The 118,390-nt window shown below is 36.8% G+C and overlaps 4 protein-coding genes and 2 long non-coding RNA genes across 8 annotated transcripts; 4 read left to right on the top strand and 2 right to left on the bottom strand.

Moving 5' to 3' along the window:
- Positions 1–41,161: 41,161 nt before the first annotated feature.
- Positions 41,162–43,342, bottom strand: LOC114820884 (NAC domain-containing protein 67-like). Its single transcript, XM_029092204.2, has 3 exons — positions 43,150–43,342; positions 42,245–42,534; positions 41,162–41,695 (listed from the first exon to the last, which is right to left on the bottom strand). Exons 1-3 carry the CDS (start codon positions 43,340–43,342, stop codon positions 41,162–41,164), a joined length of 1,017 nt encoding a protein of 338 aa, XP_028948037.2.
- A 22,095-nt stretch (positions 43,343–65,437) lies between these two features.
- Positions 65,438–69,367, top strand: LOC114821010 (guanylate kinase 2-like). Of its 2 annotated transcripts, none has more exons than XM_029092594.2 (11): positions 65,438–65,975; positions 66,376–66,411; positions 66,563–66,670; positions 66,762–66,838; positions 66,913–67,042; positions 67,358–67,720; positions 68,108–68,229; positions 68,316–68,451; positions 68,572–68,617; positions 68,705–68,810; positions 68,896–69,367. In XM_029092594.2, the coding sequence occupies exons 2-11, from the start codon at positions 66,409–66,411 to the stop codon at positions 69,005–69,007; spliced, it is 1,203 nt and encodes a 400-aa protein (XP_028948427.2). In that variant the 5' UTR covers positions 65,438–65,975; positions 66,376–66,408; the 3' UTR covers positions 69,008–69,367. The 2 variants fall into 2 exon arrangements, with proteins under 2 accessions (XP_028948427.2, XP_028948428.2); XM_029092595.2 differs by having other exon boundaries at positions 65,596–65,975; positions 66,326–66,411.
- Positions 69,368–80,061: 10,694 nt separating this feature from the next.
- LOC139191579 (uncharacterized) lies at positions 80,062–82,478 on the bottom strand. Of its 2 annotated transcripts, none has more exons than XR_011575659.1 (4): positions 82,150–82,478; positions 81,821–81,958; positions 81,145–81,203; positions 80,062–80,291 (listed from the first exon to the last, which is right to left on the bottom strand). It is a non-coding gene; the product is annotated as an uncharacterized lncRNA (long non-coding RNA). The 2 variants fall into 2 exon arrangements; XR_011575660.1 differs by having other exon boundaries at positions 80,062–80,284; positions 82,150–82,477.
- An 8,016-nt stretch (positions 82,479–90,494) lies between these two features.
- LOC114821037 (probable calcium-binding protein CML36) lies at positions 90,495–91,776 on the top strand. The gene has a single exon (XM_029092749.2). It carries the CDS (start codon positions 90,958–90,960, stop codon positions 91,615–91,617), a length of 660 nt encoding a protein of 219 aa, XP_028948582.2. The 5' UTR covers positions 90,495–90,957; the 3' UTR covers positions 91,618–91,776.
- A 601-nt stretch (positions 91,777–92,377) lies between these two features.
- Positions 92,378–93,664, top strand: LOC114822130 (uncharacterized). The gene is made up of 3 exons (XR_011575409.1): positions 92,378–92,613; positions 93,125–93,235; positions 93,371–93,664. It is a non-coding gene; the product is annotated as an uncharacterized lncRNA (long non-coding RNA).
- A 6,961-nt stretch (positions 93,665–100,625) lies between these two features.
- On the top strand, positions 100,626–108,287 carry LOC139191137 (uncharacterized). The gene is made up of 2 exons (XM_070811692.1): positions 100,626–102,458; positions 108,198–108,287. The coding sequence occupies exons 1-2, from the start codon at positions 100,626–100,628 to the stop codon at positions 108,285–108,287; spliced, it is 1,923 nt and encodes a 640-aa protein (XP_070667793.1).
- The last annotated feature ends 10,103 nt before the right edge of the window (positions 108,288–118,390 follow it).

Raw genomic sequence — 118,390 nt, 5'->3', positions numbered from 1 at the left:
TTGACTAATTATGAGAGTTGAGGGGGGAAATTGGCCAAATTAAAGTTGAGGGGGGAAATTGACTAATTATGAGAGTTGAGGGGGGAAATTGGCCAAAATTAAAGTTGAGGGGGGAAATTGACCAATAGTTACAAGTTCAGGGAGAAAATTGATGAATACCTCAAAAAAAAAAAAAAAAGCAAAAAAAAAAGAAGAGAGATTCCCACAAATATAAGGAACTAGGTTAAGTGGGAGATGGACGATTCGGACGCTAATCACGCGTCGCACCGTAACTATCAAGGTCCTGTTTTTGGGATACACGTGGAACAATTTCAATGGAAGATGGACCCATTTGATGTGCAACGTAGGTTCCCTCCATGCAAGCGATGACGTCATACCACCGTATCAAGGACACGTGTACGGTTACCTATAAGATATTGATTTTAGGTTTAACAGACGCCCACGTCTCACGTGTTTTTGACACTTAATACTTAGTAGTCTACTGTTATCTTTATAATGGTGACATGTAGGAAAAGATGAAATGTGCTTCTTAGAATAATGTCCTTTTTTAGTCTTTTAATTTTAAAATTTTGGGTAGGGTTTCAGCATCCAATTAGAGATCAACGTTTGGGGATTGATGTTTTGAAGCTGTTTAGTGATGTGATTGAAGTGTTAATATTTTAAGAGGAATGTTACAAAGAATAAATTTATAAACAAAATTTTATAAATTAAATAACATGAAAATAAATGATGAATTATTATTTAAACGATGATAAACGTGTTCAATTCTATTGGTGACACATCATTTAGTTTGTAAAATTTAGCTACAAATTTAGTCTCTACAGCATTACCCATATTTTAAAGTGGAGTTTCACATTCTAAAGTGAGACTATCTTTGAATTCTCTGTCACCTTATAATCTAACGTTAATTTTTATTTCAAATTATAAAATATTATGATAAAACATAGGATAACAGCAAATTCATAAAAAATGTCACTTTTCAAAGAGTTGTCTTAACATTTCTCTTAACAATAATAATAAAGTTTGGTGCGGAGTTGTTTGCATCTTTGATTGGAAATTGGGAATTGAAAATAACTCATTCATCTGTCTATTGTGAACCGGTGATAATATAATTTGGGGATTTTATCACAATTATCTCTGAAATTGAATCATCACATCAAGATAATTCATGAAATTAAAAATTGATCAATGTGATTCTTGAAAATAGATGCTACAAATCAATTTAATCCTTCCGTTACAATTATGTCAAAAATTCTGTTATGTGCTGATGTTGCACATAACTATATCCCACAAATTTAATTAAATATTACCATGTGAATTAGAAAATATTTAAATAAGTTTTTGTTTTTTTTTTGTTATAATAGGATAATTAAAAACTTTAAAATATCCCCTCCCTAAAAACCCAACCCTGTCTCCTATAGAGACACAGCCATCAACCCAAACCCTGTCAAACACACAATGCAATTGCCATATGCATAACCCCCACACCCACCCAGCACCACCAAACCCACCACCCTCTCACCACCAATGTCTTCCTCGTCCTCCTCTGCTCCCAACCTTTCCCCGCCATCCAATGAAACCACCACCACCTCCACCCTCAGCTCATGCTCTCCCCAATCGACATCTCTCGTCCTGAGATCGTATCGACGCCGTCCGCTCCAGCCAGTCTAATCGGTCGCACCTCTGTTCTCGCGGTCCTCGTGCTCTTCGGCGCTGATAATCGAACTGAAACCTCTCCGGTGTCGCTTGACCTGGAGGTGCAGTCGACAAAGTGGTGTGAGACTGTAGTGGTTGCTTGGTGGGAGAGGAAAGAAGATGTTGAATAGTCTTTTTATTTGGGTAAAAATAAAAGGTTTTTTTTTATTATTCAAATATTTTTTAATAGATTTGTGGGATCTATTTATGTGCCATATCAACACTTAATAGAATTTTAACGGAAGAATCACATTAATTTGCTACACCCATCTCTATGGATTACATTAATCGATTTTTAATTTTAAAAACTATCTTAATGAAAATGATCAATTTCAGAAACTATTTACCATAAAAACCTATAATTTTCGATAACAATTATGGTGAGGAGGACACAATTCCATAGTACTATACCATTAGGTTGAGGGAAAAACAGAAAAAGTAATAGGCAGTTCAAAGAACATGGGAATAAGACAAGACAAAAGAAAAAGAGCATAGTTAAGTAACAAAGCAAATAAGGAGATATAAAAAAACTAAGGAAAACTAATGAAAAATGCTTGAAAATTTTGAGTTTTAATGATAAGGACAAAATAAAGGATAAAGTAAATAGTACTAGAATTGACTCGGGAACTTTTCGTTAAAGTTCCCAAAAAACTATCCATGAAGTTAATATCATCAAATGAAATGTATATCATATTCTAATCCTTTTTTATTTTTTATATATTTTATGGATGATGTACTTTGAAATGTTGTTGATCAACTCCCATAATTTGATGTAGGGTAATGCTAGGGAGATTGTGGATGCAAATTTCTTCCTCCTTGATCTTGGACAATTTTGCACCTACAAAACAATTAACACCTTAGGTTAAGGCCAAGAGCCTCACGCGCCCACGATGAATGGGGGGTTTTGGCCGAAGAACCTCCGATGCCAAAGTTAGAATTTAGAGAGAAAAAGTGTTTAGAGAATTTTGGGATTTTTGCCAAAGTGTTGGAATTGCTTTTTGGTGGAAATGGGAGCCTATATATAGGGATAGTAGGTGGCCGGCCTAGCTAGGGTTTTTGGGTTAAATTTAGGTTTAATTAGGGTAATTAAAAAGGGAAAATATGGTAGAAAAGGTAGAAAACATGGAGGATGGCCGGCCATGTGGTGTTTTATGGGTCAAAGGGATCACTTAATTGACAATTTAAAGGATTAAATAGACAATTAACCCCTTAATTGGCCATTTATCATGATTTTTAGAAGGAAGGTTTTAGAAGTTATGGAAAGAATAAAATAAATAGCTAATTGATTAGCTAAAAGAGGGAAAAAGAGGTAAGAAATATATGGAATGAAATAGGTTTTAAGTTGATACCTATTTTGGGCACTTTTGACTTGGTTTAGGGATAATTGCTCGCTGCTCACGCGTAGGAATCCCAGTATGCCTCAAGGGTATTTTTGTCCTCTTTTACCCAAGAATCCACGTGTCGCCTTGTGATTATTTTTGGCTCCACAAATGCCCCCACACCTGTTGGGCTGCTCGCAAGAAAGGGCAGCAGGTGTAGAGATCTTCTTGTTTTAGCAAACTTAAGACTGCTTCCTATTTTGATGGTGATTCTCTCTTTAATAGGAAATTAGATTCTTCTAGGAAAGGGAAATAAATTTCTCTCAAAGCCTATTTAAGTCCACCTTAAGTGGGTTATTAAATCAACTTTGGAGAGAGATTTATTCTACCCTACAAGAGAGAGATAGCTTAGAGGATATTTTTTCCCCCTCCTCTAGCAATCTTCTACATCTTGCCCGTGTAAAGGACTGTTTTTCATTGCTCTCTTCATCTTCTTCGTGCCGCACCGAGGTAAGAAAAAAATTAATTTTCCTTGTCTTGTTCTTGGATGGTGCTACCGCGGTGCAGCCGTCGGGGTGGTGCGGCATGTCGGTTGGCATGGGCAGGAGTCGGCTCGACATGGGCCGATGAGGTATTGTGGCAGGGACCACTGCTTTAAGCTGCTCGACTTGGCTAGAACCAAGGGCAGTTTGTATGGCTGGGGCCACGGATTGTGGCGTTGTGGCGCAGTGCTAGGCGAGTCACATGGCTCATGTCCTTTTAGGCTTTTGGACATGACGCGAGCTAGGCAGGTGATTGAGATAAATGAAGAGGTTGCGGGCCTCATGAGCTGTTGGAATGTTGGGTTGAACTCCCCTGTTGGGTACCAGGAATGGCGTTGGCTACTTTAACTCTCTTCGTCAAGAGAAACGTAGGCTGCTCCAAAAAAAAAAAGGTGAATAGGATCAAGGCGGATGCATTGGCTCGTCCAATCACTATTATGGATCCTACTGCAAGTGAAGGTGGGAAAAAGGATCTTCCCTGCTTGCTCAAGAGATGCCGGCTGAGAAAAAACGAAAGACTTCTTTTTCTGCTCGTGCGGGCTCGCCAACTGCCTCCAGGCTTGTGATTGACTTGACTTTTTCCAAGGGGACGAAAAATGAGGCTGCTAGATCTGAGCATGTGGTGTCTGCCATGTCAAGAATGGCTAGTATGATTGCTGATAGGATTGTTCGGCATAAAGGTCCTATCATGCCCCTCGTACCGAATTTTGTACGAAGACGTCTGTTGGGAGCTAAGTCCGGTTCACCTTTGGAGATGCTTGCTATTATGAAAAGCGATAAGGTGGACTCTGCTGCTGAAGTGGCGCCAAGGCCCATTCTTTATGCTGCTGAGACTGATTCGCCTGCTGGGAATGAGGAGACTGCTCGCGTAGGCAGCTGTGAGAAATCCATTAAGCCTGCTTTTGGGGAGGCTGCTGAGATCTATGTGCTTTTGAAACCAGATCTCTTGAAAACATGGACGCTTGTCCCAAGTTTGTTGATGGCATCAGAAAGGTTATTTGCCCAAGCTCGTTTGCGAAGCATACGACCCAATATAGAAGGATTGCTCTGCTTGCTATGATGCAGATATAGCAAGGCTGCTAAGGAGATGGCAAATACTATGAAAGATTATGAGTTCGTTGCTTTGAAGGGGTCTAATATTTCTGCCCCCACTTCTTTGCAGCTTGAGACTGTTCGCCAATAGATCGTTGACTTGAAAACTAGGCTTGACGCAATCCAAGTTAAGCATGAAAGTACAAAAAAGGAGATTGAATGTTACAATACCTCAGATTCAAGATCTTGAGTTTGCAGTTTCTAAGCCTCGTTTCGCTGCTTATGCAAATGATGAAAAGTTGATTGCTGCTTATGCTAAGAAGGGAGTGGATGAGCTGCATCGCGTCCGTGTTAGTCTGCTTGAGAAGAAATGAGCAGCTGAAGGGTGAGAATGATGGGCTTGAGGTTTCAAAACCTTATCTATTTCTCCGGAAGACTTGCTTGCTTTTACTTTTGAGGCTTCTATTGGTGAAGTAGTTGGACAAGTTAGTGCCCAGGCTAGGGCAGCCCGGGGGTGAAGCGCCGGATGATGCCGCTGCTAAGAGCGTTACGGTTGCTGAAGGTGTGGTGACGAGTAGTCGTGGGATGTCCAAACTGCTGTAGTGTAGTATTCTAGGTAGCCTTTAGGATTTTCTTTGTTTTTCCTTGTAGCTCTTGTTTTGTTTGAACTCCTTCGACTTTTGCTAGTTGTTTATAAACATGTTTTCCTTCGGTTTTCTTCATCTTCGCTTCTTTTGTTCATGCCCTAACCTTTAGACTTGATAGACTAGTGGCATGCATGCTACTTTTTTATAAGCAGACAAGCTCGCGTAGCCTATGCAGCAGTAGGTGTTGGTGTAGAACTTTGCAAAGTTGTTAGCCATAGGGTTGGCAGCCGGATGCCTTACTTACATAAGCAGACAAGTTTGCGTAACCACTAGGCTGTTAACCTTGACTTTCTTCAATTCCGTAAGTTGCGTAGCAAGTATCACAACACTTTAGGACTTGGTGTAAGTTGTTCCGTGCTTGGCAGAGGTGAAGCTTATCGACTACATAGCATGTCGGCAGTGGATAAAACTTCGTATATGCGCGCTAGCTTGTTTAACCTTTCACAAGAATGTGCGGTTGTATAAGTCTAGCGCGGCTTTACTGCTAAAAAGGCAAGCCGTAAGCAGTCTTCCGGAATCCGTAGGCTATCTTAGTGCACTCGGTAGCAGCTTTAAGGTTCTAGGGCAGTCGTCTATAGGGCGTACTGTGTAATGTGCCCCCTTCGTCTCTAGGGCCCGGTTCCCCACAGATTAGGCCAAGAGACCCAAAATCCTTCAGTTAGCTAAGCCTTGAAAAAGACCATCATGGCTAATTCTAGGAATCCCAGCGCAAGCCATCGTGCATCAAGTTATACTAGGGCAGCCAGGCTCATCCACGTCTGGATATTCGGAGTGTAAAGTTTATCCTCTCGTCTTGGAGAGCTGACCTATATGGGTGTCGGGGAATTGGTTTACCCTCTCGCACTGGAGAGCAATTAGTTTACCCTCTTGCACTGGAGAGCATGGTTGGTCCCTCGGGGGGCGCAATTCCTGCTATGGGTCCCTAAGAATGGCGCATTCTTCTTTTGAAGTGTTGGAGTGATTAGTTGTTGTAAGCATGCAGCTGAGCTAAGTTGTGATCAATTCTGAATTCCTCATTGAAAAACGAGTGAAATGAACGAGAACTTAGCTGTAAGGTAGGAACTGCATAACAACTGGATAGTTCTCGACTTGTGAGGTGGTGCCCGTCGAGCTTCTTGAGTCTTCGGGCTTTGATGTAGTGGGAGGTCACACATGGTACTTTTTCAGATTGTAGGCGCTCCACTACTTTTCGATCTTTTTATCGTTTCATGGTAGCGATGGTGTAATTACTTTTGTCGCCTATTCTGCTGATCTTGTACAAGTCTTCCCAGATGAGATCCATCTTTTTGGAGCCTTCTTTGTGGGCAATGATGAAGGCTTTTCTTAGGACTAGATTTTTGGGCTGGAACTGTCGGATCTTGGCCCTTTTGTTGTAGCTGGAAAGGAACTACTGCTGGTAAGCTGCGATGCGGGTGATAGTCTGCTCGTACTTCTTCTCTGCCAGATTTAAGTTTGTGGCCATCTTTTTTTGGTTACTCGTCTTTTGGTGGTGCGATATGCCCATAGACATCCAGGGAGTTCGTCTGGCCATTTTCTTTTCTTACTGGTGGGGGATTTCTTGTGGCAGTCGAAGATCATCTTGGTGGATACTTTGGCCTGCTTATTACCTTGAGAATATCTTGGCGTAGACATGTGCTGCTTGATGCCATATTTTTGGAAGAACTTTGCCAAATCTTTGCCCACGAATTGTGGGCCGTTATTGGTGACGATGGATTAAGGGATGCCAAATCGGTAAATGATGTTCCTCTATATGAAGCGTTCTATGTCCGTATGAGTCGTGGTCGTCATGGGCTTTGCTTCTACCTATTTGGTGAAGTAGTCGGTTGCCACGATCATCATGCTTTTGCCCCTAGTAGTCTGGCTGGTGATTAGTTGGGAATCGGAATGAATTGAAAGCTTTTTCACCGCCAAGTCTTTTGTCATTCGAAGGCCTGCTAGTGGGGCTTCGTACTCTGCTTCGTTGTTAGATGCTTTGAAACCTAGAATGATCGCCTGCTCGGGCATCAAACCGTCTGAGGTGACAAGGACCACGTCTGCTCTTTTGTAGTTGGATGCACTATTAACATGTAAATGCCAGAAATCTCCATCGGGTGGAGCAAGCGCGGCTGAAGTGTGCTCAGCTACCTTCGGGGTGTCATTGGGCCGCTCTGTTACGTTGTCAAGGCTAGGCGTGAAGGCGCGGTAGGGAGCCATGGAACTAGGGCCATATTACATGTGGCAGGAGATGCTCAACTGCTGGTATTGGGCCACTCTAGAGCTGAATAATGGAGCAAGGGTCGGCTAGGGCCGTGTGACACGCAGTAGGAGGTAGTGTTTAACTGCCGGTACATGTTGCTCTTATGTAGAATCTTCTGCGGCGACGAGGATAAAACTTGCTTATGAGTGTTCATTCCAGTGTTCGTTTGCCCTTGGCGTGTCTTTTGGGCCGAGTTGTTGCGTTCGTCAGAAAACTTTGCATCCGCCAAGGTCTACGCCTTTATTGTCGTGCGTCTGGATTCGGCGGAATAGTGTGTCATGATGATGACTGCGTGCGAGGAGAGCTTTTAGGTTACAACAAATATTGCCAAAGTTAACTTTTGAATTTCTAATAGCATTGAGGAGAGCTTTTAAACTGTAGAATACAGGTAGTCGGGCCCCCAGCTCTTCTCGCATGATGATTGAGCTTATTGCTGCTCTAGATACCGTCAAACACGTGAATAAGTCCTCTGCTGCTTCCGGTTTAGATAGTAGGGGTGTGACGTCGGGTACTTCTTCAAGTTTTTGAATGTGCATTGGCGATCTTCGTCCCAAAGTGCATGCTTCTCTGCCAGAGCGAAAGAGTCTGCCATAGTTAGATCTTCTTTCATTATCAGTTTTCCGAACAGTGGGTGGTCTGCTGGAAGTTCTTTTTGGAAGGCTGTTCTAGCTATTGAGTCGTTACATCCGACTATTTTTACCTTTTCTGCTTTGAACCTCCTCACATAGTCGCGAAGCGACTCTTTTGGGTTTCTCTTAACGTCGAACAAATGGTCAGACTTCTTTTTGATTGAGCGATAGGATGAATATTCTTTGGTGAAAACCAAAGAATGTTTGTCAAAATTTCGGATAGATTGTGGCGGCAGGGTGTAGAACCAATCTTACGCCTCGCCCTGTAGAGTGGTGGCGAATATCTTGCACATGAGATCATCGTTGTTTCGATAAAGGATCATTGCGCTTCAGTAGCGCTTTAAGTGTTTCTCTGGATCTTCATCCCCTTTGAAAGATGCGAAATGTTGCATGCTGAACTCGCGTGGAGGCTCTGCCTGCTCGATCTTGTCCGTGAAGGGTGACCTGCTTATGTTGGTCATGTTCCGTCATAGTGCCTTGTCGGTGACCTTGTTGCGTTGGAAATCATGCAATCGCTTAGTCAATAGTCTCTCTACTTCTTCTTGAATTTGCCTTTATTGGGGGTAGCAGAGCTCTCGGTTGCCCCCAGCCATGATTTGTTGGTATAGGCTGCTCTTCCATGTGTTTGGCTCGTCTATGCCGCGGATGCAGTGCATGTGGTGCGTTCCTAGCAGGCGAACGAGTTCTTCGCAGGCTGCTGGTTGAACTTGAGCTGGATTGAGTGACTGCTTCTCTTCGTCCGTCGTGTTGCCTACTCTGATGTGAGGTGGAGGATGCTCCTTGTAGGTTTAGCCGCGAATGAACACTTTGCCCAGAAGGTTGCTCATGTTGACTATCGGAGTGTGACCCCAACCGTGAATGTATGCTCATCCGTGGGCCTAGTCTAGAGTGCATGCTCATTCGTGTGCTAAGACGGGAGTATACGCTATCTCAGGGGCCCAATCGAAAATGTACACTGCCCGAACGTTCGGCTCGTGGCTGCTTGCCGGGACGCTGTTGGAAAGGTTCGTCTGCCCTTGTTCTACTTCAGGATACCTCGTTCGGGGCACGTTGGATCCCGATGCGTTGCAAAAATTGATTCACCAAGGTTGTCTGTTGTGCAAGGGCGCTCGTCAACTCTATGACTTGTCGAGACAAGTGTTGTTCGCCATTTGGATTGGAAGAGCTTGGAAGGAATGCGCCTCCTTGGGCAGTGGAATGGTGGTAGACTCCGTGAGCGAGATTTGAGTTGGAAAATGTCAAATCCGTGAAAAAATGTGGTGAGAATACCCCCGGCTCGATGGTAGGTCCGGATGGTTGAGATAGTTTTGGGCCGACTTGGGCTGCTTGGAAAGCCACGAGAGCAGGCTGGGCCACGAGAGCAGGCTGGGCCATGAGAGTGGGCTGCTCGATGGAAGCAGGCTGGACCATGGGAGTGGTCTGCTCGGTGGGAGCACGCTGAACCACGAGAGTGGGCTGCTCGTCGGGAGCAGGCTGGCCCACGAGAGTAGGCTACTTGGCGGGAGCAAGTTGGGTTGTGAGAGCAAGTTGGGCCATGAGAGCAGGCTGGGCCGCGAGAGTGGGCTGCTCGTCGGGAGCAGGCTGGACCACGGGAGTGGGCTGCTCATCGAGAGCAGGCTGGACCACGGGAGTGGGCTGCTCATCGAGAGCAGGCTGCTCAGCGCGTGATGTATGCGAATGCGAGGCTTGGGCTCAAACGCGTGCAAGCTTGGATGGCACGGCTTGGGTTCAGACGTGTGCAAGATTGGATGGCACGGCTTGGGCTGTGGCCTTGGTGCCGTGAGCCTTAGATGGCACGGCTCGGGCCATGGTGAAAGCACCATGGACCTCGCCACAGGTGGCTACCGAGGTAGCCACCGTGGTGGAAACTCGTGGTAGTGGTGCTGCTCCACTTATTGTGACATTTAGCCTCACAGATCTCCGCAATCCCATTTCTTGAACATTAGAATTTTCATTTGTAGAATTTTCTAAATTTCTAGCCATTATATTTTGCTTATACGTTTTATCAAAGAACCTTTGCAAGTAAAAAATTCTAATAATAAGAACGTATGAAAAATATTCAAATGGACTAGAAAATAAAGAAAAAACCATTTTGTGCGAGAGTCTTCTACGAGTATGGATTTCAACTCTCAATGAAAGCACCAATTTGTGGATGCAAATTTCTTCCTCCTTGATCTTGGACAATTTTGCACCTACAAAACAATTAACACCTTAGGTTAAGGCCAAGAGCCTCACGCGCCCACGATGAATGGGGGGGGCTTTGGCCGAAGAACCTCCGATGCCAAAGTTAGAATTTAGAGAGAAAGAGTGTTTAGAGAATTTTGGGATTTTTGCCAAAGTGTTGGAATTGCTTTTTGGTGGAAATGGGAGCCTTTATATAGGGATAGGAGGTGGCCGGCCTAGCTAGGGTTTTTGGGTTAAATTTAGGTTTAATTAGGGTAATTAAAAAGGGAAAATATGGTAGAAAAGGTAGAAAACATGGAGGATGGCCGGCCATGTGGTGTTTTATGGGTCAAAGGGATCACTTAATTGACAATTTAAGGGATTAAATAGACAATTAACCCCTTAATTGGCCATTTATCATGATTTTTAGAAGGAAGGTTTTAGAAGTTATGGAAAGAATAAAATAAATAGCTAATTGATTAGCTAAAAGAGGGAAAAAAAGGTAAGAAATATATGGAATGAAATAGGTTTTAAGTTGATACCTATTTTGGGCACTTTTGACTTGGTTTAGGGATGATTGCCTGCTGCTCACGCGTAGGAATCCCAGTATGCCTCAAGGGTATTTTTGTCCTCTTTTACCCAAGAATCCACGTGTCGCCTTGTGATTATTTTTGGCTCCACAGAGATCAAATTATTTAAACTAAATTTGTAAACTAAATGATGTGGTGATTGATGATTGGATTATCATTTAAGTGTTGATTAACGTGCTTATTTTTTATTGATGACACATCATTTAATTTGCAAATTTAATTTAACATTATCGCATTATCTATGCCACCATTAAGGAACTGAACCATGCATCCTCAAATGAAACATCACCTTCGCCTTCAAGCTTACTGCTTTCAGAATATTGCTAATAGCACCTTCTTGCACTCGTTCCTGCACTTGGACCAGGTGAAGAATATTCCATTTCATGATCATGCGGAGGTAACTGAGTAGTAGTACTTGAACCAGCCAAACATTGATACTTGTCATGATCTCCCTTGAATATTTCTTCTTGCAAAATAGAGGTCATTGATGATTAATGAAGTTGCAATTTCCTGAAGCTCCATTTTGAAAAGGTTTGATAATCTGAGGGCTTGCTCCAAATTTGTCGATCTGGATGATGATCAGGCTGCAGAACTGATTGATGATTTGGGAAAGCCCGAGGTGTAAGAACATTGCCAGTGTAGGGCTCTCTGGATAATAGGCAATTCAATTTCCTGCAATGAACAGTAACTGCCAAAGTGCATTTCCACCCTAAATTGAACATTCAAGGCAATTCATATTAAAATATTAGTATTTTTATTTATAATTAAAGATTTAACTTTATTTTTAGTATCTGATAATAATAAAAGATCAGTTGAAAGTATTTGAAAATATTAAAATGTAGTGTAAAGTGAAACAACATAGTTAGGTATTTATAGTGAAAAAATTATTTATATTTTAATGCGTTTTTTTTATTTATAATTTTTTAATAATTTAAAATGTGGCTGGTCTTATAATGACACCAACCTTATGTCACATAGGCAGGGCACTAAGCTAGGCGATTATTGTCTAACTTCTCTATCAAGCTTGCCTTGAGTCCAATTGCCCAAGTGGGTTGGAGTGTTTTGAAGAGATGAAGAGTGGATTGGGTTGCCCATCCCCGAGGCAATAAGAAACGGTGGAATTGCTCTTACAATACTTGTAACTTGCAGTGGTCCTCGTCCTTGTTGAAGTTGTGGATTGGACTCGAATAGCGCTGATAATATGTGGGGTTTAGACGTTTGCTTGCAGTGGAAGAAGTGTCACAAGTCACCAACAAGAAGAGATGGATGCTAAATTGATTGATCTGGGGAAAAGTATGAGATATTAAATTATTTGAAACTGCAGGCAGATCAGTGGCTCCTTGATCAGATTCTGTAGTACCCTTAGCTTCATTGACGTTGTTCTTGTCCGCCTTGCTTCTGGTATATATTCTTGTAAATCTTACACAAAACACAATCATTCAACTGCAACAAGAAACAAAAAAGTTTTTGAGCCATATATAAAGTACTCTATGTTAATTAATTGGTCACCATGCAAAGATCAAATAACAATTGTACACAAAAAATAGTAATAACGAGAGTACCCTTAGCTTTTCTAATCCGAGTGGTTTATTATTAAAGGGTTACATTTTGTGTAGGGTTTATATCATTAAACCCTAAATAATTTGAGAGTACACTTAAATTAACAGTATTGACATGCACATATGCAACAATATAGATGGCTTTGAGTAATTTAAAAGTGTTTATACCATATTTAGGGTCTCCGTATTTAGATCTCGTACAAATACTCAGGGGACTTAAATGTAATAATGTGATAAAGGAAGGGGCAAATATGTAATAAGTGATGAGCCCTTATTCTATAAAAGGACTCCTCACCCTCACAATTAGGGGAGGCCAATTCCTAAGGCTCCTCACCCTTTCAAAGCTCTCACTCTCAAAGCTCTCTCTCCCTCAGATAAATACATAACCAGTGTGGACGTAGCCCAAATCTTGGGGTGAACCACGATACATCTTGTGTTATTTACATTACTTGCAGATTCACGGTCGGATTTATGTTGTAACAAGACCTCCGGTTCTGTGCATCAACATTTGGCGCTGTCTGTGGGAAACGACACAAAAAGCTATGTCGGTTCTCTCTCAATTTTTCATCTCACCACCATGAAAACCTCACCACACTCCACGGTGAATCGGCAAAATCACACAAGAGGGACAAACAAGGGAGCATGAGGCTAATCTGTTCAGTTGCCACATAAAACTTGCTAGATCAAGTTGACGAATCCAAAGTGGCTGCACCAAAGGAAATATTTTTGAAGGATTAAAAAATGCCTGACTACTACTTTGACTAGGTGGACTTGGACTTTTCACTGGGTGAGGAGAAAACAATTGTTGGTTCAAAAATACGTGTCTTCCCCAGGGCTTCACACCAGGTGAACTTGAAAATTACTTAGAGGGCTAATGGATTAGAGAAGAGGCCACATCGAGCAGCAGCAACATCGACCAGTCCCAGTGCGTTGCTCGCTCGGTGAGTCAACTCGGAACCCTCTGCCCCAACTTCTGCAATGGCATGTTGTGGTGCCTCGACTCCTGCGAGGGCTGCTTTGGGAAGTACGACAACGCAACGTTCTTAAACAAGGTGAACAAGACCGTGGTTGTTAAGAAATGTGAGCCGTCGACTAGGTTTGACTCGGATTCGTCGACCAACGAATGAACTTACAGGCCGTACAGAATCAGCTACTCTGGGAGTGTTCAGGGCGTGGCGCCGACGTGATGATGTCCAGAATGCCCGACGGGATTCCGCCGTTTTACAGCAAGTTGGCGACGAAGATCTTCCAGGCTGTCTTGCGAGGGAATTTGAGTTATCCTGCAAGCACTTCTTCCACAAAAGTTGTCTGGAAAAGTGGTTCGACCACAACAACAGTACGACTTGCCCTCTCTGCTGCTCTATTGACTAAAAAAGATAAGTTTTTTTTTTGTGCTATGGAGTTTTGGGTTCATCAGCTGTGCTTTTTCTTCTTGATGTTAATTTTTATAAGCTAGTCGATCCTAGCACAATAGGAATTGAATACATGGAGTGTGCACTGGATAAACTGTTTCGGTTGAAAGCACGCTGCTATGATCCCGTCAGTTGGCTTTTTCAGCAGTCACTTTAGAAAAAAGCAAGAAAAGCAAGTGGGTTGGTGTCACGGCTATCCAGGCAGCTGTTACGTTTTACAGCTGGTGTTCAGACAACAGTAAAAAGAAAAAGGGAAGAAAAGGAACAGAAAAGCAAAAAGAAAAAAAAGAAAAAGAGAAGTGAGAATGGATGGGCACGACCAAAGCAAGTGGGTTTGCAAGCAAAAGATACCTTACAAAACAAGGTGGACAGAGAAAGAGCGAGGAGATCAAGAAAAGCAGAAAGAAAAGCAGAAAGCAAAAGCAAGGAATAAACACCCCACAAGAATGATGTGGTTTACTTTTCTTATTTTTGAAATGATGTAATTTATTTTTCGTATTTTTTGGAGATATCTGTATAAACCCCATCAAAGGGTAAAAAAAAAAAAAACGACAAAGCCCAAAATAAATGGGCGGGAATGTTGTGTAAAGGGCGAAGGCCCATAAGCCCAAAATAGCACCAACCAGGTGAACCAAAGTACGTCCAGTACTTCACAATTATTCGGCAACCTGCCGCTATGACCACCAACCAGGTGATCAAAAGTACGCCCAGTACTCCACAATTATTTGGCAACCTGCCGCTATTACCACCAATCAGGTGATCAAAAGTACGCCAAGTACTCCATAATTATTCGGCAACCTGCCGCTATTACCACCAACCAGGTGATCAAAAGTATGCCCAGTACTCCACAATTATTCGGCAACCTGCCGCTATTACCACAAACCAGGTGATGAAATGTACAATCCGTACTCTAATATCATTTGGCAACTAGCCATTCATGCCACAAACCAGGTGATGAAATGTACAACCCATACTCTAATATCATTTGGCAACTAGCCATTCATGCCACCAACCAGGTGATGAAATGTACAGCCCGTACTCTCCTTCATGCCACCAACCAGGTGATCAAATATACGCTCAGTACTTCAAATTATACATGAGCATTACTCATGTCAATCATACATAAACATTCATGAGCATCACTCATATCAATCATACATAAACATTCATGAGCATCACTCATGTCAACATTCGTGAGCATCACTCATGTCAACATCCATGAGCCATGAGCATCACTCATGTCAATCAACATAAACATTCATGAGCATTACTCATGTCAATCAGCTTCAAAAGCTTCATTTACAAAAACTCTAGCTTTCAAAGCTTCATTTACAGAGCTTCACCTACAAAGCTTCACTTGCAAAGCTTCACCTACAAAGCTTCACCTACAAAGCTTCAGTGCAGGGTATACAAATACCGCTTCCGAACAACCGCCACTTCGGCCCATACATGGATTCAATTTGAAGTCTCCAGCCAACAGACTCTATTGACCGAAGACTTGGGGGACTACATTATGTACCATATATTGGGCCTCAACTGGGCCTTATGAAAAATACTTAGGGGACTTAGCCCATTATTTATGTATTAAGGAGCGAGCCCTTATTCTATAAAAGGGACTCTCTCACTTTCATTAGAGAGCACCCATTATTTATGTACTAAGGAGCGAGCCCTTATTTTATAAAAGGGACTCCCTCACCTTTATTAGAGAGTAACGCCGCCAGCTGAGTAACCGCCTCACCGCGAGCATCACTCATAGCCCATCACTTATGTATTGAGGAGCGAGCCCTTATTCTATAAAAGGACTCCCTCACCTCCATTAGAGAGCATCGCCGCCAGCTGAGCAACCGGTTCGCTGTAAGCATCACTCATAACCCATCACTTACGTAGTGAGGAGCGAGCCCTTATTCTATAAAAGAGACTCCTTCACCATCATTAGAGAGCATCAACTCTAACCCATCATTCATGTATTGATGAGCGAGCCCTTATTCTATAAAAGGGACTCCTTCACCTTCAACGCCATAAGCCGAGCCAACCAAGGCAACATAAGCCACGAGCCGAGCAGCCTAGCAGTATGTGCTACTTCTAGTTGAGCATCATTTCAGATTGAGCACCGCCTCATATCGAGCATCAGTTCAAGACAACATCTAGTTACTTCGGCCCACATATGGACTGAATTTCAAGTCTCCAGCCAAAAGACTCTCTTGACTGAAGACTTAGGGGACTACTGTTTATACCATATTTAGGGCCTCCGTATTTAGATCTCGTACAAATACTCAGGGAACTTAAATGTAATCATGTGATAAAGGAAGGGGCAAATATGTAATAAGTGAGGAGCCCTTATTCTATAAAAGGACTCCTCACCCTCACAATTAGGGGAGGCCAATTCCTAAAGCTCCTCACCCTCTCAAAGCTCTCACTCTCAGAGCTCCCTCTCCCTCAGATAAATACATAACCAGTGTGGACGTAGCCCAAATCTTGGGGTGAATCACGATACATCTTATGTTATTTACATTACTTGCTGATTCACGGTCGGATTTACGTTGTACCAAGACCTCCGATTTTGTGCATCAACAAAAAGTAAGACATCACATTTGTGGAGTGCAATGTGAACATCTCTATGAAGTTAATTAGGATCAACTCGTAGGATGTCGGATATATTTTGAAAGTTAATCCAACCTCTATTGTGGCTGAAAATTTTTATTATGCTTCAATGTATAGAATATTCCGGAGCATGTACGATAAAAAAATTTATTGTGGTTCAAAATATAAAGTCCACAAATGTACCAGCGCAAATACTTATCTCCTATGATGCCTCACACGCACACATACGTGCACCATCCATACTTTCATGTCAGCACCATCTATTTTCTTTAGAGGATCAGTCTCATTACCGAGCATATATTCATACATTTTCCAGTCTGTTTTTACCCCTTCTGATTGTTTCCCTTCATAAAAGTCCACAGTCCTTTTGGCAGAATATTTTTTAATATTTTATAAAGTGGGACTCTCTATAGACGTCACAGATGCTAATGTCCTGACGACGGCTTTCCATTTGCCTTCCAATATCCATTATTTGCTTTGCGACTTGGCCGTTGTCCTTTCGGGTACTTCCGTGCCCTTTGGAGTGAAAACGTACCACTCAAACTCTCTCTGTTTAAGTGATAGTCTCCTAAACGATGAACAAAAAAAGTTGAAAATTTCCCATAATTAGAAAAGGAAAACGAGACTGGGCTTACCAATCTTGTTAAAACCTCAGTATATCAGAAGAAATAAAATATCAATCTTCTTGAAAAAATATCAACCCTAGAATCTCTGCTAAATCGTAACCGTTACAATTACAAGTCATGGATGGAGAGCCGATCGATTCAGAGTAGTATTAGTACGTATAACATCCTACTGGTTTGTTCCAATTATATCAATGACTTCCAGTTATATATTACCAATGAAGACAAATTGATTGTCGTTGGCATGTGTAGAAATACTGAAGAACGAATTGCAAGACAAAAAGAGATTGACGGCTGACTAAATTGAAGATAAAAAAAATCTGAAAAACCTAACGTGATAATATCTAACTTCTGAAAAACTTATGGTGAAGGAAATGTAGTTGCGGACAATTTTGCTAACATTGGCTTGTCTTCTCCAACTTTCATATGGCATGATTCCCCTCCGATGACAGTTTGTACCGCTTTATTTTCGCTTCTCAAATTAGTGTGCATCTCGGCATACAGGTTTGTCTCACTTTCTTGTTTTTTTTTTCTTAACCTTGTGATGTTCCTTGTTCTGTTTTGCTGGTTTAGACCTTTAGGTTTGGCTTTAAAGGGGTGAGGTTTCATGTCCCCCCCCCCCCTCTCTCTTCCTTGTATCTTTGTTGTTTTTGCTTCTAGAAGGGTAAGGTTTATGTCCTTTTTTTTCATGTATTTTTTAATTTTTTTTTCTTGTATTATGAGGGGTTAGGTTTATGTCCTCCTAAGTAGATATACCTTTTTTTTTCAATATCAATAAAATTCTTCTTGTACCATCAAAGTTTTCTAAAAAAATAAATTAAATTGAATTAAAAAAAAAAAACTATACAAGACACATATATATACATTTTGGAGCGAATAGAATCACCCAACCATACCCATGACAAACTACTTGAAAATTATAGATGTTAAAGATTTTCGGGAATTTGGGCTTTCTATGCATAGGAATAGGGTCTACTTATAACGTATTTTTTTTACTAAATAAGTGTAAAAATCCATATACCGCAAGGTCTAGGAGTTTCATTGTGATCATGCCTCCTTAATTTGGGGATAATATATATATATATATATATATATATATATATATATATTATGCAATGGTCATATATTATGCTTCCTTAATTTGTGCATTTTGTGATTTAATTCATCTGTAAAGATAAATAATAATCATAACACTACTACAAAAAACATTTTGCTCAACGAAATAAGTTTGTTATGCAAAGTACAATTTGGTCGCGCAAGACCTTGCACGACGAAATTTTGGTCGCACATGGTTCGTCTCACAAAGCTCGTGACGAAAAGATTTACGCGACGAAAATTAATCTTCATCACTTTGCGCAATGAAGTAGTATCTTTGTGCGACAAAATATTTTAAATTTTAAATTTTTGTTTTAAAATTTTTTTAATTAAAATAAATTAATTTAATATTTTGCACGACGAAATATTTTGTCGCACAAGGTTTTTGACTTTTTGTTTTGTTTGTACCATACTTGACCAATCTCGAAACTACTGAGCACCGGTTAATGTTATACCGTCAAGGATCCAGAAGTGTTTCCCTCCAACCAGGAGGCCAATCACAGCGCGACACGTGCCGACATTAGAAGCCAATCATAGCGCGACATCAGAAGCCAATCACAACACGATACGTGTCAATGTCAGAATGAAACTATAAACTCTCTTCTATAAATTGAGATCATTCTCTCACAATATTTCTTAATGTCATTTGTACTAAATCATTCACTAGTACTCACTAAAGGAGAGCTTCAACCTATGTACTTGTGTAAACCCTTCACAATTAATGAGAACTCCTCTACTCCATGGATGTAGCCAATCTGGGTGAACCACGTACATCTTGTGTTTGCTTCCCTGTCCCTATCCATTTACTTATTTATCCACATTAGTGACCGGAGCAATCTAGTGAAGGTCACAAACTTAACACTTTTTGTTGTACCAAAGTCCTCGCTGATTTTGTGTATCAACATTTGGCGTTGTCTGTGGGAAAGACACTTATTCCCACTTTCTTCAGCTTTACCAAGCTGGTTTCCACCATTCGTACACTCTCTTTTGACCATGCATCCCTTTCCAACATGGGGAGCGAAGGAAACCACAGCACACAGAATGGCACCCCTCTTGCACCTAGTGCGAAGCAACGAAAGAAGGAAGGAAAAAGGGTTGCTCTTCAAGCTAAAGTCAATGAGCTAGAAGCTCAAAACAACAAAATAGCAATGAAGAATGAGGTCCTCCAGGAGCAGTATGAGAAGCTTTTTGAGACGCTCCACGAAACTAGGCGTACTCAAACACTCGAGCTCGTTACCCCTGTGGACATCAACCATCATCTGGGTGCCCCCCAACACGGAGGGTCACCTCCCTTCGACATGGGTATCCCTGATGATGAGCGAGCTCAAAACATTGATCAACATGAGACTTCTCTCAACCCAGATGCTTCGACCCGAAGTAGAAGACGTGGAGGAAGACACCTCATTGCAGAAGGGTTGGAAGGATCGAAATCCGTTTATCGTGACTGCCGAGACTTCCTAAAGCAACGTCGAGAGAATCCCTTCCACATATGCTCGAAGATCAATGCCCCAAGGGTTTCTGAAAGACTCGGTCCCCTCCCACGACCCAAGCTAGCTGCCAGTCTAGGGAAGAAACGACAGGTCCCAGAGGAACATAAAGGTACGGAGGACTCTGAGGTATTTCGACAGACTCGCCCTAGAACTCAGTACGGTGAGTCCAAGAAAAAAAACACACGCCCTTGCTCAAACTTTCCTATTTCTAAGAGGCGATGGAGACTTACGAAAGAAAATTCCAGTGGTACATGACTCCACTTGTCCTAAAGCACACGCCCTTGCTCAAACTCCCCTTGTCCTAAAGCTCATTGAGAAAGTAAACAAGTTGAAGGCCGAACGTCAGGCCAAGATACCTGACTGGAACTAACCCAGGCCTGGCCCTCTCACAAGAAGGATCCTCGATACCCTCTTCAAGTGAAGACGAAACAAAAGCTTAGTTTACAACTCTATACTGGAAGGGAGGACCTACTTGAACACCTTAACCTCTTTGAGTCCACCATGGCATATCAGATGCACACCAACGAAGAGCGATGTCTTCTCTTCCCCTCCACCATCTTTGGCGGAGCTCTAAACTAGTATTACCGTCTTCCACCTGAGACAGTAGACTCATTTGAGGAATTGAGGAAACTGTTTGTCTCTCAACACATCTTCCAGACCGATCACTTGCATTCTGCAGATGACTTGTACATTATTCGCCAGAAGCCGGACGAGTCATTACGAGAATATGCCGATCGATTCAGCCATGAGTATTCTCGCTGCGCTGAGGCAGATGACAAGACCACCCTTAAGGCCTTCACGGCAGGCCTACGTGATTGTTTTTTCCAAGTACATGATCAATGCCAACACTTGGAAGACTTACTCTGAGGTGATGGCACATGCTTACAACCACGCCTCTGTCGAAGTAAGGACATACCAAGGGAACCCCCATATGGTTAACCCCTATCAACAAATGGGAAGTGGAAGTCAAGTTCTACCAAGTGAGGAGATATTGGCCATTCAGACAACCATTGCATCATCTCCTGCCTTATTTACCTACTTGCTAAGTCACCAAACGTATTTGTCTCTTGGTAAGAAGAAGGATTTTTACTCTCAGCAAGCCCATTACAACAAGAGGGATAAAAGTTCGTATGAAGATAACCAGGGGTGAACATACCGTCGACTATTATGACTATGGGGCTAAGCCTCACTCTTTCAAAATGGAGGACTAGGTACTGAAGGAAATGCTATTATAAGAAGGCATACACATTACAAATGTTTTGACTCTCAACTGCTTGAGATCTTGTCAAACAAGCTATTCGACAAATATTTGAAGAAGAAGGAATTCAGACAACTTCTTCTGAGTCTTTTGCGTTCCTAACACTGGAACATTTGGTCCACGCTGACCTACCCTTATACTTCAACTTAGAGCTTCAACATGCATACTTTGACACAAAGTATGTGATACTAAGTGTTACAACCAACATGGTTCACATATCAAAAGCATGGATCCCTTCATGCATACCAAAACATTCATAAACATCACTCATATCAATCAACATAAACATTATACAATCCAACACATTCATACATAAACATCATACATTCCAACATATCCATACATAAGCCAACTGTGCTTCGAAAGGTTCAACATACTTTGTGTCTTCGACACTTGCTACAATGTGCCTTGACACCTTGCCTTTATTCTCACCAACCATGTGATGAAATGTGAAGAAGGAACTTATCTTCATGCCACCAACCAGATGATGAAATGTACAACTTATACTCTCCTTCATGCCACCAACCAGGTAATGAAATGTACAACTCGTACTCTATATCATTTGGCAACTTGCCACTCATGCCACCAACCAGGTGAAGAAGGAACTCATCTTCATGCCACAAACCAGGTGATGAAATGTACAACCCGTACTCTCCTTCATGCCACCAACCAGGTGATGAAATGTACAACCCATACTCTAATATCATTTGGTAACTTGCCACTCATGCCACTAACTAGGTGAAGAAAGAACTTATCTTCGTGCCACCAACCAGGTGATGAAATGTATAACCCGTACTCTCCTTCATACCATCAACCAGGTGATGAAATGTACAACCCGTACTCTAATATCATTTGGCAACTTGCCATTCATGCCACCAACCAAGTGAAGAAGGAACTCATCTTCATGCCATAAACCAGGTGATGAAATGTACAACCCGTACTCTCCTTCATGCCACCAACCAAGTGATGAAATGTACAACCAGTACTCTAATATCATTTGGCAACTTGCCACTCATGCCACCAACCAGGTGAAGAAGAAACTCATCTTCATGCCACTAACCAGGTGATGAAATGTACAACCCGTACTCTCCTTCATGCCACCAACCTGGTGAAGAAAGAACTTATCCTCGTGCCACCAACCAGGTGATGAAATGTGATGAAAGGTGATGAAGGAACTCACCTTCGTACCACCAACTAAGTGATGAAAGCAACTCACCATTCATTCCATCTACCAGAAGACGAGTGGTACAACTTATACATGTGAACTCCTAACATTCACAAATAATCAAAAACCCTCAAGCTTGACAATTCAACTAGGGGAGCACTTATGCCTAACAAGAGTTATAGTCACCAACAAAGTCTTATTGCAAGCCAACAACAACTTCAGTGCATGGCATACGAAGATCAAGCTATTCAGCCCTCTTGCATCTGCTTCAGACATTTCCCCTCTGTAACAATGCAAACACTACAACTCGTAGAAAGCTTCACACTCTTGATCATGACAGTGTGAAGCAAAACCAATTTATGGTGCCAACAAGAGCTTCGTCAAAGGAGTTTAACCATAATTCTCAAAAGCTTCACACACTCTTGATCAAGACAGTATGAAGCAAAACCAATTTATGGTGCCAACAAGAGCTTCATCAATGAAGGGCAACCATAATTCTCAAAAGCTTCACATACTCTTGATCAAGACAGAGTGAAGCAAAACCAATTTATGGTGCTAACAAAAGCTTCATCAAAGGAGTTCAACCACAATTCTCAAAAGCTTCACACACTCTTGATCAAGACAGTGTGAAGCAAAACCAATTTATGGTGCCAACCAATTTATGGTGCCAACAAGAGCTTCATCAATAGAGGGCAACCACAATTCTCAAAAGCTTCACACACTCTTGATCAAGACAATGTGAAGCAAAACCAATTTATGGTGCCAACAAAAGCTTCATTAATGGAGGGCAACTACAATTCTCAAACCTTCGAGGCAAATTCAAGACTATTAGAAGCAAATTCAATTTATATGGTTCATCAAACCTTCGACTACTACAAGGTGTGGCTTGCATCACAATTTCTTGCTCAACAGTGTGGAAGCAAAATTTGTATATGTTGTCTCTCCCACATTTTCAAATTTCTAGTTTCCCAAAAAAAAAAAAAAAAAAAAAAAAAGAAATTCAACAAAGCTTCATCACTGGAGGACAACTACAAATTCTCAAAAGCTTCACACTATCTTGATCAAGATAGTGTGAAACAAAATCAATTCATGGTACTCAACAAAGCTTCACCAACAAAAGCTTCATCAATGGAGGACAACTACAAATTCTCAATATCAAGATAGTGTGAAGCAAAATCAATTCATAGTACCCAACAAAAGCTTCAACTCCAAAGCTTCACCTACAAAGCTTCAACTCCAAAGCTTCACTTACAAAAGCTTCACCCATAAAAGCTTCACCTACCACAAACGCTTCACTTACAAAAACTTCACCCACAGTAGCTTCACCCATAAAAGCTTCACAACAAAAGCTTCATCAATGGAGGACAACTACAAATTCTCAAAAGCTTCACACTATCTTGATCAAGATAGTGTGAAGCAAAATCAATTCATGGTACCCAACAAAAGCTTCAACTCCAAAGCTTCACTTACAAAACTTCAACTCCAAAGCTTCACCTACAAAAGCTTCACCCACAATAGCCTCACCCACCACAAAAGCTTCACTTACAAAAGCTTCACTCACAATAGCTTCACCCACAAAAGCTTCACCCACCACAAAAGCTTCACTTAGAAAAGCTTCACCCATAAAAGCTTCACCAATAAAAGCTTCACCCACAAAAGCTTCCCCTACAAAAGCTTCACCCACCACAAACGCTTCACCCACAACAAAAGCTTCACCCACAAAAGCTTCACCCACAAAGCTTCAACACAACAGCTTCTACTACAAAAGCTTCACATTATCTTGATCAAGATAGTGTGAAGCAAAACTTGGCTACTAGCAAGACACCTTATTCGTCAACTCCCTCGACCGGAGACTTGGGGGACTCCTACCATATGCTACTGCACCTTGATACTCGGAAGTCTCACGACCACTCAGTGACTTGGATTTTTTCAAGTCTCCAACCGAGAAGTTTTCCTCACTCGGGAAATTAAGAGAGCACTACCTAAACCTACATGCTTCACTCACAAAACTTCAACATACAAGATTCAACAAAAGGAAAAATTCAAAGAACTTAGTCAAGAAGGCCTTGGTGTATTTATACATGAATCAAAATAAACAAACAAAAGGGAGCCTTCACAAAGGTTGCTTAGGAGAAGTCTCAGCAGTCGGCAGAGCCTCAGAAAGAGGAGGCACCAGAGGGTGATTATTCGGAGCCTCAGTACTAGGCAGAACCTTAAAAGGAGGAGGCACCGAAGGTTGATCATTTGGAGCTTCATTACGCGGTACAGCCCCAAAAGACGAAGGCAATAAATGCCTTTGGAACAAACCCATAAACCTTTGATGATCAAATAAAATCTGACCATCAGATTCCTGCAGCTGGTCGAGCTTCCTCTTCATGTTTGTAGCATAGTCATGTGCGAGCCTGTACAACTGTTTATTCTCATGCCTGAGCCATCTGATCTCATGTTTGAGACTTATCACTTCAGCCGCCAATGATTTAACTTGGCGGGTTTGAGCAAATAGACGTTGGGCCATATTAGACATAGAACCTGCACACTGAACACTGAGAGCCAGAGAATCCTTAACAGCCAACCCATCAGACCGTTTGGAAAGTAGTCTGTTATCTTTGGAAGTGAGAAGGTTCCTGGCCACCACCGCAACGGTCATATCATTCTTCATCACAGAGTCCACAACGGTAAGAAGACCAGTATGGGATAAGAAGGATAGGTGCCATATGTTGTCTTGAGAAGGCATGGTTGCCTCTTCACCAAAGTTCAAGTCAAAACGACGGTCGGATGGGCCAGACATTCTCAGAAATGATGAAAGGAAATGAGGTGCAATAAATCTCTGAAGTAAGGGGAAAATTCGTACAAGCAATAACTCTTTGAATGTACTTCTTGCACACAATTGGTGCCCTTATAAAAGAAAGGGCAACAAGGCCATTGGTTCAAAAATCGAAGAGGCACCACTCTCCGGATTCCGAAGAGACACCATTTTCCACACGCAACATCAGCTCCTCGGGTACCACATATAACTTTGCCAAATATCTCTGACAAAGTTTAGACACATAAATTTTAAAGGTCCAGCTACCCTACTATTACCCACAAGGGTAAAGGAACAGCACCACTGCTTGATAACTAGAAAGTCCCAATGTGTGTCAACCTTCGTGCTCCGTGGCAAGGCAGACTGGTAAAAATGCCAAACTTTTACTCACATTCGAGAAAACACTCCCAACAAGATTGCTTGCTCAAAAATCGAAGAGGCACCGCCCTTCGAATCTTCAGAGCCAGACTCCCAACAGGATTACTTTCTCAAAAATCGAAGAGACACTGTTCTCCGAATCTCAAGAGTCAGACTCCCAACATGATTGGTTTCTCAAAAATCGAAGAGGCACCGCTCTCCGAATCTCGAGAGCCATACTCCCAACAAGATTACGTGCTCAAAAATCAAAGAGGCACCGTCTTCCGAATCTCGAGAGCCAGACTCCCAACATGATTACTTTCTCAAAAATCGAAGAGACACTGCTCTCCGAATCTCAAGAGTCAGACTTCCAACAGGATTTCTTTCTCAAAAATTGAAGAGGCACCATTCTCTGAATCTCAAAAGCCAGATCCCCGACAGGATTGCTTGTTCGAAAACCGAAGAGGCACCACTCTCCGAACTTCGAGAGCCAGATTTCCTTAGATAAAGCTTGTCTGCAATCTTCACACGCAACATTAGCTTTCCAAATACCATAGACCACTTTTTCAAAGTGCTCTGACAAAGTTAAAACACTTGAAGCTTGCAACTCCCACTACATTGCTATGACCAAGAAGGGTAAAGGAATAACACTACTACTTGTTGTTAGAGAGACTCCTATATATGTCGACCTTCATCCTCCATAGCCAGGCAGACTTGCAAATAAAAAAAATGCTCAACTTTTCTTCACATCCGAGAGGGCACTCTCAACAGAGTCTCTCGAAATACTCAGCTTCTTTTCCTCCCGATAATACCTCTGCAAACAAGCTACACCGGAGCAAGAGTATCTCATATCATCAGGGTTAAAAGCAAGAGTATCCCATATCATGTTTATTCCCTGTCTTTTCCTTTGGCCTTGTTCTTACCTGCAAGACAATGAGAAATAGAGCAATCAGTCGGCACTTGGAATCAAGCTTCCAGTTAGAAACTGACTGCCTAGAACCCCTTGCCTGATTACTTACCTGGCATTGCTCTCGAGTACTCATCTTCAACATCTTATGCTTCCTGAGAAGATACCATATCTGTCTGATGAACAAATAGGGCAAGTGAGAAGGATAAGCATGTGGAGATAAGTGTAACAGAACACGTGCTGATACATCCACTACTTTGTCAACAGCAAAAGTATCTCATATCATTAGGGTCAAACGTACTCTAGATTTGAAGGACTTGTTTTGACCCTCAAATTCTTGAGTCGGCCTTATACTTTGGAGGAAACCAGAAAACCCTCTAGCCCAGTTCAAGAATAAGCATGTGGAAAGTTACTTCTTCAAAAGCAAAAATATCTCATATCATCTCTTCTCCATTTGCTTCTCCTTATCCTTGTTGCTGTTTACGACACAAGGAGAAGGAGAACAATCAACCGGAAAAAGAAGCCGAACCTCCGATCCAGGTTGCTTGCTTGGAAGTCTGATTGATTACCTTGTCTGTTACCTCATTCGGCAAATCTCCTAGCTCGGCGACTTAGGGGACTCCTACTATAGGGTTTGTATCACACTTGACCAAGCCCGAAACTACAAGTAAGCTTCAAGTGAAATTGATACATTACCTTGTGCATCTTCATCGGTTAAAGATACCATCCTTGGATGGAAGAAAAGTACTTCTAGAGAAGATGCCACATCTACATATGAGACAGATAAGGCAAGTGAAAATGATACCACACTTCGGTACTTAGAAGTTTCGTGATTACTCAATAGCTTGGATCTTGCAAGTCCCCAACCGAGGAGCTTCCCTCACTCGGGAACTTAGGGGAGCACTATTTGTACCATACTTGACCAATCCCGAAACTACTGAGTACCGATCAACGTTAGACCGTTAAGGACCCAAAAGAGTTTCCCTCTAACCAGGAGGCCAATCACAGCGCGACACGTGTCGACATCAGAAGCCAATCATAACGCAACACGTGTCAATATCAGAAGCCAATCACAACACGATACGTGTCAATGTCAAAATGAAACTAGAAACTCTCTTCTATAAATAGAAATCATTCTCTCACAATATTTCCTAATGTCATTTGTACTAAATCATTCACTAGTACTCACTAAAGGAGAGCTTTAACCTATGTACTTGTGTAAACCCTTCACAATTAATGAGAACTCCTTTACTCCGTGGACGTAGCCAATCTGGGTGAACCATGTACATCTTTTGTTTGCTTCCCTGTCCCTATCCATTTACTTACTTATCCACACTAGTGACCGGAGCAATCTAGCGAAGGTCACAAACTTAACACTTTCTGTTGTACCAAAGTCCTCGCTGATTTTGTGCATTAACATGTTTTATTATTTCTCTTATGTTAATTGTTTATGCAACGAAATATTTGGTAGCGCAAGATTTTTCAAATTTTTACTTTTTTAATTTAATTTAATTGTATGATTTTATGTGACAACCTGTCCCTAAATTTACGTTTTTATTTATTTTAATTGAGGGAATTGACGAAAATGCCCTAGAGGCAAGGACTTTGACTTCCGTTGACCATCGTCTAGAGAAACGTATGACGTATTCTTTCAGCGTATTTGAGTAGTACTTGTTGGTACGAACGTATAGGTGAAAGTTGTTTGTGAGTCCAGAATATAACAGTACAGTTATGGACGTTTGAAGTTGTTTTCCTTTTTTTTCACCTTAATCCTTTAATTAAATGAATTCCTACTAGGTGGGAATTCGGCCCAATCATAAAGGAAAGGTAAGGGAACCAATTAGAAGGTGAGTTAGTGACCAATCAAATCAAAAGGTTAAGGGACCAATTAGAAGATGAGAGAGAAAGGGTCATTTCCCTTTCAACCTGTGCATACCAAGAACCCATTTTCAATTCGGCCAAAATTCCGGCCAATCTCCACCATTTTTCAATAGAAATTCACACATCCATCATCTGCAACCTACTCCACCACCTCCCATCTACCATCTCCTCCTAATTTGAGGGTTTTTAAGTCCTAACCTGCGAGGAACTTCACTAGGGCACTGGAGGTGCTCGACATCGATTCCTCCATTCCGACGAGCTCCACCACCCACCACTGCTCTTAATCAACTCCCCTTTGACCCATGAACAAGACCCAACCAGTGTTAAGGGTGTTGGAACATTGGAGAAGTCAAATCGATGAACACACATTCTAGGGTTCCAGCGGGTCTTGGCGATTTGAAGTTTTTCCCGGCCAAATTGGACTTGGCCACAGGTATGAAAACTTGCTCTACTCGTTGAGATCTTTATTCCTGTAAAATTTGAGAATTTTTAGATATAGTAAAATTTTCCGACGAGTCGGGGTGGCCACCAGTCACGTGGGGTGGCCAACAGTCACGTGCGGTGGTGCATGGTCCAAGACACCCCTGACCTTCCTAGGCTAAAATTGATACCCCAATTCCATATGTGAAGTCCGATTAACAAAATTCCATTGTTAGGGTACAATTTCGCTAAGGTCTGCTGCTTGGTCAATATAAGAATCGACAATCCGATTGTTGGATCGTTACCAAACTTTAATAGGTTATTATTCGTAATATTTGAGGACCTTAGGAACTTACGGATCGAGAATCTGACCTACAGATCTTCCCGAATTGGATTTGTAAGTTTGTAAAATAAAATGTTAACCGCCACTTGAATTTGCAATTGGCGGAGATCCGACCGTTGGATCGTAATGAAACTTTAGTATGATATTTTAGAAGCATAATTTGGATATTTGGAAGTTACAGATAGGAAATCTGATATACGGACCTTCCAGATTGAGTTACGTAGGGTTGTGCACCTTATTGTCGATATTTAACCGACGGTTGACTTTTGGTCAAGGGGTCTCAAATCATTCTAGAACATCCTTGGGGATGTGTTTTATGTAAGTTACGTGTTCTATCGATATGAATTCTAAGATGTGGCTGAATATTTGTTTTAGGCAACGATCGTTCATGACGCCTCAATCTTCGTGCTATGGAGTTGTAGCACGGACCTCAGGTGAGCAAGTCTTTTTTTTTCTTTTTATAGTGTGTGTGTGTGTGTATATATATATATAAACTTTATAGTTTCCACAAATGTTTTGAACTGAGTTATGCATATCATGCCATTATTAAATAATGTTAAAATTAAAATGTTGCGTTGTTATGAAATTGTGAAATGCCAAACGATCCTACGGGATGCGCATGTATGTTCAGGTGAGTTTACTTTGTGATTAGAATTGTTGCATCATATAAGCATGCATTGGTATGCACACATTTATTTAGAGCTCATCATGGCTGCACCTCGGTATTAGTGTTCCTGCCCGGGGCCAGGGCCAGCCTTCACGTGATTGTTCATCTCCCGCACCACACGCTCACCTTGGATCCAAGCCTGGTGCCAGCCTGTCATACATACAATAATAGGTAGTTCCAACTCATAGGTGACTCGCGAATTATCGCACAATCTTCACGTGATAGTAGTACATGAGCGCACATATTTATACCCAGCATGTCGTACAGGTCACACTAGGTGACTTCGACTCCTGTGCTAGTCTAGATTGATGAGCTACAGGTCCAGTCGTACAGGTCACGTTAGGTGACTCCAACTGGCATACTATTTTATATTGGTTTCACACCTGACTTACATTTATTATTGCTGAGATATTATGACATGGCATACTTCAGTTTTCGCTGCTCTTGTGCATTGGTTTTCATACCATACGTAGTAGTATTTTCTGGAAACTATATGAGTTTTACGGTGAGAGATTATAACGTTTTTAAAAGGTTTTTATTAAAACTTTATTTTCAGGCCCACTCACCCTTGTTTTTCGCCCATCCAGGTTCTGGTAGCAGAGTTTTCGTATTGACGAGGATTATTGGCAAATCTTGGTGTAGATGATTACCATCAATGGTATAATTCTCACCCTATTTTACTGTACTATACTTATGCTCTATCATCACGTGTGAATTGGGTTCATTTCCGCTCACAGCGCACTATTATATTTAGGCACTTTTAGATTTAAATTTATTCATATTTTCCACATCACTACACTTTATGGCTTCGTCACCTTCCAGGTGTCGACCAGTACAGCTCGATTCAGAGTCCTAGTGGACATATTGGGTCGAGGTGTGTCAGTTTGGTATCAGAGCATAAATTGGGTAGTATTGTGTTCATCACATTCGTGATGTAAGCATTCTCGATTCTTAAGCCCAATGTTCGAATCTTGCCACCTCGTCAAATATGAAAAATGTGTTAACTTTTCCTAAGTTTTGGGCAATTTTGTCGACTTGTCGACATTTTAGAAGATCACTTTGGCGAACGTTTTTAGACTTAAAGCAAAGAACTTCCCTGCCAAGGAAAGATGTAGATTAGAGACAAGTTGATGGCCCTAAAGTAGGGCTAATGTATCGAATGGTGTATCATCAGGGATCTATAAATCAATCCCATCATTATTTTCACGCCATCATTATCAACCTTTTCAAGTTAGGAAACCAGAACTGATTTTGATTCCTTGGCAGTACCCGTTAGCATATTATCTATTAGGATTCCTACGAAGTTTACTTCGTCAAGATTCTAAAATTTTCTTGAGCGACAACCCGGTGCTAAAGTGGTAGCATTAGACGAACGAATCATCTGGGGGACAGTCACTTTTGGTCCCCGATAGCACTAATCTTCTTAAACGCACTAGTTATCATTTCGGATCTTTAGGAGAAAGATCGACTTCTGTTTAAGCCGTTCTAAAGTATATTATTAGCAAATTCCTCTTTCCAGCTTTGGGACATTCTAACCAATACTAGTTTCCGAATTTCTTTTGGTGATGTACTCATCATTTCGATGAGTATAGGCACCGAAGTACGAGTTGTTATACCTATGATTAGTATAAAATCTCCGAAGTAGTTAGTATTTCCCCTAGAATTATGGAACCACCTCACAGACCAGTTCCTTATCAGTCATCTAAAACCACCCACATGAGCGGGCTCTAGTTTGTAATCAGCCTATGGTGGCACTACTAATTGACGATATTGTCCGATATCCAGGAACTGTCAACCAGTATTCAAGCGGTATGATTTCTAATACCGGACATAGGTGCTAATATCTGGAAGTGATACCTTTATACCAGAATGTCGGTTCACAATTTCAAGGCAACGAATAATATCAAAATATCATAAATTTGTTAATTAGCGCGCGACTAATAGACTGATTAACAGTGACTGCTGGAGCCGAACAAACTAAATCTCGAAAAGTTGGGAGCAAGCTTTGTATTAAGATAGTAAACTCATAGTTTTTTTTTACCTTATCACCTATCTAGGTAAACATAACCTCTCCGACTAGCCACATTTTCGATCACTTCCACAGGTAGGTAGTAGAATCGAAGTACGAGTTAATTTCTCACTATTAGAGTGAATGGAGTATTGAGGAAGCTATGAAGATCTATTAGCGCGTGGCGGAGTGAAAGGAAGTAGTATGGTACGTTTCGAGGACGTACATTTAGGCGTCATATTCCAAAATCTCACTTGGGATATCATCGCATGGTGAAGCGAAGTACACCATCAATCCTCTTTCTCGTACTATATCAGATTTCCTTGTGGCTTTTCGAACAAGTCTTACTTCATTGAGAGAACTTAGTTACGAAAGCTTACTGATTAAGAATTTATCCAATCAACCCCTTATCTAGGAAACCTCGAACCTATCTGCGAAAACGAAGGGCCGAACCTTGAGATCGTATCTAGATTTTAGCAATTAAATCAGGTGACGACGAAAAACAGTTAGCCCTATTTTGAATTGATGGTCTCTTCGACCAACTTCTTAAGCCTGAGTTCTCTTTCGTAGCATGTTGAATTCATAGTAGTCTTACGGATGACTTTCTCATCCACTTTAGTAATGAGACCAAATTCTCTAAATATCGACAGTTAGCTTTATATACAAAATTTCTCAAACGTTAGTTTTGTTTAGATTGGTACTTTTCTTGGGAGATATTCTTTTCTTTTTCCAAAAAGGTTGTGGCCAAAGAAAGTTGACATTCTCACGAAGTGTTGTGAAGTTCGAGATATCTTTGATCTTGTTCATTTATCGACAATTTGTTAGCGATTTTTCGACTATAGTGTTCTTCCTCACTTTTTGATCGAGGAAAGTTGGTTTAGTTTGGGATATGGGATATGAATAAAATTTCTGACAGCTTAAGTGTTGTTTTTTCCCAAGCATGATTCTTACATTTCTCGATAACATTGAGAATTTCGAAATCCACGATGATGTTTTCTTCGGATGTTTTGGCTGTGTAGATGCAGCATGATGGGGTAACGTTTATGTTTCTCAACGGTTGGAACTATATGAAGTGAACCTCCTCATTCATGACCTAGAGTCAATTATCATCATCTTCATTTGGAAAATCGGATGACATTTCTCTAAGGAGAAACGTGTCAAAAATCTTTACTAACCTCAGACTTCTCAAATACATCCTTATTTGTGATGAGCTAAATTTCTGACAGCAGTGATGGAAGAACCAAATCAACGTCTACGATTGCACTATCGTGTATTATTTCGGTTGTGCAAATGTAATTACTATTATAGTAGAAAAAGGCATATCTACCCTTGAACATCTTTGGTTTGTCTTATCCCATTTTAGTTGAGGTTCACAAGTATCGATTTGACGTTACCTGCAAATGATCAAAACTTGTTCGAGTGGTTATAATCACTTTCTGCATTCGAATAGAGATGGAAAATCTCACCTTGAGCTCATGGTACGAGGTATCTTGTACATGTGGAGTTATGATGATGTTTCAATGACCATCGACCGATGTGACAAATTAGCTCATTTTCCGTTGGTCCAAATGGACTATGTTCAAACCACTTGGTAAAATTCCTCATTCTTGAAATTGTCAGATCTTTTCTGGCATTTCGATCAACTTCTATTCTGACTGTGATTCCATATTTACCCCTATGTGCTGGAAGGCATTCCAGTCAACCTTGGGTATGTGTCTACCCTACTACACTTCGTATTATTCTTGAAACAAAGAAACCGTTTAAAGGAATTGCTTGGATATTGAAATGTAGTTGTGATCATTAATTCTTCAATCACCCAACAAATACTCTATTAAACGAATCTTGACCGTTGGTGATTGAATATTCCTGAAGCTACCGTTGTAGCGAGATGTCACACATTAATTTTAGTTACCTTGTATTCGAAATTTGTTGGACTTATGTAACTCTCACACTCTAGACATAATTTTTCGCTAAATTCAAGAGGAAATTAATGTGAAGCTGCTCGCTAAGGCGTTGTGGACTACATTGTTCGACTACATGGTATGTTTGTCACTTTTGTAACTCACGATGCGTGTCTCACTTCTAAGCATTGGGAAGTCTTCTTGAATGCTATGGATACAAAGTTCTTACCCTGTACTACACAAACCTTAGTGTACTTGTTGCTTTGTATGTTTTATATAGTTTTAGTGAATTATGTTAGACACTTAGCTATGTTAGAGTCGCGTGTAACTACGGTTACACTTTCAGTTTTGGGCATGTCACCACTTGAGACGTGTTACAAAAATTCTATGCATAATAAATGATTGAAAGATGAATATCGCGAACAGGTATTTAAATAATCGAGATTACAATTTAGGAAATTGTGTGCTATTTAAGTTGTGACCGAGAAAGTAGCATGTGAGCGCAATTGAGGCGTTAATCCGACGATGTAGGTGTATTTCCCAATGAGGGGCAAGTTGGTAATATTGCACCCTTGGAAATTATTTACTTGCTTATTGTGACAACTGTGAGTTGTCGGTATTGCGGGTTGCAGACCGTAATATTGATAACTTATTTGTTGGATTCGTTAAGCAAGTGGATATATAGGTTCATTTACGTTAGTATAATTATTTATTTATTATATATTTACCTATTTATTGTTTGAGCTTAACCCAAAGATACTGTGTACATACCTCCAGAGTACGTGACACTACGAGTGCGTAGGTAAAATTTTTCTATGCTCAGTTTTGATTTTAGTACAACTATTTCTACGTCATTACATATACATATTTGGATGTTATGCTTTTATACGTCTATTTTTGACAAAATGTTTTTATAAAAGTATTATATTTTGGCATTGTAATGCAGGAGAAGGAAAGTTTGAGTTTGGAGGCATGAAAGAGGAATCACTGCACTCCGATCGTGACGGAATGACATTCTCTTTTATGGATCCGCTCTAACTTGATATCTTCTTCACATATTTATTTTTTAGCTGTTTTTCACTATTTTTATGTATAGCAAATGATTTCAAATTTCGGGGACGAAATTTTTTTAAGGTGGGTAGATTGTGACAACCCGTCCCTAAATTTACATTTTTATTTATTTTAATTGAGGGAATAGATGAAAATGCCCTAGAGGCAAGGACTTTGACTTTCGTTGACCATCGTCTAGAGAAATGTATGACTTATTCTTTCAGCGTATTTGAGTAGTACTTGTTGGTACGAACATATAGGCGAAAACCGTTTGCGAGTCCGGATTATAACGGTATAGTTTTAGAAGATGAGTTAGTGACCAATCAAATTAAAAGGTTAAGGGACCAATTAGAAGATGAAAGAGAAAGGGTTATCTCCTTTTCAACCCGTGCATACCATGAACCCAGTTTCGATCCGGCCAAAATTCCTACAAATCTCCACCATATTTCAGTTGAAATTCACACATCCATCACCTGCAACCTATTCCACCACCTCCCCTCTACCATCTCGTCCTAATTTGAGGGGTTTTAGGTCCTAACCCGCAATGAACTTCACTGGAGCACCGGAGGTGCTCGACGGCGATTCCTACGTTCCGACAAGTTCCACCACCCACCACCACTCTTAATCAACTCCCCTTGGACCTAGGAACAAGACCCAACCAGTGTCAAGGGTGTTGGACCACCGGAGAAGTCGAATCGATGAACACCTATTATAAGGTTCCGACGGGTTCTTGGTGATTTGAAGCTTTTCCCGGCCAAATTGGACTTGGTGACAGGTATGAAACTTGCTCTACTCATTAAGATTTTTATTCCTGTAAAATTTGAGAATTTTTAGAAACAGTGAAATTTTCCGGCGAGTCGAGACGGCCGACCGTCATGTGCGGCGGCGCATGGGCCGAGACACCCAGGACCTTACTAGGCTAAACTTGATATCCCAATTCCATATGTGATGTCCGAATGAAATTCCATTGTTTGGGTACAATTTCGCTAAGGTCCGCTACTTGGTCAATATAAGAATCGACAATCCGATCGTTGGATTGTCACCAAACTTTAATAGGTTATTATTCGTAATATTTGAAGACCTTAGGAACTTATGGATCGGGAATCTGACATACGAATCTTCCCGAATTGAATTTGTAAGTTTGTAAAATAAAACGTTAACCGTCACTTGAATTTGCAATTGGCAGATATCCGACCGTTGGATCGTAATGAAACTTAAGTATGATGTTTTAGAAGCATAATTTGGATATTTGGAAGTTACAAATTGGAAATCCGATATACGGATCTTCCGGATTAAGTTACGTAGGGTTGTGGACCCTACCGTCGATCTTTGACCGATGGTTAACTTTTGGTCAAGGGGTCTCAAATCTTTCTAGAACGTCCTTGGGGATGTGTTTTATGTAAGTTACGTGTTATATTGATAAGAATTCTGAGATGTGGCTGAATATTTTTTTTAGGCGACGATCGTTCATGATACCTCGATATTCGTGCTAAGGAGTTGTAACGCCGACCGCAGGTGAGTGGGTCTTTTTTTCCCTTTTTATAGTGTGTGTATATATATATTATATATATATATATATATATATATATATATATATATATATATATATATATAAACTTTATAGTTTCCACAAATGCTTTGAACTGAGTTATGCATATCATGCCATTATTAAATAATGTTATATTTAAAATGTTGCGTTGTTATGAAATTGTGAAATGCCAAACGATCCTACGGGATGCACATGTAAGTTCAAGTGAGTTTCCTTTATGATTGGAATTGTTGCATCATATGAGCATGCATTGGTATGCACACATTTATTTAGAGCTCATCATGGCTGCACCCCAGTATTAGTGCTCATGCCTGGGGCTAGGGCCAACCTTCATGTGATCGTTCACCTCTCGCACCGCACGCTCACCTTGGATTCAAGTCTGGTGCTAGCCTGTCGTACAGACCACAGTAGGTGGTTCCGACTCGTAGGTGACCTGCTAATTATCGCACAGCCTTTACGTGATCGTAGCACTTGAGCATACATATTTATACCCAGTCTGTTGTACAGGTCACACTAGGTGACTCCGACTCGTGTGCTAGCCTAGATTGATGAGCTACAGGTCCAGTCGTACAGGTCACGTTAGATGACTCCGACTGACATACTATTTTATATTGATTTCACACTTGGCTTACATTTATTATTGCTGAGATATTATGACATTGCATACTTCAGTTTTTGCTGCTCTTGTGCATTGGTTTTCATACATACGTAGTAGTATTTTCTGGAAACTATACAGGTTTTACGGTGATGGATTATAACGTTTTCAAAAGGTTTTTTTTTAAACTTTATTTTCAGGCCCATTCACCCTTATTTTTCGCCTATCCAGGTTCTAGTAGTGGAGTTTTCGTATCGACAAGGATTATCGGCAAATCTTGGTGTAGACGATTACCATCGATGGTATAATTCTTACCCTATTTTATTGTATTGTACTTATGCTCTATCATCACGTGTGAATTAGGTTCATTTCCACTCACAACGCACTTTTATATTTAGGCACCTTTAGGTTTAAATTTATTCATATTTTCCACATGACTACACTTTATGGCTTCGTCACCTTCCAGGTGTTGGCCAGCACAGCTCGAACCGGAGTCCTAGTGGTCATACCGGGTCAGGGTGTGTCATTTTTTTTTAATTACTTTAATTTAAATTGACATATTCAAAATAAAATTACATATGAAAAATTGTGATCAAATTATCCAATATATATAATATATTCAAAATGTACACATAAATTAACAAAGTACAATAATAAAATCCTAATACAAGTCTATTGTGGTGGTAGTGGCCGGGGATATGTTTCGATAGTGTCCTAATCCTCAACTTTAGCCGTCAAAGTCTCGACGATTCCCTACAAAATATATATATATATATATATATATATATATATATATATTTATGGTCAGATAACAAAAAATTGGCATAATCTCCCCTACCCAAATCCGACCCCAAACTCCACTCCTCATCCTTGACTCGACCCAAACCCCGTACCAAACTCAAAACTAACTTCAAAAACACATACTAATGAAAAAAAAATTAAAATTTGGGGAGAATATACATTTGAGTGAGAATGAGAGGAGTGAGTGTGAGAGAATTAGAGGAGATAGTGAGAGAGATGAGAGAATGAGTGAGAGTGAGAGATAGTAAAGAGAGAGAAGAGAGATTAAGTGAGAGGAGTGAGACTGAAAGAGAGGGTCGGATTTGGGGAGAGGGAGAGAGATGAGTGGTAAGAGTAGAGAAAGACATTGAGAAAATTGAGGAGTCATTTTGGTTTTAAAACCGTATCACTTTGCACGGCGAAGGGTACGAGTTTGCATGACAAAATATTAGTAAAAAAAAGTCTTAAAAAAAATTCCCGCATCCCATTTTTTTGCCCGCCCAAATTTTTAGAGTTTTGCCGACGAAGTATTGGTCGCGCGAAGTTTTGCGCAATGAAGTATTGGTCGTACAAAGTTTTGAGTGACGAAAAATTGGTCGCGCAAAGTTTTGCGCGACCACTAAAAAATAAAATTAAAAAAAAAATTCAGCGGCCCATTTTTGGTGCCCGCCCAAATTTTTAGAGTTTTATGCGATGAAGTGTTGGTCGCGCAAAGTTTTGCACGACCACATGAATAAAATTAAAAAAAAAAATTCCCACATCCCATTTTTTGTGGCCACCCAAATTTTTAGAGTTTCGTCGCGCAAAATTTTGCATGACGAAAAATTGGTCGCGCAAAGTCTTAAAAAAATTTGAAAAAAAAAATCATGTGTCCCATTTTTTTGCTCCCATCCAAATTTAAGGATTATTGGTTTGTCACGCAAAATTTGAATATTTTTTATAAATAATAAAATTTACTGAAAATGTGACTTTACTCCCTTCAAATTCAATTTTTTTTTACATAAAACCCACAATAATATATTTTTCTAACAAAACCCCGATCCGCACTACAGTAATAAATTTAAAGCTACTTAATAAATATATTACTATTTAATTTCTTAAGTGTTATACATACAAAATAAACAAATTTAAAGCTACTTAATATACATATACCATTCAACGATCCAACCATCAAACTTGTTTGTACATACTTCGAGATCATATATGTCAAAAATTGCAAAAAACAAATATTCAGAGATCAAGTAATGGGACAAAACTTTTTGACGGTTATTAACGAAAAATCACGATTTAACGGTTATTTTAATTCCGATTTAGATGATTTTTTACTGCTACACTCCATGATCCTATATGAATACAGTGACTGAATTCGATCTTCAATTTAAAATATTTACACTAGTGGATACTATAAAATCTTATGTTATACTTAATGAAAGTATAAATAAACTACAAGTGTTAGTGAATCTATTGTTTTGATAGGATACGCATTCTACGAAACTGGTTTCAATGATCCAACCGTCAAACTTGTTTGTATATATTTAGAGATTGCATACGCCAAAAATTGCAAAAAAACAAACATTTAGAGATCAAGTAACGGGACAAAACTTTTCGACGGTTATAAACTAAAAATCATGATTCAACGGTTATTGTAATTCCGATTTTGATGATTTTTTACAGCTACACTCCTTGACCCTGTATGAATACAATGACTTAATTCGATCTTCAATTTAAAATATTTACAATAGTGGATACCACAAAATCTTATGTTTTACTTAATGAAAATACAAATAAACTCTTTAAGTGTTAGTGAATCTATTGTTTTAATGGGATATGCATTCTATGAAACAAGTTTCAACGATCCAACTGTCAAACTTGTTTTTATATACTTCGAGATCGTATACACCAAAAATCACAAAAAACAAACGTTCAGAGATCAAGTAACGAGACAAAACTTTTTGACGATTATAAACGAAAAATCATGATTTAATGGTTATTTTAACTCTGATTTTGATGATTTTTTACAGCTACACTCCTTGACCCTATATGAATACAATGACTAAATTTGATCTTCAATTTAAAATATTTACACAAGTGGATACCACAAAATCTTATGTTATACTAAATGAAAATATAAATAAACTCTACGTATTAGTGAATCTATTGTTTTGATGGGATACGCATTCTACGAAACTAGTTTCAACGATCCAACAGTCAAACTTGTTTGTATGTACTTCGAAATCATATACACCAAAAATCATAAAAAAACAAACATTCAGAGATCAAGCAACGGGACAAAACTTTTCGACGGTTATGAACAAAAAATCACAATTTAACAACTATTTCAACTCCGATTTTGATGATTTTTTTACAGCTACACTCCTTGACCCTATATGAATACAATGAACTAATTCGATCATCAATTTAAAATATATTTTTCAAACAAAAATTCAATCTGAACTACAATAATATATTTTTCTAACAAAAACTTGATCCGAACTACAATAATAAATTTAAAGCTACTATATATATATATATATATACCATTCAATTTCTTAAGTGTTACGCGTACAAAATAAAAAACGAAAATAAATTGGTTTAGGCGATGAAATATTTGAATTACGTCGCGCAAAGATTTAGAATTTATTTTTTTTATTTTTGTAAAGAACTTGCACGACGAAGTTTAAATTTTCGTCACGCAAGGGTTTTTTTTTTACTAGTGTACAGTTTTTATTGTATCAAGGGTGCCGGTGTGGCTTATGGTGGGTTTCAGTGTGGTTCAGGTATGTTTGCAGAGGGAGCGGAATTGAGGGCTGGATTTAGCGTGCTTAGAGCAAGGGTTATGGAGGTGAAGACTGAGTCTGATTCTCAGCCTTTTATTTGAATGCTTAAGGGAGAGATCCTTGCAGAGGCTAGTTTAAAAGACTTTCTATTTGATATAAAGAGGGTGGCACAACATTTGAAGTCTCTGGTGTTTCTCCATGCTTCATGAGAATGCAAGGACTTCACACCGTGGCTCTTATCTCCACAAATAGGAGCTTTCCTGTAGATGAAAATGTTTCGAATCTTTGTGGCATTTCAATACTTTAGCGGCTCATATAAATATTTTTATTTGAGCGTAGTAAAACTTTCTTTCGTTCGGCAAAAAAAATTTAGAAATTCGCATGAGAACCGACCATTTTCTAATCATCGTTTATCCAAAAATCAAATTGGTTATCTTTAAGTAAACTATATGTATCAAACAAATGAATGGTTCATTATGAGGATGTTATTAATAGTTACTAAAATGGTCAATTTGTTTGATATATGAATGACTAAATGATATCTAACTTAATTGATTTATTGTATGAAATCATGGATTCTTTTATTAAAAAGTGATTTATCACATGGAATCATGGATATTCTTTAATTAAAAAGTTTATGCAATAAAAATATGACAATTACAACAAAGTGACGCACCGATAGAGTTGATGCAATTATATTGTTCGTAAAGTTAATTAGTATACTAAACTTTGAAGGGGAAGGTCTACCCTTTAACAAAACCCGTGAAATACGAACCCATTTTAATCCTGTTAAAACAAGATTAATCAAAAGAAATTACATTTTTCTAATGATGGGAAAGTTTAATCGATTAGCAAACTCACAACAATTATTTACTTAAAACGATCGATCACCAAAACACAATAAAATAATAGCTTCAACCAAAAAACAAAAACTATCCTCAAACTAAGACCTACACTAACTAATTAACAACTTACCATTAGTTTAGCACCCTGACTTTTTTTCCTAAGAATCTTGATGACTCCATTGCAAAATACGCTCTCTAGACTCTAGTTCGTCCAACAAATCATCACCACGTTCCCTGGCCTTCGTTGTTTCTCATAGCCTTAAGCTCACGTTCATATTCCCTGACATGGGGAAGTAACCGAATAGAACTCGAATCAACCACTGGCATTCCATTAACAGACTCCCATCCTGCCCCAATCTGATGTTCCATTGAATTTGGCAGTGGAAATTGAGAAGAAAATGGCTCCCTTGGCGGTGGAATTTGATTGTTGTAGTTGTGGATTGGTCCTGGATGATCGGACCATGTTTGATTTTGGAAATAATGCTGCTCATAATATGCCGGTGTTGTCGAGGTTGACGTAACACAATGTTTATTTACAATGGAAGAAGTAGTGCCACTAGATTCACCAGTAAAAAGATACGGATGTTGAATTGATTGATCTGGAAAAGCATGAGATGTTACAGTATTTGTAGCTGCAGGCAGTATAGCTCCTTGATCAGTTCTGATAGTACTCTGAGGTGCATTGTCGTCGTTGTTCTTCCCATCCTTCTTGATTCTGCTATTCTTGTAAATCTTACACAAAACACAATCATCTAACTGCAGAATTAAGAAAAAAATTAGTACAGGCATACAAAGTACTCTTGATTAATATATATATATATATATATAGGTCCCCATGCATGCAAAGACATAAGAGTACTAGAGCACTTGCACCAACAAAAAAATAGTAGAAACGAAAGAACCCTTAGAATTTTAGGATTTCTATTATTAAACCCTAAATAATAGGAGAGAACGCTTAGATTTCTAAAGGATCACTTGGATTAAAACCAAGATACACAAATTTTCAATCACATGCACATACAAGAATTCAAGATGGTTTGGGTGGACTGCATTGTGAACATCTCTATGAAGTGACCAACTTGACTTAAGGCGTCAGTTCTATTTGAAAGAAGATCTAACATGTTTTGCGGTAAAAATTGTACTATGCTTCGGTGTATCCTATATACACTAAATCATAATAAACAATCTCCTATTGAGCTTCATAAAATAGTCCACAATTGGACCCTCGCAAATATTTTTAATTCATATGACTCTGCACACCCCTCACACACACACACAGAGACATGTACGTGCACACTTGCATACCTTCATGTTAGTACCATCAATTTGGTTAGAAGGAGCGGTCTCTTTATTGAGCTTATATTCATGCATTTTCCAGTCCGTCTTTGTCCCTTTTCCTTGTTTCCCTTCATAATAATCTAGAGTCCTTTTAGACCCAATTACTTGGCCATTATCATCTTTAATGTCATCAGGCTTGCCAGTTGCCTTCCAGTATCCATTATCTGCTGCTCGACATGGCCGTCCTCCTCTCGGGTACTTCCGTCTCCTTGAAGTGAAAAAGTACCACTCACTCTCTCTAATCAAATTGTAATCTCCTGGAAGGATAAAAAATAAAAAATAAAAAAAACCACACCAATCTTATTAAAACCTCAAAATTTGCCTTTTATATCTTATTTGTTACAACTACAAGTCATGGATAGAGAACCGATTTAGAGTAGTATTACTAGTACGTATAACAGCATACTTCAATGGCTTCCAGTTATATATTACCAAAGAAGAAAAACATTGTCGTTGGCATGCGTAGATTTAGAAGGAATTGCAGGATTAACAGCTAGAGATTGGCTACAGACTAATATACTAAAGAGAGTAAAATAGTTTTCAAAACCTAACCTGATAATATTGACCATACACACATAAAAACATACTTTCGTATACAAAATACGTACTTACCATAAAGCATTCATGGTAAAGAACTAAAACGGTAGAGCAATATTGTTTTCATACATTATAAAATTTCAGAACGTAAAGAAAAGAAGATATTATGACAAAGAAAAGAAGAAAACGTAAAAGATACTTGAAACACAAGAAACACAAAGCACTACTTTTTGGGGCAAGATTTATTTATTTTTAGCTTGTAAGAGGACTGTAATGATAAAGAGGATTGCAGAAAAAAAGAGAATGTTAAGAGAAGAAGATAACAAGAATCTAACCGGTAAGGTCTCGAGGATGGTGATCGTAGAGATTAACAATACGAAACCTGTTAATGGGAAGCTGCTCATTCAAAACCTTTCTCATCAAGTAGTGTAAAATCAATTCATCGTCGGTAGGGACAAATCGATAACCCGGTGGAAGAGAATCAATATATGCATCAACTGGACCTACTTCATTGAGAACTGGAACCATGTTGTTGTTGAACTGATGATTTTTTTTACTTTGAAGGAGATAAAATAATGCTCCTAATTTATGATTATATATGAAGCCCTTTATAAGAACCTGAAAACTGTAGGCGTGAAGGGTTTTGAGCGGGGATTTGGGCCTTATTTGCATAGGACTAGAATTCCTTCATAAAGTTTTCTTTCTTTTCCGAAATAGGTGTAATAAGCCATATACAGCAATGTTTAGGAGTTTTAATCGAATTATGCTTCCTAAATTCGTGCATATTGTGTAATATATATATATATATATATATATATATATATATATATATATATATTTTTTTTTTTTAATTATTATTTTTTTATATATGCACAACCACGGTTTTATTGGGGGGAATAAGATAGATAAACGATAATCCTGGTGTAATATATTATTTGTATGTATATATTTCCATTTTGTATCATACGTATTAATACTCCAGAATTGATGCAATTTTATCGTTAAATTCAGAATTTCTCCATTGGTCATACGAAGATAACCCCCACCTTGATAACAATTGCAACAGAATTTTGCTATACTCAGTCCAGTCTAAAGGATAATCACACCTTACTAATTTTCTCGGACTGGGCCTGTTCCTATGTAACAGTTGGATTTTATTGTAAGGTCATATATGGCATTGCTCAAACAAAAGCCGAATATATTGTGGTCCAAGTGTATGGTGAATAAACTGGTAAGTGTTGCAATATTCATGAGAAACTATGGTATAAACTTGTACCAGAAAAGATATTATGCTATATTTCAGGTTGACCTGGTGTCATATAATCTGTTGCGTATGTAGCACTGCATTGATATGTGACGATAATATAACGAGGTATGCATTACTGTAATTATATAATTTTACCACATGAATTATTATATGTATTTTAAATATAATACTTAATAGTTTAATGAGTTTGTAACTAAATTAGTTAAGAGCATTTATTTTTGGGAATTGTTATTAGCACTCAAAAAATCTCATATGGCATTCCAAACTTTCTATAATTAGAAAGAAAAATACACTTGTAAGGGAGTGTAAAATAAGATTTTTAGAATACTAATAATATTTCCCTTATTTTTATATTCGAAGCTTTGTGTTTGACTTCCCATCCCATATGATTACTAGTATGAAATAATTCATTAAACGAACATGAGTCCAAATATTATATTTGAGTTCAAGGCAAAGACTCAAATCATATATAATTAAATTGTCAAAATTCGAAGAGATTTTGAATTTTGAGTCTAACCATCTCTAATGCACATACTAAAATTGGAAAATTTGAATATTTAAATTTAATCCTTTTTTCTTCCATGTAAGGACTCATATTTTAAAACTCAAAATTTTAAAATATATGAGTCTAAGAATATAGGTCTTTGCATTGAAAGAGAAAACCAAAATGCTCAAACTCACTATTTTTCTTAACCTAAATATAAGAATATAGGGGTTAAAGTTTAAAAGACTTAGATATTAGTAATTGTGCACTTGTTACTATTTAAGAGATTCTCTTGAGTAACAATTAATCAAATATTGTCAAATAAATGTTAGGCGCATTTGAGCAAGTTCAACCGACATTTTTAGAGGAATTTAGAGTGCCAGGACGAGGCAATATAACAGGACCCAGCACAGTCCTAAAGTTGAGGACATTTGTTGGAAGCATGTCTGCTGAGAGGTCAATCTTCTGACAGATGTTATTAACTATTCCTCTGTTGCTGATTTTCATGTTTAGGGTATAACTATTCCATAGCTGCTCGTCAAGCTTTCCTATTTGATTGTACTAAAACTGATTATCCTAGGAGCTTTGTTTTTTTAATGAAGTCTTTTTCTATCAATAATAAAAATAAAAATAAATCCCTAAGTTGAAATACTAGTGGCTTTTTTCTAGATTGTCTCTGGGTAAACAGCTCGTGCTTTTCACTTTTCATATCAAGTTTTTAGTGGCCTTTTCTAGATTGTCACTTGGTAAAGAGCTTGTTCCTCTCAATTTTCATATCAAGTTGTCCACTGGAGTTACGCCAACTTGCCCATTGGGTGCTATTCCGGTATTCCCCAAAAGAAATTGAGAAATAGATAGAAATGACGCATTTTCTTAGTTAAGTGTTAATTAACTTACTTATTTTTTTATTAGATTGTTAACTAAGTATTGATTACCCAAATCTTATAAACCAAGGGATGTTGTTGTTGGTGATTGGATTATTAATTAAAGTGTTGATCAATGTGCTTATTTCCTATTGATGACACATGATTTGGTTTACAAATTTAGTTTAAAATTTTGGTCTCCCTAGCATTATCATTTACACAAAGGGTACTGCACTAAATTTGTAGACAAAATTTGTTAACTAAATGATATGTCACCAATAGGAAATGAGCACATTTATCAACACTTAATAATAATCCAATCATCAATTTTCATATCATATAGTTTACAAAATTTTGTTAACAAATTTAGTTTCCCTAGCATTATCCTTAAATAAAAGTTGTACTTTCGGTCCACCAACTTTTAAGCTCAAATTAGGGCTTAAAACACCATCCCATTTCTCTAACCTATACGAGGCCTTGGACAAAAATCCCTCTAAAGCGTGTTTTCCACGTAGACGACTAGAGCCCAAAAATATATCGCTCCCTTAAATGCACACGTATGCATCATCCAACATTGTGATGTCACTACTGCAATCATGTGAACCGCCTCAAGAAACAGTTGAAGGCAACCAACCAAAAATTACAATTAATGTCAATGCCCAATGATCGATCTACCCCTGCTCCAGCTCAAGTATATGGGCGAGGTTACTCCTTCTCCATTGCCTATACATAGAGTTAGAGGCCTTCAAGCTCGGGACCTTCGTGAAAATATGTCTACATTATACAAACCTTGATTCATTCTTCAATTAACCAAACTGCTTTTCAGCATAAACTCAATTACTTTTCAGCAAACACTTAGTTCTTCAGCTACAATCTCAAAGCCTTCATTCAAAGCAAGCATTGCCTATGATCCCTGAGACCTAAAATTAATATTGTTGTGTCACTCGTTGTATGATTTGGTTGACGTGCAATTCCAACCACCCTGATTCCCTCTCTGAGGAGTATGTTTTGTACTAAGTCCAGTCCGAAGACAGAGACCTCAGCAAGTACTCCTTGAGCATTATCTTGTCCTTCATGGCCTAAATATTGCATGCTAAGAGTTTTACTATTTTATTTACATTTCAAGCCATGTAGCTCGCCCATTGACCTAGATTTTATTTTCACGGACATTTGTAATCTTGACTTCATTGAAATGATTACATTCTGTTTTTTTTATTTTGGTTTCTATTTTGCTTTCATTTATTTATTAGGCAAGCATACACAAGGTTACATTGAATTTTAAGTGTTCGTTTACTCAATGTACATAAAAGAACTTAACCAAACAAGTGTCCCAATTTATGCACCATTATTTGGCTAAGAAGGCAGTTTCCATGCAACCTCACACTGACTCAAACACAAACCTTGTCGGTTTGCATCCTTCAATGGATACGCCTTTTTTTTTTTTTTGTTCTCTCAAGCCACCTCGCGGAACCTAGACCGAAAGAAAAATTCGGGATACTGTACGTGTTGAACCCCGCGCCAACCTCTTTCCGAGTTTTGGCACCAACAAATGGGTATTAAGTAAAAGGATAAGTCGTAGAAAAGAAACAAATGTAGTAATTCGACTGAACAGAGCTTTTTTTTTTTTTTTTAAGACACAAAATGTATCCGTTTATAGACCACCACTAAGCGAGTAACTAAAATAAATACAAACATAAAACTAAACTGTTTCCATTAAAGAAATAAAACTAAACTGTTCTTTCCATGACAATTGCTTGGTTAACGAAAATGTGACAACAATCAAAAGCCCGTTTTCAACCCGACATTTCACATTTAGAAAGTTTTCAAGACAGGAACAATTTAGTTTACAATGGCTACCACTTCCTGCCCCAATCACACATTTAAAATTGAGCAATGATTATCTCTTCAGTGGCTTATTCATAGACCTGCGTTTTATAATTGGAACTGTTTATGTTATAGAAATTTTGGTAAAGATCATCTCTATAAAAAATCAATTAAAATCAAGATTGTTTAATCAATCAATTGTAGTAAATATATATATGGTTCTTAACACTTTTACCTAATGTGTTCATCTATTTTTATTTAGTTCGATGAATAAACGATCTCATATTTTATTGGTTTTTCCCGGAGATGATTTTTACACAGTGTTTTATAATATGAACTGTTATAATCATAAGCATAAGTTCCGTAAATCGGCCACGTAATGAATTGAGGAGGAATTCCTGCTCATTCATTCAAGAGCGAAATTAATTTCTTTGAAGTCAAATGAAAGTTTGGCTCCTTAAGATTGAGGAGCAGTTCTTCCTCATCAAAACACTTTGCAATTGATTCATGAAATTTTGTGCTTATGACAAAAACCATTCATATTATAAATTATCCTGTAAAGATCATCTATACAAAGAGCCAATTTAACATAAGGTTGTCTAGTGATTCAACTGTAGCAGATAGATAAACAGTTCGTAATGATTTTATACAGTTTGATGACTAAACGATCTCATTCTTTATCATTCTTTGTAGAGATGATATTTACAAAGTGATTTATAATATAAATGGTTCCGATCATAAGTACAAAATTTCGTAAATCGATACAACATCTTGAGAAGGAACTCTTCCTCATTTATTGAGGAGTCAAGTTAATTTCTAGAAATCAGTCTTGCGCCTTTTCTCTTGTAAATGTGCACAATTGGAGAGTGATTTAGAAGCTATACTTCGTTAGTTTTTATTTTTTTTATTATTTTTATTATTAGAGTACTATATGCATTTGGAAAATAATGTATACATGTAACATCTAATAAGAGAAATTCATTAATTGATACAATATGTAAATATCTCTTGCCACATGGTACACCAATATGGTAAAAATATGTGATTTCTGGAGCATTCTACAAAAAAAAATAACCAAAATAAAAATTATGGACAATATAGTAAGTTAAACACAAAATAGTTTTACTAAATTTTTCAAAGTCTCACAGCAAGGTAACTGTATTAGCTGCCCCCATGTTCTCTTATACATTTTTCTTCCAAATAATACAAATTGTTAATGAGAAAATAATTATCGAGAAATAATCGCTAAAGATATAAACATTATCTTCAATGACGAAAAAAGTGTTTCAAGATGATCACCAAAAAACTTTAACGATAATTGTATATTCTCTCTCTTTGTAGATTTTATTTTCAAAATTTGAATAAAGACATTGATAGTTCGTGTCCAATGGCTAATTTTTATTAAGGGAACATCCATTTATCTTTTATAAGACAATATATAGAACAAGTAGCACGTCCTTTTTGTATTGTAGTGCACTTGTCACTACTTGATAGCTGATGCAATTGCTTGGAAATCTTTAAATTCATCTGTAAAGCATTGGAAAGTCTGAATCTCTTTGTTTTCCTGTTTGGTTTTGCTTCTGTGACTTGACCTAGCAAATGGTCGCAATGATGTTGACAATTTAGGGTACATTTAATTTGTCGACCTATGTATTTAGAGGTTGAGAGATGCTAAAGAGATTTTTTTAAAGTAAAACTCTTTACAAATTTTCTATAATTTTATATTTTTAGCTTAATATTTTATAATAATAGTATGAAAATTATTGTTAAATTGTAAAGTAACAAAGAATTCTAGAGTATAACTTAGTAATAGAGTCTTTTTAGCATTTTTATTAGTGGTTTAGCGTGATCTAGGGTTTTCGCACTATTTGCATGCATTTTCTCGAGGGAGTTGGTGAGCAAGTGGAAAGTTTGATTCCTGACCCCTTAACACGTCCCTACTATTCCATGAAGAAATAATTTTGTACAGACAAGGAAAAGTTTGGCTAGGAAAGTTAGCACTTGCTCCAATTAATAAATAATTTTGCAGTTTTGCTTTATTTCTCAGTAAGTGCATGGTGATCATATGAAGGAGCTGAAATCATTTTTGACTATTCAAAGTAAAATAGCTAGTAAACGATTTGATCCTTCCCAATATAGAAGCTTAAGTGCGGATTTAATTCATGAATTATCATTTTAATGAAAATTAGATTTTTGAATTATTTTTTCGATAAATTAAGTTCTTAAATTTATTAAAATTACTAATATTATCCCTACTATTATATTCAAAATTATTTTATCTAATTTTTTGTCAACTTAAGTCACTTAACACACTTTAGAGTGTAATACCATTATTTTTCTCCCCTATAAGCCCTTGACATTTCATATAGGGTGTGAATCTAACGTCGAATTTACCTCCAAAGTTAGCTCCATACACTATTTCTTTATTTAAAATTATCAATCTATCATCCAATGTGTATCACAAACAAGTAACGTAACTTAAATTGACGAAAAACTGAATGTATTAGATTCGAATATAATATTAGGGATGTAATTGACAAATTTTTATAATTCAAGGATTGATTTTCCTGAAAAAAATAGTTTAGGAACCTAATTTTCACTCAGGTGATAATTCAAAGACTAAATTAACAGTTCACCCTAGAAACTTACAATATTCCATTTGAAAGCACCATCAAGTGACCGATAACACACATGCTTTGCAGTTCAATCTATTTCCTAAACACTTCATTTCCAATTTGTTGCATTTTTAAGTATTCTAGCTGCCATTGTCACCAAGGGCAGATGCGTTGAAGGGCGGGGGGTCAACTGACCTCCCGAACTTCGGTGAATTTTCATGGATACTTTGGGTGCTGATCCCCCGAACTTCGGTGAATGTCCATATATACCTTGGGTGCTACCCTTTTGAAGATTAGAGTTGGCTTCATACATGCCCTCCAACTAACTTCAGGCCTACCAAGACTCGGTGAATGTCCATGGATACCTTAGGTGTTGCCCCTGCATACATTAACTGGTGTGCAATATGTCTTTCCAAATGACTTCAGGCCTATCAAGACTTGATGAAATGGTGATATGCATGTTATTTCTGATAAAAAAAATTTACGCACTGCGCTCGCTATTCTTACTGACCCCCTAATATTATTTCCTGGATCCGCGACTGATTGTCACCTCAAATTTTATGCTTTTATCTAAGTTTTAACAGCCTGGTTCAATTAACACTTAGATACTAGTGTATGTCGACAATCATGTTTAGATTGTTTTTTCCTCGATTCTGTAGCTAGAATAAGGAATAATCCTTCAAGAATGGATGCAAACACATAAGTTGGTCAGCAAGTTCCTCTTGATACAAGCCACGTCGAAAGAAAAGAGAATAGACACGATTCCTTGAATACACATGTGAATATTTTTAAAGGAAAATGATCCTTGCCGGATCTTTTTCTTATGGATTCTATGATCGTGGTCGTTTATCGTATATCATGCGGTCAAAAGTCATTCTAAAATTTAAAATTTATAAATAAATATAAATAGTATCAGACGAAAACTGACCGCACGATGTACAATGAACGGTCACGATTACGGGATTCCTAGAAAAAAGGATTCGGCGATGATCCTTTTCCATTTTTAAATAGCTGAGCTACAAGTGTCTTTCTCTAAATATGTTTTCAGGAGTTGTGCAATTTTTGTTTTCACCTTTGAAAGCAGAGAGAGTTTAAAACCGAATCTAAATAATTTGAAAAAAAATTTTGCCCACCAAGGCACTTTACCGCTTATATTAGCTTTCTTCTTTAACAATTTGGCAAGCAACAAATTTGTCACAAAGTTTTCCCATCACACGGGTCAATCTTTTAATTATTCTATTAGAGCAGTTCCAGCGTGGGAACCCCCCCAGGCAATACACTATGTTATTCATCCAGTAAACAGTAACTGCCATTAATAAACAGTAATCGCCTTTTGCATCCTCATCGTTGCACTTCAATAACCCTAACAATAAGCAATAAAATATTAGTATTTTTTTATATTTATAAAATAATACAAAATAATTTTATTTGTAATTTCGGATAAGATTTTTAATCATTTTCGTTGCACCACGTGTCATTATCCGAAAAGTTATAAAATAATACAAAATAAGTTTATTTGTAATTTCGAATAAAATTTTTAATCGTTCTCGTTGCGCCACGTGTCATAATCCGAAAAAGACAATTATTGGTGATGAATTTCTGTAACATCCCACATCGCCCAGGGGAGTGATCCTTAAATATGTATTCTCTTCCCTACCTAGCACGAGGCCTTTTGGGAGCTCACTGTCTTCGGGTTCCATCGGAACTCCGAAGTTAAGCGAAAAGGTGGCTAGAGCACTCCCATAATAGGTGACCCACTAGGAAGTTGCTCATGAGTTCCCAGAAACAAAACCGTGAGGGCGTGGTCAGGGCCCAAAGCGGATAATATCGTGCTACGGTGGTGGAACGGGCTCGAGAAGTGGTCCGCCCCGGGCCAGGATGTGACAAATGGTATCAGAGCCAATCTCTGGCCGAAAGTGAGCCGACAAGGACGTCGAGCCCCTAAGGAGGGTGGATTGTAACATCCCACATCGCCTAGGGGAGTGATACTTAAATATGTATTCTCATCCCTACCTAACACGAGCCTTTTTGGGAGCTCACTGGTTTCGGGTTCCGTTAGAACTCCGAAGTTAAGCGAGAAGGTGGCTAGAGCATTCCCATGATGGGTGACCCACTGGAAAGTTGCTCGTGAGTTCCCAAAAACAAAATTGTGAGGGTGTGGTTAGGGCTCAAAGCGGACAATATCGTGCTACGGTGGTGGAGCGGGCTCGGGAAGTGGTCCATCCCGGGCCAGGATGTGACAATTTCCGATAAGATTTTTAATCGTTCTCGTTGCACCATGTGTCATTATCCGAAAATACAATTATTGGTGATGGATTTCCGATAAGATTATTAATCAATCACGTCACGCCACGTGTCATAATCTATTTACAATCTTTGAGGATAGATTTCCATTAGATTTTTAACAAATGACGACATAGCACATGACATTATCTACAACCTAATCCTTACTGAATCCTCCATATAATCGACCATCCATCCTCACAATTCTCACACCAATTTTCTTAACATCTCTATCATTATTCATAGTTTCTGCTTCCTTCTTCACCAAAATCTCTGTCATTATTCATAGTTTTTGCTTCATTTTTACAATTTCTTCTTCTTCAAGGATGATGTGGGAAATCGATCAGCAAGAGGAAGAATTGTTTAACCAATCAGAAGGAATGTTCAATCTCCAGGTGGCCCAAACTGAGAGGGAAGAGGATGAGGAGCGTAGAATGAGAGATAACGAAGCAAGAATGGGCAGATCCTCACATTCCCGTCGAGTCATCCAAGATGTGGGTTAGATTTACAGGCCCAACCGTTCCGGAAACCTTGATAAAAGCAGACAACGACGAGGTATGAAACTCTTGGACGATTATTTTGTCTGTAATAGTGCATTCCCTGATACGTACTTTAGACGTCGTTTTAGAATAGAACGACATTTGTTCAACAAAATCATGATTGCTGTTTGCAACCATGATTCTTACTTTGTGTAAAAGAATGATGCTTTTGGTGCTATAGGTCTCCTTCCTCACCAAAAAATTACAGCTGCCTTGCGGATGCTTGCATATGGAGCATCTGCAGACCAAGTGGATAAAATAACGAGGATGGGGAAATTAACCATTCTTGAGTCCCTGATGAGGTTTTGCGGAGCAATCAAATCTATCTACACCGCATAGTACCTTCGGAAACCTACTGAAATGGACTTGCAAAGGCTTCTAAAGAAGGGCGAGATGCGAGGTTTCCTGGGATGATTGGAAACATCGATTGTATGCACTGGACCTGGAAAAACTGTCCAAGTGCATGGCAAGGCGCTTATGGGGACAAAAAGGATAAAAAAGTATCATTTTGGAGATGGTGGCATCTTTTGATACATGGATTTGGCATGCCTTTTTCAGGGTTCCAGGAGCTCAAAATGACCTCAACATCCTTACCCAATCCCCAGTGTTCAACGATGTCCTGCAAGGAAATGCACCAAAAGTCACGTACTAGGTCAACGGACGTATGTACGATGGGCCATACTACCTAGCAGACGACATTTACCCAAGGTGGGCATCGTTTGTCAAAACAATGCCACGTCCGCGAAGTGCAAAGGAAAAACACTTTGTGAGCTGTCAAGAGGGGTGCAGGAAAGATGTGGAGCGTTGTTTTGGTATCTTTCAAGCTCGATGGGCGATTGTCAAGGGTGCTGCCAGAATGTTTGATGTAGATTCGCTTTGATCCATCATGATGACGTGCATCATTCTTCACAACATGATTGTGGAAGATGAGTACGATTATGATGCTGTTGATGAATATGACCCATACATGATGAACAATTCAATAACACATATATATTGTGATCATGACGCCACCGAAGAACTCGTGCAACATGAGCCATTAGAGAGGGATGGACGTTACAATGTATTGATCATTCAACGATATACTGCACTTCAAAGGCCATATATGCACAATGCCTGGCAAAATGACTTGATAGAGCACCAGTGGACGTTGAAACAAGCTAAAGATAATTAAGTTCATCTAGTGTGTTTGTTTTTATTTGGTGTGTTTATTTAATTTATTTGGTGTGTTTTTTTTTAGTTCATTTTTAATTATTTGGTGTGTTTTTTTTAATTCATTTTTAGTGAGTTTTAAATTATTTGATATGTTTATGTAATTTTATTTGGTGTGTTTTTGTCATTTGAATAAATATTCTCTTATAGTATAAATAACTTACCAAATTAAATAAATTTACTCTCACTATAAATAAAGTATTAAATTTAATAAATTGGAAACAACATAAAGTACTCTATTCAATAAATAATAAATTACAACCCAAAGTGATTGGAAAATTATGGGCTCCGATTACAAAAAGTACTCTATTCATTATCACTTAACCAATTTGTGGTGCTAGGATGATCTGCTCTTGTCGTGCTAGGACCATCTCCTCTTGCTCTCGCTTCTCTTGCACGCCTCCTTGGCATGACATCCTCTTTCTCCGACTTCTAAAAATATTTAGAATTTGGAAACTTCTCTTCTAAAGGCGTCCTCATAATGTCACGATCTCGTTGAGCCATTCTTTCTTCTCTAACCTGTTCCTTTTCTTGCAAGTAGCTCTCTTTCCCTCTCATTAGCTTGAAATTCTCTCTCAACAACTGCAGCTTTTGCCTCATCTCTAGCCTTATCAGCCTCAAATTTCGCCATTTCCCACTCCAAAGTCAATTCACCTTGGCGAGCAAGTTCTTCCATGTACTTTGCATAATCATTCTTGGAATCACTCTCTTTTCTCTTTGAAGCCTACTTACCTTGAGGTCTAATTGGATAACAGGTCGACCCCAACGCTTGTTCAAGGAGGGGCGTTTCGAGCACTTCTTCTGCATCATTTTCATGAACATGTGAGCCATGATCTAGTGTAGAGTGTAAAGAGATGCTGTTCATGAAAACTTCTGGACCAACATGCACAACTCTGAATTTAGGACAATCTTTTACAATATTCCAACATTCCCACTGGTTGAATGATTTATTTTTGCTTTTGGTTTTGGCACCATACCAAGTTTATGCTTGAAGTTGCTACACAATGCGAGAGAAGAAATAATTATAATGAAAGTAGGTAAAAAAAAAATAATACAAACAAATAATTATAATGAAAGTAGGTAACAAATAAATAATACAAACAAATAATTATAAATGAAAGTAGGTAATAAATAAATAATACAAACAAATAATTATAATGTAAATTTGGGTATAGTACAAACAAATAAATAATATATTGTTACCTGATCTGCGTAATTTTCCCCACTTCGAAGATTAGTACTAGCTTGTATCAAGGTGTCTCTCCATGTACTAAATGATTGGCTAAGTAATTTCCAACGACTGGATATCGATTCTTTAGTTATTTTTTCACCCATTTTCTCAAGATAATTGGTATGAATAAGACTCCACATTTCTTGTAATTGCATCTCATTACCCGAACTATAAGTAACTTCAACCCAGCTAGTACACAACGCAACATCTTCAAGAAGCGACCAATTCGTACTTGCATCAGTAGTCATTTTGTTAAAAAAATTAGATTGAAACTTTGAGAAAAAGATAGGAATTAGATTGAAAGTAGTTGAGAAAATATGAAATTGTGGTGTAAGGTAGATGATAATGAGAAGGTATTTACAGAAAAGTAAAAACAATTTTTTTTTTAAATTATTCAGAATTTTTTTCGGATTTTTTACAATTTTTTTTAAATTTTTATTGAATTCCAACACTCCAAAATGTGCCACGTGTCACAATGATAACTTTTCTTATTTTTAAAACTTTTTTTTTCTTTTTTTTATATTTATTTATAAAGAAGAATAATATCAACCGTTGATCTCAGATCCAACGATTGATATTAAATAAGATTTTTTTTATTTTTATTACTGTTGCAAATTGGACGGTCCAATTTAAAGAGTCGTTGAGATCGTGGGAAGCCACGTGGCTTCCCAACGGTAACCTTGGCAAACTGCGACGCGGGCCCCATACTCTGAAAAGCTGTCGGCTGACGTACGGGTGAGTCGCACGCACCTGACAGAAAAAAAATATAAAATTGGGTTGATGCCAGGATGACGTCAGCCCTGGCGTCACATCCACTCGAGCTCTCGGGCTGGCAATTCCTCATAGGCCCGGAGCTTGGGCCTTCACTCTCCCTCAGGTTGCCCACGCTTGAGCTTCAAGGCCGGGCTATTTGGCCCTATTTCGTCCCCCGTCCCCTGAGCACCAACCCACGTTGGAGTTGCTCTTAGCTCGTGTCCATCCACTGATTAGCATCTCAACGCTTTGCCTTCATGTTCACTCATTAATTTTGTCCCCATTTTGTGCACGAGGACAACGATGCCATGGGGTTTTCTTTTTGGATAATACTTACATTGGTAGATGCAAATATTTCCTCATTTACACGTATTGTAATTTGATTTAATAAAATTAATGATCAAACTGTTCAATTTATTAATTTCATTTAAAGATCAATCTTTACAAAAATGCATTCGATTTAAAAATTATTTAGTCGTTCATACGTATCAAATAGATGAATGATCATAATGAATATGTTACTTATACATACATTGTCGATTTGTTCAATAAATTTGTATGACTAAATGGAATCCAATAAAAATACTTTTGGATAATAATCATTTTATTGCACTCAAGTATCGTAAAATTCACATTTTGTTACCCTTAAGTTTTTTCGTTTCACTTTCATATCTAAAATTACGATTTGCTCTTAAAATCATACTTCTGTTAGTCTAATCGTTAAGTTCTCCATTAAATGATGTGGCAGGCTTTGCCAAAAAAATTTAAAATCATGAAAAAGAAATATTAGGGCAATGAATAAATATCATAAATTAAAAAAAAAAAACACTACACAATTGAAAAATCTTTGCGTGCACTTTTAGCAATCATTACAATCCCAACCTCCGTCTCCTCTGTTTTTTATGGGGAGTAGGCACAACATCTGTTCTCGGTGCTCAAGTCACAATATCTCCATCATTTGGATCTCAACACCTCATTATATAGGCTTACTCACCCCCAACATGCACCTACCGAGCCAAAACCAATTTCGAACTGGCTACAACCTAGTCGCTGTACTCCGATTTTCAAATTCCATTGCCATACCAATTCTTCATCTTTAATAAATTCATACTAGTTTCGGATTGGTACCCAAGACTCAACTACACAAGTTTCAAGCCAAATGACAACATTTTCGACAACGCAATGAAAATGAACTACACAAACATGTTCGACACGTAGATAGACGTGAGTGAGAAGACAACATGCCGGGATAAAGATAGAGGGGCTGCGTTGGTGCAGATTTGGAGTGGGTTGGGTTGTGTGGGGTAGGGAGAGTCCAATGGTGGGTGCATGAGGTTAAACACTTAAGGGCGTTTATTTGCCCTCATTAGCTCTAACTGGACTAGACTAGACTAACTATTAGTCCAGTCCTGTGTTCGTTACCTTATAGGAAAAATGTTAACAAGATTTGTTTGTTACCTCATAGGAAAAATGTTAACAAGATTAGCTAGACTCGCCCAAATCAAAGGTGTCGCTAAAGGTTCTTAGCGAGAGTCCCCGAAAATCATAGGACTAGCTAAGACCTTGGCTCCCTCTCTACTCTCCTGCTAGTGTCCCCTCTTTGTTCTCTGTCCTCTCTCCTACTTCGACCTATATTTTCTTTATGTCCTCTATCCAGCAAGATAACACCATCAAACCATCACCACTTTCTCCCTATCTCCTCATCTTGCTCAATTGCAACCATCAGACCACCACCAGAAGCTCGACGCCAATCTTTGCGTTCACACGTGATCCAGACTCAAGTTAGGACTGGAAGCGTACTAAATGCCCAAGTACTAGTTGTAAACCATAAGAGGTTCTTGAAGAAGAAGATTATACAGAAACAAGAAAGGATGAAGAAAGAAAGATAGAGAGAAAAGTAGAAGAATGAGATGTTAGAGAGAGAAATCTGTCATTAAACTGTAATATCTTTTTACTCATTAGTTACAATGATTTGTTACAAGCTATTTATAATAGCCTTTGGTAGCTTACACTCTAAGTCACAACATAACCAACTCAACTAACTTCATACTCTTTTTGACACTTGTCCATTTCATAACCATTGGATCTTAGTACTCTTAACATCCCCCCTCAAGCTCAGGGGCAGAGAATTTGAGCCTGAGATTGGCACAATGAGTCTGAAAAAAAAGGAGCAGACAATCTTTTGGTCAGTATGTCAGCAAACTGCTCGGTTGAAGACACAAAATGGACCTGCAATTGCTGTTTTGCTACCCTTTCTCGAACAAAATGCATATCAATCTCTATGTGTTTCGTACGCTGATGTTGAACTGGATTTAAAGTCAGTATTATAGCGGATAAATTGTCATAGAAGAGAATTGGCTTTTCGATAACTGGAATGTGCAGAAAAGTCAACAATTGGTTGATCCAATCAAGTTTAGCAGCTGTAGTGGATAGAGCCCAATATTCAACTTCTGTGGAGGAGCGAGAGACAGTATTTTGCTTCTTTGATGACCAAGAAATAGGATTAGAGCCCAAAAATACAACCATTCCAGTAGTTGACCTTCGATCATTAGGATCTCCAGCCCAGTCTGCATCACTATATGCAGTAATATCCAGTGAGCCCTTGACATAATGAATACCATAGCCTTGAGTAGCTCTTAAGTACCTAAGGATCCGTTTAACTGCCATGGAATGTGATTCCATAGGGTGTTGCATAAACTGACAAACCTGATGTACTGCAAAAGCTATGTCAGGTCTAGTAAATGTCAAGTAGTGTAAAGCTCCAACTAAACTTTTATAAAGAGCCGAATTATTATAAGGTTTCCCATCATCTTTGGTCTTGAGAAAGAAACAAGCCATCCTTCTTTTGCAAGATTTGAATCCCCAGAAAATAATATAAAGGACCCAAATCTTTAATATCAAATTCCTTAGCAAGTGACTGAATAACCTCAATGATTGCTGTAGTTGCACTGCCAGTAATAATAATGTCATCCACATACAAGAGTAAAATGACCACAAAACTGTCAACAAGTTTCACAAACAATGAAGGATCTGTATATGTGGATGTGAACCCCAAAAATGGTAGAAAGGAGGTAAATCTCTCATTTCAAGCTCTTGGTGCCTGTTTCAATCCGTATAAAGACTTATGTAATCTGCAAACATAGTCCTCATGGTTGAGATCAACAAAACCAGGTAGTTGGGCCAAGTACACCTCTTCTTGCAATATGCCATGAAGGAACGCATTTTTCACATCCAACTGTCTCAATGACTAACCAAAGTGTGCTGATAAAGCTAAAACTAACTGCACTGTTGTTGGTTTAACAACCGGACTAAAAGTTTCCCCATAGTCAATCCTTTCTTCTTGGTTAAAGCCTTGAGCGACCAGTCGGGCCTTATACCTCCCAATTGACCCATCATCATTCTTTTTTATCTTAAAAACCCATTTGGAACCAACTAAATTCTTATCTTTTGGTAGGGGAACCAAAGACCATGTACCTTGAGTGTGTAATGCTGCAATCTCATCTTTCATAGCCTCATACCATACTGGAGTTTTTAAAGCAGATTTATAAGTTGCAGGTTCCACTTGAGTCAAGTCAACTCTTCCATTGTCATGAACAGGTGCAAGAAGAGCAATCTTCTTAATAATACCACTTTTGGATTTTGTCTGCATGGGGTGGAGATTAACTAGAGGTACGGAGAGAACCACTTGCAATTGTTCATGTTGGAATTCAGGTACCACATGGAGTATGGAAGACAAAGGCTGTGTTGTTGATGTAGCAATGGATTGACTGCAACCTGGAGATTCTATATCTGAGCTTGAAACTGTCCCTGGATGTGTAGTAGACCCTTCTGAGATTGGATTAGTTACAGTAGGTGGTATGACACTAGGGGAAGGACTAGAACTGAATGAGGTTAGACCAGGTGAGGAATTCATATGATAGTTATGTTATGGGAAAACAAGAACATTATTGTGATCGGGAATTGGACTTGGTGTTTGGATGAGTGTGGCAGTGGTGAAGAAGAAGTAGATTGATGTGTAGTGTTAAAAGACCAATAAGGAAACTTTGTCTCATCAAATATGACATGTTTAGAGATATAGATTTTGTTTCTAGTCACATCATAACAGATATACCCTTTATACTTAGATGCATACCCCAAAAATACACATTTGGTTGTTCTAGGTTCTAATTTAGTGTTGGTGTAAGGTCTTAACCAAGGATAACAAGAACAGCCAAAAACTTTCAAATGTTGGATCTCAGGTTTTGAATTATACAAGAATTGGAATGGAGACTGGTTGTGTAAAGCAGGAGATGGCATTCTGTTGATTAAGTACACTGAAGTTTGACAAGCAAATGACCAAAACAGGGATGGTAGAGATGCAGTTTGTAACAAAGTGATAAATGTTTCAATGATGTGTCTGTGTTTCCTTTCTGCAATGCCATTTTGTTCGGGTGTATGAAGACATGACATTTGATGATGGATTCCTTTATCAGATAAGAACTTTTGAAATGCCTTACTAATATACTCACCACCACCATCACTTTGAAGAGTTTTAATAGAAACTTGAAACTGATTTAGAATAAAATTGTAAAAGGCACTAAAGATTCCAAAAACATCACTTTTATTGCAGATAGGAAAAATCCAGGAATATTTTGTACAATGATCAATGAAAGTGACTAGTATTTGAAACCTTCAAAAGAAATACACGGAGCAGGCCCCCACACACCACTATGAACAATATCAAAAGGGTTGACAGACTTGACTAGTGGAGAAGAAAATGGTAATTTGCTAAATTTTGCCCTCTAAACAGGTTTAACACAGAGATGGTGTTCTATCAGTAACACATGAAACATTTGAAGATGTAAGAACTTGAGAAACTATTGGATTAGAAAGGTGACCTAATCTCTTATGCCAAATACTGTTGGTAACTTGCTTTCCCAGAAAGGTTGCAGGTTATCCTTTGGAAATTGCTGCAGGAGAGGTTGAAGAGATGATGGGGTACAATCCATTGTTACACAGCCCTTTGTAAAATATCCTCCCTGTGGCTTTGTCCTGAATCCAAAATGAAAACGCATAAAAAATCAACCAACAATTATTATCCAGACAAATCCTATGCACATACAACAGATTTTGAGACAATTTTGGTACATAAAGGACTGAAGTAAGTTGAATAGGCTGCTTTGGAGTTCTGAGAAGAGTAGAACCAATATGAGATATTGCTAAACCTCCACCAGTCGCTGTCTGAATTGTCTCATGTGTTGGATATGAAGTTGCCAATGAGAGATTACTCAAATATGAGGTCATGTGATTATTGGCACCAGAATCAGTAAGCCATACATGTTGTTGTGATGGTGCAGATGGCAATGTGAATGGAGAATATGGACCATTAAGTGTTGTAGCATGCAGAGCATTGAGTTGAGGAGTAGAATTCTTTTGAAAGCATGTGTCTGCATTGTGATATTGGTTTCCATATATGATACATCCGGAAGGAGCACCTAAGTTTCGAAATCTGCAAGTATCCGCAAAATGGTTGTTCTTGCCACAGATTTGGCAACCCTGTAAAGAGTTTGTATTTCGGAAACGACATGTTGATGCCAAATGATTGTGTTTCCCACAAATTTGACAGGGTTGAGACTGAAATCCATAATTGTTTGATCTTAGTGGGGAAGTACCGAGGATTCCAGGAGCAGGACTTGAATGAAAATTCTTGTAGTTGCCATACTTTGGATTGAAGTTAGGAGTGAACCGATTCCTGCCTTTGTTATTATTGAAGGACTTATATGCAGTCAAATTAGGACTAGCATGGTTATTATTGCCATAATTGCCAGAAAAAGATTGATTCTTGGAAGGTAAACCATTACTTTGGGCCATTAATGCAGACAACATAGGTGAATGAGAACAATTTTCAAGCAAAGTTTCTTCAGCAAGTAATTGAGATCGAAGATCTTTTAGTGATATCACACTCTCCCGACCCCTGATCACAGATCTTATGGTATTGAATTCAGCAGGCAAACCATTTAGTGTAAGAATCACAATGTCATCATCATCAAAGAATACACCAGCAGCAGACAACAAATATCTTGCTTCTTTAATTTTCTGCAAATATAATGTGACAGAATCATTACCCTTCTTTATTGTCTGAAGTTCGGATTTGAGTTGGAAGATACTCATTCTTGTGACTGTAGAAAATTGGTCTTTAAGGCGTTTCCACAATTCTTTGAAGCTAGTGCTTCCAATTACACAAGAAACTGCAGCATGAGATAGAGTTGCAGTGATCAATTGCATTAACGCTTTATCATGCATCTTCCATATAGTGTAGTCATCAGAAGGAACCCTTGTAGAAGAATCACCAGACAAAACTGCAGAAGTAGCAGAGGAATCTTGACTGAATTGAGCAGGACACGGCATTGAACCATCAACGAAACCAATTATGCTATGGCCTTCAAGAAACAGCTGCATCTGAAAATGCCAAGCCAAATAGTTCGTCTCGTCCAATTTCACATTTACCGAACTGGAAACAGATGAAATCAAAGAAGTAATCGGAGACTGTAAGATCTGTAACTGAGCAGCTGTTACCATTGTTGCAGATTGTAGAGAAATTACAAAGAATCTTGACTGAAACCAAATCACAAACAGTTGATCGGCACCCTTTGAAGAGTGAAGAACCAGACAAAGATTTGCAGAAAGAACACCCAATATACCAGAAACACGATAAAAAAATATACCAATATTCCAGAAAACTAAAGCAAAACCAATCACAGTAGCGGAAGCAATCGAAACCAAGATCGACACACCGTCAAGCTTTTCCTGCTTGTTCGGGCTCTGATACCATGTAAACCATTTGAGGTTTTTGAAGAAGAAGATTATACAGAAACAAGAAAGGATGAAGAAAGAAAGATAGAGAGAGAAGTAGAAGAATGAGATGTTAGAGAGAGAAATCTGTTATTAAACTGTAATATCTTTTTACTCATTAGTTACAATGATTTGTTACAAGCTATTTATAATAGCCTTTGGTAGCTTACACTTTAAATCACAACATAACCAACTCAACTAACTTCATACTCTTTTTGACACTTGTTCATTTCATAACCATTGGATCTTAGTACTCCTAACACTAGTTGGGATTTTCGTCGGTGATGGGGAAACAACTGAGCGTCGTCGACACTGTAAATTTGGGAGCATCGCCATCGCGATTAGGGCAGACCCTGGTGATTTTGATTTCAATTGTGAAATTAGGGAGAAAGTTGTGAAATTTGGTATTTGTATTTTGTGATTGTGATAAACTTGTGAAATTTGGGCTTCATGTTTTGTAATTCGTGAGAAGATGAAGATGGGGTTTGACGGGAAAAGTGGGAGAGGAAAAGGGAAGAGAGAGGTTTCACGAGAGAGGAAGAGAGTTCTAGAATAGGAAAAGAAAAAAAAAAGGAAATGCATTTTATTATCTTGCTTATAGTGTGATATTACACCAAACTCACTTTAGTGTGATATTACACCAAATTCACTAAGTTAATTTAGCTTAATTTATTCTAAGTCAATCCAACTCAGTCCTTGAAATTAGTCTAGTCCGAGATAGTCTGTTGCAACAAACGCACCCTTAGGGATGTGAGTGGTAGAGAAATATTTTTTTTCTTTGTGTTTAATTTTAACTTTTCAATATTTATGTTTTCATAGTAATAAAAATGATTTTATATTTATGTTTTTATAGTAATAAAATTCATTTTATTATTATTAATTTTAATTTTTTTGGTGAGGCTAATGACCTGCCACGTCATTGTTTAACTGAGATTTAATTGATAGACCAACAAAAGTATGATTTTGAGAGAAAATCATAACTTTAGGAATAAAAAAGAGATGAAAAAAATTAAACCGCAAAGTGCGAATTACTTGAGGATGAGCTAATCCAATTAGAAGATGCAATTATTATCCTTTCTTTTGGACTCTTTTTAATTTGAGTGCATTTTTTTTCATCATTCTATTACAACCAGTTTATGAATTACCAATAAATTAGTTTGATTTAGGGCTAGTTTTGTATTGCTGTGTTTTTTTGAAAAAGTTGTTTCTGTTGTACTATGAGAATAAACAACTATAAAATAAAGTTGTTGAGTGTTTGGTAAACTTTTTTTTTTCCTGTTAAAGTGCTTTTAATAGAAAAAACAGTGTCTGAGTGTTTAGTAAACTTTTTATATAAATTGCTTTGAATATGTTAAATAACTAAAAATGATATGACATTTAATGTGATACAATAATTGTAAAAGACAATAATGTAGAGGCAAATATTGTCATTTTGTAAAACATGTGGGGTTTAATACTTTCCATTTCAAAATTTCATTAAATGAGCATTGATTACTTGTTTAGTAGGACTACTTTAAAAAACTGAACTCAATACCAAACTAAAAAATATAGTATATTCTCTAAAAACATAAAAAATGAGTTTTTAGAGTTTTTAAACTTAAACTCACTTTTTTTTTCCTGTCCCTCCTTCTCTCTCTCCTTTGTATTTTTTTTTACCTTTTTCGTCTCTCCTTCAATCTGCTTTCTTCATTCTCTCGATTTTTTCTCTCACTCATTCCTCTCTATCTCGTCCGATTCTCTCTTTTCTCTGTCTTTTCTTCAATCATCTCTTACTTTCTCTCTTGCGACCCCTCTCTTTTTAGATATCTTTATCTAGTTTAAGTCGTAAGATTTAAAAATTTTAAATAGCAAACCAATCAAGTTTTTGAGTCTTAAAGAAAATTATTTTCAAGAAATGTTATGAGAAATGATAAAAAATTTTAAATAGGATACCAAACAGGACTTTAATGTTTCAGGTTTTTTAATAAGTTGTTTTTTTTTTTTAAAAGCACCACAATCCCAACCAACCTCTAGTAATAATGAATCAAGTAGTTTACATTAGGGGTTTTGGTATGAGATCCCAATCCCAATCCCAAACCAAAAATTTTCGGGACGAGAATTTGAAGACCAATCCCAAATCAAAATTATGGTATTCCTAATATTCGGGATGGATTGAGACTTGATTTTTTTTTTTTTGGGCTTTTGGGCGGAAATTTGAGATTTTTGGGTAGTGGGCTAAAATTTGGGCTTTCGGCTTGAAATTTTGTTGCCCAATTTCATATCAATTAAAATTTAGGCTTTTTATCTATTGCCAATTTAAAATCTCATACTAATTGAAATACCAATTCATTCTTACCAAGTCAAATTGATGTTCCCAAGTTCCAAACTACTTAATTTCATATTTCTATTTCTAATATAGTCTACTATCAAATTACTTGAATTCAACATTTAACATGCATGCAACCAAAATATATATATATATGTATTTTCGGTTCGGTTCGGGATTTCTGGATATGAAATCCCGATTTCCATACTGAAAGTTCAGGATCGGTTCGGTATAAATTCCAAAAATTTTGGTATTATTGGTTTGAAATTTTTTTGGTATGAAATCAGAATTTTTTTAATTTGGTTTGAAATTTTCGAAACAAAATTTCAGCCCTGGTTTACATCACCATCACTTTAGTGTACAGCAAAAATATTTCCTTTTAATTTAAAGAAAATAGGGTTTTGTTTTCCTTTTTTGTTCTCCCAAGGGATAATCGCATACATAAAAATCTAGAAGTCCTGATCTCAAAAAGAAATCTAGAAGCCCAAAAATTAAAAAAAAAAGGAGAAAAAAAGGACGAAGCGGTGGGGAAAGGGAAGAAGCTTCATAAGCACCTTACAAGAAAACGAAAGCCGGTCTTCTCTGTGTAGTGAATTGAATGCGACCACAACAAGAGGGCTTTCACCCCTTTTCTCTTTCTCCATTCCCCACAACCCCCTCCCCCCCCCCCCAACTTCCTCCACGACAGCATTTGGACTAAAGTAAGATTCCCCTTTTCTCTTGCTACAAATATGAGAATACACGCCCAGATTTCTTGCACCTTATTCTACCACTCCTGTGATTTTTTCCACCCCAAGTTTGTGTTGATTTGATTTCTAAGCCTCCCCAAAACTTCACCTTGAAAAAGTAGCACACCAACTGGCCTTTTAAATCGTTGTTTTCCCCTCTGAAATTCCATCCCTGCCAAGAACTAAGCTTGCTTTTCGTCACAGAGCGATTGCTGCTCACAGAAAGGTATTTGGGTCCGTTTCCTTTTTACCCAATATTTTTTTTGGGATTTCGAAGGGATTTGATCCATATGTTTTAGGTTTTTTGTGTTTTTCTGCATTTTGATGTTCTTTGCTCTCTGCCCATTTGTTTATTTTTTGTTTGTTTTTGGATAGATATATGTGGCTTATGAAGAAATTTTGACAGAAATCAACAGTTGTATTTTTGTGGCATCGTGGCATCGTTTTCTCTGATTTTTTTTTCTTGTCTGTGTTTTTGTTTCTGCTTTGTAGCTCATTGAGATGTTTACACGGTTCCAACTCATTTTTTCGGTTTTCTGTTGTGATTCGGTTTTAAGTTTTTTATGTATTATTTAGATCCAGGAAATATCGAATTACTCTCATCTATCTCCATCTCTACTGATCAGGGGGAATCTAGAGTTGCAGGAATAGCTTTTTCCATGGTAAGCGCCTCATACTTGTTTTACGCTTAATTTCGGTGTAAAGAAACGAACTTTGATCAGGAATGTAATTAGAGATGATGCCTACATGTGAACCAAGACAGTTGCTTTGAGTTGCTGTGATTTGATAGATATTGGTTGCTGTTGTCATCAGGGTGAAGCACCAGCATTCTTTGTTGATGAGCTGCAGAAGGGATTTGCAAATGGTTTCGATGTAAAATCAAAAGGCGGTGAAACTTCCGTTGCCTACTGCAACAGAACAGTATGATATTTAACATATCAATATGTTTTTCTCGTCCAATGTCAGTGATTTACCACCAGGTCAATCATATTGCCAGTGCATTTTTTGACAGTATGTGATTGGTGGAGCCTGTGAGGAATCGGCATTGTCAATTGGAGTTCGTATTCTAGATCAATCCAGTGGTGAATGGTAAGTGTGTGGCTCTTGGTAATGAATTACTTTCTCGTGATTTGCTGTTGCTAATTTCTGGTTTAACTTTGCAGGATAAATCCTACTGTGTTGGGAACAAAACCCAAGCCATCGAAAGGCCATTCAGCAGTGCTTTTAGGTGAAGACCGAATATTGATTACCAAGAATGGTTCCAGCGCAGACGATTTTGCTTGGTTTCTTGAGGTTGGTACCTATGGAATCATTCAGATATTATAAAGGAACATAATAAATGATGTCAAATTTTTGTCTTGCTTAGGAATTGATTAAGTTGAGACAATGGTACAAATAGTGAGGCTGCACTAAAATTAAAATAGAAGTTTCAAACTGTTAAGTTTGGTATAAACTCATATTCAATTGATGTGGAGAGCAAACTAACTCCTTTCCTTGCTTCTGTTAATTGAACTGGACCTTTTCAGTTATCATGCTTGTATCTATTGCATATTACTTTTAGATGGTTACCTGGTCATCCCTATCGCTGAAAGCGTTTTGTTTTGTTAGGTGGACACCCAATATGTTAGGCAGCAGAAGAAAATTTTGGGCACCGAGGTTGTTGCGTGGAGTAAGGGTGTGAGGGGCTGTTCTGAGAAGCCAGTTGTTATTAGTGGTCCATCCGGGGTAGGTAAGGGGACACTAATATCCATGCTCATGAAAGAATATCCATCCATGTTTGGATTCTCTGTGAGCCACACAACCCGTGCTGCAAGAGCTATGGAAAAGGATGGGGTCCATTACCATTTCATTGAGAGGAGTATCATGGAGAAAGAATTAGAAGATGGCAAGTTCCTTGAGTTTGCTTCTGTGCATGGAAATCTCTACGGAACTAGTGTTGAGGCAGTAGAACTCGTAGCAGATGATGGGAAGGTAAATGTTGTAATTTTGTGTTCTTTGAAAAAACTGTTTCTATTTTATGATGATTATGGAGTGTTGGAGTCTGGCTCAGTTTTTTTTATCATGTTTGATTTACTGTCTGGATCTGTCCCAATGTCTTTGGAATTTCTCTAGTTAATAGTCTGGTATTGCTGCGGGACAATGTCAGCTCTCATAATTTAATTCACAATTACCGACCAAGGTCCGCTGTATATGAGGGGTGGAATATTCTTGGGTTTCCAAATTGGGGAAATTCAAGGGTGACCCATCAAACTCATATTCAAGTTTGTTAGTAAACTCATATTCAATTGATGTGATATTTTCTATACACCCTAATAGTGTCAGAGCTGCTGTGTGTAATGTTGTTTTCTTTCAATGTAGAGATGCATTCTTGACATCGATGTTCAAGGGGCAAGATCCGTGAGAGCCAGTTCACTTGAAGCTATCTTCATCTTCGTATGTCCACCCTCAATGGAAGAGCTTGAGAAGCGCCTTCGTGCAAGGTAGTTTAATATGCCATTTATTATTTCTCATCCTCAAATTCCTCTTTCCATGTTCCTGTTCTGAGCATGGTTGAATATGGAAACAGGGGAACTGAGACAGAGGAACAGGTCCTAAAGCGACTTCGAAATGCCAAGACAGAGATTGATCTAGGGCAGTCATCAGGCATCTTTGATCATATGTTGTATAATGATAACCTGGAAGACTGTTACCAGAGTCTAAAGGTAGCTGCACCCACTGTGATTGGATTGCACCGATGCTTCTTGTGAACTTGTATATTTACAAATTACCGTCAGTTGGTTACATGTACTTATTACGGATACCATATTCACCTGTTTGTGTAGGAACTCTTGGGGCTAGATGGAACTGTCACTGCAGCTCCTAAATCAGGTAAGAAGCGGTTCAAATGAACTTGGTTCTCACTAATTTTATAATATATTAAATCGAAATTTAATGAGTTAAAACTTCCCACTTCAGCAACTAAAGTGGTTGATCTGCCAATGGACCATTCGTTGACCAAGATTGATAACAAAATCATCATAAACTCCAGAACTCCAGAACTAGAAAAAGCATCGACGAACATGTAAGTTTCTTTTTCATTGCTCGTTTAGTCATATATAGCATAAGATATTCAGCTTGTTTACATGTCTACACGGTCTGATGAGCAGGATCGTGCTGGATGTGTCATCCCTCAAAGGAGGGGCGCCTGGACGGACTAGAGGACTAGACATTCATACCATGGACTCATTTCTAGATGGTCTGTCCGGGATTACTCACTGAGATAAAGATTTCAACCCCGAAAGACGCCAACTTTGATTTCTTATTCGTGCTTTCTTTTTCATCTCTTTCAGTTTTAATCTAAAAGAAAAGTGATGGTATATGAATGTGGGGATCATCCATAAATTGAATTATTTCTTTCCCATTCTTTGTTTAGAATAGAAATGACTTGGGATTCTGGCGCAGTTGAACGATTACAATGATCCCCTGGGAGCAACGAGAGCTGATTTATGATTTTGTGCGGCAATTTAGACATTGAACTAAGAAACCATTAGTACGGATGCCATAAACGTTGATCTCTAATTTAGTTTGTACCTTACATTTTCCATTACTCAGTTTATTAAACTCCTTGGATTTGATTGAGTTAGAGATCTGGACACGATTGATTTTTGATCACTATCAAATCTTCTCTAATATTCACTCGTTATGTTCTACACGTTTTTGTTAATTTCTGCCCGTTGATCTTTTAATTCATTTGATTTGATGTCAGAAGTTGAGGGTATGTGTAGTAAACATGAGTGCGGATAGCACCATATATATTGAAAGCAGAAAAGTCCGCCAAATGGTAATGAGACTGGACTTTGAGAGGGTCTCTAGGTCTACTCCAAAAATCGGTCGATTAGTCAGAAAGGTAGGGAAGAATTGGTCAATTTTTGTTTTTGTATTGTTATATGAACCGGTCAAATTGGTTAGCTGTGGAATGAGGGATTCTGCACGGTCACCGTGTATAGACTTTGTGCCTACATCTCTTATCTGTAATACTGTAATTAGTCAAGTTTTTTGTTTGGATGTGCTTTTCTTAAGTTGTCCGATGAGATACGTAGACAAACACGCGTGCCTTCCTCCAACTGTTACAGTTGTTTGTAGTAGAGATTTTCGATATCTGCATGAAAAGATTAAATCAAATTCATCTAAAGAGAGTGGTGGACAAAATATTTCCGAAAAGATGGCATCAATTAGCAGTACACAATTTAGTCACGCATATATGACCGGTAATACGCAATTTTGTCCAACTTCAACCACTTGTTGGATGATTGTTAGTAATCAAGTTTTCTACTCAAATTAAGTCACGTGATAAGAGACATAGACATATAATAGTACTCGTCTGGTGATTCTTCTATATGGCATCAGATACAACTAAAGAATTTGCATACGTAACTATCAACCAGCTGCCATCTAACAGGCATAAAATCTAAATTCAAAGATACCCAGAATATGTAACAATGGCCGTTACTGCTATTTTCAATTTATTTTCTTGAAATTAAAAAAAAGGGAGAAAAAAGAGAGGAAGAAATGGGAGATCCCACAAGTCCCTAGCTGTCATGGTTTGGAGTGGGTGTCTAATGTGGGTTGTGCGACAGCCGTAAGTTGTATGGGTTCGCGTGGTCCAATTTTGCAGGTTAGCTCTAGTGGGGCAAACCAACCTACTGCAAAATTAGGCTTGTAACCTTACAAGGCTCAAGTGCCGGAGGTTTGTTAGTGTTCGGATTTCATTCTGAAAACTTTGGAGGTTGATGGCTGGAATGTCATTAGAATCTGACATGTTAAGCCTCTTAACGGCAACAACTTGGCCGGATTGCACTCCTCTTGCAATATCATCCAAGCTCACCAGTGACTTCATGTTTCCAATATCTGGGGATATGGCCTGAAATATGTGGCCAAGTTGAATTCTGTTAGTGTGCCAATGATGCTGAAGTTGGAGAGGTCTACTTGGGTAGCTGCTTTTGTGTTTTGGTCGCAGATAATTGCCGTGAGAGGTTGTTAAGGTTGGTGAGGGACCATGAATCGAGTAGTGAAGGCGAGAACAAATTGGAAGTGTTCTTCCAGCTTATGAGAGCTTGAACCTGTGTTTATTGGCAATGAGGTGGTTTTATTACAAGCCAATGTGTATGGTAGAACAATGTAGAATAGCATGTTACTCCATAAAGCTTCTTTTAAGATATAAATTGCAGTACTGCAACAACGTATTTTTAGGTTTAAAACAAAAAAGATGAGAGGAAGATTCTGAAACGGGTTATAAGAAAAAATACAGTGTATTTAGAGTTAACGGAATATTTGGTATAAAATCAAGCGCAGTGGCGCTCTAAAATTTATATAGCCCACCTACTTAATGGGATAGAACTTAGTTATTTTGTTAATTTTGACGAAAGTTTTACATATTTTGATTTCATAATAGTGGCGCTCTAAAAATGTGCCTACACGTTGCTGCGGGACTTGAATGCATCACTTTGAAATGCATGAATAAAATACATTTTACCTAAATAAATTCAACACAATTATGAATGAAGAGAGGGATAGATGAGTGAATGAGATCGGTAAGATATGCAGCTTCATTTTTATATACATTCAACTGAGCTGATATGGAAAGACATTGTACAATGAACAAGACGAAACTAGACGTTTTGGTTCCCTAATATACAAAAGAAACTGAAGTAACATGCAGTTCACACAAACACACTAAAACACGGGCACACTGAAAAAGCCTCTTCAAAATTAGAGTGCGTTGTTTTTAGCATGTTACTACAAATTTTCGGTATGATTGTCGCACCGTCATGTGATATTATGTTTATATATCATATAAATAATACATATCTAATTAATATATATCAACTGTCATTGTAATTTAGCTACTATGTGGCGACATTCTACCACTAATTAAAATGGTAAAAGTGGGAGATAATATAAACCCAGCACAGCCGACCGAAGAACATCTGGGGAAGGGAGAATGGGACCAGTCAAAGCAGACAACTTTGGAAACCCAGCCTCGTGTAAATCCCATTTCTCCCTTGCGGCAAGAAGTAAAGAAAAACGGAAATCAGTCCCATTTCCCCTATGTTAGAATTATTGATACAGCACGGCCTTCCAGTGTTAGAATTATTGATACAGGTACAAAAACAACAAAAAATCATGTGCAATCGAATCAAGTGTTGAAAAGGCAAAGAAGAAGGAGATGTGGGATTAAGAAGCCAAATTTACTTCAAGATACAGGTCTCGTTGAGAAACTGCCTCAGGAATATGGTCAAAGTGACGCTAATCATATGCATAGGTTATCAACACTCCAAATGTTTAAAACAACCTTTACATAGAATATTTGCTATTTTAAACTAGCATATATTGGTACAATTAAAACAAGGGAGTTTTAACAAAAAGGGCTTGACACTATTCATTTTTAATCAAAAGGACATTTTGCTATTTACTCTTATGCCATTTTTATTATATAGCGGGGTCCACAATGATGTTGACATTTCCGTCTGAAAATACATTATTTTGCATGATGCTATTCAACTTATGCTAATTTGCTACCAGCTCCTCATGCTTCCATCATGTTGTCAATGTTATGCAACTCTTTTTCTGTCAAATTGTTCCAGTATTGTTCATCTTCTTCTACCAGCTCTGCATCTCTTTCTCTATCTTCTCTCACCTTGTAGTACATTTCTGTTGTTTATTCTTTGAAATTTTGAGGCTTCCAATAGGGCTAATAACTGATCATTGTCTTGCTGTAAATATACATTTCTTCTTCTTCTACTACTAATACCATATAATACATAAAATCTTTAAATTCATCCAAGGCTAGCATTTGGATTCCTCGAAATTTTAGGATATTTTTGTTTGAATGAGTCCACCTATGTGAGGAGATAGGGGATAGTCTAAATGACTCTTCATTAATCATGGCTATATGCCTAACTTTTTTCTTATGCATATGTACATACCAATCTGAAGAACTACTAATAAAGCTTATGCAAATTTCTTTCCATCTTTCTAGATAATCTTCTACTACTTTCAAAAGCTTTTCAAGAAATAATTCTAGTTGGGAGACATGGTTGATAAATATTTTATCAAGATAGCCAAACTCTAATAGTAAAGCTGGGGTAACTTCTACCACATTATACTTTTCCTGATACTCATAACTAAAATGTCATGGTCTATAATCTCTCATGTTAATCCTGGCTACAGTTATGCTAACCTCTGGTTTACAAATACAATTATCTGTACTATCACAAATACATGATGGATACATCTTTGTAATAATATACATCCCTGGTTTTGAATCAAAGATAAACTGATACAAAGCACATTGTAATTGTAATTGCAATTCTTTCATGGACTGTGATGCTCTGTTCAGAATCTCCTTTTGCATATCTGGTGGCATTATCCTTAATTTTTCTTTTGAAATTTCTTGTAATAAAATATTATCTATTATTGAGTCTAAAGATATATTCCTAAGTAAACTTTCATATTTTTCTTGTTTTTCTTTGTCACTCAGGAGCTTATGCTGTTCATTAGTTTGATGTTGCTCCATTTCAATGTCTTCTTCTAGGAGCTCAATCTTAATTTCTTCTATGTGCTCATTAGCCTTTTGTTCTATGGGTTTAATAACCTATTTTCTTTTATTCTTATACTAATCAGTTTCTAAACCTATTTTCAATTCTCTTTTTAGGGTGTCACTTGCCTTCTGCTACATTCTAAAAGATTAGAGTTTTTGGTTCATTTTGGTAAACTTACTAAGTAATGACTCATGGTCTCTTGAAATGTCTTGAAGTTTATGCTCAAGAGAATGAATATACTGCTAACTTTGGTGGAAATTAAAATTAAAGCTATCAAACTCTTGTTCTAAGGTTCTAATTAATTTTTCATGACCTAACCTCATGCTTGACTATTTGATTTGGATATTCCAAAAATTATCTAAAAGAATCTGTTGCCTATCAGAAACTCTGCTACCCTTGACCTATACCTCAGAGTTGGATTTCTGATTCATTCAACAATATTGCCATTAAAGTTGAAAGTAAGAACTAGTGGTGATGATGGTCTACTTATACTATTTTGGAATCTACTAAATGGTGAAGGTTGATGGTGCATCATTATGCTACTGAAATGTGCTCTTCTGCCTTGTGGTCTTGTGCTATTTGAGGATGATGGTCCACGATATTACATACATGTTCAACAAATTAAACTTGATAAGATATCGGCTAATGTACTGTCATTACTTTTTATATGTTCAAAAATTGGTTTAAAACCATTTCCTGTAATTGAATCAACAAAATTAACCCATCTTCGGGCTGCCTGTTTATTAGCATGTATCTTGTTATAATGAAAAACTATATTTTGACAATTTGTTCTAATCGTAAATACTTCATTATGTAAAAATAAAGAGAATGCTTTAAGTGAGTTAATTATTCCTAAAATTTCTAAATCTGTTGATGGTAATCTTGATTGTACATAACTAAATTTTCTTGATGAATATCTACAAACTTGTTCGTCAGATTTTGGAGACTTCTTGTGCTTTTTTTGGTATGGTATATCTGTCTATCCTAATGATGAAGCGTCTGTTTCCACTATTTTATAATTATCATCTAATGGTAATGTTAATGGTTTAAGTTTAGTAATTTCTTCTTTTATATTTTGAACTAATTTAATATCTTCACTATTAAAATATTTTTGTCCTGTTTTGCTAGTTTTACTATGTAATACTGTTATTTTTCTTCCTAAATCAGGAATAAAATTCCTTGCATAATTTAACAATCCTAAAAATACTTACAACTATTTTTTTTATCTTCTAACTTATCTGGAAATTCTAAGACCATTTTAGCTATGTGATCTTGTAATTGTATCGTACTTGACTTGATATACATTCCTAAAAACTCTATATCTTGCTTTTCTAACTCTATTTTATTTTTGCTAATCACAATTCCATTATTGATAAATTCTTGTAAAACTATCTCTAAGTGCTTTCTATATTCATTTCTATTTTTACTATGTACCAATATATCATCTACATAAATACTACAAATGTTATCATGTTTCTTGAAGATTTGGTCCATCTTTCTTTGTAAGATCAATGGAGCATTTTTAAGTCCAAATGGCATAACAAGCCACTCAAAATGTCCTTCTGGACAAGTAAAAGTTGTCTACTCAATTGATTCTTCTACTAATTGTATTTGCCAAAATCCCGATTTACAATCTAATTCACTAAAATATTTACTCTCTTGAATTTTATTATAAGCTCATCTTTATTTGGTAACTTATAACTATCTTCATATGTATTATCATTTAATCTCTTGTAATTGTAAATTCTTCTAGCCTTGCCTCTCTTGAGCTCTGAATATTTTCTTACAATAAATGTTGCTAATCTATTTCTAGACTTAGAGGGTCTAATTACTTTTAAATTTAACAACTTTTTTATTTGCTACTCAAACTCTTGTTTATCTATTAAACTACAAAGTATATCAGCCGTCTTAATTGTTAAATTTGGGTTAATTATATCTAATTTTGCTAGTATTTTATTTTTACTCCAATGTAACTGTGGGTCTTCTCCTATAATTATAATTTGTTCTGGTAATTGTAATAATTCTTCTAAACTCCTTGGTTTACTTAACTGTAATATTTCTATACGATTTCTTTCTTCTAAAATCGGATATTCATGATCAAATATGTCTTCATCAAACTCGTCTATGTTATTATGATCATAATTTTCTTTTGAGTTTTTTAAATGATAACTATCTTGGACACTAGACTCTTCTATACATATGCTTTTGTATGCTTCTACAATATTACTTTGGTCAGTTATTGTAATGCCTCTTTTGAAAAATGTTAGGGTAAATTACATAATAACTCCTCAGATTTGAGGTCTATTTGCAATCTTATACAACATCTTTAAAAAATTTCACTTTCATACCTCAAGTACTATTTTATTTCAATTTAATACAACAGTTACATTTTTCATCTATGGATCTGTTAAATGCTGACGTGGCTGCCACATATATGCCATGTGGTTGCCACGTATATGCCATGTGGCTGCCAAATGTCTGTCACGTGGCAAATAAAATAATTTTTTTTTTTAAAACCTGAAATTGGAAGAAAAAAAGAAAAAAAGAAAAAAAAAAGAAAGGGATCGAACCCAGAAGGAGGAGGAAGAAGAAGAAGAAGAAAAGAAAAAAAAAGGGACCGGACCCAGAAGAGAAGAAGAAGAAAAAAAAAAGAAAAAAAAAAGAAAAGAATGGGACTGAACCCAGAAGAGAAGAAGAAAGAGGAGGAAGAGAAGAAGAAAGAGGAGGAGAAGGAAGAAGAAGAAAAAAGAAGAAGAAATGGACTGAAACTAGAAGAGAAGAAGAAAGAGGAGGAAGAGAAGAAGAAAGAAGAGGAGGAAGAAGAAGAAGAAGAAAAAAAAGAAGAAGAAAGGGACCGAACCAAGAAGAAGAAGGAGGAAGAAGAAGAAGAGAAGAAGAAAGAGGAGGAGGAGGAAGAAGAAGAAAAAAAAAGAATGATCGAACCCCCTGCAACCCAGAAGAAGAAGGAGGAAGAAGAAGAAGAGAAGGAGGAGGTGAAGAAAAAAAAAAAAAGGACTGAACCCACAAGAAGAAGAAGAAAGAGAAAAAAAAAAACGAAAGTGGCAGACAGGTTTTAAAAAAAAAATAAAAAATTATTTTATTTGCCATGTGGCAGACATTTGGCAGCCACATCAGCATTTAACAGATACATGGATGAAAAATGTAACGATTGTATAAAATTGAAATAAAGTAGTACTTGAGGTATGAAAGTGAAATGTTTTAAAGATGTTGTACAAGATTGCAATAGACCTCAAACCTGAGGGGCTACTATGTAATTTACCCAAAATGTTATGTTAGGGTTCATAAATAAAAAAACCTTGTAAACTTTTCAAAAAGTTTAAACCTAAAATGAATGGATATGATCCTACTGGTGAAACAAATGTTAATGGTAACTTAAATTGTTGTTTTTCTACTTTAATAAACTCATTATTTATACAATATGTTAAGTAAACTGGTCTCTCATTAAATTATGTTATTCTCACTGGTTTTGCTAATTTTTGTCTATATTTTTCTAATACTAACTCTTCTTTTATGACACTTTTTGTACTCCCTGTATCTATCATAACTGTTGTTTGTATCTTATGTTCTTTTGCTAATTCTATTTCACAATTTATGGTAATTAAAGAACTATTTTTTTTGTTTTTCTATACTATGAACAATATTTCCTAATATTTCAATACTTTCTTGTGATTTTGCTGATTCTGCTGAATTAACTTCTAATAACATATTACTATAATACTTTTCACATAATATTGAATATGTATTATTTACTACACTTATAACATTTTTCTGACCAACCTAAATTAATGTATTTATATTCTTCTCATGCTGTTCTTCTATGAATGCACACATATACTCTTCTAGATCATTATTTGTGCTATTTGAATCTTCCAAGTCTGAATCTATCATTTTAATATTCTCTGTACTATAAATACTCTCATTATCACTTAAATCATCTAAACTGTATCTTGACTGAATATCCTCATCTTTTTCTAACTTAAACAACTTCATCAAATGTACTTTTTCTTTCGACTGTTTACCTAATTTTGGACATTTAGGTCTAATATGTCCAGCTTGTCCACATGAATAACATTTACAACTACTCTTATCTTTTGGTGCTTTATATTTTCTAATCCAAGGCCTGCCACTTCTTTTTCGAAATTGTTTTGGAATATATTTTCTCTTCATATATGTTCTTGAAGGTCTTATATTAAAATTCTTTTGCTGTTTGTAGGGTTTATATGACTTATATTTCTTTTTGTATATTTTCTTATGCTTATTTTTCTTGTGACAACCATACTGTTGTGGTAAATCTATATTTTTACAACTCATGAAAAATTGTTTCCTAATTTGTCTCTTAGCTTTTATTTGACTACACTTTTGTCTAAGTATATCATATACATGTTGAATTCTAGGTCATATTGCAACATCATTTTTCTTTGGATTCTTTTGCCATTTATTCCAAAATTTTCACCTATTGGTCTTTTTATTTTTGTCATATAAGTATCTAATAAATTAATATCACTAATTCTACATGTTCTTCCTAAATATTTAAAGAAATCTATGGTATACTCATCTATATACTATAAATCACAAATTTATAATTGTTCTAAATTTCTAATTGCTCTTATTTGTTCTTGTTTGCTTCTGCCATCTAACCTATTATGATCTAAAAACTCTTGTTTAATCAAAGTAACAAAACCATCAATATTAAAATGTGTAGCCTGATACTGTTTTGGATTTTGGACTTTTCATGACTAGAAATAATAAAAAACTAAACCATCCAAAGTATACTCAAAGTAATCTAACATATTTTGTGAATTACTAAAATCTAACATTAATGCTGCATGTACGCAACTTTTTTTCCCATCTCTCAATCGTTCTTTCCCAATCATGTGGATCTACATTATTTAAGTTTAATATATTACTAGCTATATTAATTTGTTCTAGCCCTCTCAAATATGGAATTCTATTTTTTTAGGTGGTTTTATCATATTTTCTTCTATGTAATCTACTTTTGTTTTTTCATTATATTGTTCATTTGTTGGTCTAAAAAATTGTTGATCAGTTCTACTTGCGTGTCCTGGATTTTCTACTCTTGATATATTACTTTCTTCTGCTGGATTACATTCTGTTTTCAATTCTAATAAATTATTATATTCTTTTTATCCTAAAATATGTTCTACTCCTATTTCTAAGATTAATTTTTTCATCTCTTTGTCTAAAATTCTATGTAGTCCTAAATCATATGTCTTATATTTTTCCAAATATTGTTCTTCATTTAAATGATCAATATCTTCTATAAGCTTATCTACAATATGATCAAAATTTTGCTCAACTAAATTAATATCTAAATTATCAAAAGTTATATGTATATTCTCATTTTCGATCTCACTCTCATCCTTTTCTATTTTTTCTAGTTGTTTATAATTACTAAACTTAATTGTTGCCTGACCTGTACTAGTTCCATATAGTTGTACTTTATCTGATTGTCTATTTGTTGCTACTTGTAAATTAGGCAATGTCCACTGAGTTCCTTCTAAAAAGCTATTATCTACGGGTTTTGCTTCTATCATATTTACATGTTTACTACCAAATGTTTGAACTAAATTTTGAAACTCTAAATTAAACTTATGATTATATCTATCAGACACTTTACCTATATACATTAAGCTAATACACAAATTTTTATACTCTCATTTCATATTATAATTTTTTGTTCTTATTCTCACTTTAATATATTTACTAAATTCATTAATCGTCATAACATAATTTGGAATACAACATATGACTGCTAAGTTTGAACTTAAGTTTACTGCAGCTGTTGCTATTGCTACTTGTTGGTGATTATCCCATCTATCATCATATATGTATACTAATGTTTTTATGCCTACTTATGCTCTGGTTAATCTTGCTATTCCAATTAATATTGTTCCTATATGAATCTGACTAAAATGTGATTTTCTCAAATGGGTAACTGCTTCTTTACTAATTAGATTAAGTGTGACTTCTTTATCAATACAACTAACTTCATGTTGACTGATGCTACTTACAATTTTACTCCTGTTTTCAAATAAACCTAATTGATACAAGTTATATTTATTTTTCTGTGTTCTCTCAAAACCTCTTTGAATAAATTATTGTGCTTCTTCTTCATATGGATAAATATCTTCAGCTCTGACTACTTCTTTTCCCTTTTTCCTAAAGAGTTCCATTTTCTATTATCAAAAGGATTTAACTTAGGTCGTCTAATATTATTATTTGCACTTAAAGTTAAATTTTCTAATTTATCTAGCAAAGATGGTGGAAGTGATGAAGATGCGTTATGTAAAACTTGGTTTATTTATGCTATTTGTTGTTCAACTTGATCTAATTTTTCAGCCAAACTTAAACCTAATTGAATAATTAAATTATTTTGCCTAATGGGAATATTACTACTAGCTACTTGTGTTGAAAAATCTGTTAAACCTACTGGTTCTTTATCTAACTTACTAATTTCTTTCAAAACTTGAATGTATTTTCTGCTAGTTCTAGAATCAGTCATTAAACTAATAATTTATCTATTTTATTATGTAACTTATCTACTTGTTCACTTAACTCTTTTGTACTAATTGAATTTTTTGAACTTCTAATTTTAGCTGCTCAACTATTTCTAATGATCTAAGTTCTACTTGTTTTGGCTTACTACCTATGAGATCAACAAGTTTTTTCATCTCTCTTTTGCTAGGAAACCTTTGAATATTTTTATTATTATCTTCTAACTGAGATGTTGACACACCCCGTCCCGAAGGAGGGTATGTTGGCCGTCACGTGAGAGTGACGTAACCATTTACACAGTTCGGAAGCTTTAAACAAAAATACAATTACTAAGATGAAACACCCGAGGGTGAGTCCTACTTTTGTGAATTCTGTCAGAACACCGCTGGATTCCTCGTGGCCACCAAAGCTCTGCTATCTAGAACCTGGAGGGGCGCAAAACAAAATTGAGTGGGTCAATAAAACAAATTTTTTCGAAAACATTTCATTTAAAACATTTCTAACCCCTCGCTGTAAAACCTGTATACTTTCCCAGAAAATAACATAATAGCATATAGCTTTTCATAAATCTCGATTCATCAATCTTTCAAAAACCAGAAAGTATGCCATGTTATAATGTCGAAAAACAGAATGAATGATGCATCAATGTAACAGGTGGAATAAGGAATCAACCGGAGACCCTGCAGTTGGTCCTGTACGGTTAATTCTATAGCTCAACATCAAATCCAACCGGAGTCACCTCAGTGACCTGTACGGCACTACACTACATATAAGTCGGAACTACCTGAAGTAGTCTGTACGACAAGAGTGGTGTAATAATACGCTCTAGTGCTTCTCTCATTAATCATCTGTGCACATAATCTAAAGTCACCTACTAGTCGGAACCACCTCGGTGGTCTGTACGACTAGTATGTCGGAAGCCTCTCATGGTCTGGACGACGTGTCGGAACCCTCTATGGTCTGTACGACATGCACCTACTTGGATCCAAGGTGAGCGTGTGGTGCGGGTGAATAATATAAGCACTAACACCATGATTGCAGGTTATAAGCTATCAACATAATATACATCATCAATGATTCACATGAATAACATAAAACTCACCTGTGCGTCCACAACACCAATTCACACACATATATATATATATATGCATCAATTATCAATTCATATATCACATACTATGCATGCATGGCATTTGAAAAACGTATTTTCGTTCAAATTCAATTTCTGGGAAAAATATCAATAGTATATAGGTATAAACAGAAATACTGCCCACTCACCTAGAGTTCGCCCAACAACTCCCTAGCACCACACATCAAGGTGTCATGACGATTGCCGCCTAGAACAATAATAAAATCCAACCTCAGAAATCATATCGATAGAATATATAACTTATATAAAACACGTCACTACGCAGTTCGATTCGGAAGATCTGCAACTCAGATTTCCAAACCATAACTTCCAGAGGTCCACAATATACCTCTAGGACAACATCCTAAAATTTCATTATCATCCAACGGTCGGATCTCCGATAATTATCAAAACCAAGTGACGATTAACATTCTATTTTATGAACTTACAACTCCAATTTCGAAAGATCCGTAAATCAGATTCCCAATCCGTAAGTTCCTAAAATCCTCAAATATTACGTATTACAACGTATCAAAGTTTGGTGACGATCCGACGGTTGGATCATCAATTCACATTTTCACCTAACCACGAATCGAAACGAACTTAGGTTCAATTACTCAATTTAAGTCCATCAAGTATTAAAACTGAACCTAGAACCTTAAACACATGCTAAGAATGACATTGGCGGGCGATTGGCCACGCGCCGCCGCACGGGCCGCCGCGGGTGGCGGTCGGCCGCCCGGCTCGCCGGAAAATCCAATTATTTCCAAAAATTCTCAAAAAATACAGAATTGAAGATCTCAATGAGTAGAGAAAATTTCATACCTGAGGCCAAGGCCAATTTGGCCTGGAAACACTTCAAATTCATCAAATTCCGTGTGGACCCTAGAATTGGGTGAGTTCCAATTCGACCTACAAATCAACTCCACCGTCCAAATCAAAGCTTGGGCTTTGTTCCAGGTCCTAAGGGAATACTAATAGTGTTAGTAATTGAAAGAAAACATTTCAAGATTTGAAGAATTTTGACAAAAAGGTCGCGGCACCCGTGTAGGTGTTCTTCGCGAAATCACCACGAAATTTCATGATTTTTGGGGTGAAACATGAAGAGGGAAGGCCATAGAGGGTTTTCCAAGTGTTGGTTTGAAGTAACTCACCGGAAAAGTGAAGAAATTTCGACGGAAATGGGTAGAAAACCCACCGGGTCGCGCGGGTCATGGGTTGAAAACCCATTTCTATTCTTCTTCCTCCGCTTCTCGCCCTCTCTCCTTTCCTCCTTTCCCCTTCTCTGATTGGCCAGAAACTTCTCTCTCTTCTCCCCATTCGCCCATCTTCTCTCCTTTCTCTCCCGGAGCTATCTTCTTCTTCCTTCTGGTTGGGCAGTTTCTGCCCAATCTCCTCTTCTTCTCCTTCCTCACACGTACACACACACACAAAACCTTCCTTCACTTTATTTATTTATTTTTTTGTTTTCCTTTACATCCGAGCCATCCATTTAATCTTCATTAAATCTGGGCCATCCAAATTTTAATAATAAAATTTATAAAATGCCCAAACTTCAAATTTTAAAATCTTTTTCGTTATAACTCCAAATAACGAACCGTTAGCGCCCACACGTTCGTAGCAACGAGTACTACGAGGATATGTCAAGAAAATAAATCTTAGATGGCACGATACAACGATTAACCTCGAATAATGCGCGTACCTCAACGGGCATTTTTGTAAAATCCTTTATTAAAACTTTAAAAATTCTTAAAATTAGGGACGGGCTGTCACAGATGTAATATAATCTATTTTTTTTCTATTTATTTTTATGGATTTTTTCTGAAAATGCTCTAACAACTGGTTTAACAAATGATTATGCTTATTATTTTCTAATTTTATATTTTCTGCTTGACTAATAATAAGATCTACAATACTATTGACTTGTGAATTTTCTTCACCATGCAAAATATAATTATGCTTTCTCAATGGAAAATAACAAACTAAACTATTTTGGTCTAAGGTTATTTTTCTTTTTTGTGGTTTAGGATATATATGGTAATCTTTTCTTTATGCTAATTATAGTTAGGTGTTTGGGACAATAAATACTTAGTGGTTGTGGTTGGCAAGGTATACAAGGACAATAATATTTGTTGTTCATACACAATAAACAAATATGATATCAGTTGTATCAATAACTTCCGTCCTCAAGGTACTTTACTATTATAATTATACTATTAAAATGCTAAACTTGGTTCTGATACCAGATTCGCACAGCAGGCCCGGTTAAATAGTTGGATGACCATTATAACAATTAGACATAAAACCTTGCACATGGAACTCGACATGTTTCAGCATGATGATCACTCACAGTACAAGTATAAGGTCTTAACGGCTGAACTCAAAGGTACCCTGGTTAATGTTCAATTATTTATATGCCAAGCATTCAACTATAACAGAGTGCTCGAACAAAGTATGATCGTTAGTTTAGCAGATTATTAATATAACTACAATAGTGTTTTCCTGTTTTGGACTAGAAATCGAATTTAACAAACACACTAAAGAAAGTAAAGAAAGCTTACTTAAAGCTTGGAGATTGCTTGAATATGTACACTTGAACTTTTATTGATATATGGAATGTTTACAAAGATAGTCGTTTACAAGAAAGTGTTTACAAGGACGTGTTCACAAGAATGCTATGAAGACTACAGATGCTTGAGTGTATGAAGATGGTGTGAGTGTGAGAGTAGGGTGTTAGGGTGTTAGGGTGTTGAGTGGTTGAGGTATTTTTTCAATGAATGAAACTCCCCTTATATATAGACTGAATGAGGATACAATGAAATTAAAAATAATTGATGTGGATATCTCCTTGGTACTTGTCATTTGTCACTATGATTCTACTGTTGCTGAAATTGTCAGCACTGTTTCTGAAACGTGACCTGATTTTTGCTTTGCATGTGAACTTGCTTGTCTCCTTTTGCATGTGAATTTGCTGCATGGTTTGTCTCCTGGTGCACAATTTTTGCATGTGATATCCCTGAAATGCTTTTTCCCTTAAAATGCTCTCTCCCTAGTCTTCTTTTACATGCCCATTTTGGGTATTATTGAATTGTTTTGTCCTTATGATTAAAATGAAAGTTTTTGGAGGGTTTTGGTTAGTTTTCCATTAAAACAATTTTTACATATAATTTATCATAGTATTTGGTAGAGGAAAATAAAATTATTTTTTTGTTTACATCACAACATTGACACCATAAAATTTAGCAATATTCAAAGGCAGTCAGTCACTTTCATTATGCAACCTAAAGTAGGAAAAAACAGAAAGCTCAAATATGTCGGCTTGCTTTGCAATAGTAGATATTGTACAAATAATTTAGGAAGCTCTTCTCTCCAAATCTTCTCAATATCTTTCCTTTTTTGTATAACTGGTAAGAATGCAACTCAAATCCAAATTTTCTCAATGACTACCTTTTTGTATAGCTGGTAAAAATGCAACTCGAAGAATTATTCTAAAGAGAAATATGCAATCACAAGCAACTAAAAGTAAGCTATTGGAAGAAATTTTAAAAAATCAATCTGAAATGGAATCCCATGATGAATGAGGTATCATATTATAAACACTTAGAGCATCTACAAAGGAGATGTCAAATTGTCCAAATCAGTAATAATGGTAACAAAAAACAACATTAATGTTTTACAACTAAGAAACCAAATCTAATGTGACATGACATGGATTGACATTTGTCCCCCTTGCTGCCAAATTTGACAGTACCTTAAGATTTTTTAATTAATTATTAAATGCTTTTTATTAAGTTTTTTTTTTTTGGTTTAAAGCATTATCCTTTTGTTTCTTTTCATTCTCAATGCAAAGAAAATACATATGAATTATTATTTTATATTTAAAATTTGACATATCGGTTGGAGAACAAAAGTTTAAAAGATACCAAAGTGCCATGTAAGCCTTCAAATTTAAATTTTAGGTTTAAAATTTGACATCTCCTTTGGAGATGGTCTTATAAGTCTAAAATTGTACCTATATAGTATCATCAAGACCTTTGCATCTTCATTCAAATTCTCAAATAGCCAAAATATATATACCTGTAAGAAAGCAATGGAATAATATACCCATTAAAAAACGTCACAAAAAGATTTGCAGTAACCGTCTCAACTATTATAATTATATGGTTCTATTGGTATATTCAGACTTCAAAATAAAATCTGGCAGTTGTTTGCGCTTGTAAACAATTTCTCTTTACAAAACTACATAAATTGTAATGACCCAAGAAATCAAAATTTGAATAAGCATTAGAAACAATGTTACCTTTTGGAGAGAAGGATGCTCAACCAAATGGAAGCCCAAATTTAAAACCTTGACACCAAAGGACTGCAAAGGATTGCTTTGTCATAGAAAGTAAAAGAATAAATTGAATCAACTGAACATGCTTCTTTCCAACCAACAAAGTAAAACACAGGGCAACAACCATTTCTTTTATCCCATTTGTCCAACAGCACCCGCATTTCAAACAAAAAGGAACAATTTAATAACTAATAACTTAAGGCACTTTCCAATTCTCAGCTAGCATGATAAAGACCATGGATAATTTATTGTGTCCATTTTCTTGTCATCTTAAGTGACCAGTAACTGAAAATTTCTTATCAAATGTGTTAATGCTGCAATATATAGGATGGCGGAGAAAATTCCAGTGAAGATTGGTTGAGGAACTTGATCGTGTCACTACTCACCTTTGGAAAGATGTCTTTTCTGGAAACCCTTTCAAAGTGTTTAGGATCTGAAAACTTGTAATCGATTAGAGGGTGCCTAAAATCAAACAATGACCTTCACAAAAACTAACTCAAAAACCCTAAATCCCTAAACCAGAAATTCACATAATAAAAAAAACCCTAATTCAGAAATAACCTACTCTTTTGCAGGATGATGGATGTAACTAAAAACCTTACCCAAAAAATATAAACAAAATCTCCTTCTCCCTCTCCCTTTCCCCCCAAAGCCAATCCAATCCCTCATAAGAACCCATAACATGATGTAATTATAAATTTTACCCAAAATTACAAAAAATAAAAAATAAAAAATAAAAAACAAAATTCTCTCAAAATATACCCAAAAGCTAGAAACTAAAACCTAATCATAAGACATAAACTTATGCATAAACTATACACCATAAACTTTCTCAAAGATACAGTGTCTGAAAGGAAAATCAACAGAATTTCAAATTTCAAGCAGTGAGCATTTTTTCAAACCCACAATTGAATAATCACAAAACGAATTCAATGCAACCATTATGCTCAAGGGAAATTATTGTAACAAAATTCAAACAAATAGCAATCATGTCCGTGGATACCTATGACTTTCCTTATAACAACTTGACAGGTCCAATCCCAAATTTTGTCATTTTCCTAAAGATGTTCCAATTTCTCAAAATCTTAAATCCAACTATACTTCTCAATGACCAAATGGCCACATATGAGAACCAAAACAAAGCCTTGAAGGGGGGGGAGGGGAAAGAAAGGTAAAAAAACAGAGGAGAGGTATTGTTCGGCTCATGCAGTAATGATTTACCTTTTGTTTTGGCAAAAGTTTCCATTTTATTGGAGGCTTAGGCACTCGCAACTGTAGAAAGCAATAGAATATGTCATTGGCAGTTGACGTTATGCTTAAGAATACAATAGCAACTCCTAAATCGATTACAGAAAAAAACCAGCAGCATCAACAGCCTTTTTGCATACACTAACATTTTAGTCAACCAATTTACATGATAAGAACCGTAAATTGGCATCACGACAAAAGGGGATATAAAAATCAAATGCTTATATACATGATCAAACCTGTCAAAACAACATCGTTTGACAACCATCGTAAAAAATACACCCAAAATTAAAATTAGTAATAAGAAACTAAAATAAAAGCAAGAAAAATAAAAATTGAAAATTGATAGGACTTACAGAAAACTACTCAAGAAACAATGAGATAAAGATTTCCAAAAATAAGAAATATAAGCCTTTTCCCAACTTACTGTGTCTCCTACCGAAAAAAATGAAATATTAATGTTGCATAATAGAAGAGAAAACAAAAGTAGATTTCTTTTATGCTCTACATAATACTTTGGAACAATGAAGCAAAAGGGTACTTACTTGTTCCTTGTCCAAAACCGTTGGTGCCACCGCACATCGTTATAAATTGTGGGTTTATCAAATCCTTCATGGCTTAGACTGCATGAAGAATTAAAAACTAAAAGATGAATATATACTGTAAATCATTATATAAATGTAACTGCATTTAAAAAAGGAAGGGAATGAAAAAATTGAATTCTATTTCATCAGTATGTAACTGCATGAAAGGGTACATTGAATGCAGACTCAATCAATTTCTCCAAAGTCATTGTTAATTGAAAATCAATACCAATCCCATAAATACCATCATTGAATTTGGCAAAACCCAAAAACAAATTACAAAAATTTACTCATATAATCACAGAAAAACATGAAATTTGAGCACCCATTTGGCCAAGTTAAAGGATAAAGGGCACTCACATCACCATAGTACTTTGGGAAGACCTTCTAATACTGGTTCTTCCTTTTTCTTGCTCTTCCTCAGAACTGCCATAAAATAACCCAGAGAAGCGTACAAATTCAGATAGTCAGATTGTTAGTTTAGGAGAAGATTATTGCCCAATAAACAAGTATAATCAAAGAATGAGCATATCCAGTTAATATTACAGTACAAATTTGCATCCCAAGAAAAAAGTACCAAATTCAACGTCCACCAACAAAATAGCATTAAGCAAATGTGAATTTTCAACTATTTTCATGAAATAAATAACTTTCATTTCAAATTTCATCACTTTCTCAGTAAACAAAAAAGACAAAAGTATATAATTAGAAGCCAATTCAACAATTAACAAAAAAGTTGCAGAAATTAAGGGGTGGTTTGGGAGTGAGGTGCTTAAAAAAAAAGAACCCATGAAAAAAAACTGTGAGGGTTTTAGGTGTTTGGTAAACTAAAAAAAAAGGGCTTATTTTGGAAGCTGCTGTGAGAATAAGCTGAAATCAAAGGAAAAAGCTAAAGCTGTTATTTGCAGCTTTGGAAAAATGGCTTTTTTTTCAAAGCACACGGAGCTACAGTGCTCCTTTAATGAAAAGACCCACTATCAGACTGCTTTTTTTTCCAAAAGCACTTTTACAAAAAAGTTTACCAAACACTCTGCTGATTTATTTCACAGCCGCTTATTCTCACAGCACATCCGCTTATTCTCACAGCAGCTTTTTTTCAAAGCACAGCAATACCAAACCAGCCCTTAAATCAAATCCGGTAACACAACCTGCTATAAAGTAGAGGAAGTGCATAAGCCTCCTCAAAATGGATGTCCAGGGTTGACCCTTATGCAGAAGAAAGCATAGGAAGCATAAATGGGATATCAAGTGAGGATCTCAAGTAAATTCACAACTCAAAACCCAACCAGCAACAATTTTTTCATGACATCTTAAAACATCCAATTTCATCCTGAAAACAGGACATTTAATGTAGAAAGCTCAAACTAAAATAATTGATGAACCAAATTGAATTTATCCTTTCAATTGCTTGGTATTTTTGTTTATCCTCGTATCTTTCAATTGCCACCCAAAACTAACACCTGAGAGATCATTGCACTTCTTATCTTTAAAAGCATGAATGCTGAACTAAATAAAAGAATAAGAATCTGCAATGAACTAAATAAAAACACACTTTTTACGAACATTATTTGCAAAAAAATTAAAACTGTGTTGAGAAACTCACTATCCCATTTTTCACGAATGATGTAAGATGATAAAACCAATTGGTGGGTGCACTGAAATATATTCACATGCCCATTAATGGTACGAACATCATACAGTGAATTGCACATAAAGTACAACATCATCAAGTATACCTCGAGGCAGCTTTGGATGTGATCATTATCAAGTTTTCATCTCTGAGCACTCAGCATCTCATAATTCCTCATCTTCCTACCATTATATAGCAGTTGCTACCGCTGAAGCAGTACCCGTGTCTGCTTATATGCATTGAAAAACATATCACGCATTCGTTATACACTTCTCTATTAATTAATCAGCTAACTGAATTTAAAATTAGCTTCCAAACCAAAAAAGTTCTAAACTTTTATTTTTGCAATCACTTTTAGTTCTTCATCTCTAACTCTAAATCCCAATTACAGAAATATCTAAACTTTACTTCAATTTAATATTGGTTTCCCCAAAAACAGCATAATCCCACAAAAATAAAGTAAAATAAATCATGAATTAAATTAAACTTCTCACCTCCACCTTCAGCAGAGCTTTCACATTCTCAACCTGTTACAAAAAAAAAAATCAAATCAAATTCAAAAAAACAGAGAACTTGAATATAGCAAATCAGCAACCCTACTCCCCCTCTTTCTCCCTCTCTCCCTCTCCCTCTGCAATTCACCCATGAAACCCCTAAACCCCACGCATAGGCCCTATATCTGGTGGTTGCAACCTCACGAATCGTCCCCATCACCTCAATGCCACCAAACCACAAATCAGGTACAATTTATGAGAGTAATTGTAAAAATGGATAAAACACTTTAAATAACTATAAGTTTTGAATTAAACTGAAGAAAATAGTTCAAATTAAGAAAATCCCAGTAAATGGAAAAGGATGTGCTGAGTGAATAGTGCCTATGAATTGCTCAGAAACACATATTCTTCGAATTCCTCACCGCAAAGGCAGCAGGCCTAACAGTAAAAAATGGAAAATGGTAAAATTAGAACGAAAACAACTTTTATAGACAGCACAAAAAAATGGGTTATGTTGCAGAACATCGACATTGAAACATCCAACTACCATCAAATTATGGATAATAAAATAATGAATTACCATCAAAATTCCAAAATATAATCTGACAATTGGATACAAACCGAAGAACCAGAAAGTGAGGAGGAAAATGATGCAGGACCACGCCACGTGTCAGCCGTAATCATCGTTGACACCTCATCGAACGACGGCATATTTCCGCCGTACGAAGTGCTGATTTCGTGGTTTTGCTCCAGCTCTAGATTCCGGAAATGGGTATGTTGGTAGCACTGATTGTCATAGTCCTTCTCCCGAACCTACGAAGTGCTCAAATGTCATAGCGGCAGTGGCAGTAGCAGCAGCACCGCCTGAAGTATTCCTATTGGTCGAAGCACCAGCAGAAGAAGAAGATGAGGAGGAAGACAATGGATGTTCTTCCATTGCAAAGAGGGAAAATTGGGGGAAAATTAATTTTGGAACCCTAACCTAATTTAGAGGGAAAGGTATTCAGGATTTTAAGTGATTGTATTCTATCATGATTTTAAAATAGTTTATTAAAACCTTAAAAATCTAGCTGTATTCAATTCAAATTTGAATTTAAAGAATTTGAAAAAGTTTAGGAAATTAAAGAGATTTTGTAGTGTATATTAAGTATCCACAAATTTCATCATTTTATAAGATTTCGAGATAATTGAATCAAAATTTTACATGAAATCTCTACAAATCAATTAAACTTTATAAAATTCATAAATTTATAAATCTATTAAAATCTCTTAAATTCTCAATTGAATACACCATCTTATTTATTTGAGATCGAGGATGTTCGATTTAGCGATCGCACCTTTACACGATCATCGACAGCGGGCATCGTGATCAACGGCAGAGAGAGTCAATGGCAACTTCGAAAATAAAGTGAAATTATGTCCAAAACACTGTTCATTTCTACAGTGCGATTTCTCCTTGTAATTATCACATATATAAATCAGCCGATTGAAAAGGTTCACCTCCGAAACCTTCTGGAAGTTGCCATGGCAGTGCCTTCTCTCCCACCATTTAACCCCCCATCCCTTCCTCTCTGCTTCCCATCTCTTCCTTTCTCTCTCCTCCTCTTTCATCATCATCATCCTTTCTCTCTCTACAACTTCTTCCCCCATCTGGGTTTTCATCTTCAAACATGAAGTTGATCAAAATTAGCTCCAAAAATCTCAGTCCGAAATGCCTCTTCGGGTCCAAGGACCGGTCCTCCGTGTCCCGCTGCCCGTCGTTCGGTTCCGGATCGGATTTTTCCTCCTCCTTCTCCTCTTCCCCAGATTCAATTCACAAGCCCGGGGCCGGAGCCGGCGGTATCACCACGCCCACCAGCGTTTTGCCCCAAAAATCGGGTGTCTGGTCCCATTTTTCGGCTGATCTCGACGTGGCCCAAGCGTTTAAGCTTATAGACCGGGACAACGACGGAGTGGTGTCGAGGAAAGAACTCGAGGCGCTTCTGTACCAGCTCGGGAACGACCCGCCGAGTCAAGAGGAGGTGACGTTGATGCTGAGCGAGGTGGACCGAGACGGCAACGGTATGATAATCCTTGAGGCTTTATTGAACCAGGTCGGACCGGTTTTCGGTCTAGATGCCGACTCGGAGCTTCGGGATGCGTTTGAAGTGTTTGACACGGATAACGACGGCAAAATATCGGCGGAGGAACTTTTGAGGTTTTTCACGTCTGTCGGAGACGAAGGGTGCACGTTAGAGGAGTGCCGGCGCATGATAGACGGGGTAGATAAGGACGGGGATGGGTTCGTGTGCTTTGAGGAGTTTGTTCATATGATGGAGCCGCAGAGATGATGATGATCATGTTGCTCCTGATGTTTAGCGAGTCATAAAAGTCTTGATTTTCTTTTTTTTTTTCTTCTTAATTTCCATTGGGATAATGGATGTATGGTTTCAAAGGGTGTCTTAAAAATATGGATAAATTACATAATACATCATCAGGTTTGAGATATATTACAATTTCATACAACATCTTTAAAACATTATACTTTTATATCTTATGTATTATTTTATTTCAATATAGTACTCCTGTTACATTTTCACTCATTGATCAATTAAAAGCTGCATGGTTGCCACATTTGTGCCATGTGGCTGTCAAATTTATGCCACATGGCAAAAAAATAATAATTAAAGAAAAGTAAAAAAACAAAAATAAAAACGTAGAAACCTATCCCTTCCCCTCCCCTTCCTTGCAACCCCCCACCCTCTAGGGGTGGGTTGGAAAAATCGAAAACCATAAAAAATCGACAACCAAACCGAACCAAAGCCGAAAAAAACCGAACCGAATCTGTTGAACCGAACCGAATTTAGTTGGTTCAGTTTCGGTTTTTGATATTTGAAAACCGGACCGGACCAAACCGAACCGAAATATGAAAATTAAATATAAATACTTAAAACCCTGCTGCTATGAGGAATCGAACCCCTTCCATCCAAGGGGGATAATTCCTTCAAGCCAACTTGACTGTAGGCTTGTTGTTGCTATATCTGTACCAATATATCATTTATAGGTATTCTAATCGCTAATGCTTTATAAAATTTGTTAAGTTTACAAACCCTAGCAGCCGTCACTCATTTTTGAGCTTTCATTCTCAAACACTCTCGCTCCTTCCTCAGTCTCTCTCTCTCTCATCCGCTGCTCTCTCTCCCTCATTCCTCAGTCTCTCTCTCCCTCCTTCCTCTCTTCCTCACTTCCTCTCTTCAACTCTCCTTCCTCTCTTCCTCTTTCCAACGTGCCAAGTCCATGGTTGTAACATTGATCTTCAGCTCTCCTTCCTCCGGATTTCTTTAACAGTAAGTATTCAATTTCTTCATTTTTTTCATTTTCTTGTTTAATTCTTTGAGTGCTGAAAATGGTAGTTTTTTTTATTTATTGATTAATAGTTTTTATTTCTTTAGTTTGTTGAATATGCTTTGTGAATTTATTTGTTGGCTTTGTGAATTTATTTGTTGACTTTGTGAATTTTTGAAGAAAAATTGGCTGATGTTGTTCTTGGATTTGTCTTTGTGGAGCCCTATGTGGTAAATATATTTGATTTAAGGGTTTGTAATCATTGGAGAAAAATGTTGTTTCTTGGATTGCCGTGATTTGTGGGTACATTAAAGGGTTGTTTGTGTATGGTTCTTCTCTTTTAAAGGTTTAATCTCTTCACTTATTATTGAGATTTGGTTCTTCTCTTTTAAAGATTTAATCTTCACTTATTATGGCACACCAAAGGGTTGTCTGATTTATTCATATCTAAACCTTCTAGCGGTGAATTATGCATTTACTAATCCGGCTGTTAACTTGCTTTCATCTTCCCAGGTCAGCTTGTATGCAAATAATAACTTGATGTGTTTTTCTTAATGCGAATTTACATCTCCACTGCCTGAAGGGGAATTTGAAACCCGATTGCTATGCCATCGTGAAGGCATGGTGAATGCTTTACCTTACAATTGAACTGATATTCTTTCTCGATTTGATTGCTAACCATACAACTATTCAAATGGTCCTGCATCAGTTCTGTATCTTCCAACTAACCCATTGGATGTTATGCTTTGTTCTTTACAGGTATATGTTATGTAATTGGTGTTTGGGAAAGCTTTGAGTTTGAGGACTTGAAGAGAAGAAGTGTGTGCAAAGGCATGAAGTGATGAAACCTTGAAGGTTTATTTGATTTTTTTGTGTTGGAAGACTTGAAGTGTGATTGTGTAGAAGACTTGAACTGTGATTGTGTTAGAGATGTTAAAATTTCAAGTTTCAAAATTTTTAATTTTTTTGGGGAAAAAAAAACCGAAAAAAAACCGAAACCGAACCGAAAAAAACCAAAACCGAAAAAACCGAACCGAAAAAAAATGGGCCGAACCGAAATTTCGGTTTGGTTTCGGTTTTGTCAAAAAACCATACCGATTTGAACCGAACCCAGCCCTACCACCCTCTCCTCCACTCTGCTCACCTCCCCCAAATGATCTGTCACCAAACCCATTTCGTCCCTCTCACCGTCCTCCACCATCAACTTGCCTCCGTCGCCCACATCCGTCCACCATAACTCCCACAAGCAAAATTTGGAAGCCACCACCGAAGCCGCATCTGCACCTTCGCGCACCTCCGCCTCCTCTTGTGGGTCGAGCGGTCTGGGTTGTTCAAGCATGACCGGGAGAAGGGGATTTTTTGGGGTGGGTGATGGGGTATGGGAGAAGAGGGTGAGTGATGGGTGGGGAAGACGGAGGCAACGTGTGGATCAGCGAGAATCGGTTCAAGATCGTGAGGCAGCTTGGGGAAGGTGGGTTTGCCTATGTATATTTGGTCAAGGAGGTGGTCGCCGATTCCTCCTCCTCCAGTGGTGGCGGCCTCACCAAGAAATTCAAGGATCCCTCTCATGTCTCAGGAGATTCAATTTATTGGGTTTGTTGATTTTTTGATGTGTTTGTGAGAATTTGGGATTTGGGTAGTGATCTATTTTGAATTTTGTGATTTGGGTTGCACTAATTTGAATTGAAAATGGTTGAAGTCTGTATCTTTGAGGAATTAGTGATCTGGGTCATTTGGATATAAGAATTTGAAATTATTGGTTTTGATTCTCTGAGATGGGGAGCAATGGGTAATGAGGATGGGAGAAGGGTTGGGCTTGGGTGAGGAAGACGATGGGGATTTCTGGGGTTTTTTTTTTTAATTAACTTTTCTTTAATTATTTTTTTTAATATTTTAAATTTTTTATTATGTGTTTAGCCACGTGCTACAAATGTGGCAGCTACGTTGGCATAAATAAGGACCCTATATTTGCCACATTATCATTTAACGGTTTACTTAACGGATTTTCTAACTGATGTATGAAATTGAAATAAAATGATAAGTAAATGTATGAAAGTAAAATGTTTTGAAAATGTTGTATGCGATTGTAATAGACCCCAAACTATATTTGTAATTTACCCTAAAATTATTGTAATGATCAGAGGACGGCTTGGATTTAATCAGTCTCAAACTACATTTGTTCTCCTCTTATTTTCTTTCTTTGATTTTTTATTTTATTTTATTTTATTTTTTTGCTCAATTATTATTATTATTATTTTAGCCTGATTGAATCTCCTATTTCTAGTAAAAAGCAAAGAACACTGAATGATATTATTATTGTTTTTTTTCTTTTTATAAAAAAAAATAGAACAAGTGGTGGCATGTCACTGTTATTCACCCTATCTAGAGGCATAGAATTAAGGATATAAGAGAGAGAGGTTACATGAGAGGTTACGCTGAATGTTTATGTTATTCCTATAGTGGGATTATGAGGTTTGGGAAAGACCACCCTTGCCTAGTCGGTGTACAATGATCAGAGAGTTGTTGGGAGTTTTGACTTAAGAATGTGGCAGCATGTGTCGGTGGACTTTGATGTTACTAGATTGACATAAGACATCCTTGGCTCTGCATTAGGTACAAAGATCAGTGAGGGTGCGTTTGGTACGCAGACGGGACGGAATGGGACGGGACGGGACGGGACAGGACGGGACGGGACGGAACGGGACGGAACGGGATGGGACGAAGGTGTAATTTTTGAAAAAGACATGGGGTATATTTGTCTTAAAATGGTAAAACATTGTGTTCCACAGACGTGGAACAAACCCGTTCCAGGGGGGAGGTGGGACAGCTCGTTCCACCCATTTTTGGCGCACCAAACGCGGGACGGAACGCCTCATCCCGTTCCGTCCCGTCCCGTCCCACGTACCAAACGCACCCTGAAGGGTTATCTTTGGATCAGTTGCAAGCACAACTACGAGATGTTTTAAGGGATAAGAAATTTTTGCTCGTCTTGGATGATATGTGGAATGACGATCGTATCAAATGGAGCAGGTGAGAGTTTAATTGATAGAGGGGACCAAGGCAGGAGCTAAGATTTTGGTGACCACAAGGAATATCTCAGTTGCTTCAATCATGGGCCCGGTTGGATACATAAATTTACAAGTTCTCTCTTTTGCGGATTGTGTGAAGTTGTTTGTGTTGAATATATGTCAAAAATCTGTGATAAATTTATATATGCTAATAAATAAACAGTGTATGAACAATGAACTAATATTAAACAGAAATATTGAAGATCTAGGCTTGCGTACCGCAATGTCATTGAAACAGAAATTTCGCCATACTCAGTGTTTGTAGTTCTCTAGACGTCTGTTTCACTAGGATTCAACGATCAAGTTAGAATTCCAGCACCGGAAAACTTAACTTCTGGCGAATTTCCTTGGAGTACTCTCAGTAAGAATGCTATGGATTACAGAAGGAGATTTATGTTTTTCTGTGTTCTAAATGCCATGTAGACAAATGTATATATAGTGGGATTATGCCTATTTGCAACATGTATAATAATGAGATGTGACTGTTGGGAGACATCTCTTCAGATGGGGTGCAGTGCTCTCTGCGTTTTTCATTGACTTTAGACTTTATCTGAAAAGATGAGTCTGTTCAAATAAAAATTAATTAAATTAAATTCAAAATTAATTAAAAAAAATAATTAATTAAAGAATTTAATTTTTAGATAAATAATTAATTAAAGAATTTAATTTTCAGATAAAGCCCAAGGCCCATCTTTTGATAATTAATTATATATTATATATATTAATTATAATTAATTATATATTAATTACCAATTAATTAGTGCACCCCAAAGCCCAACCCCAAGGGTGAGCCCAATTTTATTATCTGACCCAAGGTGAACCCAATTTCATTTTCCAATGTCTATTACTCCAATCACTTTTTATAAAGGACAAAGCCTTATAAAGTGATGAAATCTTTTGAGAATGGCCAATATGGGACAAAGAAATTTTTACTCAAACTACTTAAATTTCCAACAATACCCCACATTTGAGTTGAAATTTCATTCAAACTCCAACAATTACCCCACATTTGAATGCAAATGTAAATGCAAATGTATGACTAGGCTGCCTAAAACTGAGAGAGAATAAGCATGAAATGCATCTGGTGAAGTGTCTTTTGGACTTGAACTTACATTAGTGAAAACATATCGGGTTTACTTGGTGACGCAGTGGATGTGGAAGATCTTGAACTGTTCACCGCAGCAGTAAACCGAGACAATATGTCCCTTTATAACCAAATATGTCTCGGGATACTAAACTTAGCTAGAAACTATTTTTTTTTAGTTTTACATATATTAAAATAAATGGTTAAATGGGTACCCATTTATAACCAGGGGCGGATCCACAGTGGGGTCGTCGGGGTCGCACGACCCCTTGGAAACCATGGAAACAACCTTGAAGCTCCCATACGCGACCTCTTGGAGCTGGGGTCGTCGGGGTCGAAGTCGCACGCCAAGTGTTCGACAAAAATCCTGAACGAAGCTCGGCAGGAAGAGGAAGAAGAAGCAGCGCTCGCGCGCGCTTCTTTTTTTTCAAAACATACGGGCAAAACGGCGTCGTTTTGGCCCAGGAAATTTTTTTAAATGACCTGGCCAAAACGGCGTCGTTTTGGGCCAGGCCGAAAAAAAAAAAAAAAAAAATTCCCACAGTGTCCCCCCCCATCCCAGCCTTTCCTAACCAACCCCTATACAATTAAAAGCCCCAAATTTTCATCCTCCAACCCTAACTCAATCCCCCCAAATCCTCAACTCCTCTCCTCCCTTGCTGCTGCTGCCCCCAAACCCTCAACGTGAACTCCATCTCCTCCCTTGCTGCTCCTCTGCTGGCGGCTCCAACTCCATCTCCTCCCTTGGTTTTTATATTGTGATGTGAGTATTTATTTTGAATATTTTGTATATGTAGAATATATTTAATTAATTGAAATTCAATTCATATTTATTTTGTGAGTTTTTATTGTGAGTTTTTATTGATGGTTTGTTTATATTGATGATTTGTTTATATTGTGAGTTTTTATTGGTTTGTTTTTATTGATGGTTTGTTTATATTGTGATTTTTTATTTTCATTATTTTGTATATGTAGAATGCAAGATGAGATATTTAATTTAATTGAAATCCAATTCATATTTATTTTGATTATGTTTATGGTTTGTTTATATTGTGAGTATTTATTTTGAATATTTTGTATATGTAGAATATATTTAATTTAATTGAAATTCAATTCATATTTATTTTGATTATATTGATGGTTTGTTTATATTGTGAGTTTTTATTTTCATTATTTTGTATATGTAGAATGCAAGATGAGATATTTAATTTAATTGAAAATCCAATTCATATTTATTTTGATTATGTTTATGGTTTGTTTATATTGTGAGTATTTATTTTGAATATTTTGTATATGTAGCAAGCATTATTATGGAACGGTTTTTTAAGAGAAAGTCATCATCGGGTTCGGGTAGTTCGAATAATGTTGATAGTTCAAATACTGTTGGTAGTTCAAGAACTCCAAGTTCAAGACAAAGTCAGTTAGATGATGTTTTGGGTAATCTTCAAGCGGATCCTGGATTAAGAACTCGAATAATAGATTATAACGCTAATATGAGAGATGAGGTCCGAAGATTATATCTACAAAAAGGACCTTGTCAACCTAGAGGTCATAATTTCCCAATAACTAATATGTCGGGAATTAATCGACGCTTCATTCTGATACTAAAATAAGTTAACACACAAATTAAACCCTCTTTTTGACAATTGTAGTATAGATGTAAGTAGGGTATTGTTCTAGGTCGGGGATTAGGAGGGATTGCTAATCTATTCTAAATTAATTTAAAAATATTAAACAAGACTCAAGGACACAAAACTAGGCTAAAAACTCTAATAACCCGAAACACACTTAGAATGACTCAAAATAATGACAACAATCAAATTAGACACTAGGAATTGAAATGGACGGAAATTGAATTAAAAGACTAACAACAATGAAAACTAACTAAATAATATAATTTAATAATGGGGGGGGGGGTTTGGTTTTGACGAGAAGTAAATTAAACTTAAATAAATTACAGAATTGACAAAAGCATGAAATTAAGGTGAAAGGATAGGTGACGGACTAGCTAGAGGGTTCTTCTCCACACATGAGACAAATGCAACCTAAATTGATTTTCAGTTGTTCTTTCAATAAATTGTAAATATCAACGCCCCAAATTAACCGTGAATTGCACTAATTAACCCTCAGTTTTTCCACAAGTTATTGGGTTGGATGATTGCATACGACAACCCAAAACATTCCCTACAAGTTCCCTACATGAATTGCATAATACAGATACAAGCAAGAATCATTAAGTTCTATGAAAAACATAAGCATTGACGAGACACTCGTTACTATGATTTGCATGAAACTTATGCCAAGAATTTACTTAACGTGATTGTGACTAGCAACCTTCACTACTTGTGAATATAAGTTCATAACGATTAGGTGAAACTCCCTTATATTCTAGCGTCAAATTCATGCATGTAAATTAAGTATGCATTCTTAATCAACATACAAAAATAAGCTATCAATCAAGCAGTTAAGCAAATTAAATCACAACTCAGAAATCACAACTGAAGGTAATCAATTCATATTACAAATATATTCATGGTTTTGAATTAACCTCTAGCCAAAATAAATTTAGTTACACATTATTAAAACAGAAATAAAATATAAGTTTGGAAAGATTTAACCGAGAGAGAAGGCAGCTGTGTTGCTTTTGTGCTGGCGCTCATGTAAGGCAGCTTTGCTGCTTCCTTTTCTTTACCCCGCACGCTGCCAAGCTGCAGCTTTCTGATCTCTAGCTGCACAAGGCAGCAAAGCAAGCTTTTGTTTCTCCCCAGCTACCCACGGCCTTCTCTCTTCTCTCCCCCCAGTCTATCTCTCTCTCCCCCTTCTTTATTTTCTTATTCTTCTTTCTCTGCTTGTGCTGTCCGTGTCTTTGAACCCCTCCGAGCTGCCTTTCTTTCTCGCTGCCTAAGGCAGCTTGCTGCTTCTATCTCTCCGTCCCTTTTGATTGGCGCTCCCCTTTTCTTTTATTTCTTTTTCTTTCTTTTGTGCGCTTCTCTCCATCATAACAGAATAGTGCCATCCCACTCACAGCTCTCCCTTTTCTGTTTTTCAAGCTGGCCGCCTCCATCAACTCCCTCTATCCTTTTCTTTATGCCCTCCATGATTTTTCTAGTGGTCCACCCGTGTTCCACTTTTGATGAAAATGATCTGCTAAATAGAGGAATGGTGGTACTTGCTCTGTAGTTTCTTGTGAATTGTGACTGTGGCCAAGAAGCATGCATAAACTCTCTGGCGGGATACCTTCCATATAGAACAGGAATTCCTGAAACATGATTGTATAAAACTCAACTGCAAATAACAAACTACTAGATAATTCAAAACAATAGGATCTTTCCCTAGAAGCCCAACTTTCATTCCAAATACATAAACGCGAAACATTGTAGAAATAGAGCCGCATTAAGAAGGTAGAATATCTAAGCATAATATATAAGCTCTTGAACACCTTTAGTTTTGTAAGGACAAGTTCGACCTATAATCCGTGACATAATTCTACCAATAACCCATGACAGAATGAGAACGACTAAAGCAATTTTCGACGAATTTATTATTTAAAACTCTTTTGTGCTATTTTTATTTTCTTTGCATAACAAATCCTATAAACACAAAAATAACGTAAATAGCTCAAAAATATAAGGAACTAACCAAGAAAAGACGAGTGAATTTGAAATAAAAATATATATAAATATGATCCGATCACATTCCCCAATGGTTTGATGAGTTTGATTGGTTGGAGTATAGTGTATCTAAAGATGCGGCATTTTGTCTCTATTGCTATCTCTTTAAAACCAATTTTGAACAAGTGGGTAGTGAAGCTTTCACTGGAGATGGATTTAAGAATTGGAAGAAAGGGAGAGAAAGATTTAAGATGCATGTTGGACCGGTTGGGAGTGTTCATAATAAGGCTAGAGAAGCTGCTACAAATTTGATGAATCAAGCTACACATATTGAAACGGCAGTGAGCAAACACTCTGACCAAACTCGTAAGGCTTATCGCACATGCTTGATTGCTTCAATCAAGTGCACTAAGTTTTTATTGCGACAAGGTCTTCCTTTTCGTGGCCATGATGAAAATGCCACTTCAAGCAATAGGGGAAATTACTTGGAGTTATTGCAATTCCTTGCAGATAATAATGATAAAGTTAGAGAAATTGTGATGGAAAATGCCCCGGGGAATCTCAAATTACTAGCTCCTTCCATTAAAAAAGAAATTGTGAATTCATGTGCCCTTGAAACACTTGATGCTATCATGGATGGTCTAAAAGATAGATTCTTTTCAATATTGGTGGAAGAAGCACGTGATGTGTCTGTGAAAGAGCAAATGGCTATGGTGTTGCGTTATGTGGATGACAACGGGCATGTAATTGAAAGATTTGTGGGTATCCAACATGTTACCGACACTACTTCAAGTTCACTAAAGGATGCTATTGACACATTGTTTTCTTGCAACGGTTTGAGCATTTCCAAGCTACGAGGACAAGGTTATGATGGTGCTAGCAATATGAGAGGTGAGTTGAATGGCCTTAAAACAAAGATATTGAGAGAACAACCTTGTGCATATTATGTTCATTGCTTTGCTCATCAACTTCAACTAGCTCTTGTTGCTGTAGCAAAGAAGAATATAGACATTGCCTCTTTTTTTGCAATGGCTAATAGTGTGGTTAATCATGTTGGAGCATCTTGTAATCGGCGTGATTCACTTAGAGGGCAACTTCAAGAAGAGCTTGTGATAGCTTTTGAAAATGATTGTCTTATAACGGGGCGAGGCTTAAATCAAGAAACAAGTCTCAAACGTGCCGGTGACACACGATGGAACTCACACTATGGTACCTTGATTAGCATCATTTCTATGTTTTCATCCGTGGTTCATGTGCTTCAAATGGTTATTGATGATAATCCCAATGACAGTGCGGCTGAAGCAAATAAGTTAATGAGAGTGATACTTACTTTTGAGTTTGTGTTTCACCTTTTCTTGATGAAAGTCATATTGGGACTCACAAATGATTTGTCACAAGCATTGCAAAGGAAAGATCAAGAAATTGTGAATGCAATGGCTTTAGTGAAATCATGCAAGGAAAAACTATATTGGATGAGGAATAATGGGTTCGATGCATTGGTTGATGAAGTATCTTCTTTTTGTGAAAAACATCATATTGATGTTCCTAACATGGAAGAGGCATTTATACTTCCAGGGAGGTCAATGCGTTATGCTCCAATAAAGACAAATCGTCATCATTATCGTGTGGAGCTCTTTATTTATGTCATTGATGAGCAAATTACGGAGTTAGAGGATCGGTTTAATGAGGTAAATACCGAGTTGCTTATTTGTATGGCATGTTTGAGTCCGAAAGATTCATTTGTAGCTTTTGAGAAATCAAAGTTACTTCGTCTTGCTCAATTTTATCCTCAAGTCTTTTCGGATGAAGATCGTTTGACACTTGAAGATCAACTTGAGATTTATATTCATTATGTGTGTTCCAGTAGTGATTTCTCTCAATTGGAAGGGATTGGTGATCTTGCAAAAAAAATGGTGGAGACAAGGATGCATCAAGTATTCAATTATGTATATTTGCTCATTACATTGTCTTTAGTTTTACCAGTTGCAACTGCTTCAGTGGATAGAGCATTTTCTGTCATGAATATTGTTAAGGGTCCACTTAGGAACAAAATGGGAGATCAATGGTTGAGTGATAGCTTGCTTGTTTATATTGAGAGAGATATTTTTGCTTGTATTGAAAATGAAGCTATAATGCTTCGTTTTCAAAATATGAAACCTCGTCGTGGACAATTATAGTTTGTAATATTGTTTCCATTATGAATTATGAATGAAAGTACTATGATTTCATTTTCAATATGTTTTTCCATCCTAAATTTTTATTTGAACTTTTACACTGCGACCCCTTGGGGTAAGATTCCTGGATCCGCCACTGTTTATAACTGCGGGTAATACTCATAACCGACCAATTAAATTTCATGAGTAAACGGTTATACCCATAACCGTTTATTTATCTAAACGGTTACCCATAACCGTAACCGTCAAATTTTAATGAACGAATAACCACTGTTACCCATAACCAATAGGTATTTGCCCATTCCTAACCCCCGCCACTCCCATTCACTCTCTCTCTCCTCTCTCTCTCATGCGCTTTCTTTCTCCTCTCTCTCATGCTCTCTCTCATGCAACCCTTAATCACTATATCCAAATTTTCAATCAACCTAAGCTCATGCTCTCTCTCCTGCAACGCCTAATCTCCTCCCTCTCATGCTCGACTCCCTCCACGGTGGCGGCCTCTCAAATATCGAGTCTTTCGACGACTTGGGAAATAAAATTTTGAAATCTATGAAATTTATGGGGTTTTTTTCTTCGGATTGAGAGTGAAAATAGAGAGATTTTTTGCATTTCGGGTTGAATTGGTTTGTAGAGGATATGAGCTCTTTGTGTGTGAAAACTGGAGGGAAGAGGTGGCGGAGTGGTCTGGGGGCTGCGATGGTGATGGGGAAGGGGGTGGCTATGATTGTTGCTGTTTGTGTGGGTTGGTAGCCATTGGATCTGTGGATCCATGAAATAAAAAACAAGGAGCAGATTTTTGGTTTATGTATAAAAAAAAGGGGGGGGGGGCTCGGGTGGGGAAGACGAAAAAGGGTTTTGGGGTTTTTATTTATTTATATTTTTTTAATAAATAGGGTTAATATTTTTAATGTATAAAAAATTATTATTTTTCTACCTAGCACAAATTTGGCAGTCACGTGACACAAATATGATAGCCACGTCAATTATTAACGGATTAATGGATGAAAAATTTAACGGCTTTATGAAATTGAAATAAAATAGTACGTGAGGTAAGAAAGTGAAATGTTTTAAAGATGTTATAAGAAATTGAAATTGACCCCAAACCTGAAGGGGTAAAATGTAATTTACCCTTTCTTTTTTTGGAAAAATTAATAAAAATAATTTTAAAACTTTGAGTTTTAATAAAAAATCATCTAATAACTTTATTTAATGGTTAGGATAAATCTAACAACAAACCAGCCCAACAAGTTGACCCAAATAATAAGCTTCCACTTTGCCCGTTTAATCCTGTATCCCTTTCTCGATCTATCAGTCAATCTCCCTTTCTCGATCCTTCCGCTGCATAGAAATTTTTTTCTATTTTGTTTTCTCCATTCTCTCGATCTCTGTTTTAGAATTCAAATTCAACAATATTTCCGAGTAAAAAGGTCAGTTTGTACTCCCTTGTGCGTCCGAGATTTTCCAAGCGGTGCAATACTCTTTCTAGCAGAACATAGCTTTTTAGTTGATTTTCCAAGCAGAACATACTCTTTTAAATTTACAATACTCTTTCCAAGCGGTGCAATAGAAACCGCACTTCTACACCTTACTGTCAATTTTGATATTAAAAATTAGAAATGGGCAGAATACAAGTCTACCATTAGACTTGTGTGGAATAGATTTGTGTTTCCAAGTTAACAACTTGGAAGTAAATCCTTAAAAAGAATATATAAAAAAAAAAAACTTGGAAGTAACTCCGAAGCTACTTCGGACTCTAATCTTTGATATTTTTGAAATTGAACTCCAACAATTACACTAATTTTTAAACTGAACCAAAATAATCAACATTATTTCTCTTATACTATTTCTGAAATTGAACCAAAATAATTACACTATTTCTGAAACTGAACCAAAATAATCCACATTACTTATAAAACTACAGCAAAATAACTCATATGATTTATGAAACTGAACCAAGATAACCCACGCTATATATGGAAGTGAACAAGATAAACACTATTTTTGAAGTTACAACAAAATAACCCAACACTATTATGAAATGAACCAAAATAATCCACACTATTTATGAAACGAACCAAAATAATCTACACTATTTCTGGAACTACAACAAAATAACTCATTCTATTTATGAAATTAAGTCAAAATAATCCACACTATTTTTGGAACTACAGCAAAATAACTCATACTATTTCTAAAACTGAACCAAAATAATTCATAGTATTTTTGTAAGTGAACAAAATAAATATTATTTCTAGAAATACAACAAAATAAGAACGAGGTTGAACGACAAACACCCAAAACAAACCCAAACAAAAATCCATTTTCTTTCCCAAAACTAAAAACAAAAAGAAAATTAATTACCAAATAACTGTTATTGTGCCAAATGTAGAGAGAAATAGAGATTAAATGGAGGAAATTCCATTTCTGAAAAATTGTTGCAAAAATATACATAATTTTAGAATTTAATAAATTAAAAAGTTTGGGAGGAGTTGCAGAGAATTAGAAGGTTCTGTTTCTTGTCATTTTGGCTGCATGAAAGCTTACACATTGCCTTGATCATCTGTTAGTGGTCTACATAATAAAAAAATGATTGAGTATCAATACGATCCCGCGCGACCCTCCCTTACTTCATTGGGCAAGACTGGGATGAAATGAGGGTTCGGGCTCTGCCTTAATGGTGGCGATGATTCATTTGGTAAAATCGTAATATTTGTGAATTGAATAATGGGCTTGGGTTAGGCTCTGTTAGGGGTAGGGATGGGCAATGGTTATGCGGGCGGGTAACCGCGGTTATTTTACCTATAACCGTTTATGTTCATACCCGCATAACCGTTTACCCGTTGGGTAATTACATAAATGGTTATACCCATAACCATAACCGTTTATAAACGGTTATCCATACCCATAACCGTGTACCCATTTACCCATAACCATTTACCCATTTAACCATAACCATAACCATTACCCGTTTACCCATTTTTTCGCCCGTTTATCCTTTTTTTACCCATTTACACTTTTTTTTTCCCGTCTACATTATTTTTTTAACAATTTGAAAATTACAAAAGAAAAATTTGTCATAATTTTTATTTTCTGACAATTAAACACCATTATAAGTACATTTTAGCATACATTTCCCTATTTTAATCATTTAAGTTCTCGTATAATTCCAATAATTGAAATAATAGTTTACGAACGATATTTTTCTGTATAGCTATTGGGGGAAATATCCGAGGTCCTTAGTTCGATTCTCGCTAACCAATTATCGCATTATGTCAAAATATAGAGAGGGAATTTACTAGATAACATCCAGAAAAAGAGAGAATCAAATTTCCAGAATAAACACCGTACCAATAGGATTCACATTTCCCCAATAGCTCTCTGTCTGGGGGTGAATGAGAGGATCCCCGTACACCTCGGAAGTAGATGTAAGCAAAATCCTGATTCAAGTTCATACCGTGAGAAACAAAAAAGACATAGAAAGATGGCTAAATCAAAGAAGACAGAACTACATAATCAAACCTTGCTCCGACTCGCTTCGCAAGTCCCAGCATGTTCAATGTACCAATCACATTCGTCTTTATTGTCTGTTACACAAGAAGGTAATTTTCCACTATTATTTCAGTTCCCGTTAACACTTAAAGTTCGATTATTCACTTTCCTCAAAAAGAGAGCGACGGACGGAGAGAGAGAGTGACGAAGTCGAAAGGCGGAGAAAGAGAGTGACGGAGTTGTAACTCTGAGGGTTTTTAATTTTTTTTTTTAATTTTACATATATTAAATTAAATGGGTAAATGGATATCCGTTATAACCATGAATATTAACCATAACGGATGGATACCCGTTATAACCGCGGATAATACTCATAACCGACCATTTAAATTTCATGGATAAACGGTTATACCCATAACCGTTTATTTGTTTAAACGGTTACCCATAACCATAACCATCAACTTTAAATGGGCGGGTAACCGCGATTACCCATACCCATGGGTATTTTGCCCATCCCTAGTTAGGGGTAATTATAGAAAAAAATATTTTATTGCAGGTTAGGCTTTAGTTAGGCCTGTGCTTTAATGTTTGTAGGGTTGCTACATGAATAGTTGTATCTTTATGGTTAAATCTTAAGCACTTTTGATTAAATAAAAGTTTAGAATGGTTTTTTTATTAAAAAAAAAGTTGGCCCAACTCATTTTCATTAATGCTTCCTCTTTTTTTTTTTTTGTCGAAAAGGAAAAATTCATTAAAAATAGAACATTACAAAAATTGTGAAACGAATCACAACGAAAAGGGAAAATTTATTAAAAAAAGAAACATTACAAAAGTTATGAAACGAATCACAACAAAAAAAAAGGCCAAAGCAATAGGAGAGCTATAATCCAAAATAACTAGGGAGACTTACCCAAGCTTAGACCCAGCAAAAACAACAAAGCAACAAAACAAAAAAAATCCGTAATCTCCTCTTCTGAGACCAGCCCGCAACCTCTACAGGGCCTACACCAGCTGCGATCACAACCACCAAAAGAAAAGCAACTCAAAATTGAGTTGGGCGAAGACATTGTAGCACCATGCTTGGTTTTATTTGTGACAAAGAGAGCGAAATTAAGGCTTATAATGTGCAGAACTTATTGCAAAATCATCTGTACAAATCTAACCTTAATTACCGACTAGAATTAAATTACTAGTTTACCCTTCTACGTTAGCACATCCAATTATATTTTGATAGACTGGATGGAATCTTGGCAAAGTGAAATGAAAATCGAGCTTCAAGAGCAAAATGACGGCCGATGAGGATTAGTGAACTAGAATCTTTCTCTCAATCTACTGCATTCTGGGTCAGGATTAGTGAGCTTTACATTTTGGGGTTTGGTTTTTATCAACTGATGAGGTGTATGGAGGAGCTATATGGCTATTGAATTTTGTATTTTCTCCAAATTTTTTTGTTTTTGTTTTGAATTTTAAAACTTTTTTTTTGTTTTTTAGATATATCGATAACAACCAAGTCTTATTCAGCTCTTTGTGATTGATAACAAAAATAAGAACAAAAGTGAGATTGGCGACGTGAGAAACCTCGAAAGTGCTCCATTATTTTGATCTTCCTCCCATTGATGTAAAAAAGGTAAAACATGGGCGTTTGTTGCGTCGGACTATCTCGGACTGGACTAGCGTCAAGGACTAAGCTGGACTGGCTTAGACTAGACTAAGCTGAACTAACTTAGTGAAGCGTTTAGTGCAGTGTTGGACTAAGAAGCTGGATAATAACAAATTCTAATATTATATTATTTAATATATAAATTATTAATATTTTATTATGATCTAGGTGACCGGAGATGACGAGGAGTCTATCGGGAGTGGTTGTTGAGCATGACGAGGACGAGAGAGGATAGTATTAGCTAGTCATATGGTTATGGGGTCTCGCTAAGACCTCTTAGTGAAGGGTTTTGTCCATGCTAGTCCCCTTTAGTCTCATTAATGTTAGTCCTAGCATGGAACAAACACAATATTGGACTAACAGCTAATCCAGTCTAGTCCAGTCCCACTTAGTGAGGGCAAACAAACGCCCCCGAAGAGTACAAATCTAACAATCAGAACAAGTTTAAAGGATAAACCTGTATTAACTCATCATTTGGCAGTTCTTGATTTGTTCTTCAGGACTTGAATACGAAGGCCTACCAACCATCACAGAGTGATCCAGTGGTTGAAGACGAATATCAGGCCCGTGTTTCATATGGCACGTTCTGAGTTCAATTCCTAGTGCTAGTGAATTACACGATAATGACAAAGAAAAAGATGAAATGTCTCAATGAGTCTTTTCGACCTATAAAAGAGTGAATTCTGTAGTGAAGCTACAATTGGTCCTTTTTTTTTTCAAATAAAAAAAAAAGGAAAAGAATATCAAAGCCTACCTACTATGTTTTATTTTTATTCATTTTTGTTTGATGAAAAAGACCGCATACATTGTATCTTTAAGACTTACCTACTACGTGTTGTTTTTGTTATTTATTCTTGTTTTGTCTGGTAATATAATATGAAAGGCTAAATCGCGAAAATGGTCCCTGAGATTTCAAATCAATAGAAGTGGTCTCTGAGATTATCCACCATCCATCATTTTTTTTATTCCGTTAAAAACTCCGTTAAGTATCCCGGAGCACTTTGACCAGAATTTTGGGTAATTTTCAAAGCTTCACAACTCAATCGTTTCTTAACCAAATTCGATTCATAATATATCAAAATAAAGATACGAAAGTGTAGAATAAGATTATATCTATTGGAATCCCAATGGTTACCGAAGATGGTTAGAAAATAGTCTCAAAGTTGACTGGTCCGAGGGAAAACTGGAAAACTCGCCGAAAACTGGGTTAACTTTAAACGTTCATAACTTCTTCAATACTCAACGAAATTAAGTGATTCAAAAATGAAAATCATATTTCTCAATGAGAAAAAGAGAATTATACATTTTCTGATGGCTAACTCACTGTGGGTTTTCCGAAAAACGACTCGAAAGTGGTTGTCTCGAGTTAGCTACTTTCGAGCTGTTTTTCGGAAAACAACAGCGAGTTAGTCATCAAAATATGTATAATTCTCTTTTTCTCATTGAGAAGTATGATTTTCGTTTTTGAATCACTTGATTTCGTTGAGTATTAAAGAAGTTATGAACGTTTAAAGTTTACCCAGTTTCCGACGAGTTTTCCAGTTTTCCCTCGAACCAGTCAACTTTGAGGCTATTTTCTGACCATCTCCGGTAACCATTGGGCTTCCAAATAGGTATAATTTTATTCTACACTTTCCTATCTTCATTTTGATATATTATGGGTCGAATTTGGTTAAGAAACGATTGAGTTACGAAGCTTTGAAAATTGCCCAAACTTCCGGCCAAGAGCTCCGGGACACTTAACAGAGTTTTTAACGGAAGGATGAAAATGATGGATGGTGGACAATCTCTGGGACCACTTCTATTGATTTAAAATCTCAGGGACTAAAGTGATGTGTTATAAAATCTCAGGGACAATTTTCACGATTTAGCCTAATATGAAGACATTACCTACTAACTGGATGGTGATAGTTGATGTGGTATAAACTAACACACAAATTAAACCCTATAATTTAGATGATTGTAGTATGAGTAAGTAGGTATCGTTCTAGGTTGGGGATCAGGATGGATGCTAATCAACTCAAATTAAACTTAAAAACTGAAAACTAAGCTAGAACAAAATAAGAACTGAAGGGGTTTTTTGACATTTTAACAAACAAAAATAAATAGCAGCAATTAAATTGAGTTGTAAAGGGAATATGGGTGAAATGCTAGCTTGAGGATTCTTCTCCACACATGAAACATATGCACATAAATCGATTTCCAGTTATTCTTTCTATAAACCATGAATGACAATGCCCCAAATTAATTGTGAATGCACTAATTAATTCTCAGACTTTCCTAAGTTCATTGAATTGGACTCAGTGACGCAACCAAATTATCCTTCTCAAGTTTCCTAACTATGAAAAGCATGATAGGGACACATATCAAAGGTCATTAAATTCTGTGAAAATCATAAACATTGACAAGGCATTCGTAACTATGAAAAACATGATACTCCTGCCATGGATTTACTTAACTCAATCATGACTAGTGACTTTTACTACTTATAAATATAAGTTCATAACGATTAGGTGAAATTCCCTTATATTCTAGCATCAAATCCTTGCATGCAAACTAAGTATGCATCCTTAATAAACATACAAGAATAAGTTCTCTATAAAGCAGATAAGTAAATCGCATTCATGTTTTACGAAACAATAACTAGATGTAATCAATTCATATAAAACATATGATCATGGCTTCGAATTCACCTCTAGCTAAAAAGAAATTTAGTTACACATGTTCATCATAATTGAAAAACAAACTAAATTAAACATTGAAACTAAACAAGGATAGAAAGAACTCTGAAAATCTTCAATGGTTGAATGCAATATGCGGCACACTCTTTCTTCTTTGATCCTTGCAGGTTGCGGCACAAGCTTTGAACAAGGCATGCGGCACAAGTCTTCTCTCTCTATTGCTGCTGCAGAAATACATATATATAGGGTAGGGTTCGGCAGAAACCAAGGAGAAAAAGGATTAGGGTGTTTGAATGGATTAGGACTCCTAGAATCAGATGGGAAGTATTTAGAATAGGATAAGGACTTCTTTTGCAGCTGGGGATAATATGAGATAATGTTGTATAAAATGGGATAATGTTTGGATAAGGTAAGATAAGATAAGGTAAACTGGATAAGATAAGATAAGTCTGGAAGATAAGATTATATCTTTCCTTGTCTTCCAAGCTTCCAAAATTGATTCCTCTAGATTTTAGCACATATTTAGCACATGTTAAACACCAAAAACGTCCAGCCCCAGTGCTCCACACGCATGCTATCCAATCCAAGTTCAAAACTGCTCCAAATTGCTCAATTTAGCCATTTATTGTCATCTTTACCAATTGGACCTACAATAATACGAAAATAACTTAACTTACGATAATAAATGGAAATTAACTAACTAAATGCAAAGAAATAAGATAACAAAGTCGCATAAATATGCTCCTATCAAATTCCCCCACACTTAGCTTTTGCTAGTCCCTGAGCAAAACAAAACAAAATAAAACCTAAACCTTCCAGCAATTGCCTCAGGGATTTCCAACGAAGCATGACATATTAAAAATCACTACTCACATAGATTTTAGCCATCACTACTCACTAGCTCGCATTTAATCAATTAAAACAACATTTGAAAGTAGTAACATGCCTTAGAGATTTCACTCAACTCCTCACCGGATATACTCTCTATTTTCACACAGATTTTCTGACTACACTCCCTATACTAAGTATATGTGAGAAGATTGATGTAAACATGTAGACTAGCACTCACATATGTTATAACAAAGAAGACACTTTCTAAATTTTATTAATACGAACATGTATATGATCTCATGAACGGAATGCCACTACTTAGAAGCGAGAACCAGGGATTCCATATGCTCATACCAATTTCAAACTCCACATATTGAATCACATAACAATCAAGATGAAAGTCTAAATGTTGTAATGGGGCTAAGGTATTGGCTAACAAAGAAACATTAAGGATAAACAAAGGTTCTTAAAGTGATAGTAAGCAAAGTAATGAAATTAACACTTTGAATTGAACTTTTGATTGCAACACCCAACTTTAAATACAAAGGGAAGATTCGTACAACTTTAGGGTCAGATTCACATTTTTGGATCCTTCTTCAAGAACCAACACTTATGAACTCATTCTAACTTTTTTTCAACCTCTTTTTTTTTTTTCTTAACTTCTTTCTTTTATGTTTCTTTTTCAACGTTTTTTTTTTGAAACATAAAACATAAGCACTACACTTCACCTGATTCAAAAGAACAAATCCTTCCCCCACACATATTTCTCTGCAAATCGTAGATCAAAAGGAATTCCTAACAAGTCATGCTTCACTATTCTTTAAGAACAAGGGTATGGATATTCCTAGGGATGGCAATGGGGCGGATTGGATTCGGATGTGCCATCTCCATAACCGAACCCATTTGTTTTCCCCATACCCAAAATCGTAAAAAACCCGAACGGGTATTTCCCGTAACCGAACCCATCGGGTAACGGATTTCCCATCGGGTAACGGTTTCCCCATTATGAATTTATGATATTTATTTCTTATGAAAATTAAGCTAGTGTTACAGTACACTTACTAAAATTTAACTGATCAAACAATGATTCTTATACAAACAAAATGGACACTATAAAGATCATATCCAAAACATCAACTAGTTTCAAATTGAAATCCTAAAAGTATAACAACAATACTTAGATATTCTGGAAAAGTTGATTATAATTCAATATTCTCCAGCAAAAACAAGAAATTCAATAGCAAAAAACGAAAAGAAATCCAAAATGCTCCACCTAATGCCTTGGCAGCCTTACCCACATAACTTAGTAACAACTAATACTTTTCTTATGTCCACAAAACAAGCAGCGATAATTCATGATGTTCCAGTTCCTCCCTCACGACCATTTTCACATAACCCCTTCAATGAAAACAATGAACAAGAAATAAGCTTGATTTCAAAAATATTCAGTTACAAAAATTTAATATGCATAATTCAATGTATGTACAATTCGGTTTATATAACTATGAAAAAAGAAATAAGCCAATGTATGTAACTATTCAGTAACAAAAATATAATATGCATGATTATCAATACTTACCTCATCCACATCTGTATCCTCAAAGTTTGAGCAGTAACTATTATGTTCATCAGAAGAAGAAGCTGTTTATAAAGAGCAAACTTACATCAGTTTGTAAACTGAAAGTATATTAAGTACATAAGAGCAAAAAATATAATACAATGCAGATAATATTAAGAGTTTGAGTACCTTTAATTTCATTCCATAGCCAATCTTGAGCACATATTAAGGCTTCTAATGTCTTCGAATGAAGTCTATTACGGTGGGGACTTACAAACCTCCCACCAATACTAAAAGCTGACTCAGAAGAAACTGTAGACATTGGAATAGCCAAAATATCTTTGGCCAAAGAGCTCAAGATTGGTACTTAGTCACATTTGATTTCCACCAACACAAAATGTCAAAGTCAGATGTTCAAGGTAAAACAGTCTCATCCAAATAGTGATCAAGTTCTGACTTCACATTATCTGTGGTCGTTGTACTAGACACAAAACGATCATAATTGTCCATTAAAGGATCAATATCTTCAAATTCAAACAAATTCAAGTGTGATGAAGAAGCAAATGATGTTTGAGACCCTATGTTGGAGTTGAGATTGAACCCATACTCTTTCACCAACTCTTAACAAATGTTGCAAATTTTCTCAATTTCACTTGAAGCACTTCTTCCATAGATGAGAGGAAAAAAAATACTCAATCAACTTCATCTTAAATCTGGGATCCAAAACAGTTGCTATAGCCATTACTTCATTAATTACACTCCAATACTTATCAAACTTCTCAATCATGTTTGCTGCCATATGTTTTATTTCATCATATGGAGAGTTAAGCCACCGAGACAATGAAATTCTAATCTCACAGATTTTTGAAAAATAAAGATTGGCAGTAGGGTATTTAGTTCCAGAGAACAACTCTGAGATATTATAAAACAATTTCAACTTCTCACAAGTCTCTTTTCCCATCAACCAATCTTTCTCCTCCGGCAAACACTTATATTGTGATTCTCGTTGTTTTAAACGATAAAAAAATCCTTGTAGATCAAGGCAGTTTGAATCATAAAAAACGTGGAATTCCATCGAGTCTTACAATCAAGCACCAACTTCTTTGTGCTTGGAATTTTCAATTGACATGCTGCATCTTCAAACTTTTCCACTCTTTTGTGTTGCTGACAGGCAACACTATCACGAATTCTCTCAACACCACTACCAATCACTTCCAAACCATCCTTAACAATCAAATTATATGCGCATAACAACGCATATGAAAAATTCTTCCAGCTAGCAACTAGAAAGCTTTTCAAACATTTTTTCAATCATGGAATCATTTGTGGTACAATTATCAATAGTTAAGGTAGAAAGCTTACGATCAAGGTTCCAATCTAGCAAGCAACCCATCAAAGCATCTGTAAGTGTCTCAGCAGTATGGGGACAAGGTACATAGATAAACTTGAAGAAAAAATTATAAGAAAAATAATTATTAAAAAGAATCCAATCAAGTTTTATGCCATCTACATTTCAAACTCACAATCACACAAAAACTTCAAAAACACCTTATGAAACTACCAATCTTGACATGCGAATAAATGAACAAGATAAAAGTCTAAGTTTCTGTTTTTTTGTCTCTAAACAATCCTAAAATTATAAGTTAAATGAACAAGATAATAATATAAAAATAAATTACCTTATAATTCGACTTTGCAACAACCAAGAATCATCAATAAAATGTGTTGTAATTACCATGTATCCCCTTTTCTGGTTATTTGCAGTCCACATATCGGTAGTTATAGCAACTCTGCCTTTTATCTTGTTCAACAGTTGCATTGTTTTGGACCTCTCATAATAAAAAATTTTAAAAATATCACTCTTGATTGTGTTTCTTGACACCAACTTGAACAATGGTTAAACAACACTCATGAACCTCCGGAATCCAAAATGCTCCACCATGGAAATAGGGTACTCATGTAATATTATCATTATAGCAAGCTCTCTCCTTGCAGTTTCTTGATCAAATGCATAGAGCTCTACTTTTCAATCTCCTCTATTTTGTGTCAATGTTTGCTTCAATCCTTTTTGTTTCCGATACACACATACCTTTAAATGATTTTGCAAATGGTTGGTGCCGTTTACGGTTGCCCCACCAAGTTTCTTTTTACAATACATGCATATTGCCATCATTTTTCCATCAATACGTTGTCGGGTGAAATATTTCCATACCTCACTTTGGAGATTTGATGTATTACATTCACTTCCAAGTTCCTCAACTCTTTCCTCAGCATCTTCGTCACCCTCATCTTCTAAATCTTGAGTATCGACCACCTTCGGAGTTGGTATATTTTGGAGCTGAGTAGTGTCATTTGGTATTTCTTGGATCTGAACGCTTGGATTCAGTTGAGATTCTTGATTAGAATCAATTGGATCAGATTGTTGAGAATGAAATTTCCTTTTAGTCATAGTGGATTGCTGCAAACAAAATTAAAAGAATAAAAATTAACAACAAACTAATTAATAGGTAAATATATTGTTGAAATTGCTTACTTCATTCATAGATGTATACAAGGTTTTATAATACATTATGACCAAGAGTCCTATAATTATGTGTAATATAGATTGAATTATTCGAAAGATAGAACTAATCCTTTCTACTTGTTGGTAATGCTTTATTCCGTTCAGTAGGATAATAATTTTTTTACTTGTTTTTACATGCTTTATTACTGACTAGAGCGGCATAAAGTTAAGTTTACCATTAAGATTTATCCTTTTCCTTCATTTTCTCGGCCCTCAAACAGTCTAGATACAGATCCAAACACACACATAACCAAAACCAATAGTATAAGCACAACTGAATACCAACAAATAACATGAAATCCTATTTTTCTATGATTAAAACAACAAAAGAGAATTACTTCATTATTCACCTTAATTCTATTCCCATAATTTGCCAACACCTAAACGGATCCAAAAAAGTGGAATTTCAAAAACCCATCACCAAAAGACAAATAAGCAAACCAAACCCAGATATTTTCCAGTTAAGGTACGGGTAGATGCATGTCTATTGATGAAGACAATGATATTTCTAACTCCAAAGAAGAGAAGGAAGAAAACAATGGTATTTCAACCCCAAAGAAGAATAATTTGAAGAAAACATACCTATTGATGGATTCAGAAACTTGGAGACTCACAAAAGGTTGAAGGAAATATCTGTTGCTGCTAATTTGTAAGAGAAAACAAATAGGTTTTTCTTCCCAAAATTGAAGCATTGAACCATCTTTTCTGATCTTTGAGTTCTTCCAGATTCCATGATTGATTGAAAGCATTAAAAGTTTTGGAATAAAATTAGAGACCTTTGAAATCTGCACGCCAAGACCTTTAGAGTCTCCCAGAATCCCCCAATGGAGTATTAAAGTTGCTGGAGAAAAAATAATAGGGATTTCAATTTTTTATAAAAATATAAAATAATAAATATTTATATTTTTTATTAAAGAATGCAAATGGGTCGGGTTCAGGTACGGGTTCGGAGCGGATACCCTTATAACCATAACCGAACCCGAAACCGAACAATTTACCGAACGATTACCCATAACCGTAAAAAACCCGAAATTTGATCCCCAAAACCAAACTGTTCAGGTCGGTTACCTACGGGAATCGAGTTTGACAAATTAAATTGCCATCCCTAGATATTCCTATGCTAGGCTAGGTAGGGATAATGCAGGCTAACAAAGAAAGTAGGCTAAATAAGGCTCAAAGGGGTTAAACCTACAATACATACGCAAGGGATAAGGCTTTTTGGCTATGGTGGTAACTAAACAACTTTTTTCTTTTCTTTGTTATGCAATCAATTTTAAGTTTTGAATGAAACGGGCATGAGTTTTAGTATTTGGAACTAAAATGATGAAAAAGCATTCCAAGTAGCAACCAAGCAAAGAAATAATGAGATCATGCAACGACTTTAGAAAGCAAGAATATCACAGAGTAATAACTCTCCAAACAAAGAATAGGCTCAAGTCTCACAGGGTTGTAGCGTTAGTTTGAGTTTCTTTGTTCAAGCATGTTACAAAAACTGATTTTTTTTTTCTTTGTGATTGCATGTGAATTCGTAAATAACAACTACAACTAAATATTAACCAAAGAGCATATCAAACTTCCACCCATGTTTGTAACTGTCTTTAACAGTCGTGCAATTAAAAATCAAATCCTCATCATTGTGTTGGAAGGTACCCTAAGACACAAACAAGCAACAAAACGACTCTTTTTGGTATTTTCTCAAACATTTTCCAATTTTTTTTATATGACACAAAACACTTTAAAATAGTGAATAACAACATTAGTAGTGATGGATGGTGAAATTCGAAAATAAGTCATGAAAAGCACTTTGTTTACCCCCCCCCCCCCACACTTAAACCAAAAAAAAGGGAAAATAAGAAAGAAAAGGATAAAAGAGAGCAAATCTGGTTGTAGGACCCGGAAAGTCCATTGTCTCTTTGGTTGAACACATGAGTTGCCTCCTAAGAAGCGCTTGCTTTAATGTCTTCCAACCGGACGATACCGTCATTTAAGGTTCACTAGGGCCAACGACATGGAGGGGTACATCCTCCACGACATGCTCCTCAAAACACTTATAGTAAGGCTTCAAATTGTGTCCATTCACTTTGAATTCATGTCCTGTCTTTAAACTTTGAATTTGGACTACACCATAGGGAAAGACATTAGTAACAACAAAATGACCAATCCATTTAGAACGCAACTTACCTGGAAACAATCGAAGGCAGGAGTTGAAAAGTAACACTTTCTGCCCTACATAAAATGTCTTACTACAAATCATCTTATCATGGACAGCCTTTGTTTTCTCCTTGTAAATATGAGCGTTCTCATAAGCCTCATTCCGAATTTCCTCAAGCTCATTCAATTGTAACTTCCTATGAAGACCAGCAGCATCAATGTCCATGTTGAAAGTCTTGACTGCCCAATGTGCCTGATGCTCTAACTTAACTGGAAGATAACATGGTTTCCCATAAATGAGTCAAAAAGGAGAAATTCTAATTGGTGTTTTGTAGGCAATACGATATGCCCACAATGCATGATTCAAACGAAAGCTCCAATCCTTTCAAGTTGATCCAATTGTCTTTTCCAAGATTTGCTTGATTTCCCGGTTAGAAATTTCGACTTGCCTATTTGTTTGAGGATGATAAGGTGTCGAAACCTTATGTGTGACATTATACTTTTTGAGCAGTGCCTCTATGGTCTGATTACAAAAGTGAGAACCCCCATCACTTATAATTACTATTGGCATTCCAAATCTGGCAAAGATGTTAGTTTTGACAAAATCTGCCACCACTTTGGAATCATTAGTACGGGTGGCTTTTGCTTCCACCCATTTCAAAACATAATCGACAACAAGTAATATATAATTGAAACAATGTGAGGAAGGAAAAGGACCCATGAAGTTAATGCCCCCAAACATAAAAAATCTCAACAGAAAATATAGGAGTTTGCGGCATTTGATCTCTTGAACCTATATTGCCCGTTCTTTGACAACAATCATAAGTCATGCAAAAAGTTCTAGCATCCTTAAATATAGTAGGACAATAAAATCCACATTCTAGATCTTTAAGTGCTGTTCGTTGAGTA

The sequence above is a fragment of the Malus domestica genome, chromosome 14 (genome assembly GCF_042453785.1).
Source record: "Malus domestica chromosome 14, GDT2T_hap1".
Taxonomy (NCBI): domain Eukaryota; kingdom Viridiplantae; phylum Streptophyta; class Magnoliopsida; order Rosales; family Rosaceae; genus Malus; species Malus domestica.
This window is presented reverse-complemented; position numbering and strand designations above follow the sequence as displayed.

Bases quoted from the DNA above. Each gene is read 5' to 3' on its own strand.
- LOC114821037 (XM_029092749.2), top strand. From the start codon at position 90,958: ATGAAGTTGATCAAAATTAGCTCCAAAAATCTCAGTCCGAAATGCCTC.
- LOC114821010 (XM_029092594.2), top strand. The intron at 66,671-66,761 runs GTATGATATTTA...ATTTTTTGACAG, and splicing joins TTGCCTACTGCAACAGAACA to TATGTGATTGGTGGAGCCTG. The intron at 67,721-68,107 runs GTAAATGTTGTA...CTTTCAATGTAG, and splicing joins TCGTAGCAGATGATGGGAAG to AGATGCATTCTTGACATCGA.
- LOC139191137 (XM_070811692.1), top strand. From the start codon at position 100,626: ATGCATGTTGGACCGGTTGGGAGTGTTCATAATAAGGCTAGAGAAGCT. The intron at 102,459-108,197 runs GTTTATATTGAG...TTTGTTCTTCAG, and splicing joins GGTTGAGTGATAGCTTGCTT to GACTTGAATACGAAGGCCTA.
- LOC114820884 (XM_029092204.2), bottom strand. From the start codon at position 43,342: ATGGTTCCAGTTCTCAATGAAGTAGGTCCAGTTGATGCATATATTGAT. The intron at 42,535-43,149 runs GTTAGATTCTTG...TTATCCTTCCAG, and splicing joins CCATCCTCGAGACCTTACCG to GAGATTACAATTTGATTAGA. The intron at 41,696-42,244 runs GTATGCAAGTGT...TTAATTCTGCAG, and splicing joins TTGATGGTACTAACATGAAG to TTAGATGATTGTGTTTTGTG.